General features: G+C 44.4%; 2 protein-coding genes and 1 long non-coding RNA gene across 6 annotated transcripts in view; 1 reads left to right on the forward strand and 2 right to left on the reverse strand.

Annotated features, from left to right (window-relative positions):
- Positions 1 to 432: 432 nt before the first annotated feature.
- On the reverse strand, positions 433 to 43,220 carry LOC136679239 (uncharacterized). Its single transcript, XR_010796536.1, has 6 exons — positions 43,180 to 43,220; positions 37,373 to 37,503; positions 3,897 to 3,969; positions 2,496 to 2,555; positions 1,510 to 1,599; positions 433 to 644 (listed from the first exon to the last, which is right to left on the reverse strand). It is a non-coding gene; the product is annotated as an uncharacterized lncRNA (long non-coding RNA).
- Positions 43,221 to 99,290: 56,070 nt separating this feature from the next.
- LOC136679187 (adapter SH3BGRL-like) lies at positions 99,291 to 124,133 on the forward strand. 4 transcript variants are annotated; one of them, XM_066657563.1, is made up of 10 exons: positions 99,291 to 99,327; positions 100,105 to 100,342; positions 101,304 to 101,489; positions 102,798 to 102,878; positions 104,094 to 104,222; positions 104,985 to 105,014; positions 105,125 to 105,151; positions 120,500 to 120,526; positions 123,225 to 123,278; positions 123,622 to 124,133. In XM_066657563.1, exons 2-9 carry the CDS (start codon positions 100,298 to 100,300, stop codon positions 123,249 to 123,251), a joined length of 552 nt encoding a protein of 183 aa, XP_066513660.1. In that variant the 5' UTR covers positions 99,291 to 99,327; positions 100,105 to 100,297; the 3' UTR covers positions 123,252 to 123,278; positions 123,622 to 124,133. The 4 variants fall into 4 exon arrangements, with proteins under 4 accessions (XP_066513660.1, XP_066513661.1, XP_066513662.1 ...); XM_066657564.1 differs by lacking the exon at positions 120,500 to 120,526; XM_066657565.1 differs by lacking the exon at positions 120,500 to 120,526 and having other exon boundaries at positions 104,094 to 104,177.
- An 11,453-nt stretch (positions 124,134 to 135,586) lies between these two features.
- Positions 135,587 to 144,179, reverse strand: part of LOC136679153 (cell adhesion molecule DSCAM-like) — a 90,786-nt gene continuing 82,193 nt past the window's right edge. Inside the window, exons 23-33 of the mRNA XM_066657492.1 lie at positions 143,649 to 143,812; positions 142,846 to 142,944; positions 142,302 to 142,490; positions 141,831 to 142,121; positions 141,128 to 141,304; positions 140,728 to 140,758; positions 140,533 to 140,648; positions 139,901 to 140,050; positions 139,348 to 139,545; positions 138,340 to 138,642; positions 135,587 to 136,218 (exon numbers count right to left, since the gene is read on the reverse strand). Of these exons, the coding sequence (XP_066513589.1) occupies positions 135,821 to 136,218; positions 138,340 to 138,642; positions 139,348 to 139,545; positions 139,901 to 140,050; positions 140,533 to 140,648; positions 140,728 to 140,758; positions 141,128 to 141,304; positions 141,831 to 142,121; positions 142,302 to 142,490; positions 142,846 to 142,944; positions 143,649 to 143,812 (2,116 nt within the window). The 3' untranslated portion in view covers positions 135,587 to 135,820. The remainder of the gene's footprint in view (positions 136,219 to 138,339; positions 138,643 to 139,347; positions 139,546 to 139,900; positions 140,051 to 140,532; positions 140,649 to 140,727; positions 140,759 to 141,127; positions 141,305 to 141,830; positions 142,122 to 142,301; positions 142,491 to 142,845; positions 142,945 to 143,648; positions 143,813 to 144,179) is intronic.

Raw genomic sequence — 144,179 nt, forward strand, 5'->3', positions numbered from 1 at the left:
AACCAGGTCTTCCCTGAATGTACATTTCCAAAGATTTGTAGGATCCTTAGAATGAAAACAGACCTGAAGTCAAAACTCATGGATGACACTGGCTTTTAACTTCTAGGGCATACCGTATAAGAACAGGAGACCTGGAAACTGGTTAACACCCACATTGCGATAAAGAAAGTAAATATTACGGTAGAATTGCTGACATCAAACAGAGATCAGAGTATATGCAACTGTATGACCACGTGTTCCTCTGGCAACAGCAGATTGTGCAATAACTATTGTCTGAAAGGCAAAATAAAACTGGGATGCCATCTAAATGACAAACACATATATAAGAGAGAAAACACAAACAGAAACAATATTAAATTTAGAGCACATTTACTCAGGTTATATCCAAAACAAGTCATGAAATGAGATTTAAGCCAAACTGTGTAAATCCACCTCTGATATATAAAGGTGGATTAAAAAAGTGAGGTACTGGATATGTGTGTTCACTCTCAGTCTGCTTGATCTCTGTGGATTAGGTGAAGAATGGAGAACAGGATTTGATTGATCTCCTGGAGAACCTCTCTCTGAACAGAGAAGATATGGAGGTCACAGAACAAGGAGACCAGGAGCTGGTTGATCTCCCACAGATGTTGGAGAACCTCTCTCTGAACAGAGAAGATATGGAGGTCAATTTTTGAATTCACTGGATCTAGCCTTTTCTATTAGTATTATTTTAAAAATGTATGTATTTGTTTTATTTATTTTACATAGATCTGTCTGTTTTTACTATGGTTACATGTTGTGACATTGTACTAATTGCCCCCATTGTAGCCGCCATTACTCTCAGCACTAATCGGCTACACCCAGTGTCGTGGATACTCAAACGTATCAACATTCCATTATTAAAGTTGAAGAAACTTGAACATATTTGTTTAGGGGTAGGGTGGGGACTAATATGTGAAGAAAGATGATATGGTTAATATGTTAATCATTGGATTATATGAATACTTTCAACAAGAGTTCATGTAAAATGGGAAACTAGCCAGTATTCTCCTGTAGAAATATTCTATTTGTGCTTAGCTTTGCCTCTCAAAATTATGACTGCACTTAACAAAACAATGGTTTTACTGATTTATATAATTATTACATTTTATTAATATTTTTTTGCTATAAGTTGCCATGAAATGTGCCTTTCAAGCTTTGATAAATGAATGTATTTCAAGTACTATTTTCAATAGAGTCTACATTTTTAAAACATACAAGTTATTAAAGGGAACATGTTTATGGGAAAGCACATTTCTATGGTCCAATATTTTAAAATGTGGAACAATGTGTTTAATGGGAAAATATGACCATTGTTTGGACATTAATAAAGTTGTCTGTACATTTTTATTCATTGTTTGAATTACCACAGAAACTTATTTGTAGTGGGAGTTGTTTCGTTTAGTAGCACTTTGGGTATTGCAGAATATGAAGACATTCCCACCTTAAGTGATATGAAACAGCAAAAATTAACTCAATATTACCCACCTACGGAGAAGGAATAGAACAATCCTCATTTCAGTTTGTGCTTTTCAACAGTTGGAGTTCTTACTGTTGTTTAAAAAACTCCAGATGCCTCTGCCATGAGCAGAGAGAGAGAGAGAGAGAGAGAGAGAGAGAGAGAGAGAGAGAGAGAGAGAGAGAGAGAGAGAGAGAGAGAGAGAGAGAGAGAGAGAGAGAGAGAGTAAATGAAAACCTAGAATACAAGACGAGCCAGCTTGGTTTTTTCATTTATTTACATTGGGTGTTGTAAACACATTAGACTTGTTTCCAGTGCGTAAACAGATTAGAAACCTATTAGGGATTAGATTAGGGACCTATTCATTACTTCATTAACCTTAAGAAAAAGGTTTGTTAAGTCATAAACATTTTTGATCTCAGTGGAAAATGACAGGGACTTTCAGTGGAAAATGACAGGGCATTGACAGAGTGTTTTCTGAAGGGGTAGCGTGAGCAGGAACCAAAATATCCTCAGGTGGAATGACTCCACCAACGAAAATTCTTGGAAACTGCATGACATATAGGAGTCGGGTATTTGACATGGCCAGAGATTTGTGGACAAAAGTCCATTAATGTAATACTTACATCTCATTCAATGTAATTTTCTGCATCCTCTACCATGAAAGCCATTTTATATGACCTCACAGACTCTGTTCATTGTTTGTCTTGTAGATCTCTATCATCGTCTCTATCTTGTAGTAAGCACCACCTCCCACCTTCAACATTCCAGTCCTAACCAATCCCCTTAGCCCAGAACTACACCCACATTTCTCTTCCCTGTTAAAAATGTGTTTTTTCTTTTAATCCACATAAAAATGGTGGCATGATTCTTCAAAACATAGTCATTCTCGAAATGCAGCAGCAGTTTTGATTTTATATCAAGAATTATAATTCTTCCTTTTCATGTGATTGCAACATGTAAACAAAATGCTGTGATGGAAATGCCAATACAATTTTAAGTCAGGAATGCTCACCATTCACCTTTCCCATTGGTTTTGTGATTTACTGTGGACAGGAAATTTCTGGAAAATGTACTGTAAAAACAAGCATAGCACAATTAATTAATTAAACTGTCTGTCCATTTGAAGCCTACACTTTTTACAGTCAATCTGCCTGCTAACCTGTGTGTTTAGACTGTGGGAGGAAACCAGAGTGCCCAGAGGAGACCCACTAGGACACAGGGAAAACACACCAAACTTCTCCAAAATTTGAGCCCACAACCAAAGAGCCCTGAAGCTCTTGAGTCGACACTTGAGTCGCCAATCCACCTACCAACGTGTGTTTTTGGACTGTGGGAGGAAACCGGAGCACCCAGAAGAAACCCAGGCAGACACAGGGAGAACACACCACACTCCTCACAGACAGTCACCCGGAGGAAACCCACACAGACACAGGGAGAACACACCACACTCCTCACAGACAGTCACCCGGAGGAAACCCACACAGACACAGGGAGAACACACCACACTCCTCACAGACAGTCACCCGGAGCGGGAATCGAACCCACAACCTCCAGGCCCCTGGAGCTGTGTGACTGCGACACTAACTGCTGCACCACCGTGCCATAAAACCATAAAATTAAAGTCAAATGTCCTAATTTAAATTTAGTGGAAAAACAATAAATTTAAAGAAAATGGCAATAAAATTTATATAGAGAAATACCGTTATTTTACAGATTTTTCCTGAATTATTACGATAAACCACTTTCAATATAGTGATGGCACTAAAAGTTTTGCAAAGAAATACCTTTATTTTAGAGATATTTCCTGAATTATTATGATAATGCACTTTCAATTAAGTGAAAACACTAAATGTTTTACAGAGAAATACCATTATTTTACAGATAGTTCCTGAATTATTATGAATAAACACTTTCAATAAAATGATAATGCTGCAAGGTCTTCAGAGAAATACTCTTAATGTACAGCAACATCCAGAACATTTTTACTTATGTTACCTATGAATATATTATTATTCATTCTATCAATAGATAGATCCTATCAATAACTCTACCATCATGTAATTGGTTTTATCCTAATACTAATATCTCCTCCTTCCCTGACCCCAGTCAACACTTAAAAACTCAAATACTGTTTCAAAGTCAAAATACTATTTCAAATATCAACATGTACGCAATTATCATTTCCAAAAACAATATGAGCATAAAGACTGAACTCCAACAACATGTGCAAAATTTGTGTTCATTATATGTATTCAAATTAACCAGTATTTCCAGGACCAAGTCAAGTGTATATTCTAATTGTCAGGAACACAGAGATCAAGGGAATAGACGAGTTCAAAAACCATTATGAAGGTCCCCTAAATGTACTCTATAATAATGACAAAGTCCTGTGGCTCAGCATCATCTTCATTACCATTACTTTGAATCGTGTAAATCCCCATGACTCTTCACTCAGTGCCTTTCTCCACTTCACCAATAGCAGCAGCCTGAACACAAATACAAACACACAACACTGATGTGAAACAAAACTTACACAGAAATTACATCATACATTTCATTCTTGGGGCGGCACGGTGGTGCAGCAGGTAGTGTCACAGTCACACAGCTCCAGGGGCCTGGAGGTTGTGGGTTCGATTCCCGCTCCGGGTGACTGTCTGTGAGGAGTTGGTGTGTTCTCCCCGTGTCCGCGTGGGTTTTCTCCGGGTGCTCCGGTTTCCTCCCACAGTCCAAAAACACACGTTGCAGGTGGATTGGCGACTTGAAAGTGTCCGTAGGTGTGAGTGAATGTGTGAGTGTGTGTGTTGCCCTGTGAAGGACTGGCGCCCCCTCCAGGGTGTATTCCCGCCTTGCGCCCAATGATTCCAGGTAGGCTCTGGACCCCCCGCGACCCTAAATTGGATAAGCGGTTACAGATAATGGATGGATGGATTTCATTCTTGGACAAAATGGATGTCTGGGGGCACAAATGTGCAGGTTACTGAAGCTCCATTTTAACAGGGACAAAAATGAGGTGAACATGTGGCTGTGAACATTTCTTTAGAAAATTGATCAAGTCCTAGCAACTTCACCTAATCTGAGTCCCTTTGAAAACATAAAGAGCTTTGTTTATGCATCTAAACATCAGATTCCTTTCCAGAATTAACACTGCAAATCCATTTCAACAACAGCATTACGTATTCAAATTAAACAACTGAATCAATGACTATGACATCTGTGATTTAGGCACAAAAAAGTCTCTGGGCTGTGCTGCTGCTGCACTGGTCTCCGGGCTGTGCTGCTGCTGCACTGGTCTCCGGGCTGTGCTGCTGCTATTGCTCTGGTCTGTGCTGCTACACAGGTCTCTGGGCTGTGCTGCTGCTCTGGTCTCTGCTGCTGCTACACTGTTCTCTGGGCTGTGCTGCTCCTCTGGTCTCTGCTGCTGCTCTGGTCTGTGCTGCTACACTGGACTCTGGGCTGTGCCGCTGCTCTGGTCTGTGCTGCTACACTGGTCTCTGTGCTCTGCTGCTGCTATGGCTCTGGTCTGTGCTGCTGCTCTGGTCTCTGCTGCTGCTACACTGGTCTCTGGGCTGTTACACTGGTCTCTGGGCTCTGCTGCTGCTCTCTTCTCTGGGCTGTGCTACTGCTGTGGCTCTGGTCTGTGCTACTGCTCTGGTCTCTGCTGCTGCTACACAGGTCTTTGGTCTTTGCTGCTGCTGCACTGGTCTCTGGGCTGTGCTACTGCTATGGCTCTGGTCTCTGCTGCTGCTGTACTGGTCTCTCGGCTGCTCTGCTGCTGTGCTTGTCTCTGGACGGTGCTGCTGCTGCACTGGTCTCTGGGCTGTGCTGCTGCTATTGCTCTGGTCTGTGCTGCTACACTGGTGTCTGGGCTGTGCTGCTGCTACACTGGTCTCTGGGCTCTGCTGCTGCTATGGCTCTAGGCTGTGCTGCTACACTGGTCTCTTGGCTCTGCTGCTGCTACACTGTTCTCTGGGCTGTGCTGCTGCTACACTGTTCTCTGGGCTGTGCTGCTAAACTGGTCTCTGGTCTGTGCTGCTACACTTGTCTGTGGGCTGTGCTGCTGCTACACTGGTTTCCGGGCTGTGCTGCTGCTGCCCTGATCTCTGGGCTGTGCTGCTGCTACACTGGTCTCCGGGCTGTGCTGCTGCTACACTGGTCTCCGGGCTGTGCTGCTGCTACACTGGTCTCTGGGCTGTGCTGCTGCTATTGCTCTGGTCTGTGCTGCTACACTGGTGTCTGGGCTGTGCTGCTGCTACACTGGTCTCTGGGCTCTGCTGCTGGTATGGCTCTAGGCTGTGCTGCTACACTGGTCTCTTGGCTCTGCTGCTGCTACACTGTTCTCAGGGCTGTGCTGCTGCTGCCCTGGTCTCTGAGCTGTGCTGCTGCTGCCCTGATCTCTGGGCTGTGCTGCTGCATCTACTCCTGCTCTTTCTCTGGGCTGTGCTACTACAGTGGTCTCCGGGCTGTGCTGCTGCTACACTGGTCTCTGGGCTGTGCTGCTGCTACACTGGACTCTGGGCTGTGCTGCTGCTACACTGGTCCCTGGGCTGTGCTGCTACACTGGTCTCTGGGCTGTGCTGCTGCTACACTGGTCTCTGGGCTGTTACACTGGTCTCTGGGCTGTGCTGCTGCTCTGGTCTCTGGGCTGTGCTACTGCTGTGGCTCTGGTCTGTGCTACTGCTCTGGTCTCTGCTGCTGCTACACTGGTCTTTGGTCTTTGTTGCTGCTGCACTGGTCTCTGGGCTGTGCTACTGCTATGGCTCTGCTCTCTGCTGCTGCTGTACTGGTCTCTCGGCTGCTCTGCTGCTGTGCTTGTCTCTGGATGGTGCTGCTGCTGCACTGGTCTCTGGGCTGTACTGCTGCTATTGCTCTGGTCTGTGCTGCTACACTGGTGTCTGGGCTGTGCTGCTGCTACACTGGTGTCTGGGCTGTGCTGCTGCTACACTGGTCTCTGGGCTGTGCTGCTGCTACACTGGTCTCCGGGCTGTGCTGCTGCTACACTGGTCTCTGGGCTGTGCTGCTGCTACACTGGTCTCTGGGCTGTGCTGCTGCTACACTGGTCTCTGGGCTCTGCTGCTGCTATGGCTCTAGGCTGTGCTGCTACACTGGTCTCTTGGCTGTGCTGCTGCTACACTGGTCTCTGGGCTGTGCTGCTGCTACACTGGTCTCTGAGCTCTGCTGCTGCTATTGCTCTGGTCTGTGCTGCTACACTGGTGTCTGGGCTGTGCTGCTGCTACACTGGTCTCTGGGCTCTGCTGCTGCTATGGCTCTAGGCTGTGCTGCTACACTGGTCTCTGGGCTGTGCTGCTGCTATTGCTCTGGTCTGTGCTGCTACACTGGTGTCTGGGCTGTGCTGCTGCTACACTGGTCTCTGGGCTCTGCTGCTGCTATGGCTCTAGGCTGTGCTGCTACACTGGTCTCTTGGCTCTGCTGCTGCTACACTGTTCTCAGGGCTGTGCTGCTGCTACACTGGTCTCCGGGCTGTGCTGCTGCTACACTGGTCTCCGGGCTGTGCTGCTGCTACACTGGCCTTTGGTCTCTGCTGCTGCTGCACTGGTCTCTGGGCTGTGCTACTGCTATGGCTCTGGTCTCTGGGCTGTACTGCTCTCTCGGCTGCTCTGCTGCTGTGCTTGTCTCTGGACGGTGCTGCTGCTGCACTGGTCTCTGGGCTGTGCTGCTGCTATTGCTCTGGTCTGTGCTGCTGCACTGGTGTCTGGGCTGTGCTGCTGCTACACTGGTCTCTGGGCTCTGCTGCTGCTATGGCTCTAGGCTGTGCTGCTACACTGGTCTCTTGGCTGTGCTGCTGCTACACTGATCTCTGGGCTGTGCTGCTGCTACACTGGTCTCCGGGTCGTGCTGCTGCTACACTGGTCTCCGGACTGTGCTGCTGCTACACTGGTCTTTGGTCTCTGCTGCTGCTGCACTGGTCTCTGGGCTGTGCTACTGCTATGGCTCTGGTCTCTGCTGCTGCTGTACTGGTCTCTCGGCTGCTCTGCTGCTGTGCTTGTCTCTGGACGGTGCTGCTGCTACACTGGTCTCTGGGCTCTGCTGCTGCTATGGCTCTAGGCAGTGCTGCTACACTGGTCTCTTGGCTCTGCTGCTGCTACACTGTTCTCTGGGCTGTGCTGCTGCTGCCCTGATCTCTGGGCTGTGCTGCTGCTACACTGGTCTCCAGGCTGTGCTGCTGCTACACTTGTCTCCGGGCTGTGCTGCTGCTACACTGGTCTCCGGGCTGTGCTGCTGCTACACCGGTCTCCGGGCTGTGCTGCTGCTACACTGGTCTCCGGGATGTGCTGCTGCTGCACTGGTTTCAGGGCTGTGCTTCTGCTATTGCTCTGGTCTGTGCTGCTACACTGGTCTCTGGGCTGTGCTGCTGCTACACTGGTCTCCAGGCTGTGCTGCTGCTACACTTGTCTCCGGGCTGTGCTGCTGCTACACTGGTCTCCGGGCTGTGCTGCTGCTACACTGGTCTCCGGGCTGTGCTGCTGCTACACTGGTCTCCGGGATGTGTTGCTGCTGCACTGGTTTCAGGGCTGTGCTGCTGCTATTGCTCTGGTCTGTGCTGCTACACTGGTCTCTGGGCTGTGCTGCTGCTACACTTGTCTCTGGGCTGTGCTGCTGCTACACTTGTCTCTGGGCTGTGCTGCTGCTACACTTGTCTCTGGGCTGTGTTGCTGCTACACTTGTTTCCGGGCTGTGCTGCTGCTGCCCTGATCTCTGGGCTGTGCTGCTGCTGCCCTGATCTCTGGGCTGTGCTGCTGCTACACTGGTCTCCGGGCTGTGCTGCTGCTACACTGGTCTCCGGGCTGTGCTGCTGCTACACTGGTCTCCGGGCTGTGCTGCTGCTACACTGGTCTCCGGGCTGTGCTGCTGCTACACTGGTCTCCGGGCTGTGCTGCTGCTACACTGGTCTCCGGGCTGTGCTGCTGCTACACTGGTCTCCGGGATGTGCTGCCGATACACTGGTCTCCGGGCTGTGCTGCTGCTACACTGGTCTCCGGGCTGTGCTGCTGCTGCACTGGTCTCTGGGCTGTGCTGCTGCTGCCCTGGTCTCTGGGCTGTGCTGCTGTTACACTGGTCTCTGGGCTGTGCTGCTGCTACCCTGGTCTCTGGGCTGTGCTGCTGCATCTACTCCTGCTCTTTCTCTGGGCTGTGCTACTACAGTGGTTTCCGGGCTGTGCTGCTGCTACACTGGTCTCTGCTGCTGCTACACTGGTCTCTCGGCTGCTCTGCTGCTGTGCTTGTCTCTGGACGGTGCTGCTGCTGCACTGGTCTCTGGGCTGTGCTGCTGCTATTGCTCTGGTCTGTGCTGCTACACTGGTCTCTGGGCTGTGCTGCTGCTACACTTGTCTCTGGGCTGTGCTGCTGCTACACTTGTCTCTGGGCTGTGCTGCTGCTACACTTGTCTCTGGGCTGTGCTGCTGCTACACTTGTTTCCGGGCTGTGCTGCTGCTGCCCTGATTTCTGGGCTGTGCTGCTGCTACACTTGTTTCCGGGCTGTGCTGCTGCTGCCCTGATCTCTGGGCTGTGCTGCTGCTGCCCTGATTTCTGGGCTGTGCTGCTGCTACACTGGTCTCTGGGCTGTGCTGCTGCTACACTGGTCTCCGGGCTGTGCTGCTGCTACACTGGTCTCCGGGCTGTGCTGCTGCTGCACTGGTCTCCGGGCTGTGCTGCTGCTGCACTGGTCTCCGGGCTGTGCTGCTGCTATGGCTCTGGTCTGTGCTGCTACACAGGTCTCTGGGCTGTGCTGCTGCTCTGGTCTCTGCTGCTGCTACACTGTTCTCTGGGCTGTGCTGCTCCTCTAGTCTCTGCTGCTGCTCTGGTCTGTGCTGCTACACTGGACTCTGGGCTGTGCCGCTGCTCTGGTCTGTGCTGCTACACTGGTCTCTGTGCTCTGCTGCTGCTATGGCTCTGGTCTGTGCTGCTGCTCTGGTCTCTGCTGCTGCTACACTGGTCTCTGGGCTGTTACACTGGTCTCTGGGCTCTGCTGCTGCTCTCTTCTCTGGGCTGTGCTACTGCTGTGGCTCTGGTCTGTGCTACTGCTCTGGTCTCTGCTGCTGCTACACAGGTCTTTGGTCTTTGCTGCTGCTGCACTGGTCTCTGGGCTGTGCTACTGCTATGGCTCTGGTCTCTGCTGCTGCTGTACTGGTCTCTCTGCTGCTCTGCTGCTGTGCTTGTCTCTGGACGGTGCTGCTGCTGCACTGGTCTCTGGGATGTGCTGCTGCTATTGCTCTGGTCTGTGCTGCTACACTGGTGTCTGGGCTGTGCTGCTGCTACACTGGTCTCTGGGCTCTGCTGCTGCTATGGCTCTAGGCTGTGCTGCTACACTGGTCTCTTGGCTGTGCTGCTGCTACACTGTTCTCTGGGCTGTGCTGCTACACTTGTCTCTGGGCTGTGCTGCTGCTACACTTGTCTCTGGGCTGTGCTGCTGCTACACTTGTCTCTGGGCTGTGCTGCTGCTACACTTGTCTCTGGGCTGTGCTGCTGCTACACTGGTTTCCGGGCTGTGCTGCTGCTACACTGGTTTCCGGGCTGTGCTGCTGCTGCACTGGTCTCTGGGCTGTGCTGCTGCTGCACTAGTCTCCGGGCTATGCTGCTGCTGCACTGGTCTCCGGGCTGTGCTGCTGCTGCACTGGTCTCCGGGCTGTGCTGCTGCTGCACTGGTCTCCGGGCTGTGCTGCTGCTGCCCTGATCTCTGGGCTGTGCTGCTGCTGCACTGGTCTCTGGGCTGTGCTGCTGCTACACTGGTTTCAGGGCAGTGCTGCTGCTACACTGGTCTCTGGGCTGTGCTGCTGCTACACTGGTTTCAGGGCTGTGCTGCTGCTGCCCTGGTCTCTGAGCTGTGCTGCTGCTGCCCTGATCTCTGGGCTGTGCTGCTGCATCTACTCCTGCTCTTTCTCTGGGCTGTGCTACTACAGTGGTCTACGGGCTGTGCTGCTGCTACACTGGTCTCTGGGCTGTGCTGCTGCTACATTGGTCTCTGGGCTGTGCTGCTGCTACACTGGTCTCTGGGCTGTGCTGCTGCTACACTGGTCTCTGGGCTGTGCTGCTGCTACACTGGTCTCTGGGCTGTGCTGCTACACTGGTCTCTGGGCTGTGCTGCTACACTGGTCTCTGGGCTGTGCTACTGCTATGGCTCTGGTCTGTGCTGCTGCTGTACTGGTCTCTCGGCTGCTCTGCTGCTGTGCTTGTCTCTGGACGGTGCTGCTGCTGCACTGGTCTCTGGGCTGAGCTGCTGCTATTGCTCTGGTCTGTGCTGCTACACTGGTGTCTGGGCTGTGCTGCTGCTACACTGGTCTCCGGGATGTGCTGCCGATACACTGGTCTCCGGGCTGTGCTGCTGCTACACTGGTCTCCGGGCTGTGCTGCTGCTGCACTGGTCTCTGGGCTGTGCTGCTGCTGCCCTGGTCTCTGGGCTGTGCTGCTGCTACACTGGTCTCTGGGCTGTGCTGCTGCTACCCTGGTCTCTGGGCTGTGCTGCTGCATCTACTCCTGCTCTTTCTCTGGGCTGTGCTACTACAGTGGTCTCCGGGCTGTGCTGCTGCTACACTGGTCTCTGCTGCTGCTACACTGGTCTCTCGGCTGCTCTGCTGCTGTGCTTGTCTCTGGACAGTGCTGCTGCTGCACTGGTCTGTGCTGCTACACTGGTCTCTGGGCTGTGCTGCTGCTACACTTGTCTCTGGGCTGTGCTGCTGCTACACTTGTCTCTGGGCTGTGCTGCTGCTACACTTGTCTCTGGGGTGTGCTGCTGCTACACTTGTCTCTGGGCTGTGCTGCTGCTACACTTGTTTCCGGGCTGTGCTGCTGCTGCCCTGATTTCTGGGCTGTGCTGCTGCTACACTTGTTTCCGGGCTGTGCTGCTGCTGCCCTGATCTCTGGGCTGTGCTGCTGCTGCCCTGATTTCTGGGCTGTGCTGCTGCTACACTGGTCTCTGGGCTGTGCTGCTGCTACACTGGTCTCCGGGCTGTGCTGCTGCTACACTGGTCTCCGGGCTGTGCTGCTGCTGCACTGGTCTCCGGGCTGTGCTGCTGCTGCACTGGTCTCCGGGCTGTGCTGCTGCTAAGGCTCTGGTCTGTGCTGCTACACAGGTCTCTGGGCTGTGCTGCTGCTCTGGTCTCTGCTGCTGCTACACTGTTCTCTGGGCTGTGCTGCTCCTCTGGTCTCTGCTGCTGCTCTGGTCTGTGCTACTACACTGGACTCTGGGCTGTGCCGCTGCTCTGGTCTGTGCTGCTACACTGGTCTCTGTGCTCTGCTGCTGCTATGGCTCTGGTCTGTGCTGCTGCTCTGGTCTCTGCTGCTGCTACACTGGTCTCTGGGCTGTTACACTGGTCTCTGGGCTCTGCTGCTGCTCTCTTCTCTGGGCTGTGCTACTGCTGTGGCTCTGGTCTGTGCTACTGCTCTGGTCTCTGCTGCTGCTACACAGGTCTTTGGTCTTTGCTGCTGCTGCACTGGTCTCTGGGCTGTGCTACTGCTATGGCTCTGGTCTCTGCTGCTGCTGTACTGGTCTCTCGGCTGCTCTGCTGCTGTGCTTGTCTCTGGACGGTGCTGCTGCTGCACTGGTCTCTGGGATGTGCTGCTGCTATTGCTCTGGTCTGTGCTGCTACACTGGTGTCTGGGCTGTGCTGCTGCTACACTGGTCTCTGGGCTCTGCTGCTGCTATGGCTCTAGGCTGTGCTGCTACACTGGTCTCTTGGCTGTGCTGCTGCTACACTGTTCTCTGGGCTGTGCTGCTACACTTGTCTCTGGGCTGTGCTGCTGCTACACTTGTCTCTGGGCTGTGCTGCTGCTACACTGGTTTCCGGGCTGTGCTGCTGCTACACTGGTTTACGGGCTGTGCTGCTGCTGCACTGGTCTCTGGGCTGTGCTGCTGCTGCACTGGTCTCCGGGCTATGCTGCTGCTGCACTGGTCTCCGGGCTGTGCTGCTGCTGCACTGGTCTCCGGGCTGTGCTGCTGCTGCACTGGTCTCCGGGCTGTGCTGCTGCTGCCCTGATCTCTGGGCTGTGCTGCTGCTGCACTGGTCTCTGGGCTGTGCTGCTGCTACACTGGTTTCAGGGCAGTGCTGCTGCTACACTGGTCTCTGGGCTGTGCTGCTGCTACACTGGTTTCAGGGCTGTGCTGCTGCTGCCCTGGTCTCTGAGCTGTGCTGCTGCTGCCCTGATCTCTGGGCTGTGCTGCTGCATCTACTCCTGCTCTTTCTCTGGGCTGTGCTACTACAGTGGTCTACGGGCTGTGCTGCTGCTACACTGGTCTCTGGGCTGTGCTGCTGCTACATTGGTCTCTGGGCTGTGCTGCTGCTACACTGGTCTCTGGGCTGTGCTGCTACACTGGTCTCTGGGCTGTGCTGCTACACTGGTCTCTGGGCTGTGCTACTGCTATGGCTCTGGTCTCTGCTGCTGCTGTACTGGTCTCTCGGCTGCTCTGCTGCTGTGCTTGTCTCTGGACGGTGCTGCTGCTGCACTGGTCTCTGGGCTGAGCTGCTGCTATTGCTCTGGTCTGTGCTGCTACACTGGTGTCTGGGCTGTGCTGCTGCTACACTGGTCTCCGGGATGTGCTGCCGATACACTGGTCTCCGGGCTGTGCTGCTGCTACACTGGTCTCCGGGCTGTGCTGCTGCTGCACTGGTCTCTGGGCTGTGCTGCTGCTGCCCTGGTCTCTGGGCTGTGCTGCTGCTACACTGGTCTCTGGGCTGTGCTGCTGCTACCCTGGTCTCTGGGCTGTGCTGCTGCATCTACTCCTGCTCTTTCTCTGGGCTGTGCTACTACAGTGGTCTCCGGGCTGTGCTGCTGCTACACTGGTCTCTGCTGCTGCTACACTGGTCTCTCGGCTGCTCTGCTGCTGTGCTTGTCTCTGGACGGTGCTGCTGCTGCACTGGTCTGTGCTGCTACACTGGTCTCTGGGCTGTGCTGCTGCTACACTTGTCTCTGGGCTGTGCTGCTGCTACACTTGTCTCTGGGCTGTGCTGCTGCTACACTTGTCTCTCGGCTGTGCTGCTGCTACACTTGTCTCTGGGCTGTGCTGCTGCTACACTTGTTTCCGGGCTGTGCTGCTGCTGCCCTGATTTCTGGGCTGTGCTGCTGCTACACTTGTTTCCGGGCTGTGCTGCTGCTGCCCTGATCTCTGGGCTGTGCTGCTGCTGCCCTGATTTCTGGGCTGTGCTGCTGCTACACTGGTCTCTGGGCTGTGCTGCTGCTACACTGGTCTCCGGGCTGTGCTGCTGCTACACTGGTCTCCGGGCTGTGCTGCTGCTGCACTGGTCTCCGGGCTGTGCTGCTGCTGCACTGGTCTCCGGGCTGTGCTGCTGCTAAGGCTCTGGTCTGTGCTGCTACACAGGTCTCTGGGCTGTGCTGCTGCTCTGGTCTCTGCTGCTGCTACACTGTTCTCTGGGCTCTGCTGCTCCTCTGGTCTCTGCTGCTGCTCTGGTCTGTGCTGCTACACAGGTCTCTGGGCTGTGCTGCTGCTCTGGTCTCTGCTGCTGCTACACTGGTCTCTGTGCTCTGCTGCTGCTATGGCTCTGGTCTCTGCTGCTGCTCTGGTCTCTGCTGCTGCTACACTGGTCTCTGGGCTGTTACACTGGTCTCTGGGCTCTGCTGCTGCTCTCTTCTCTGGGCTGTGCTACTGCTGTGGCTCTGGTCTGTGCTACTGCTCTGGTCTCTGCTGCTGCTACACAGGTCTTTGGTCTTTGCTGCTGCTGCACTGGTCTCTGGGCTGTGCTACTGCTATGGCTCTGGTCTCTGCTGCTGCTGTACTGGTCTCTCGGCTGCTCTGCTGCTGTGCTTGTCTCTGGACGGTGCTGCTGCTGCACTGGTCTCTGGGATGTGCTGCTGCTATTGCTCTGGTCTGTGCTGCTACACTGGTGTCTGGGCTGTGCTGCTGCTACACTGGTCTCTGGGCTCTGCTGCTGCTATGGCTCTAGGCTGTGCTGCTACACTGGTCTCTTGGCTGTGCTGCTGCTACACTGTTCTCTGGGTTGTGCTGCTACACTTGTCTCTGGGCTGTGCTGCTGCTACACTTGTCTCTGGGCTGTGCTGCTGCTACACTTGTCTCTGGGCTGTGCTGCTGCTACACTTGTCTCTGGGCTGTGCTGCTGCTACACTGGTTTCCGGGCTGTGCTGCTGCTACACTGGTTTACGGGCTGTGCTGCTGCTGCACTGGTCTCTGGGCTGTGCTGCTGCTGCACTGGTCTCCGGGCTATGCTGCTGCTGCACTGGTCTCCGGGCTGTGCTGCTGCTGCACTGGTCTCCGGGCTGTGCTGCTGCTGCACTGGTCTCCGGGCTGTGCTGCTGCTGCCCTGATCTCTGGGCTGTGCTGCTGCTGCACTGGTCTCTGGGCTGTGCTGCTGCTACACTGGTTTCAGGGCAGTGCTGCTGCTACACTGGTCTCTGGGCTGTGCTGCTGCTACACTGGTTTCAGGGCTGTGCTGCTGCTGCCCTGGTCTCTGAGCTGTGCTGCTGCTGCCCTGATCTCTGGGCTGTGCTGCTGCATCTACTCCTGCTCTTTCTCTGGGCTGTGCTACTACAGTGGTCTACGGGCTGTGCTGCTGCTACACTGGTCTCTGGGCTGTGCTGCTGCTACATTGGTCTCTGGGCTGTGCTGCTGCTACACTGGTCTCTGGGCTGTGCTGCTGCTACACTGGTCTCTGGGCTGTGCTGCTGCTACACTGGTGTCTGGGCTGTGCTGCTACACTGGTCTCTGGGCTGTGCTGCTACACTGGTCTCTGGGCTGTGCTACTGCTATGGCTCTGGTCTCTGCTGCTGCTGCACTGGTCTCTGGGCTGAGCTGCTGCTATTGCTCTGGTCTGTGCTGCTACACTGGTGTCTGGGCTGTGCTGCTGCTACACTGGTCTCTGGGCTCTGCTGCTGCTATGGCTCTAGGCTGTGCTGCTACACTGGTCTCTTGGCTCTGCTGCTGCTACACTGTTCTCTGGGCTGTGCTGCTGCTACACTGTTCTCTGGGCTGTGCTGCTAAACTGGTCTCTGGTCTGTGCTGCTACACTTGTCTGTGGGCTGTGCTGCTGCTACACTGGTTTCCGGGCTGTGCTGCTGCTGCCCTGATCTCTGGGCTGTGCTGCTGCTACACTGGTCTCCGGGCTGTGCTGCTGCTACACTGGTCTCCGGGCTGTGCTGCTGCTACACTGGTCTCCGGGCTGTGCTGCTGCTACACTGGTCTCTGGGCTGTGCTGCTGCTACACTGGTCTCCGGGATGTGCTGCTGCTACACTGGTCTCTGGGCTGTGCTGCTGCTACACTGGTCTCTGGGCTGTGCTGCTGCTACACTGGTCTCTGGGCTGTGCTGCTGATACACTGGTCTCTGGGCTGTGCTGCTGCTACACTGGTCTCTGGGCTGTGCTGCTGCTGCCCTGATCTCTGGGCTGTGCTGCTGCATCTACTCCTGCTCTTTCTCTGGGCTGTGCTACTACAGTGGTCTCCGGGCTGTGCTGCTGCTACACTGGTCTCTGTTGCTGCTACACTGGTCTCTCGGCTGCTCTGCTGCTGTGCTTGTCTCTGGACGGTACTGCTGCTGCACTGGTCTCTGGGCTGTGCTGCTGCTATTGCTCTGGTCTGTGCTGCTACACTGGTCTCTTGGCTGTGCTGCTGCTACACTGGTCTCTGGGCTGTGCTGCTACACTTGTCTCTGGGCTGTGCTGCTGCTACACTTGTCTCTGGGCTGTGCTGCTGCTACACTTGTCTCTGGGCTGTGCTGCTGCTACACTTGTTTCCGGGCTGTGCTGCTGCTGCCCTGATCTCTGGGCTGTGCTGCTGCTGCCCTGATCTCTGGGCTGTGCTGCTGCTACACTGGTCTCCGGGCTGTGCTGCTGCTACACTGGTCTCCGGGCTGTGCTGCTGCTACACTGGTCTCCGGGCTGTGCTGCTGCTACACTGGTCTCCGGGATGTGCTGCTGCTGCACTGGTTTCAGGGCTGTGCTGCTGCTACACTGGTCTCTGGGCTGTGCTGCTGCTACACTGGTCTCTGGGCTGTGCTGCTGCTACACTGGTCTCTGGGCTGTGCTGCTGCTGCCCTGATCTCTGGGCTCTGCTGCTGCATCTACTCCTGCTCTTTCTCTGGGCTGTGCTACTACAGTGGTCTCCGGGCTGTGCTGCTGCTACACTGGTCTCTGGGCTGTGCTGCTGCTACACTGGTCTCTGGGCTGTGCTGCTGCTACACTGGTCCCTGGGCTGTGCTGCTACACTGGTCTCTGGGCTGTGCTGCTGCTACACTGGTCTCTGGGCTGTTACACTGGTCTCTGGGCTCTGCTGCTGCTCTGGTCTCTGGGCTGTGCTACTGCTGTGGCTCTGGTCTGTGCTACTGCTCTGGTCTCTGCTGCTGCTACACTGGTCTTTGGTCTTTGTTGCTGCTGCACTGGTCTCTGGGCTGTGCAACTGCTATGGCTCTGGTCTCTGCTGCTGCTGTACTGGTCTCTCGGCTGCTCTGCTGCTGTGCTTGTCTCTGGATGGTGCTGCTGCTGCACTGGTCTCTGGGCTGTACTGCTGCTATTGCTCTGGTCTGTGCTGCTACACTGGTGTCTGGGCTGTGCTGCTGCTACACTGGTGTCTGGGCTGTGCTGCTGCTACACTGGTCTCTGGGCTGTGCTGCTGCTACACTGGTCTCCGGGCTGTGCTGCTGCTACACTGGTCTCTGGGCTGTGCTGCTGCTACACTGGTCTCTGGGCTGTGCTGCTGCTACACTGGTCTCTGGGCTCTGCTGCTGCTATGGCTCTAGGCTGTGCTGCTACACTGGTCTCTTGGCTGTGCTGCTGCTACACTGGTCTCTGGGCTGTGCTGCTGCTACACTGGTCTCTGGGCTCTGCTGCTGCTATTGCTCTGGTCTGTGCTGCTACACTGGTGTCTGGGCTGTGCTGCTGCTACACTGGTCTCGGGGCTCTGCTGCTGCTATGGCTCTAGGCTGTGCTGCTACACTGGTCTCTTGGCTGTGCTGCTGCTACACTGATCTCTGGGCTGTGCTGCTGCTACACTGGTCTCCGGGCTGTGCTGCTGCTACACTGGTCTCCGGGCTGTGCTGCTGCTACACTGGCCTTTGGTCTCTGCTGCTGCTGCACTGCTCTCTCGGCTGCTCTGCTGCTGTGCTTGTCTCTGGACGGTGCTGCTGCTGCACTGGTCTCTGGGCTGTGCTGCTGCTATTGCTCTGGTCTGTGCTGCTACACTGGTGTCTGGGCTGTGCTGCTGCTACACTGGTCTCTGGGCTCTGCTGCTGCTATGGCTCTAGGCTGTGCTGCTACACTGGTCTCCGGGCTGTGCTGCTGCTACACTGGTCTCCGGACTGTGCTGCTGCTACACTGGTCTTTGGTCTCTGCTGCTGCTGCACTGGTCTCTGGGCTGTGCTACTGCTATGGCTCTGGTCTCTGCTGCTGCTGTACTGGTCTCTCGGCTGCTCTGCTGCTGTGCTTGTCTCCGGACGGTGCTGCTGCTACACTGGTCTCTTGGCTCTGCTGCTGCTACACTGTTCTCTGGGCTGTGCTGCTGCTGCCCTGATCTCTGGGCTGTGCTGCTGCTACACTGGTCTCCAGGCTGTGCTGCTGCTACACTTGTCTCCGGGCTGTGCTGCTGCTACACTGGTCTCCGGGCTGTGCTGCTGCTACATCGGTCTCTGGGCTGTGCTGCTGCTACACTGGTCTCCGGGATGTGCTGCTGCTGCACTGGTTTCAGGGCTGTGCTGCTGCTATTGCTCTGGTCTGTGCTGCTACACTGGTCTCTGGGCTGTGCTGCTGCTACACTGGTCTCCAGGCTGTGCTGCTGCTACACTTGTCTCCGGGCTGTGCTGCTGCTACACTGGTCTCCGGGCTGTGCTGCTGCTACACTGGTCTCCGGGCTGTGCTGCTGCTACACTGGTCTCCGGGATGTGTTGCTGCTGCACTGGTTTCAGGGCTGTGCTGCTGCTATTGCTCTGGTCTGTGCTGCTACACTGGTCTCTGGGCTGTGCTGCTGCTACACTTGTCTCTGGGCTGTGCTGCTGCTACACTTGTCTCTGGGCTGTGCTGCTGCTACACTTGTCTCTGGGCTGTGCTGCTGCTACACTTGTCTCTGGGCTGTGTTGCTGCTACACTTGTTTCCGGGCTGTGCTGCTGCTGCCCTGATCTCTGGGCTGTGCTGCTGCTGCCCTGATTTCTGGGCTGTGCTGCTGCTACACTGGTCTCTGGGCTGTGCTGCTGCTACACTGGTCTCTGGGCTGTGCTGCTGCTACACTGGTCTCCGGGCTGTGCTGCTGCTACACTGGTCTCCGGGCTGTGCTGCTGCTACACTGGTCTCCGGGCTGTGCTGCTGCTACACTGGTCTCCGGGCTGTGCTGCTGCTACACTGGTCTCTGGGCTGTGCTGCTGCATCTACTCCTGGTCTTTCTCTGGGCTGTGCTACTACAGTGGTCTCCGGGCTGTGCTGCTGCTACACTGGTCTCTGCTGCTGCTACACTGGTCTCTCGGCTGCTCTGCTGCTGTGCTTGTCTCTGGACGGTGCTGCTGCTGCACTGGTCTCTGGGCTGTGCTGCTGCTATTGCTCTGGTCTGTGCTGCTACACTGGTCTCTGGGCTGTGCTGCTGCTACACTTGTCTCTGGGCTGTGCTGCTGCTACACTGGTCTCCGGGCTGTGCTGCTGCTACACTGGTCTCTGGGCTGTGCTGCTGCTACACTTGTCTCTGGGCTGTGCTGCTGCTACACTTGTCTCTGGGCTGTGCTGCTGCTACACTTGTTTCCGGGCTGTGCTGCTGCTGCCCTGATTTCTGGGCTGTGCTGCTGCTACACTTGTTTCCGGGCTGTGCTGCTGCTGCCCTGATCTCTGGGCTGTGCTGCTGCTGCCCTGATTTCTGGGCTGTGCTGCTGCTACACTGGTCTCTGGGCTGTGCTGCTGCTACACTGGTCTCCGGGCTGTGTTGCTGCTACACTTGTTTCCGGGCTGTGCTGCTGCTGCCCTGATCTCTGGGCTGTGCTGCTGCTGCCCTGATCTCTGGGCTGTGCTGCTGCTACACTGGTCTCCGGGCTGTGCTGCTGCTACACTGGTCTCTGGGCTGTGCTGCTGCTACACTGGTCTCCGGGCTGTGCTGCTGCTACACTGGTCTCCGGGCTGTGCTGCTGCTACACTGGTCTCCGGGCTGTGCTGCTGCTACACTGGTCTCCGGGCTGTGCTGCTGCTACACTGGTCTCCGGGCTGTGCTGCTGCTACACTGGTCTCCGGGCTGTGCTGCTGCTGCACTGGTCTCTGGGCTGTGCTGCTGCTGCCCTGGTCTCTGGGCTGTGCTGCTGCTACACTGGTCTCTGGGCTGTGCTGCTGCTACCCTGGTCTCTGGGCTGTGCTGCTGCATCTACTCCTGCTCTTTCTCTGGGCTGTGCTACTACAGTGGTCTCCGGGCTGTGCTGCTGCTACACTGGTCTCTGCTGCTGCTACACTGGTCTCTCGGCTGCTCTGCTGCTGTGCTTGTCTCTGGACGGTGCTGCTGCTGCCCTGGTCTCTGGGCTGTGCTGCTGCTATTGCTCTGGTCTGTGCTGCTACACTGGTCTCTGGGCTGTGCTGCTGCTACACTTGTCTCTGGGCTGTGCTGCTGCTACACTGGTCTCCGGGCTGTGCTGCTGCTACACTGGTCTCTGGGCTGTGCTGCTGCTACACTTGTCTCTGGGCTGTGCTGCTGCTACACTTGTCTCTGGGCTGTGCTGCTGCTACACTTGTCTCTGGGCTGTGCTGCTGCTACACTTGTCTCTGGGCTGTGCTGCTGCTACACTGGTCTCCGGGCTGTGCTGCCGCTACACTGGTCTCCGGGCTGTGCTGCTGCTACACTTGTCTCCGGGCTGTGCTGCCGCTACACTGGTCTCCGGGCTGTGCTGCTGCTACACTGGTCTCCGGGCTGTGCTGCTGCTACACTGGTCTCCGGGCTGTGCTGCTGCTACACTGGTCTCCGGTCTGTGCTGCTGCTACACTGGTCTCCGGGCTGTGCTGCTGCTACACTGGTCTCTGGGCTGTGCTGCTGCTACACTGGTCTCCGGGCTGTGCTGCTGCTACACTGGTCTCTGGGCTGTGCTGCTGCTACACTTGTCTCTGGGCTGTGCTGCTGCTACACTTGTCTCTGGGCTGTGCTGCTGCTGTGATGATCTCTGGGCTGTGCTGCTGCTGCCCTCATCTCTGGGCTGTGCTGCTGCTACACTGGTCTCCGGGCTGTGCTGCTGCTACACTGGTCACTGGGCTGTGCTGCTGCTACACTTGTTTCCGGGCTGTGCTGCTGCTGCCCTGATTTCTGGGCTGTGCTGCTGCTACACTTGTTTCCGGGCTGTGCTGCTGCTGCCCTGATCTCTGGGCTGTGCTGCTGCTGCCCTGATTTCTGGGCTGTGCTGCTGCTACACTGGTCTCTGGGCTGTGCTGCTGCTACACTGGTCTCCGGGCTGTGCTGCTGCTACACTGGTCTCCGGGCTGTGCTGCTGCTACACTGGTCTCCGGGCTGTGCTGCTGCTACACTGGTCTCTGGGCTGTGCTACTGCTATGGCTCTGGTCTCTGCTGCTGCTGTACTGCTCTCTCGGCTGCTCTGCTGCTGTGCTTGTCTCTGGACGGTGCTGCTGCTGCACTGGTCTCTGGGCTGTGCTGCTGCTATTGCTCTGGTCTGTGCTGCTACACTGGTGTCTGGGCTGTGCTGCTGCTACACTGGTCTCTGGGCTCTGCTGCTGCTATGGCTCTAGGCTGTGCTGCTACACTGGTCTCTTGGCTGTGCTGCTGCTACACTGATCTCTGGGCTGTGCTGCTGCTACACTGGTCTCCGGGCTGTGCTGCTGCTACACTGGTCTCCGGGCTGTGCTGCTGCTACACTGGTCTTTGGTCTCTGCTGCTGCTGCACTGGTCTCTGGGCTGTGCTACTGCTATGGCTCTGGTCTCTGCTGCTGCTGTACTGGTCTCTCGGCTGCTCTGCTGCTGTGCTTGTCTCTGGACGGTGCTGCTGCTGCACTGGTCTCCGGGCTGTGCTGCTGCTACACTGGTCTTTGGTCTCTGCTGCTGCTGCACTGGTCTCTGGGCTGTGCTACTGCTATGGCTCTGGTCTCTGCTGCTGCTGTACTGGTCTCTCGGCTGCTCTGCTGCTGTGCTTGTCTCTGGACGGTGCTGCTGCTACACTGGTCTCTGGGCTCTGCTGCTGCTATGGCTCTAGGCAGTGCTGCTACACTGGTCTCTTGGCTCTGCTGCTGCTACACTGTTCTCTGGGCTGTGCTGCTGCTACACTGATCTCTGGGCTGTGCTGCTGCTACACTGGTCTCCGGGCTGTGCTGCTGCTACACTGGTCTCCGGGCTGTGCTGCTGCTACACTGGTCTTTGGTCTCTGCTGCTGCTGCACTGGTCTCTGGGCTGTGCTACTGCTATGGCTCTGGTCTCTGCTGCTGCTGTACTGGTCTCTCGGCTGCTCTGCTGCTGTGCTTGTCTCTGGACGGTGCTGCTGCTGCACTGGTCTCCGGGCTGTGCTGCTGCTACACTGGTCTTTGGTCTCTGCTGCTGCTGCACTGGTCTCTGGGCTGTGCTACTGCTATGGCTCTGGTCTCTGCTGCTGCTGTACTGGTCTCTCGGCTGCTCTGCTGCTGTGCTTGTCTCTGGACGGTGCTGCTGCTACACTGGTCTCTGGGCTCTGCTGCTGCTATGGCTCTAGGCAGTGCTGCTACACTGGTCCCTTGGCTCTGCTGCTGCTACACTGTTCTCTGGGCTGTGCTGCTGCTGCCCTGATCTCTGGGCTGTGCTGCTGCTGCCCTGATCTCTGGGCTGTGCTGCTGCTACACTGGTCTCCAGGCTGTGCTGCTGCTACACTTGTCTCCGGGCTGTGCTGCTGCTACAGTGGTCTCCGGACTGTGCTGCTGCTACACTGGTCTCCGGGCTGTGCTGCTGCTACACTGGTCTCCGGGATGTGTTGCTGCTGCACTGGTTTCAGGGCTGTGCTGCTACACTGGTCTCTGGGCTGTGCTGCTGCTACACTTGTCTCTGGGCTGTGCTGCTGCTACACTTGTCTCTGGGCTGTGCTGCTGCTACACTTGTCTCTGGGCTGTGCTGCTGCTACACTTGTCTCTGGGCTGTGTTGCTGCTACACTTGTCTCTGGGCTGTGCTGCTGCTACACTTGTCTCTGGGCTGTGCTGCTGCTACACTGGTCTCCGGGCTGTGCTGCTGCTGCCCTGATCTCTGGGCTGTGCTGCTGCTGCCCTGATCTCTGGGCTGTGCTGCTGCTACACTGGTCTCCGGGCTGTGCTGCTGCTACACTGGTCTCCGGGCTGTGCTGCTGCTACACTGGTCTCCGGGCTGTGCTGCTGCTACACTGGTCTCCGGGCTGTGCTGCTGCTACACTGGTCTCCGGGCTGTGCTGCTGCTACACTGGTCTCCGGGCTGTGCTGCTGCTACACTGGTCTCCGGGATGTGCTGCCGATACACTGGTCTCCGGGCTGTGCTGCTGCTACACTGGTCTCCGGGCTGTGCTGCTGCTGCACTGGTCTCTGGGCTGTGCTGCTGCTGCCCTGGTCTCTGGGCTGTGCTGCTGCTACACTGGTCTCTGGGCTGTGCTGCTGCTACCCTGTTCTCTGGGCTGTGCTGCTGCATCTACTCCTGCTCTTTCTCTGGGCTGTGCTACTACAGTGGTCTCCGGGCTGTGCTGCTGCTACACTGGTCTCTGCTGCTGCTACACTGGTCTCTCGGCTGCTCTGTTGCTGCACTGGTCTCTGGGCTGTGCTGCTGCTATTGCTCTGGTCTGTGCTGCTACACTGGTCTCTGGGCTGTGCTGCTGCTACACTTGTCTCTGGGCTGTGCTGCTGCTACACTTGTCTCTGGGCTGTGCTGCTGCTACACTTGTCTCTGGGCTGTGCTGCTGCTACACTTGTCTCCGGGCTGTGCTGCTGCTACACTTGTCTCTGGGCTGTGCTGCTGCTACACTTGTCTCTGGGCTCTGCTGCTGCTACACTTGTTTCCGGGCTGTGCTGCTGCTGCCCTGATTTCTGGGCTGTGCTGCTGCTACACTTGTTTCCGGGCTGTGCTGCTGCTGCCATGATCTCTGGGCTGTGCTGCTGCTGCCCTGATTTCTGGGCTGTGCTGCTGCTACACTGGTCTCTGGGCTGTGCTGCTGCTACACTGGTCTCCGGGCTGTGCTGCTGCTACACTGGTCTCCGGTCTGTGCTGCTGCTACACTGGTCTCCGGGCTGTGCTGCTGCTACACTGGTCTCTGGGCTGTGCTGCTGCTACACTGGTCTCCGGGCTGTGCTGCTGCTACACTGGTCTCTGGGCTGTGCTGCTGCTACACTGGTCTCTGGGCTGTGCTGCTGCTACACTGGTCTCTGGGCTGTGCTGCTACACTGGTCTCTGGGCTGTGCTGCTACAGTGGTCTCTGGCCTGTGCTGCTACACTGGTCTCTGGTCAGTGCTGCTACACTGGTCTGTGGGCTGTGCTGCTGCTACACTGGTCACTGGGCTGTGCTGCTGCTACACTTGTCTCTGGGCTGTGCTGCTGCTACACTTGTCTCTGGGCTGTGCTGCTGCTACACTTGTCTCTGGGCTGTTCTGCTGCTACACTTGTCTCTGGGCTGTGCTGCTGCTACACTTGTCTCTGGGCTGTGCTGCTGCTACACTTGTCTCTGGGCTGTGCTGCTGCTACACTTGTTTCCGGGCTGTGCTGCTGCTGTGATGATCTCTGGGCTGTGCTGCTGCTGCCCTGATCTCTGGGCTGTGCTGCTGCTACACTGGTCTCCGGGCTGTGCTGCTGCTACACTGGTCTCCGGGCTGTGCTGCTGCTACACTGGTCTCCGGGCTGTGCTGCTGCTACACTGGTCTCCGGGCTGTGCTGCTGCTACACTGGTCTCCGGGCTGTGCTGCTGCTACACTGGTCTCCGGGCTGTGCTGCTGCTACACTGGTCTCTGGGCTGTGCTGCTGATACACTGGTCTCCGGGCTGTGCTGCTGCTACACTTGTCTCTGGGCTGTGCTGCTGCTACACTTGTCTCTGGGCTGTGCTGCTGCTACACTTGTCTCTGGGCTGTGCTGCTGCTACACTTGTCTCTGGGCTGTGCTGCTCCTACACTTGTCTCTGGGCTGTGCTGCTGCTACACTTGTTTCCGGGCTGTGCTGCTGCTGCCCTGATCTCTGGGCTGTGCTGCTGCTACACTTGTTTCCGGGCTGTGCTGCTGCTGCCCTGATCTCTGGGCTGTGCTGCTGCTGCCCTGATCTCTGGGCTGTGCTGCTGCTACACTGGTCTCTGGGCTGTGCTGCTGCTACACTGGTCTCCGGGCTGTGCTGCTGCTACACCGGTCTCCGGGCTGTGCTGCTGCTACACTGGTCTCCGGGCTGTGCTGCTGCTACACTGGTCTCTGGGCTGTGCTGCTGCTACACTGGTCTCCGGGCTGTGCTGCTGCTACACTGGTCTCTGGGCTGTGCTGCTGCTACACTGGTCTCTGGGCTGTGCTGCTACACTGGTCTCTGGGCTGTGCTGCTACACTGGTCTCTGGGCTGTGCTACTACAGTGGTCTCCGGTCTGTGCTGCTACACTGGTCTCTGGTCAGTGCTGCTACACTGGTCTGTGGGCTGTGCTGCTGCTACACTGGTCTCTGGGCTGTGCTGCTGCTACACTTGTCTCTGGGCTGTGCTGCTGCTACACTTGTCTCTGGGCTGTGCTGCTGCTACACTTGTCTCCGGGCTGTGCCGCTGCTACACTGTCTCTGTGCTCTGCTGCTACACTGGTCTCTGGGCTGTGCTGCTACACTGGTCTCTGGGCTGTGCTGCTACACTGGTCTCTGGGCTGTGCTGCTACACTGGTCTCTGGGCTGTGCTACTACAGTGGTCTCTGGTCTGTGCTGCTACACTGGTCTCTGGTCAGTGCTGCTACACTGGTCTCTGGGCTGTGCTGCTGCTACACTTGTCTCTGGGCTGTGCTGCTGCTACACTTGTCTCTGGGCTGTGCTGCTGCTACACTTGTTTCCGGGCTGTGCTGCTGCTGTGATGATCTCTGGGCTGTGCTGCTGCTGCCCTGATCTCTGGGCTGTGCTGCTGCTACACTGGTCTCCGGGCTGTGCTGCTGCTACACTGGTCTCCGGGCTGTGCTGCTGCTACACTGGTCTCCGGGCTGTGCTGCTGCTACACTGGTCTCTGGGCTGTGCTGCTGATACACTGGTCTCCGGGCTGTGCTGCTGCTACACTTGTCTCTGGGCTGTGCTGCTCCTACACTTGTCTCTGGGCTGTGCTGCTGCTACACTTGTCTCTGGGCTGTGCTGCTGCTACACTTGTGTCTGGGCTGTGCTGCTGCTACACTTGTCTCTGGGCTGTGCTGCTGCTACACTTGTTTCCGGGCTGTGCTGCTGATGCCCTGATCTCTGGGCTGTGCTGCTGCTGCCCTGATCTCTGGGCTGTGCTGCTGCTGCCCTGATCTCTGGGCTGTGCTGCTGCTACACTGGTCTCCGGGCTGTGCTGCTGCTACACTGGTCTCCGGGCTGTGCTGCTGCTAAAGTGGTCTCCGGGCTGTGCTGCTGCTACACTTGTCTCAGGGCTGTGCTGCTGCTGCACTTGTCTCTGGGCTGTGCTGCTGCTACACTTGTCTCTGGGCTGTGCTGCTGCTACACTTGTGTCTGGGCTGTGCTGCTGCTACACTTGTCTCTGGGCTGTGCTGCTGCTACACTTGTTTCCGGGCTGTGCTGCTGCTGCCCTGATCTCTGGGCTGTGCTGCTGCTGCCCTGATCTCTGGGCTGTGCTGCTGCTACACTGGTCTCCCGGCTGTGCTGCTGCTACACTGGTCTCCGGGCTGTGCTGCTGCTACACTGGTCTCCGGGCTGTGCTGCTGCTGCACTGGTCTCCGGGATGTGCTGCTGATGCACTGGTCTCTGGGCTGTGCTGCTGCATCTACTCCTGCTCTTTCTCTGGGCTGTGCTGCTACACTGGTCTCTGGGCTGTGCTACTGCAATGGCTCTGGTCTCTGCTGCTGCTGTACTGGTCTCTCGGCTGCTCTGCTGCTGTTCTTGTCTCTGGACGGTGCTGCTGCTGCACTGGTCTGTGGGCTGTGCTGCTGCTACACTTGTCTCTGGGCTGTGCTGCTGCTACACTTGTCTCTGGGCTGTGCTGCTGCTACACTTGTCTCTGGGCTGTGCTGCTGCTACACTTGTCTCTGGGCTGTGCTGCTGCTACACTTGTCTCTGGGCTGTGCTGCTGCTACACTTGTCTCTGGGCTGTGCTGCTGCTACACTGGTCTCCGGGCTGTGCTGCCGCTACACTGGTCTCCGGGCTGTGCTGCTGCTACACTTGTCTCCGGGCTGTGCTGCCGCTACACTGGTCTCCGGGCTGTGCTGCTGCTACACTGGTCTCCGGGCTGTGCTGCTGCTACACTGGTCTCCGGGCTGTGATGCTGCTACACTGGTCTCCGGTCTGTGCTGCTGCTACACTGGTCTCCGGGCTGTGCTGCTGCTACACTGGTCTCTGGGCTGTGCTGCTGCTACACTGGTCTCCGGGCTGTGCTGCTGCTACACTGGTCTCTGGGCTGTGCTGCTGCTACACTGGTCTCTGGGCTGTGCTGCTGCTACACTGGTCTCTGGGCTGTGCTGCTACACTGGTCTCTGGGCTGTGCTGCTACAGTGGTCTCTGGCCTGTGCTGCTACACTGGTCTCTGGTCAGTGCTGCTACACTGGTCTGTGGGCTGTGCTGCTGCTACACTGGTCACTGGGCTGTGCTGCTGCTACACTTGTCTCTGGGCTGTGCTGCTGCTACACTTGTCTCTGGGCTGTGCTGCTGCTACACTTGTCTCTGGGCTGTGCTGCTGCTACACTTGTCTCTGGGCTGTGCTGCTGCTACACTTGTCTCTGGGCTGTGCTGCTGCTACACTTGTTTCCGGGCTGTGCTGCTGCTGTGATGATCTCTGGGCTGTGCTGCTGCTGCCCTGATCTCTGGGCTGTGCTGCTGCTACACTGGTCTCCGGGCTGTGCTGCTGCTACACTGGTCTCCGGGCTGTGCTGCTGCTACACTGGTCTCCGGGCTGTGCTGCTGCTACACTGGTCTCCGGGCTGTGCTGCTGCTACACTGGTCTCCGGGCTGTGCTGCTGCTACACTGGTCTCCGGGCTGTGCTGCTGCTACACTGGTCTCCGGGCTGTGCTGCTGCTACACTGGTCTCTGGGCTGTGCTGCTGATACACTGGTCCCCGGGCTGTGCTGCTGCTACACTTGTCTCTGGGCTGTGCTGCTGCTACACTTGTCTCTGGGCTGTGCTGCTGCTACACTTGTCTCTGGGCTGTGCTGCTGCTACACTTGTCTCTGGGCTGTGCTGCTCCTACACTTGTCTCTGGGCTGTGCTGCTGCTACACTGGTCTCCGGGCTGTGCTGCTGCTACAGTGGTCTCTGGGCTGTGCTGCTGCTACACTGGTCTCCGGGCTGTGCTGCTGCTACACTGGTCTCTGGGCTGTGCTGCTGCTACACTGGTCTCTGGGCTGTGCTGCTACACTGGTCTCTGGGCTGTGCTGCTACACTGGTCTCTGGGCTGTGCTACTACAGTGGTCTCTGGTCTGTGCTGCTACACTGGTCTCTGGTCAATGCTGCTACACTGGTCTGTGGGCTGTGCTGCTGCTACACTGGTCTCTGGGCTGTGCTGCTGCTACACTTGTCTCTGGGCTGTGCTGCTGCTACACTTGTCTCTGGGCTGTGCTGCTGCTACACTTGTCTCCGGGCTGTGCCGCTGCTACACTGTCTCTGTGCTCTGCTGCTACACTGGTCTCTGGGCTGTGCTGCTACACTGGTCTCTGGGCTGTGCTGCTACACTGGTCTCTGGGCTGTGCTGCTACACTGGTCTCTGGGCTGTGCTACTACAGTGGTCTCTGGTCTGTGCTGCTACACTGGTCTCTGGTCAGTGCTGCTACACTGGTCTCTGGGCTGTGCTGCTGCTACACTTGTCTCTGGGCTGTGCTGCTGCTACACTTGTCTCTGGGCTGTGCTGCTGCTACACTTGTTTCCGGGCTGTGCTGCTGCTGTGATGATCTCTGGGCTGTGCTGCTGCTGCCCTGATCTCTGGGCTGTGCTGCTGCTACACTGGTCTCCGGGCTGTGCTGCTGCTACACTGGTCTCCGGGCTGTGCTGCTGCTACACTGGTCTCCGGGCTGTGCTGCTGCTACACTGGTCTCTGGGCTGTGCTGCTGATACACTGGTCTCCGGGCTGTGCTGCTGCTACACTTGTCTCTGGGCTGTGCTGCTCCTACACTTGTCTCTGGGCTGTGCTGCTGCTACACTTGTCTCTGGGCTGTGCTGCTGCTACACTTGTGTCTGGGCTGTGCTGCTGCTACACTTGTCTCTGGGCTGTGCTGCTGCTACACTTGTTTCCGGGCTGTGCTGCTGCTGCCCTGATCTCTGGGCTGTGCTGCTGCTGCCCTGATCTCTGGGCTGTGCTGCTGCTGCCCTGATCTCTGGGCTGTGCTGCTGCTACACTGGTCTCCGGGCTGTGCTGCTGCTACACTGGTCTCCGGGCTGTGCTGCTGCTACACTTGTCTCAGGGCTGTGCTGCTGCTGCACTTGTCTCTGGGCTGTGCTGCTGCTACACTTGTCTCTGGGCTGTGCTGCTGCTACACTTGTGTCTGGGCTGTGCTGCTGCTACACTTGTCTCTGGGCTGTGCTGCTGCCACACTTGTTTCCGGGCTGTGCTGCTGCTGCCCTGATCTCTGGGCTGTGCTGCTGCTGCCCTGATCTCTGGGCTGTGCTGCTGCTACACTGGTCTCCGGGCTGTGCTGCTGCTACACTGGTCTCCGGGCTGTGCTGCTGCTACACTGGTCTCCGGGCTGTGCTGCTGCTGCACTGGTCTCCGGGATGTGCTGCTGCTGCACTGGTCTCTGGGCTGTGCTGCTGCATCTACTCCTGCTCTTTCTCTGGGCTGTGCTGCTACACTGGTCTCTGGGCTGTGCTACTGCAATGGCTCTGGTCTCTGCTGCTGCTGTACTGGTCTCTCGGCTGCTCTGCTGCTGTTCTTGTCTCTGGACGGTGCTGCTGCTGCACTGGTCTGTGGGCTGTGCTGCTGCTACACTTGTCTCTGGGCTGTGCTGCTGCTACACTTATCTCTGGGCTGTGCTGCTGCTACACTTGTCTCTGGGCTGTGCTGCTGCTACACTTGTCTCTGGGCTGTGCTGCTGCTACACTTGTCTCTGGGCTGTGCTGCTGCTACACTTGTCTCTGGGCTGTGCTGCTGCTACACTGGTCTCCGGGCTGTGCTGCCGCTACACTGGTCTCCGGGCTGTGCTGCTGCTACACTTGTCTCCGGGCTGTGCTGCCGCTACACTGGTCTCCGGGCTGTGCTGCTGCTACACTGGTCTCCGGGCTGTGCTGCTGCTACACTGGTCTCCGGGCTGTGCTGCTGCTACACTGGTCTCCGGTCTGTGCTGCTGCTACACTGGTCTCCGGGCTGTGCTGCTGCTACACTGGTCTCTGGGCTGTGCTGCTGATACACTGGTCTCCGGGCTGTGCTGCTGCTACACTTGTCTCTGGGCTGTGCTGCTCCTACACTTGTCTCTGGGCTGTGCTGCTGCTACACTTGTCTCTGGGCTGTGCTGCTGCTACACTTGTGTCTGGGCTGTGCCGCTGCTACACTTGTCTCTGGGCTGTGCTGCTGCTACACTTGTTTCCGGGCTGTGCTGCTGCTGCCCTGATCTCTGTGCTGTGCTGCTGCTGCCCTGATCTCTGGGCTGTGCTGCTGCTGCCCTGATCTCTGGGCTGTGCTGCTGCTACACTGGTCTCCGGGCTGTGCTGCTGCTACACTGGTCTCCGGGCTGTGCTGCTGCTACAGTGGTCTCCGGGCTGTGCTGCTGCTACACTTGTCTCAGGGCTGTGCTGCTGCTGCACTTGTCTCTGGGCTGTGCTGCTGCTACACTTGTCTCTGGGCTGTGCTGCTGCTACACTTGTGTCTGGGCTGTGCTGCTGCTACACTTGTCTCTGGGCTGTGCTGCTGCTACACTTGTTTCCGGGCTGTGCTGCTGCTGCCCTGATCTCTGGGCTGTGCTGCTGCTGCCCTGATCTCTGGGCTGTGCTGCTGCTACACTGGTCTCCGGGCTGTGCTGCTGCTACACTGGTCTCCGGGCTGTGCTGCTGCTACACTGGTCTCCGGGCTGTGCTGCTGCTGCACTGGTCTCCGGGATGTGCTGCTGCTGCACTGGTCTCTGGGCTGTGCTGCTGCATCTACTCCTGCTCTTTCTCTGGGCTGTGCTGCTACACTGGTCTCTGGGCTGTGCTACTGCAATGGCTCTGGTCTCTGCTGCTGCTGTACTGGTCTCTCGGCTGCTCTGCTGCTGTTCTTGTCTCTGGACGGTGCTGCTGCTGCACTGGTCTGTGGGCTGTGCTGCTGCTACACTTGTCTCTGGGCTGTGCTGCTGCTACACTTGTCTCTGGGCTGTGCTGCTGCTACACTTGTCTCTGGGCTGTGCTGCTGCTACACTTGTCTCTGGGCTGTGCTGCTGCTACACTTGTCTCTGGGCTGTGCTGCTGCTACACTTGTCTCTGGGCTGTGCTGCTGCTACACTGGTCTCCGGGCTGTGCTGCCGCTACACTGGTCTCCGGGCTGTGCTGCTGCTACACTTGTCTCCGGGCTGTGCTGCCGCTACACTGGTCTCCGGGCTGTGCTGCTGCTACACTGGTCTCCGGGCTGTGCTGCTGCTACACTGGTCTCCGGGCTGTGCTGCTGCTACACTGGTCTCCGGTCTGTGCTGCTGCTACACTGGTCTCCGGGCTGTGCTGCTGCTACACTGGTCTCTGGGCTGTGCTGCTGCTACACTGGTCTCCGGGCTGTGCTGCTGCTACACTGGTCTCTGGGCTGTGCTGCTGCTACACTGGTCTCTGGGCTGTGCTGCTGCTACACTGGTCTCTGGGCTGTGCTGCTACACTGGTCTCTGGGCTGTGCTGCTACAGTGGTCTCTGGCCTGTGCTGCTACACTGGTCTCTGGTCAGTGCTGCTACACTGGTCTGTGGGCTGTGCTGCTGCTACACTGGTCACTGGGCTGTGCTGCTGCTACACTTGTCTCTGGGCTGTGCTGCTGCTACACTTGTCTCTGGGCTGTGCTGCTGCTACACTTGTCTCTGGGCTGTGCTGCTGCTACACTTGTCTCTGGGCTGTGCTGCTGCTACACTTGTCTCTGGGCTGTGCTGCTGCTACACTTGTCTCTGGGCTGTGCTGCTGCTACACTTGTTTCCGGGCTGTGCTGCTGCTGTGATGATCTCTGGGCTGTGCTGCTGCTGCCCTGATCTCTGGGCTGTGCTGCTGCTACACTGGTCTCCGGGCTGTGCTGCTGCTACACTGGTCTCCGGGCTGTGCTGCTGCTACACTGGTCTCCGGGCTGTGCTGCTGCTACACTGGTCTCCGGGCAGTCATGCTGCTACACTGGTCTCCGGGCTGTGCTGCTGCTACACTGGTCTCCGGGCTGTGCTGCTGCTACACTGGTCTCCGGGCTGTGCTGCTGCTACACTGGTCTCTGGGCTGTGCTGCTGATACACTGGTCCCCGGGCTGTGCTGCTGCTACACTTGTCTCTGGGCTGTGCTGCTGCTACACTTGTCTCTGGGCTGTGCTGCTGCTACACTTGTCTCTGGGCTGTGCTGCTGCTACACTTGTCTCTGGGCTGTGCTGCTCCTACACTTGTCTCTGGGCTGTGCTGCTGCTACACTGGTCTCCGGGCTGTGCTGCTGCTACACTGGTCTCTGGGCTGTGCTGCTGCTACACTGGTCTCCGGGCTGTGCTGCTGCTACACTGGTCTCTGGGCTGTGCTGCTGCTACACTGGTCTCTGGGCTGTGCTGCTACACTGGTCTCTGGGCTGTGCTGCTACACTGGTCTCTGGGCTGTGCTACTACAGTGGTCTCTGGTCTGTGCTGCTACACTGGTCTCTGGTCAGTGCTGCTACACTGGTCTGTGGGCTGTGCTGCTGCTACACTGGTCTCTGGGCTGTGCTGCTGCTACACTTGTCTCTGGGCTGTGCTGCTGCTGCACTTGTCTCTGGGCTGTGCTGCTGCTACACTTGTCTCCGGGCTGTGCCGCTGCTACACTGTCTCTGTGCTCTGCTGCTACACTGGTCTCTGGGCTGTGCTGCTACACTGGTCTCTGGGCTGTGCTGCTACACTGGTCTCTGGGCTGTGCTGCTACACTGGTCTCTGGGCTGTGCTACTACAGTGGTCTCTGGTCTGTGCTGCTACACTGGTCTCTGGTCAGTGCTGCTACACTGGTCTCTGGGCTGTGCTGCTGCTACACTTGTCTCTGGGCTGTGCTGCTGCTACACTTGTCTCTGGGCTGTGCTGCTGCTACACTTGTTTCCGGGCTGTGCTGCTGCTGTGATGATCTCTGGGCTGTGCTGCTGCTGCCCTGATCTCTGGGCTGTGCTGCTGCTACACTGGTCTCCGGGCTGTGCTGCTGCTACACTGGTCTCCGGGCTGTGCTGCTGCTACACTGGTCTCCGGGCTGTGCTGCTGCTACACTGGTCTCTGGGCTGTGCTGCTGATACACTGGTCTCCGGGCTGTGCTGCTGCTACACTTGTCTCTGGGCTGTGCTGCTCCTACACTTGTCTCTGGGCTGTGCTGCTGCTACACTTGTCTCTGGGCTGTGCTGCTGCTACACTTGTGTCTGGGCTGTGCTGCTGCTACACTTGTCTCTGGGCTGTGCTGCTGCTACACTTGTTTCCGGGCTGTGCTGCTGCTGCCCTGATTTCTGGGCTGTGCTGCTGCTGCCCTGATCTCTGGGCTGTGCTGCTGCTGCCCTGATCTCTGGGCTGTGCTGCTGCTACACTGGTCTCCGGGCTGTGCTGCTGCTACACTGGTCTCCGGGCTGTGCTGCTGCTACAGTGGTCTCCGGGCTGTGCTGCTGCTTCACTTGTCTCAGGGCTGTGCTGCTGCTGCACTTGTCTCTGGGCTGTGCTGCTGCTACACTTGTCTCTGGGCTGTGCTGCTGCTACACTTGTGTCTGGGCTGTGCTGCTGCTACACTTGTCTCTGGGCTGTGCTGCTGCTACACTTGTTTCCGGGCTGTGCTGCTGCTGCCCTGATCTCTGGGCTGTGCTGCTGCTGCCCTGATCTCTGGGCTGTGCTGCTGCTACACTGGTCTCCGGGCTGTGCTGCTGCTACACTGGTCTCCGGGCTGTGCTGCTGCTACACTGGTCTCCGGGCTGTGCTGCTGCTGCACTGGTCTCCGGGATGTGCTGCTGCTGCACTGGTCTCTGGGCTGTGCTGCTGCATCTACTCCTGCTCTTTCTCTGGGCTGTGCTGCTACACTGGTCTCTGGGCTGTGCTACTGCAATGGCTCTGGTCTCTGCTGCTGCTGTACTGGTCTCTCGGCTGCTCTGCTGCTGTTCTTGTCTCTGGACGGTGCTGCTGCTGCACTGGTCTGTGGGCTGTGCTGCTGCTACACTTGTCTCTGGGCTGTGCTGCTGCTACACTTGTCTCTGGGCTGTGCTGCTGCTACACTTGTCTCTGGGCTGTGCTGCTGCTACACTTGTCTCTGGGCTGTGCTGCTGCTACACTTGTCTCTGGGCTGTGCTGCTGCTACACTGGTCTCCGGGCTGTGCTGCCGCTACACTGGTCTCCGGGCTGTGCTGCTGCTACACTTGTCTCCGGGCTGTGCTGCCGCTACACTGGTCTCCAGGCTGTGCTGCTGCTACACTGGTCTCCGGGCTGTGCTGCTGCTACACTGGTCTCCGGGCTGTGCTGCTGCTACACTGGTCTCCGGTCTGTGCTGCTGCTACACTGGTCTCCGGGCTGTGCTGCTGCTACACTGGTCTCTGGGCTGTGCTGCTGCTACACTGGTCTCCGGGCTGTGCTGCTGCTACACTGGTCTCTGGGCTGTGCTGCTGCTACACTTGTCTCTGGGCTGTGCTGCTGCTACACTTGTCTCTGGGCTGTGCTGCTGCTGTGATGATCTCTGGGCTGTGCTGCTGCTGCCCTGATCTCTGGGCTGTGCTGCTGCTACACTGGTCTCCGGGCTGTGCTGCTGCTACACTGGTCTCCGGGCTGTGCTGCTGCTACACTGGTCTCCGGGCTGTGCTGCTGCTACACTGGTCTCTGGGCTGTGCTGCTGAAACACTGGTCTCCGGGCTGTGCTGCTGCTACACTTGTCTCTGGGCTGTGCTGCTCCTACACTTGTCTCTGGGCTGTGCTGCTGCTACACTTGTCTCTGGGCTGTGCTGCTGCTACACTTGTGTCTGGGCTGTGCTGCTGCTACACTTGTCTCTGGGCTGTGCTGCTGCTACACTTGTTTCCGGGCTGTGCTGCTGCTGCCCTGATCTCTGGGCTGTGCTGCTGCTGCCCTGATCTCTGGGCTGTGCTGCTGCTGCCCTGATCTCTGGGCTGTGCTGCTGCTACACTGGTCTCCGGGCTGTGCTGCTGCTACACTGGTCTCCGGGCTGTGCTGCTGCTACAGTGGTCTCCGGGCTGTGCTGCTGCTACACTTGTCTCAGGGCTGTGCTGCTGCTGCACTTGTCTCTGGGCTGTGCTGCTGCTACACTTGTCTCTGGGCTGTGCTGCTGCTACACTTGTGTCTGGGCTGTGCTGCTGCTACACTTGTCTCTGGGCTGTGCTGCTGCTACACTTGTTTCCGGGCTGTGCTGCCGCTGCCCTGATCTCTGGGCTGTGCTGCTGCTGCCCTGATCTCTGGGCTGTGCTGCTGCTACACTGGTCTCCGGGCTGTGCTGCTGCTACACTGGTCTCCGGGCTGTGCTGCTGCTACACTGGTCTCCGGGCTGTGCTGCTGCTGCACTGGTCTCCGGGATGTGCTGCTGCTGCACTGGTCTCTGGGCTGTGCTGCTGCATCTACTCCTGCTCTTTCTCTGGGCTGTGCTGCTACACTGGTCTCTGGGCTGTGCTACTGCAATGGCTCTGGTCTCTGCTGCTGCTGTACTGGTCTCTCGGCTGCTCTGCTGCTGTTCTTGTCTCTGGACGGTGCTGCTGCTGCACTGGTCTGTGGGCTGTGCTGCTGCTACACTTGTCTCTGGGCTGTGCTGCTGCTACACTTGTCTCTGGGCTGTGCTGCTGCTACACTTGTCTCTGGGCTGTGCTGCTGCTACACTTGTCTCTGGGCTGTGCTGCTGCTACACTTGTCTCTGGGCTGTGCTGCTGCTACACTTGTCTCTGGGCTGTGCTGCTGCTACACTGGTCTCCGGGCTGTGCTGCCGCTACACTGGTCTCCGGGCTGTGCTGCTGCTACACTTGTCTCCGGGCTGTGCTGCCGCTACACTGGTCTCCGGGCTGTGCTGCTGCTACACTGGTCTCCGGGCTGTGCTGCTGCTACACTGGTCTCTGGGCTGTGCTGCTGCTACACTGGTCTCCGGGCTGTGCTGCTGCTACACTGGTTTCCGGGCTGTGCTGCTACACTGGTCTCTGGGCTGTGTTGCTACACTGGTCTCTGGGCTGTGATGCTATACTGGTCTCTCTTCTGTGCTGCTGCTATGGTCCGGTCTGTGCTGCTGCCATGGCTCTGGTCTGTGCTGCTGCCATGGCTCTGGTCTGTGCTGCTACACTCGTCTCTGGGCTGTGGTGCTGCTATGGTGCTGGTCTCTGCTGCTGCTGTACTGGTCTCTGGTCTGTGCTGCTGCCATGGCTCTGGTCTGTGCTGCTACACTTGTCTCTGGGCTGTGCTGCTGCTATGGCTCTGGTCTGTGCTGCTACACTGGTGTCTCTTTTGTGCTGCTGCTCTGGTCTCTGGGCTGTGCTGCTACAATGGTCTCTGGTGTGTGCTGCTGCTGCTACACTGGTGTCTGGGCTGTGCTGCTGATATGGCTCTGGTCTCTGCTGCTACACTGGCCTCTGGGCTGTGATTCTGCTGCACTGGTCTCTGGGCTGTGCTCCTGCTGCACTGGTCTCTGGGCTGTGCTTCTCCTGCACTGGTCTCTGGGCTGTGCTCCTGCTATGGCTCTGGTCTGTGCTGCTCCATTGGTCTCTGGGCTGTGCTGCTGCTATGGCTCTGGGCTGTGCTGCTACACTGGTCTCTCTTCTGTGCTGCTGCACTGGTCTCTGGGCTGTGCTGCTGCTACACTGGTCTCTGGGCTGTGCTGTTGATATGGCTCTGGTCTCTGCTGCTACACTGGTCTCTGGGCTGTGCTGCTGATACACTGGTCTCTGGGCTGTGCTGCTGCTGCTTTGGTCTCTGGGCTGTGGTGCTGCTGCACTGGTCTGTGGGCTGCACTGCTACACTGGTCTCCAGGCTGTGCTGCTACACTGGTCTCTGGGCTGTGCTGCTGCCGCACTGGTCTGTGGGCTGCACTGCTACACTGGTCTCTGCGCTGTGCTGCTCCTGTGGTGTTTGGGCTGTGCTGCTGCTGCACTGGTCTCTGAGCTGTGCTGCTGCTGCTCTGGTCTCTGGGCTGTGCTGCTGCACTGGTCTCTCGGCTGCGCTGCTGCTCTGGCTCTGGTCTGTGCTGCTACACTGGTCTCTGGGCTGTGCTGCTGCTCTGGCTCTGGTCTGCGCTGCTACACTGGTCTCTGGGCTGTGCTGCTGCTCTGGCTCTGGTCTGTGCTGCTACACTGGTCTCTGGGCTGTGCTGCTGCTCTGGCTCTGGTCTGCTCTGCTACACTGGTCTCTGGGCTGTGCTGCTGCTCTGGCTCTGGTCTGCGCTGCTACACTGGTCTCTGGGCTGTGCTGCTGCTCTGGCTCTGGTCTGTGCTGCTACACTGGTCTCTGGGCTGTGCTGCTGCTCTGGCTCTGGTCTGCTCTGCTACACTGGTCTCTGGGCTGTGCTGCTGCATCTGCTCCTGCTCTTTCTCTGGGCTGTGCTGCTGCATCTGCTCCTGCTCTTTCTCTGGGCTGTGCTGAGATGTTGCTGCTCTGGCTGTGCTGTAAACAAACAGTCCAAACCTGTTATCCATCATTTTACTTTATGTTTTTAGTATGCGGGAAAGACAATTGATTCCATTAGGACTAAATAAGGTGTGATGTACAAAATCCTTACATTGACCCGAGTAATGATTTTGAATTATTTTACACAAACCATGCCTGTGCTTGTAAGATGCGTTGTCTCCTTCACCCATTCACTTTTCTTCTGAAGACCTGCATTGGCTTAACTGAAATGTGCTCCAGCTTCAACAAGACCTTTAATTGCAGAGCCTTTTCTGCATTCACCTGGAAAAGTTTTGACAAATATACAGTAGTTTATTTATATTACTACCATAAGTCTACATTATTAAAACAAACAAAAAAAAGCTCCTCAACCATGGGTTGATATCATCGCTGTCCAATTAAAACCATGTATCTCCCAAAATAGTAATTTTACAGGAGGAGAGAAAACACCTACTTAACGTACAATGAAAGTCAATGTATAAAGATTTTATGTACAAAGTAATTCTGGAGCAGCTCTATTGGTTCATTCATCATGAAATATTCAGTGTGAGGGACAACCTTTGTATTCAAATAATTCAGTAATTAAACATCCACAAAAATGGAGATACATGTTTTTAATTGGAAAGTGATATGTTTACATGATATACATCAATATACATTTTGGAAAACACAACATTGAGTAATATATAGCCTACAATTATTACTGAGCAGTCTTTCAACCACTGATCATCAATGGCCAGCTTACATTTCTGAAACATAGAGGTTGGCGATACCGGGAGTTTTGGTATTGATCCGATACCGAGTAAATACAGGGCCAGTATCTCTGCGCTTTAGATAGAGCACCCGGAGGAAACCCACACAGACACTGGGAGAACACACCACACAAAATGAACACGAAATGAGTCCAAGACAAGATCCGCTGAACCCCCAGTGATCAGGTGAGTTGAAGAACACTGATGATCTGGTTACAGAGGCCCTTGCTGAGGGGTGGGACACTTCTGAAAGCATGTGAACAGTACATTCTTTAAGTTGATGGTGGCAGTAGAAAAAATGTTGTAAATATCTGGTTAACTTCAACAGCAGCCAAACTGTGATGATCATAATCTAGTGGTCAGAGCATCTTACTAAAATTGGGCCAATGAAGGACAAATGATGAACCAGCCACAGGGTCAAGGGCACTCAAGACTCACTGGTGCCCAAAGGACTGAAGGGTCTGGGTCAGCATGGTCACATGGCAAACTACAATCCATTATTAACTCTTTCAGCAGTGGGTGCTACAGCAGCTCTTCTGTTAGATTGCGTCTAGGCTTTTCCCGTTATATATCAGTGAGCCTTGGGAGCCCATGACCCATTCTCCACTTCATAACTAGACCACATTTGTCAGGTACTAACCACAGCATTCCTGAAACACTCCACAAGTTCTGCTGTTTTGGAGGTGTTCTTGCTACAGTATTTTGACTTTATCTATTTGGCCCTTGGGAATATAACTCAACTACCTACATTTACTTTTTAAATCAAATGATGTACAATGATACAGTAATAAATAACTATTGTTAACATTGTTATATAAAATGCATGTTATTTGCATCATAGTTCAGGCCAAATTACAGAACAACAGTATAAATGCAGCTGTCATTATATTAGTCACAGCCACCATTAAAGTCCCCTTATCAATTACAGATAGATGTTTGTGGGTATAATTTTTTCACCTGCTATTAATTCATTTGTTAATGCGCAGGGCCCCCCACAGGATTCACACGGAGAGGTATTAGCCTCAGTGCTGCAGTGACACAGTGACATGGTAATAATGAGGTAATAACATGATAATAACATGCTAATTAATATTACACTGCACTGATTTAATAATAAATGGGGAAAATTGCGCAAAAGTAAAGAATCAGAGACATTTGCCTGTTCAAGGGAAACTGAGCAGATATTTAAAAAATTAATATTATTCATCAGACATCAGACCTCCCACAATGAAGATGTAAATATAGCATTGTTCAACACAGTATGTGATCATTTGTTTGGAATGAGTAAAAATAAAAAAATCAAAAATCAAAAAGGCAATGTGTACCCCAACTTCTTCATGATACAACAGTTATGTCTATTTGTCTTTCTACTATGCCCCATTCATACAGACGTATACACTCAGTGTTGGGGAGATGAAGGAACACTGCATCACTGTGAATGTCCAAAAGAAAAAGAATTCTAATGGAAGGTAAGGTCTAGTATACAATATATTTCATTAATTACATTGAAAATAGATTTAAACCTCTTTATCACTGGACGTATTCTACTTAAACATTTGAATTTATAATTTATCAGTTACCTTATTTTTATAATTTGGCTTTAAGGGCATGAAAAGGTCACAGATATTGTGTAATAATTCTGTATATATATATATACATATATATAATGAATGAATAATTAAAAGTAAAAAAAAAATATTAACACAATCAACAAATCTTTTTTTGGTCCTGTATGCATGCGGATACATCACGCCATATGACGTGAGCATTTCAAAATTGAAGACGTGGCTGCTGGTTACTGCACAGCGGTTTCTGAGGTTCGTGTTCTACATGTTTTTTTTAGTTAAACTGCTGTACTAACATTAAATATGATCAGGCAACAAGCACATTTCAATAACCCGTGTATATTTTATGTGTTTTTATACTACATGTCTATACAAGATTCTACGTTTAGCTAACGCTAAGGGCTGAAGACAAACGCTAGTTGCAAACTTTGCAGAAGACCAGGCGGCTGGTCTTTCAAGGAGGGGAAGCTCAATTTCGGCGTACATCATAAAATGTGTCGGTTTATTTATACGTAAATTCTACCCTCCGTTAATGATCTGTGACCCTGTCGTACCAACATGGCGTCTTTTCCAGGGACTTGACTAGTGTCCTCTCAATGGCCAGCAGAGCTAGGCTGCTTAAACGGCCCTGGCCCATGTGAAGCCTGTGAGTGCTTCGTGACGGTGGAGGGGCTCAGCAGCACCCGCTGGACAGAAACTGCGATAGAAGTCAGAAAGAGTGATAGAAGTCAGTCTCCAAACACAAGCAGCTACAAAAAACCCACCAGAAATAGAAGCTCGATTTGTCGCTAGTCGTTTTTAACAAATAAAATGCCGCTAAGAGGTTTCAGAAAGGGAATCAGCCTCAGACAGATCATCCAATCATCATGCAGAAGCTGAGCATCCGGGCCAGCAGAGGGCAGCCCACTTCCCCATAGACCCCCAGAGACACTGAGCGTCCGATGGGCGGGACAAAGCCCAGTATTTATCCAATGGCTCGTCTCGTTTTGCTGCAGTTCTCTGCTTCTGCTGAACTCTGTGGACGCTAAGCGTCCTCACTGTTTAAAACACTGTTAAACTGCGGGAATGATTGAGAGGAAAGCCACGTCTTTACCAGTGATAAGAAGCTGATTCTGAACAAAAGTTGAGCGCGTTGTAGTGCATATTTATTCAATGACACGTACACACAACAGTATATATTTCATCACTTATTGTTTGACATTTTAGGGGAAGCTGAGCTTCCCTTGCAGTCTTACAGCAATCGCCTCTGGTCCAGAGCCTAACTGGAATCTTTGGCTAACGCAAATATTTATATAAATTTATTTTATAGGAGTTAAATATGGTCTCTCTGAACAATAGAAACATGAACAGGAATATAATAAACATATCCACTGTGATTATTGTTTGTCATAATAACCAACAGGTATCAACCAGAAACAACAACAACAACAACAACAAAACACAGTGCCTTCAACAAGAAACAAAGACTTGTGCATCATTTCAACAGACATGGCGTACACAGAGATCTTTGATTCTACTCTGATTTATTACACAATGTTTAATTTGTGGTTCTTTTATCGTAACCGATCAGCGACCCCTACTGCACACACTGTTGTGTGTATGTAAATGTAGAAAATCATAAAAACATTACAAACATGTGAGACCATGAAACATTTTTCAAGATATCAACTTTTTAACCTACTTTAACTTCCTTTTTTGCACATTTCTATGCAAATTTTACACAGTATATTACCTTTGAATATTTTAAAATCAGTTGTACTTTTAATCACAATAGTGTGATAATGAATCCACAGAACTCTCTCCAGTTCTGCTCTCAACATCTGCCACAGTGTTTAAGACCTGAACTAGACACTAACAGTATTCTGCTGACAAAAGAGTGCCATTAGATCAGATTTATTTGACATGGATTGAAACTGTAAACTATTATGTTTTTTATAAGAGTGGAATACAAGGTGTTCTATCAGACCACTGCTCTATATTTTTGTGTCTGTGGTGTGTTTCTTAAAAAAATTAAACCTGTTTATTGTATTCTTAACTAACCAGTTAAATAAACAATACGAATAAAATATTAAACAAATAACAGCTCTTAAATTCTGTTCCTCTTAGATTCAAAATATGGCTCAAAGCTATGAAGAACCAATGGAGTATGAAGAACAAGGGCAAGTGCAGCAGGTAAAATAGGCACTTTAGATTAATGAAACTGACTCCATCACCTGTCATCACACTTCACAAACAAACTAATTCACTCAGAATGTCTCCCCTGTTGAGGTTTGCTAAACGTACTAGAACACTTTCATGTATATTTTGATATTTGAATTTTTTAGATGAAGATTTTATGTTTTCAGATGTTTTTTTGTTTCAGACCCTCTTCCCATTGAAAATACAAAAGTTAGATCCAAAATGGCCGACTTCAAAATGGCCCCCATGGTCACCAACCATCTTGAAAAGTTTCCCCTCTCCTATACTAATGTGTCACAAACAGGAAGTTAATATCACCAACCATTCCCATTTTATTAAGGTGTATACATAGAAATGACCTGTCCTGTAGTATATATATATATATTTTTTTGGTTACAACTCTTTTTTTATTTCAGATCCCTTTTTTTTCCCACTTTCAGATCTTTGTTTTTTAGTTTCAGAATTTTGGTGTGATTCTGCCATGGGAGGGTGGCCATCAACTGAGAGGAGTGTGGTATAATGATTCACAAGCCAAGGACCTTCCTCACTCTATGAGAAAGATTACTGAACACTCACGTTATTCGTAGTATTCAGTGAAAATCATTGACTTTAGTTAAAATATTCTGTATAGTGAGCTCTTTTAGACAACATTCAGCACCAATTGCAGTATAAGAGCGATAAACTGCCAGATTGTGTAGTTCCACAGCCACAGTTTAGTTTCCCACCAGCACTTTGTGATCCATCAGAACAAGCTGCAGTGACCAGGTAAAGAGTAAATTAAACTGGTTTTGTTGCTGTGTGTTTTCCTTTATATTCTGTGTGTTTACACAGCATTTTATTTACATGAGCCTTTCTCGCTGTTAAAACACAGAAAGCAGCTATAGTACCACAAAAAAGAACCACATGGGGCCCCACTAGCTCACCAAAATCTATGATGCACCCTGTAAAATAAAATAATTTTCATCCTTGTTTAAATTTAAAACTATATATAAATGGTCATAGCACCAACTTTGGGAAAGCCTGTCCCAGGAGTTGTGTTACAAGGGCAATGCATTATATTTTCTCACTTGGAAGGGCATCTGAGAGGACACTTCACAAGTTTTTTAATTACAAAGAGGATGTCTAATTTATTCCATTTTGGGGACTTTCAGTCATTATACCATGCTCCTTTCAGCTGATGTCCACCAATGGTCATTTGTACCATTCAGTCATTACTACATCATGTCTCATTGCTCAAAACCGTAAATGGAAAAGTTGGTTTCTTGAGTCAATTTTTTTAAATAATGGAAAAGCAATGAATGCGTTCCAGCCCCCACCCTTAAAGTCACCCTTTTTGAACTGATATATGTTTACAACACTCTCAAATTATTAAAAAAATACATGTAGTGTTACTAAAAATAAAAGAGAAATACAGTGGTAACAGTAAGAAAAAAGAAATAAAAAGGTTTTAAGTGGTTACATACCTTTGAAGACGTGACGACTGGCTGGAGGACTGAGTAACACAGGCACTGGCTGTATGCCGGAAAGGGATAGCAATTGGAACAACAAGAAGTAGGCAGGTCAATGTTCCTTCCTTTTGTTTGCATTTCTCCATCACACTCCTTCCTTTTTATGATTTAAAAACATCATGTATGAAAACTTTTAATAATATCATTGTAAGAAAATGCAAAAGATAACATTAACCATAGACTAGCTAGATATCATGCACTGAAAATGAGCACAATATGAGGAATAGTAAAATAAAAATGGTAAACCGATTGAGTAATTAAATGAGTGAGTATTAAAGAAATATTGATGAAATGTATAAAATTTGCCAAAATATGAATCAGACCATGCCATCCAATCATCATTTATGCAAGAAAATCCATGCAACTCAGCAGTGAAAGCTGCCAGTTCTTCCATAGCTTTAGTAAATGACCCGTTTGCTGCTGTTTGATTAGGAATGAATGTGCAGCAGTGGTCACCAAACATGTAACACGCTCCTACCTTTTCAGGGAAGATCATATCAAGGGCGAGTCGGTTTTGGTATGTCATTTGTGAAGCATAATGCAGTTGTTCTCCCAGAACCTTCAAAGTGTCACAAGTCAAGTTGGCTAAGTGTTGTTGATTGTACCATATGAAATTTATGTTGTTTACCGTGACTCATACTAAAATAGATTCAAACCCAGCTGCCACAAGGTTCCATACTTTGAATTTATCAGGGACTCCCCTTGGAATGCTGATAGAATCCAGATAAATTAAATGGCCCCCCATGAAATCTCTTTTGTATCCACGAATTGCCTTTTTAAAGATCAGATCATTTGAATTTAGGGAGGATAAGTATTGGTTCCCCAGCATTACTAGTGCACATGTACCTGTCCAGTGTGAAAGAAAGGATTGATCTGAGGTGAACTCCGTGGCCATAGCCGAAATATATCAGCCCTTGGTCTCCACTGAGTTACCAGATGCATACACACATTTTAAAGCATGGCTCTGTAATACGAACCCTGTTGGAACACCTTTAGATTCTGATCAACAACCCACATGATCGAACAATGGGAAATGTCCTACTTCTATTGCACACAGACAAGAATGATTACCTATTATGAAGATTGTCTTTTGACAAATTTCACGTGAAACACTCAAATGGTGCGTCCAAATTATCACTGTAGTCATCTGGGTTCTCAATCATCCCTGAAGGAGATAACATTATAAAAGATTTTAACCATTTTAGGACATTCACGTTGGATTACTGAGTAATTGAACACTTTGTAGCACAGTCTCTAGGACAAATAAAACCTCCCTTCATTGACTGGTCTAGGATGTCTTCACCCTCACATGCTTTATGTTTATTGTCATGAAATAGACACCATATCTTTAATGGTTCTGGATTCATGTATCTCACATATTTGGCACAAGTGGTAGCATTGTACGGAAATGGTATGATAATAGGAACTTCCCAAGCGCTCATACAAACATTACATGATGAATTAATAGCTGTTGTAACAGCATGTTGTAACAGCAGAGATTAATACCAGATCGTATGGCCTCCGTGTCGAGACGGCCTGAACCTTGAAATAGCCATTACAAAGTTAGTGCCAGTAACATCAGCCCAGTGATTAACACTTAAAAAACATTCATTTTTGCTTTACAGAATTATTTTTGATTTGTAACATTGGAGCTTGCTTCCAGTGTGGCTTGTAGATTCAAGGCATATCTCCCTCATTTTTCACAGCTGTTTCCAGGAATGTGAAGCAGGAAAAAAAAAAGCAATTGCTTTTTGTTTTTTCCAGTTCTTAGGCCAGTGAATCTGTTTCCACCCTGTCTGTTTCCTGTAGATTGCTTGCGGCTTCCTGTTATTAGTAATTTCTCAAAAAAGATCAACATATGGTTTTCCAACTATCCGCTATTGTCCAAATATTCTGGTGGATCCAACCCCGATCTTGAATTTCAGAATTTCAAAAGGTGTTAAACCAACTCGGACAAGAGCAGCAAGTAAGCAAATGATACTTACCTTCTGTCATCAGTATTCACAAAAGCATCCTGACACTCAGCTTTAACTGATGGTTATAAATGACACTGAGGCTGTGGATGAAAAAAAATATAAATCTGAGTTGTTTTCTGGTAGAAGAAAATGTAGGCATCAGAACTGAAGCAGGTCTCTACACACAGGCAGACACAACTACTACAGGATGATCCAAGCTCAAGTACTAAAGGGCAGGGATATATATAACCCCTGAAATATTGCAATACAGGAAGAATGTAAAGCAGGATGTGCTTTTATTTTGAAGGCTTCTGCTATAGATTTGATGACATTTGAATATTCTTCCTCTTTAATGAAAGGGTCCACTGTTCTTATTCAGAACATAACACAGTGATAGAAGGGGCAACAGTGACCTCTTTTTTGTTTTGAACTGAAAATATCACAGATGTGAACACAAGGTGATATACAGTGTGGAAATTATTTCACAAGCTCAGAATATTTATGACCCTAATTTGATCCCATACATTTGTCTCTGTCATACAAAATAGACTGCTTTCAACTATTAATCCAGAATTAACTTTCAGCTTTTCCACATCAGTTATTTTCATATTCAAGTAATCCCTCCCTTCAGAATGCTTTTAAAACACATTTCAATATAAATTTGGATAGAGTAATCCCTCGCTACTTTGCAGTTCATCTTTCACGGATTCACTACTTTGCGGGTTTTTTCCAGGGGGCTTATGGCTGCTATATCGCGGATACTGAGGAAAATCTATGAAAACCGTGAAAGATGAATAGCATCTTTCCACATCTGAGTGAAATTTACTTAACGCTAAATCACAGCTTAGGAATGACTATATTAAAGAAACTGGTGGGATATCACATGTGGTTCCAGCTGAAAAACATTATAGAACGACTGTTTAATGCAAAGGATGGGTTGTTAACAGAATAGGGAGAGTTTTAAAAGTCCAAATACTTGTTAGATACATAAATATCTTTCCTCTACTTCGTGGAAATTTGTTTTTCGCGGGTGGTCTTGGAACGCATCCCCCGCGAATAATCACTGTATCACAATTTTACTGGAGCTTCAAATTTATTTGGCAAAGTTCCTTTTGGATTTTAGTACTTTCCCTGCACTTTTGAAAAAAAAAGGAATTGTATGCTTTATTTCTTTCTGTGTCCTAATACTCAGTATTTTGCAAAATGAAAAATAAACAAACAAACAAACCAAAAAATCCCCCCAAACAAGCAGGTATGCTCATGTATCCTGGAGTTATGCAAAAGTCTTGATCATTATTAATATCTGCAACAACAGTAGTCTGTGAAGCAAGCTGCAGCTTCCTACTGAACAGACCCAAATCTACACCACAGGAGAAATGCTAGCACAGGCTTCCAGTATCCATAGTATACCTGAATATTCCAGTATACCTGAAACTACGGATACTGGAAGCCTGTGCTAGCATTTCTCCTGTGGTGTTGCTATCAGTGTGTGAAGAGTGGGAGAAGAGGGTTGCATTGACAATCCAACACAATGAGCAGCGCTTTGAACACATTTTATAAGTGGTCAGAAACTTGTAAATAACTCAAAAAATAATAAAGTTACAAGTTATAAAGTTAAAACTAAGCACACCATTGTTTTTCTTGTGGAATTCCCAATAAGTTTGATGTGTCACATGACCTTCTTCCCATTGAAAAAACAAAAGTCGGATCCAAAATGGCCGACTTCAAAATGGCCACCATGGTCACCACCCACCTTGAAAAGTTTCCCCCCTCACATATACTAATGTATCACAAACAGGAAGTTAATATCACCAACCATTCCCATTGTATTAAGGTGTATCCATATAAATGGCCCACACTGTAGAATAGTTTCACTCAAATATGGATTTGGGCAACTCTACCTAATTCCACCTCTGACGCACAGCATACAGTTTTTAAAATGAGGAACTGGATGTATATGTTTGCTCAATCTGCTTGATCTCTGGAATAGGTGGACCCTGGAGTCCAGGAGCTGACCAATCTTCAAAGGATGATGGAGAATATGTCTCTGGATAGAGAAAATATGGACGTCGTTGAGCAAGGAGAAAGTAAGGCGTGAACTCTTTCACTGAGCACTAAAGTTAGTTCTATACACCATAAAATATAATGATGTATATTTATACACATCCCTCACCTTGCGATGGAACGGTGCCCCCTCCAGAGTGTGTTCCTACCTTTGCACCCAGTGATTCTGGGAAGGCTCTGGACCCACTGTGGCACTAAATTTGATAATTGGCAGGGAATGAATGAATGAATGAATGAATGAATATACAAATCCAGTATAAAAAATGTCCTACTTTTATAGAGCGTGAGACATTCACTACATGGTGTCAAGGAATGAATAATGAGACATAGCTGGCACTATAGAGAAATGCCAAAGGTTGAGCTTAAAAGGAGCCCAGGAGTTCAGTGGAGAAAGAGAATTCCTAGGCGAAGGTATTGTTTGTGACCCATTCTCTTGTGTTTTTCACAGAAAACATCTAAGGCGAGGAAAAGACCTTCCTGCCCTGACTCCGATGACAGTTGCAAACCTTTAAAATCTCCTCGAGTCCATTATGAGCAGCGCTCTGTACTTCACCAACCCTCCAAACTTAATCAATTTAAGTTATTAGTTTTTTTGCCGTGGCCTGAGGTTAGAGAAGTGAGCTTGAAGCTGGAAGGTCGCTGGTTCAGTTCTCAGTCAAGGGTAAACTATAATCATGGCTGAAGTGCCCTTGAGCTAGGTACCTAACCCCCAAACTGCTCCCTGGGTACCAAAGTTGGTGGCAGCCCCCTGCTCCAGTTGTGTATGTGTTTATTGCTCATACCGTCTGTAAATTTACGAAAAATGGTACCAATAAAATTATTTCTTCGTAATTATTTTCTTTAAGATGTGTCATTTTTCCTCGTTGTCACCACTAGAGGGCGCCAGAGACCAGACTGTGTGCTGCTCTCTCCTGGAGCTCAAGTATAAATGAGACGTAAAAATACTCCCTGCTCTTAAAAGCTTACAGCCTACACTTATGAAGCTGGTGTTTTGATGAAAACTACAGTTATTAAAATTGAATTTGAGGCGGAAATTAACAGGAAAAGTCCAGCAGTAAAAGAGCTGAGATACGTTCCTCTGGGACAACTACGTTATCTACTTTGTGGAACAGCCCCCTGCTCTGCAACATGCACCAGCTGTAGATCATTAGAAGTAAACAACACTAGTGTGTTGTCAAAAAAAATGGTCATGGTTCATCCAATGATTCCACTGAAGGGTATTGATTGGGAGTTCCAGCTTCTGTTCTTCTGGAAATGCTTGGAAGATTCCTGTGAGGATTTGATGTCATGGTGTGAGTGTGGTACTTCACTGGTATCACATGGTTCGTCAGAAACAGCCCAGTGCTGAGGACATTTTCAGTGTCTGCAGTGAGTGCCCCATAAAGGGTGTCCATAGGAACGTTTTCTCAACTTAATTTTGCAGCAGGCTTTTCCTCAAACTCAAAGGCAGCCATACTTTCACCCACTCCCTCAATTTTTTCCCAGTGCAGTCAATGAGAGTCAAATTAAATAACTCAATACTAAAGTAGCTACATCTATTCAGTTATGTTTTGGGAAGGTACTTTGACATGAGTTATGGTTTTATAAATATAATAATTTCACTGGGGCGGCACGGTGGTGCAGCAGGTAGGTGTCGCAGTCACACAGCTCCAGGGGCCTGGAGGTTGTGGGTTCGATTCCTGCTCCGGGTGACTGTCTGTGAGGAGTGTGGTGTGTTCTCCCCGCGTGGGTTTCCTCCGGGTGCTCCGGTTTCCTCCCACAGTCCCAAAAAAAAACAAAAAAAAAACACGTTGGTAGGTGGATTGGCGACTCAAAAGTGTCCTTAGGTGTGAGTGTGTGTGTGTGTTGCCCTGTGAAGGACTGGCGCCCCCTCCAGGGTGTATTCCCGCCTTGCGCCCAATGATTCCAGGTAGGCTCTGGACCCACTGCGACCCTGAACTGGATAAGGGTTACAGATAATGAATGAATGAATGATTTCATTTGTTTAGGCAACTCTACCCTTAAACATCACTGCACCTCAAACAGGAACGCCACTGTCAAGGAAATAACAGAATGGGCTCAGAAATACTTCCAGAAAGCATTGTCAGTGAACACAATCCACCGTGCCATCCGCCGTCGCCAGCTGAAACTCTACAGTGCAAAGAGGAAGCCATTTCTAAGCAAGCTCCACAAGCTCAGACGTTTGCACTGGGCCAGGGGTCTTTTAAAATGGAGTGGGGCAAAATGGAAGACTGTTCTGTGGTCAAATGAGTCACGATTTGAAGTTCTTTATGGAACACTTGGACGCCATGTCATCCGGACCAGAGAGGACAAGGATAACCCAAGTTGTTATCAACGCTCCGTTCAGAAGCCTGCATCACTGATGGTATGGGGTTGCATGAGTGCTTGTGGCATGGGCAGCTTGCATGTCTGGAAAGGCACCATTAATGCAGAGAACCATGTTCAGGTTCTAGAACAACATATGCTCCCATCTAGACGTCATCTCTTTCAGGGAAGACCCTGCATTTTTCAACAAGATAATGCCAGACCACATTCTGCAGCAATCACAACATCATGGCTACGTAGGAGAAGGATCCGGGCACTGAAATGGCAGCCTGCAGTCCAGATCTTTCACCTGTAGAGAACATTTGGAGCATCATAAAGAGGAAGGTGCGACAAAGAAGGCCCAAGACGATTGAACAGTTAGAGGCCTGTGTTAGACATGAAAGGGAGAGCATTCCTATTTCTAAACTTGAGAAACTGGTCTCCTCTGTCCCCAGACGTCTGTTGAGTGTTGTAAGAAGAAGAGGGGATGTCACACAGTGGTAAAAATGGCCTTGTCCCAACTTTTTTGGGATTTGTTGACACCATGAAATTTTGAAACAACATATTTTTCCTTTAAAATGATACATTCTCTCAGTTTAATCTTTTGATCTGTGATTTGTGTTCTATTCTGAATAAAATATTAGATGTTGGCACCTCCACATCATTGCATTCAGTTTTTATTCGCAATTTGTTTAGTGTCCCAACTTATTTGTAATCTATTTTGTATTATGCAGATTGTCTTTTGACAAATTTCATGTGAAACACTGATACGGTGTGTCCAAGTTATCAATGTAGTCATCTGGATTTTCAATAATCCCTGTAGGAGATTGTGTAAGACATTCACATTGGATTACTGAGTAATTGAACGCTTTAGAGCCTGCTGACAGAGCACAGTCTCTAGGACACATAAAACCTCCCTTCATTGACTGGTCTAGGATGTCTTTATCCTCACATGCTTTACTTTTATTGTCATGCAATAGACACCATATCTTTAATGGTTCTGGATGCATGTATCTCATATATTTGGCACAAGTTGTAATAGGAACTTCCTAAGCGCTCATACAAACATAACATGATGAATTAATAGCTATTGTAACAGCATGTTGTAACAGCAGAGATTAATACCAGATCGTATGGCCTCCGTGTCGAGACGGCCTGAACCTTGAAATAGCCTTTGCTGTTTGTTCCAATGCTTACACCAGTGATCTTTTATCTCCACCCACTCTGGTGTTTTGTGTAGACTACATACACTTCCTGAGAAAGGGTCTTTTGAAGTGCCTTTTGGAGTGTCTCTCAAATATCATAAATAAAACGGTCAAATGACTGGAAGCAACGGCTGCCAAACAAAAACCATAAAACTAAAGTCAAATATCCTAATTTAAATTCAGTGGAAAAACAATACATTTACAGAAAATGCCAATAAATTTATACAGAGAAATACCTTTATTTTACAGATTTTTCCAGAATTATTATGATAATGCACTTTCAATTAAGTGACAACACTTTCAATAAAATGATAATGCTGCAAGGTCTTCAGAGAAATACTGTTAATGTACAGAAAAGTTTCACATATTATGTTACCTATGAATATATTATTATTCATCATATCAATAGATGAACACAACTTGAAATCAATTTGTAATGTGTTGATCAGAAATCGACTCAAACACTAAATTAAGCAGATAAAGTATTATGTACTAATTCAAATTAAAGAAAATACATTTTGTTAATTCTCTAACATCATTGGTTAACAGTTTATGCACGAATGTTGTCAAGAACTGTTCAGGTTTTAAATATAAACTGTAGACAAATGAACTAAAATCCAAAACAACAGGTCCTCAGACATTGATGACAAGAAAATTTGGAAATATAACTTTACCTCGATCATGTAATTGGTTTTATCCTAATATCTCCTCCTTCCCTGACCCCAATCAAGACTTAAAAATTCAAATACTACAAACCGGTGTAGTGTAATATATATATATATATATTTATAATTTGTTTTTATAGCGTTGACCTTATTCAAACTCCTCCAATCTCTGATATTTGACTTAATGAAATTAATTAAAACTTATAATTGGCTTTTAAAACATTAGTAATTAGTTTGAGAATGAATAATAATCATGCTAAATGAGTACGTCAGGATTTTCAGGAAAATAATGAACAAATTGCAAACACTGTGACTTCAAATAATGAGAGTTTTATTCATAAAGAGAAGATATTTAATTAACATAGCGTAGCCTTGTAATCTCAAGGTATCAAAGCAGGGGAAGCCGATTTGACTGCCGCGATACGCTAGGCACTCTAACTTGTGACTAGTGTGTTACTAACTAAGGTTTAATTAATACAAATTTTATCAAGAACTTAATTCGATTTTCAGCTCTGGAAATGCATAAGTTTAGCTTACTTTTTCGTCGGTTTTCACCACTCGCTTGGATGCAGAGGCTCTCTGAGGTCCTGAGAGTGAAGGCGTCTCACTTAGTCTCGCGGTTTTTACCGCAGAAGCGTCCAGGCTGAGTCAGCGTGGAAATCCTTCTTAGTTGGTTAAGTTGTCCCGGGCGTACCCGAAGTGTGATGACGCAAGCGGCAGGATACTCTCTTCGGCTTTCTGTCCGGAGTGGTAGGGTCCAAAGTATGGACGTCTTAGACGAAAGGTTCGCTAGTTACTGCAGCTCCAGAACTGAAAATCGATTCAATAAACTCACTTATTTTAAGACTTTCTGGTATCTCGGCAGTGTTTCCTTACTCTGGCCACGAATAAGTTCACCTGCTTCGATCAGTCGTGAGATTAAACTTAGATTGGGCTATAAAACATAAACAAGATTAAAAGAAAAGAGATATTCAAAACGCTCGACGCATTATTAAAACTTCATACGATCAGCTACTTCAAGACGTCTCTTGTGAGCTTTTTCTGAAGTCTGAGATTTTTCTTTGTTTCGTTGTCGGCATGGAGAAGAAAGCGTTTCTTTGTTGTTTCAAAGTTTCTCGGATTTTCTCGCTGTTGTTGTCGTCTTCTCTTCTCTGTGAACTGTTACTTCTGTTCTGTCGAGCTCTCGTGATTCTTCTTCTCTGCTAACTGAATTGTGAGCAGTCGAGCTGCTGTTTTTCAAAGTCAGCGCGATCACGCCCTAATGGGAGGCGTCTTTTCCTGATTGGGCACAAGTTCAGGCTCACGTTTGACTATTTTCCGCTATCGTTTTAGGCGACCCCGAGCGAGGCGTAATTTCGCCAGTGTCCATTTGGGGTCGCTGTTGGTCCATGTGTAGGTTGTCGTGTAGATGAGTCAATGGGGTTCAACTCGAGGTCACCCCTTCTGAACATCTGCTGATTCCCGTGGGAGATAACGAGAGACATTGAGGTGCCACTTTGTCATAAACGGGATTATAACCCTTCCTTTTGTTTGAGGTTCCTGTCTCTTAAAAGCATTATAAAATAGGTTATCTCCTGAAGAGAGGGGGTCGTTGGGGCCATGTTACTTGAAAGTGTCCCTCTCAAGTCCTTTGATGTTTAGCTTATGTGTGTGCGGGCTGTAGGGTCTTGCACCCCCGCGGGCACAAACAATCCTGTGGAATGTGACTTGGTCGCAGACGAAAGGTCTTCTTCAGAATGGAAAAGTTTTAATTCAAAACTTTTCATTTCTTCATTTCGATCTGGTATTTGGTCTATACTCCACTACACCGGATTCCAAAAAAGTCAGGACACTAAACAAATTGTGAATAAAAACTGAATGCAATGATGTGGAGGTGCCAACATCTAATATTTTATTCAGAATAGAACACAAATCACAGATCAAAAGTTTAAACCGAGAGAATGTATCATTTTAAGGGAAAAATGTGTTGTTTCAAAATTTCATGGCGTCAACAAATCCCAAAAAAGTTGGGACAAGGCCATGTTTTACCACTGTGTGGCATCCCCCCTTCTTCTTACAACACTCAACAGACGTCTGGGGACAGAGGAGACCAGTTTCTCAAGTTTAGAAATAGGAATGCTCTCCCATTCATGTCTAATACAGGCCTCTAACTGTTCAATCGTCTTGGGCCTTCTTTGTCGCACCTTCCTCTTTATGATGCTCCAAATGTTCTCTACAGGTGAAAGATCTGGACTGCAGGCTGCCATTTCAGTGCCCGGATCCTTCTCCTATGTAGCCATGATGTTGTGATTGCTGCAGAATGTGGTCTGGCATCATCTTGTTGAAAAATGCAGGATCTTCCCTGAAAGAGATGACGTCTAGATGGGAGCATATGTTGTTCTAGAACCTGAACATAGTTCTCTGCGTTAATGGTGCATTTCCAGACATGCAAGCTGCCCATGCCACAAGCACTCATGCAACCCCATACCATCAGTGATGCAGGCTTCTGAACGGAGCGTCGATAACAACTCGGGTCATCCTTGTCCTCTCTGGTCCGGATGACATGGCGTCCCAGTGTTCCATAAAGAAATTCAAATCGTGACTCATCTGAACACAGAACAATCTTCCATTTTGCCACACTCCATTTTAAAAGACCCCTGGCCCAGTGCAAACGTCTGAGCTTGTGGAGCTTGCTTAGAAATGGCTTCCTCTTTGTACTGTAGAGTTTCAGCTGGCAACGGTGGATGACACGGTGGATTGTGTTCACTGACAATGCTTTCTGGAAGTATTCCTGAGCCCATTCTGTTATTTCCTTGACAGTGGCGTTCCTGTTTGAGGTGCAGTGACGTTTCAGGGCCCGGAGATCACGAGCATCCAGTAGAGTTTTACGGCCTTGACCCTTACACACAGCAATTGTTGCAGATTCTCTGAATCTTTTGATGATGTTATGCACAGTTGATGATGATGACTTAAAAGTCTTTGATATTTTACGCTGGGTAACACCATTCTGGTATCGCTGCACTATCTTTCTGTGCAACAACGGTGGAATTGGTGATCCTCTTATCATCTTGGCTTCAGAGAGACACTGACACTCTGAGAAGCTCTTTTTATACCCAATCATGTTGTCAATTGTCCTAATTAGTGTTAATTGGTCTTCCAGCTGTTCGTTATATGCTCAATTTCCTTTTTCCAGCCACTTATTGCTACTTGTCCCAACTTTTTTGTGATTTGTTAACACTGTGAAATTTTGAATCAACATATTTTTCCTTTAAAATGTTCCATTTACTCAGATTAAACTTTTGATCTGTCATCTATGTTCTATTACGAATAAAATATTGACATTTGCCATCTCCACATCATTGCATTCAGTTTTTATTCACAATTTGTTTAGTGTCCCAACTTTTTTGGAATCCGGTTTGTATTTCAAAGTCAAAATACTATTTCAAATATCAACATGTACACAATTATCATTTCCAAAAACAACATGAGCATAAAGACTGAACTTTATCAACTAAAAACAACATGTGCAAAATTTGTGTTCATTATATGTATTCAAATTAATCAGGATTTCCAGGACCAAGTCAAATGTACATTCAAATTGTCAGGAACACAGAGATCAAGAGAATAAATGAGTTCAAAAACCATTATGAATGTCCCGTAAATGTCCTCTATAATAATGACAAAGTCCTGTGGCTCAGCATCATCTTCATTACCATTACTTTGAATCGTGTAAATCCCCATGACTCTTCACTCAGTGCCTTTCTCCACTTCACCAATAGCAGCAGCCTGAACACAAATACAAACACACAACACTGATGTGAAACAAAACTTACACAGAAATTACATCATACATTTCATTCTTGGACAAAATGGATGTCTGGGGGCACAAATGTGCAGGTTACTGAAGCTCCATTTTAACAGGGACAAAAATGAGGTGAACATGTGGCTGTGAACATTTCTTTAGAAAATTGATCAAGTCCTGGCAACTTCACCTAATCTGAGTCCCTTTGAAAACATAAAGAGCTTTGTTTATGCATCTAAACATCAGATTCCTTTCCAGAATTAACACTGCAAATCCATTTCAACAACAGCATTACGTATTCAAATTAAACAACTGAATCAATGACTATGACATCTGTGATTTAGGCACAAAAAAGTGACTCACATTAAAAAAACTACCAAATTCATATCATAAGCTCTGTTCACAGGGCCATTCCAAAAAGTCTCCACAGTAAACTTTCTTCATCCTCAGGACATCAATAGTCTGTTATATTGTGTCTTTAGTGAGTCTTTCAGATTTTTGAGACTCTTTGAAAATAAAGAGATAATATTCCCGGAAGGAAGCTAAACGTGTAGTTTTTCCACGGTGTGGAAGTTGTGTTCCTATTTCGCCATCTAGTGGCCACAGAATGCAACTAGTGCAGCATTTAAGGTGAAAGAGAAAATACAAATGAATCGATTGCTCAATCTTGGTGTCCGGGATGTGTATCTGAATTTTTTGTAACTCGTATTTTGATGTCTGAATGTCGTCTACCGAATTTGAGCAATTTCTAAATATATTGTTAGCTTGAATTTTTTTTTATCTGAGTTTATTAATCTTGAATAATAAAAGTGAAAACGTGTTCTTGAAAATTCACGAGTTCTATTCAAGAGCAATTATTGTTATAAAAAAATTCAGTGCAACAAATTCAAAGGTGGTGCAGCAGGTAGTGTCACAGTCACACAGCTCCAGGGACCTTGAGGTTGTGGGTTTGATTCCCGCTCCGGGTGACTGTCTGTGAGGAGTGTGGTGTGTTCTCCGTGTCTGCGTGGGTTTCCTCCGGGTGACTGTCTGTGAGGAGTGTGGTGTGTTCTCTCTGTGTCTGTGTGGGTTTCCTCTGGGTGACTGTCTGTGAGGAGTGTGGTGTGTTCTCCCTGTGTCTGCGTGGGTTTCCTCTGGGTGACTGTCTGTGAGGAGTGTGGTGTGTTCTCCCCGTGTCCGCGTGGGTTTCCTCCACCCCTCATCCCCTCAGTGCCTGTATTAACTCGGTCAGGGCAGTCACGAACAAGATGTCCGACCTGTCCACACCCAAAACACCTCTTAGTATTTTCAGTCGATGCAAACACTGAGTACACAAAACCGTCAACTTTAAACTTCAAAACTAAGTCCAACATTTCAGCTCCTCCATTCAGCACCATGAAAACCACTCTTCTAAAAGACGAGTCTCTCTCCCAAAGCGGGAAAGCTCCTGAGCGATCTGTTCATCCTTAATGAAGGGAGGGACGTTGGACAACATAATCCTTTTAGACGGGGTACTCAGGGGCAGCACATGCGTGAACTGGTCATTTATAACCAAAACTTTTTCCACCAAATCATCCGCGAACTGCTCGCTAATCAAAAACAAAACAAATGCGCTGTTCATTTGCGAGACGGAGACCATGTTTTCGTGGCCGACGACATTTACCACCGCCAGACAACACTCCTCCATACTCGCCCGGCACTCCACCTTCACCACGTGCCAGCGGGTCACACTCTCACACAGCCGGGTGTGGGAGGACGCCATGCTCCCGCCAAACACCGACAGCAGACTCCTCAACAGGCCCTAGCTCCAGATAGAGATTGTAACATTAATTCAACATTTCATATGACATATGAATAAAATATAATAATAATAAAAACATAAAAGTCTTTGGACCATGCGTTTTCTCTCACCATTAGGACAGTGGTTATTTTTCAGTGTCCTTCTTCACAGAGAAGAACCAAATGTCCCAAAAGTGGTCCCCACCCACACAGTGATACATGAATACATGCACAGAGTGGAAACATACAGTGCGGCATTTTCCGCAGAATTTTTGGTTTAAATTAAACTGTATCAGCTCAGTGTTGAGAGACAGTGCTTCATTTCTTGTTGGTTTCACAGAGTGATGATTGGCGTTAAGGTCCATATGGTGCAGTGGGCCACGAGTAGCCCCCTGGGATGCCCTGTTCTCCCCACAGCAAACACACAACACACATACACCACACCACACATCTATCCTGCGATGTACGTGGCCATCTGCTGGTCATGGCCTGCATTGCAGTTCTCATCAGAGACTCTTATTTTAAGAAACCCCTTTTCCAGTGCTAATGCACAAAACGTTTGGGATCTGGAGCCCAACAACCCACAACTATGAAATAAGACCACCCAGGTTCTGTTGGCAACCAACGTCAGAAAACATTTGACAATACCACCCACTGTGAATGATTGTATAAATATGTGAATAAGTGAGTATTTGACTGAGTAAATTAGCATGTGAGTGAGTGTATAAATGAGTGAGTGAGTACGGGAGTGATTGAGTGAATGTGAACGAGTGAATGAGTTCATGAATATGCGTGAGTGAGGTTGTATGTGAATTACTGAGTATGGGGGTGAGTGAGTGAGTTGATGAGTATGTGAGTGTGTATGAGTATGTGAATGAGTGAATATGAGAGAATGAGTGATTGAGTGAGCTAGTAATTAATGTGGGTGTTAGAAATTCGGCATTGAAGAGTCAGGAGACTGGAGTTCGGCGTTGACTGGAGTTTATTTACACATACACAGAACCATGTATGAGTACAACTGGGTGATCTCAGTCTATCTCAGGATGATCTGAAGTTTGGAAACTGTAGGTTCAGAGGTCTCCTCACGTGCATGTGGACAAGCAGGGGGCACAGCTTGGTCATCAGTTTGTCACCAGTTCAGTCTATAGTCAGTTCATTCTGTTCCCAATTCAGTCTGTTCTCAGTCCAGTCTAACACCAAATATTTTAGAAGGGCCTTATATACATTGGAGAAATGGGGGAAGGGAATCGGAGGAAGCAGAGGAGTTTGAGGTGAGGTAAGAGCACTGATGAGAAGAATGAAGGGGAGAAAGGGGTGTGAGAGGAGTGGTATCATGTAAGGGGGGGGGGGTGATTGTGGGAACGGAGCATGGGATTGAGGGACATAACAAAAGGTCACACAAAGCTGTAAAAAGACCATATAGTTTCTCTCAATTCCCCCTTTGATTCTTCCTAATGGAGAATCACAAAACTGTATTATCATTATTACAGGTATGAAACAGTCAAAAGCAAAAACAGCTCCATATCCATATAGATATCCATATCTAAGATCTTACAAATGGGCTTCAACATTGTTTCCCTTCAGTCAATTATTCGTAGCGCAGCTCCTCAGCTCTGTAAGAATCAAATGGCCAAGATGTGTGCATAATGCCTTGAAGAACCTACACCTAGCAGCAACACTTCAGAACTAAAATTTGGGTTACTCAACATAAGATCACTAAACTCAAAAGCACTCATCGTAAATGATATTATAAGTGATCATAAATTCAATGTTTTCTGTCTCACAGAAACGTGGGTTAAACCAAATGAATATTTAGCACTAAATGAAGCCACCCCCCTAGGCTATAATTATGCACATAGCCCAAGAATATCAGGCAAAGGAGGTGGAGTATGTGTAATTTACCAAAATACCCTAGAAATTAGTCTTAAACAATGTGACACCTTCTCTTCTTTTGAGGTTCTCTCCACTATTATTACAAATCCGGTCACAAAAAAGGACGCATTTTTATTATGCAACATTTACAGACCACCAGGGCCTTACTTAGAATTTCTGAAAGAATTCAGCGATTTTGCTACAAACCTAGCGGTGTGCAATCATAAAGTTATAATTGTAGGAGATTTCAATATCCATTTTGAGAAGGAAAGTGACCCACTAAAAAAGGCATTTACCTCAATCTTAGACTCTATTGGTATTACTCAAAATGTAACAGGGCCTACACACTACTGCAGGCACACTTTAGACTTAGTTCTGACACTAGGTCTTAACATTGACAAAATTAATATCTTACCGCAATCCTCAGCAATCTCCGATCATTACTTAATTTCATATGAGCTACGTTTTATCCATAATATATGTAAGAACACTCGCTATTCTACAAGGTGTATAATAAAACCATCTACCACCCTACAATTTATAGAAAACCTACCAGAACTATCGACCCCAGTTCCAACTCCATCAGACCCAATGGACCTAGATGTACTAACTGATTACCTAGAAAATACCTGTCGATCTACTTTAGAAAAGGTAGCACCACTTAAACATAAAAGTATAAGACAGAAAAAGCTCGCACCATGGTATAACGATAAGACCCGTACTTTAAAACAAACATTATGAAAACTAGAGCGGAAATGGCGATCAACCAAGCTTGAAGTGTTCCATTCTGCCTGGAAGGACAGCCTTATAGAGTATAGAAATGCCCTCACTAAAGCTCGCTCAGCATATCTGGCCTCGCTGATCTCCCATAATAAAAATAATCAGAGAGCACTGTTTAGTGTGTTTTCTAGAATTACAAAAAATCAAGCAGGTTCTGAACAACTAATTCCAGCAACTCTCACCAGTAAAGATTTTATGGACTTTTTTAATAATAAAATTGAGAATATTAGACAACAAACTCTAGCCACAGGATCAAATCCATCCTGGCTGCCACCTGATGTGAATGAAATAAAACATAATATAACTGTAAAAGAAAGACTTGAAACCTTTTACCCACTCCCACAATTAGAACTAGAGAAGATTATCACCTCCGCAAACTGTACAACTTGCACACTTGATGCAATTCCCACAAAGTTGCTCAAAGAAGTACTACCAGCTATTATTGATCCTCTTTTAACTATAGTAAACTCATCGCTTAGTCTGGGCCATGTACCCAAAGCTTTTAAACTACCAGTTATTAAACCTATGATCAAGAAACCAAATCTTGATGCTAGTACACTGTCTAATTACAGGCCTATTTCTAATTTGCCATTTCTGTCTAAGATCTTAGAAAAAGCTGTGGCCCAACAACTTAGTTCATATCTACATAAGAATCATATATATGAAAAATTCCAATCTGGATTCAGGCAACATCATAGTACAGAGACAGCTCTAGTCAAGATAACAAATGATCTTCTTCTTGCCTCTGATCAAGGCCACGTATCCCTGTTGGTGCTTCTAAGCGCAGCCTTCGATACAATAGACCACAATATTCTCATAGAAAGGTTAGAAAACATGGTTGGAATCACAGGGACAGCCCTATTATGGTTCAAATCTTACTTAACGGAACGTTATCAATTCGTAAAAGTAAACAATCTAAATTCAAATTATTCTAAAGTAAGATTTGGAATTCCACAAGGCTCTATTTTAGGACCATTATTATTTACATTATACATGTTACCGCTAGGCACAGTTATAAGAAACCATGACATTAACTTTCACTGTTACGCAGACGACACACAATTGTATATTTCAGCCAAGCCCGATGACAAACACAGATTAAAGAAAATGGAGGACTGTGTAAAAGACGTGAAAGGCTGGATGTTGCGTAACTTCCTCCTTCTAAACAGCAACAAAACAGAGGTCCTGCTTTTGGGTCCAAAAGTGACAAGAAATAAATTATCAGACTTAATTTTAAATCTAGCTAACTTTCCAGTTAAACCTGGTTCAGCAGCAAAAAATCTTGGTGTCATAATTGACCCGGGTTTATCATTTGATCAACACATAGGTAGTATCACTAGGACAGCTTTTTTACATCTTCGCAATATTGCTAAGATTAGAAATGCCTTATCCCTCCAGGACGCAGAAACATTAGTACATGCCTTTATTACTTCAAGGCTTGACTACTGTAACGCACTACTGTCAGGATGCACCAGCAGCAATTTAAGAAAACTTCAACTAGTTCAAAATGCTGCAGCTAGGGTCCTCACTAAAACTATCATCACTTCATTGGCTGCCTGTTAAATTCCGCATTGACTACAAAATTTTGTTATTAACATATAAAGCTCTACATGGGCTTGCTCCTGAATATCTTCAAGATACAATTTCCTATTATGAGCCTCCACGTTCACTCAGATCACAGAATACTGGATTTTTAAATGTTCCCAGAATTCAGAAGGCCTCAGCTGGGGGAAGAGCCTTTTCTTATAAAGCCCCCCAACTCTGGAATGATCTTCCAGAAAATGTTCGGGACTCAGACACAGTCGCAAACTTCAAATCTAGGCTAAAAACTCATTTGCTTAGTTTATCATTTGGTAGCTAATGCTCCCCCATAGATAAAGGCGGCAGATCCGGGGGGTCCATGGACACAGGGAATTATAGTATACTGAGACGCTGGTGCTGTCGTCCCGCCGCTTCTCGCGATCACTCAGGTTTGTTGACGGTGGAGCGGAGGGATGCCAGTGTTTCAGGATGCTCCCGTGTCTGTGTGTCCTCCTGGTTCTCTCCTTTTAGTTAATGCTGTCATAGTCAGATCTGCCTGAGTCATACTCTGGAAATTTTCATATTTTCTACTTTACAAACACAAAACAGTTCAAAACTAATTCCATCCCTTTACATCTTTCCGAGTAAACGACTGCCCACCTGTCTGTCTGGACACTGATGGATGACTGTCGAGATCCTCCTCCACGCTTCAGACAAGCTGCCCACGCTCCAGCAAGCACCAAGTGCCTTGAAGCTGTCCCTACACTGAAGTTCTCACGGACTACTAACTATCATCACCAGTAGATTGACCAGAGGAGGATGGGTCACCCCTTGTGAGCCTTGGTTCCTCCCAAGGTTTCTTCCTCAGCTGGGGGAGTTTTTCCTTGCCACTGTCGCCCCTGGCTTGCTCACTTGAGGGTTTTACATTTGTCTTTACATTTCATGTCAAATCTTGTCTTACTGGAATTCTGTGAAGCTGCTTTGTGACAACATCAGTTGTGAAAAGCGCTATATAAATAAATTTGATTTGATTTGAAGAACCTCATTTGATGAGAGATCATCTTAAAGTCTGGTTGAAGCCATAGACACTCAGCTCTTCCGCCATTGTAGTTTAGGTCAGATGTGTGAAGATCATTCAGACCATGCTGGGTAGGTAGGAGCACTGTCTGGCTCTGGTTTATCTGTAACCAACACAAAAGAGATACTTCCACAGTAAACTGTCCACAGGTGAGAAGTTTATCTGCAATTACGTTATACTCTGCCCCACCATATGTCCCTCAGAGGGCGCTGGTACGGTTACACACAGTGTGTCGAAATCTTCACCAACAGGGGTCGCCACCACAGCCTAGAAACCACGGATTTTCCCTAAGGCTCTGTGCTTCACCCACCTCCTCTACAGCTTTCTCTAGCAGTAAGTTCTGGGGCAAAGTTGATCTATTTACAGTAAGAAATGTTTCCATGTTTCCTTACTGTGATGGAACAAATGCAGATTAACACTAATGAGTAATGGTTAATGATAACTAATGATTTATATTAATGATACAATACATTCAGGGAGTAATGGTATTGATTAATCTTGATTAATTCTTACTAAATTCAGTGTGCAGCTTAGTGTGCTTGTGACCTGAAAGGACTTGTTACATTGTGTTGTGTTACTGTGACCCAGGAGATAGCGGAGACATTTTTTTCTGACTTGCGTGATCTAAGCTCCGCCCAGTGTAGACGAGTCAAGTAGGACTACCCACTTTTGACACGTTCTGCTCTTTTGAGTTGGATCATAGTTGGATCTCTGAAGCCAAGAACACCCTGAGCGAGCCAAAGGCAAGCGGAGCGAAGCTGGGCTCAGGCGGGCTTGGAGCGGGGCCCTAGGTTTTGTGTTTTTTAGACTAAATTTTTGACCGTCTCAGATTTCTTCCAAACTCACGATGCTGATTAAGCAGGTCCTGACTTACACAGGGGTGTGATTATTTTCAGCCTATATCATCCCAAATCTGAGATATGAGGACTAACATAACTGGGATGTTCTCTCAATAGGTTTATTGGTATTGAGTATATTGGAATTAAATTTATGAGCTTGTTATACGTCCAATAAAGCAAAATACAGATGCAATGTAGGATATATTGGACTGACTAGGCTTTTCTGATCGCACCCTTCTCATGTGTTTACCTAGCTTCACTGGAAGTAGGAATCCCATCATGAAATTTACAGTTATACATTTTATGCAGCACAACATGTCCCTATATCTCAGCTTTGGGATGTGGTAGGGCAATAATTACCACATCACTTTCTTCGTCAGGACCTCCCTGACACACGGTGTGGGTTTGAAGAATATCTGAGGAGGTCACATTTTTCCTTAGTGTTTTTTTAGACTAAATTTTTGACCATCTCAGATTTCTTCCAAACTCACGATGTTGATTAAGCAGTCTTGACGTACACAAGGGTGTGATTATTTTCAGCCTATCTCATCCCAAAGCTGAGATATGAGGACTAACGTAACTGGGATTTTATCGCAATAGGTTTATTGGTGTTGAATATATTGGAATTAAATTCATGAGCTTGTTATATATCCAATAAAGGAAAATACAGATGCAATGTAGGATATGTTGGTGTGACTAGGCTTTTCTGATTGCATACATTTTATGCAGCACAACATGTCCCTATATCTCAGGTTTGGGATGTGGTAGAGCGAAAATAACCACAACACTTTTTGCCAGGACCTCCCTGACACACTGTGTGGGTTTGAAAAAATATCTTAGGAGGTCACATTTTTAAACCCAAAAAATACTAAGGGTGATTACCCTTGTTTTTTTAGATTAAATTTTTGACCGACTCAGATTTCCTCCAAACTCACATTGTTGATTAAGGAGGCCCGGACTTAAACAGGGGTGTGATTATTTTCAGCCTATCTCATCCCAAAGCTGAGATAAGAGAACTGACGTAACTGGGATTTTCTCTCAATAGGTTTATTGGTGTTGAATATTTTGTAATGGTGAGGTTTCTTCTGATATCCCTAAGTCTCACATTTATATCTTCCTTTAATTTATTAGAAATGAGACCCTCTAGCCAAATACAAATTTAATGTAGGATATATTGGACTGAGCAGGCTTTTCTGATCGCACCCCTCTACTCATGTGTTTACCTACCTTCACTGGAAATAGGAATCCCATCTTGATAAATGCAGTTATACATTTTATGGACTCTCCATATCTCAGCTTTGGGATGTGGTAGAGCAAAAATAACCATACCACTGTCTTCGCCAGGACCTCCCTGACAAACTGTGTTGGTTTGAAAAAGATCTGAAAATGTCACATTTTCACCCATAAAAAATGCTAAGGGGTACCCCTTTGTGTTTTTTTTACACTGAATTTTTGACCGACTGTTACCATCCTCTCTCTATGCTTGTTTTTAATGACCAGGGGTAAGAGAGGACATAACATGAGATGTGTGAAAATCAGGTACTATTGATGACAGTTAAGACACAACTGCTGTTCTTAATTAGATTTAATTTAACATAGGTAACAATACAAAGAAAAACAAACATGGAAAATGAAAGAGAGCACAAAATGACTTGACAAGTGAAGCTACACTTAGAGTCCACAAAAAAGGTACAAAGGTGAGGTAATTCACATAGCCAACACACTCAGGTGGACTATGGACGGTGCCAAAGAAAAGAAAAGAACAAAATAACTTGCCTGCCTATCCTACTAACTTCCCTAAGAAGAGGAAAATATACATGAGTGGCACTCGCCCCTTACCTAGTGTATACAACAGTTTACTATCAGTACTGTTGGGTGTTTTACTAGCCTGTCCACACTGATGTAGGGAACAACTGAAGGTTAGCACATAGTCACATTTGCTTACATAACAACTTTAACTCCACAAGGAAAAAGCAAGTAGCTTAGCCACAAACAAGCAAGTTAGCCACACACAAAAACAACATGGCCTCCTCTCCCCAGCGCTCTCTCTCTCTCCTTTCTTCCAGCATGGGCTACCTTTAAACCAGAAGCCCCGCCTTCACTCCAGAAACAGCTCCTTTCATTGGTCAGATACAGGGGTTGCTGTTGATTACCTGTAATAGGACAGGATTAAGAGAGCAAGGAGAAAGGGGTGTGGAGAGAAAAAAAAACAGACAGCCTTTCTGGCATGTAACACCGACTCAGATTTCCTCCAAACTCACGTTGTTGATTAAGAAGACCCTGACTTACACAGGGGTGTGATTATGTTCAGCCTATCTCATCCCAAAGCTGAGATATGACAAATGACGTAACTGGGATTTTCTCTCAATATGTTTATTGGTGTTGAATATATTGCAATGGTGAGGCTTCTTCTGATATCCCTAAGTCTCATATTTTATATCTTCTTTAATTTTTTAGAACTGAGACCCCTGGGCCAAATACAAATTCAATGTAGGATATATTGAACTGAGCAGGCTTTTCTGATCGCACCCATCTACTCATGTGATTACCTACCTTAACTGGAAATAGGAATCCCATCTTGATATATGCAGTTATACATTTTATGGACTAAAAGAGGTCCCCATATCTCAGCTTTGGGATGTGGTAGAGCAGAATAACCACACCACTGTTTTTGCCAGGGCCTCCCTGACACACTGTGTTGGTTTGAAAAAGATCTGAAAAAGTCACGTTTTTCACCAAAAAAAAAAAATGCTAAGGGGTGCCCCTTGGTGTTTTTTTAGACAAAATTTTTGACCGGCTCAGATTTCCTCCAAACTCACGATGTTGATTAAGGAGGCCTTGACTCACACATGGGTGTGATTAATTTCAGCCTATTTCATCCTGAAGCTGAGATATGAGAAATGAGGTAACTGGGATTTTCTTTCAATAGGTTTATTGGTGTTGAATATATTGCAGTGGTGAGGATTGTTCTGATATCCCTAAGTCTCATATTTTATATCTTCCTTAATTTTTTAGAACTGAGACCCCTGGGCCAAATACAAATTCAATGTAGGATATATTGGACTGAGCAGGCTTTTCTGATCGCACCCCTCTACTCATGTGTTTACCTAGCCTCACTGGAAATAGGAATTCCATCTTGATATATGCAGTTATACATTTTATGGACTAGAAAATGTACCCATATCTCAGCTTTGGGATGTGGTAGAGCAAAAATAACCACACCACTGTCTTCTCCAGGACCTCCCTGACAAACGCTGTTGGTTTGAAAAAGATCTGAAAAGGTCACATTTTTCAACCAAATAAATACTAAGGGGTGCATCTGCCAGAGTTCTCACCAGGAGCAAAAGAAGAGAACACATCACTCCCATCCTCAAATCCTTACACTGGATACCAGTCTGTCACAGAATAGATTTTAAGGTGTTAGTACTGGTCTAAAAATGTCTAAATGAGGTAGGACCAGCCTATTTATTAGATCTGCTACAGAGATATGAGTCAAGCAGAGCACTCAGATCAGTTAGTCCTGCCTCAGGTCAAATCTAAACATGGAGAGGCAGCATTTAGCTACTGTGCCGCTTTTAAATGGAACCAGCTGACTGAGAATATTAGAAGACCCCAGACTTTAGACATTTTTAAATCAACTTCTTAAACACTCCTGTTTTAATGTAAGGTATTTTGTATAATTTGTGCTGTAGTTCGAATGTTAGATCCTCTTTTGTAAGTCACTTTGGATAAAAGCGTCTGCCAAATGCATAAATGTAAATGTTTGAGCAGGCTTACAGCCCAGTTTAAAATATTCTGCACTTTTCTGTAACGGCATTTTATTTATTTTCTTTTATTGTCATTTTAAATTGTTTTAATCATTTTACTCTTTTTATGTAATTGTCTTATTGGACATCTATGATTTTATTCTGGCTTTTAATTTAATTGTTTCTTTTTTTGTAAAGCACTTTGAATTGCTTCTGTATGAAAGGTGCTCTATAAATAAATTTGCCTTGCCTTGCCATTAAAATAAGTATTGCATTCTTGAGTCAGCAATCGATGGCTCTTCACAGACACCAGCATTCGTAGAGAGTAGCATCATAATAGTGCCAGAATGTTTTTACTGAAATATAAAGACAAAAACAATGTTTCAATTAGGACTAGGAAATACACATAAAATTACAAATTACATAATATATTTTTACTTACAGGAAAGAGCTTCATCATAAGTGACTGTGTTTCCAGTTCATAACTGTTTAGGATGCTTGACTAAAGATATACGAATATGTTCATGAATAAATATATATATATATATACCCAATTATATAAATATATTTACTTACCCTAAGGACTTAGTCTTGGAACATGTAAAATGTTAGCCATCGTTTCTGTTCTTCTTTGTTCTTAATCTAAAATAAATAAATACATAATATATATATATATATATATATATATATATATATATATATATATATATATATATATATATATATATATATATATTTTTTTTTTTTTTTTTTTTTTAATTAAATATAAAATAATATTCATAAATTAATCTTTTTTTCCATAATAAATAACAGAATGTCAGTTACCTGTAGATTTTTGCTCAAGTTGGAGCTGCCTGCTAGATGTCAAACAAACATTGCTCTCAGTTGTTTGTGGTAAAATGGATTTTTCAGCGTTAAGACTAGTCCTATACTAGCTTGTGCACAATCGTTTTTTGAAGGGAAAGAAAATGATTGTTTTTAAACCAGAAACAATTTTATCACTTAAACACTATTAATCATTTTGAATTCTGACTCATAATTATATATATATATATATATATATATATATATATTTTATATTTTATACTTGGAAAAGATGAGACACAGTGACTAAGGAAGACAGGGAGTTAAAGATAGACCCCCACCGTATGCCCCTGAAACACAGTATGCAGCAGACAAGACAGCCAGAAGCACAACAGTATCATAGACCTCCTGTATACTGTTGGACTTGTGGTAATCCAGGCCACTACAGAGTCAAGAATGGTATTAATGGTGCCCAGGAGACCTAAGGGGGGAGTATTTAAATTTGGTTGCCTCGACAGTGGCAAATGAAGAACCTGTTTTGCCAATTAGCATAAATTGTCAACACTTTGTGAACAAAGTGATTCAGAAAATCTCACAAGTACTGAGAATCAAACACAGACTAGGGTGTGTTTATCATCCTCAGTCACAAGGCAGAGTAGAAAGGCAAAATGGAATAATTTGTGCAAAGATTATGGCAGATAGAAAACAGAAAAAACCTCACCAGAGTCACACACCTAACGCCTCATGAAATGTTAACTGGTCGACCAATGCCAGTAACATAGTTGAAGGGACCCACCCGTGGCCCCAACCTTGAACAGTTGCAAAAAGAACTACAAGAGTATGTCAAAAAAAAAAAAAAACAAACAAAAAAAAAACACTCCCATCAGCTACACCCACTGTGCAACAACAAAGCACAGACAGGAGCAGAAGCAAGGGACCAGACAATGCCAGCACCAGACGTCATCGAGCCAGGTCCGAGTGGAGTACAAAGACCAGTAACTAGGAGTGTCACTAGAGCTACACCACCATCAGCTGAAGACTCTGATTGATTGATGTTGAGTCTAGGCAACGGCTGGCAAACAGTCATTCAGACTCATTTTTATTTTTATTTTTATTTATTTATTTTTTTAGCTCAGTTTGAGGAGTGAGCCAAGCGCCACCTCTGCTTCAGTAACAAAATAACAGGACAACTAATTAACTCTGACTGAATAATTTGACATTATGCCTGGTTGGCATCCATTTAGACATCCTGGACTTTGTGGACTGAGGGGAACCAATTGTGTATTGTTTATGTTGTCCAGTATCATTGTGATAATCATTCTGTCTGCATGTATTTCTTACACACGTTATGACCCACAAGGTAAGTTGAATGATACATGTGTTCACACCACTAAACAATAAATGACAAAGGTCCAGTTCTAATTTCACCCAAAAGTGAGAAGCGAGCAGTAGCCTTATCTATAGAATATTCTGCAGTACGACAAACTTGGAACACATCAGAAGGATTCGTTGGTGAACGCTACTGTCCAATAAATAGTCAGCAGGTATGCATGGGGACATCAAGTCTTTCACCAGGAGAATACAATGTGCTTAATGAATGGACATTGGTGAGAGGTAATGAGAAGTACACGAGGTCAAAAATATGCTTACATAAGACAGGTATATAAAAATGTACTCAAATTCCAAACTGTGTCAATCCAGCTTCAACAAAACCAAGACAACAGTTTCATAAGATACATTGTGCCTTGGCACTAATAATGGTACATCACCTCAATCAGTCCAAGATAGAGCAAGATTATTTTGTGAAATATTAGAATTTAGGAGCTAATGATACAATTACAGACATAAAGGGTAGGTTCCACTCAACTGGAACTCAAAGAAATTTACAATGCTCAAGCCACGGGATTTTCACTGTTAGTACACATTATGACTTGCTGATGTGCTATGAAAGTATACACCTTAATTATTCACACAGAGTAGTCATACACAAATGGGAAGCCCTAGAATTGTACATACTAATGGGAACCATTGATTCAGAGACTAAAAATGTTACTAATGTTGACAATGATTGCATAGCGTGTTACTCTAAAAATAGGGGTCCCAACAATTTTTTTTATATTGGGAAGTTGTGTTATGCCATTTATTCACAGTATGGTGGGCAAGATTATGTCTGGACTCACAGGACAATATCCTGTACGTCAACCTGTACAATCCAGTGGATCTTCTCGAACTATTCATGTGACATATCATGTCCAACCTTACACCAACTCGGATCGTCAAGTCATCTGACTGAGGTGAATTGCTAGAAACCTCTCCCTATAGTCAGCAACGTGCCTATCTACGTGATGTAAAATCACAATAGGTAGAAGACAACATCTTCAGGAGCAAACAGCTTCATTGCATGTTTTATGTTATCCATGTATTTACTTATATGTTATTCTTTTTGTTATTATTTGCTGTACTCAATTATCCATATATTCATTTGTATTTACTCATGAGAAAACGCAGTTGCACATGCCATTCTTGTTTATTAGGAACAGGCATAGTTAAGCTTGCTAAATATTTACATATACATTACGCCCAGACAGACTCTGTATTGTAAGGTAGTCAATATTAGGATGTAATTTGACCTATTGGTTATCGGCTGATTAGCCCCAAAGACTGTTAATGGGTGTGAAGACAGGGCTATAAGGCCTGAGGGAGAAAGGAGGACCTGACGATTCAGCATTATGGACCTATTACCCAAAGGAGGGTTTGTGCTTGATTGATGATCATGGTCTATGTATATAAGCTGTGCAAGCCTCCAGTTTTGACTGACTCTTAAAGTCACCCAGGACAGTTTGTCCAAGAGCAGTCGACATTTTCTAAAAGTTGTTATAGCCATCCGTGCTGGGATGTGTCTTATTAAAGGTACCTGCCTAGTATTCTATCATACAATAGTATGACCTGTCTGGGGAGAAATGGTAGTATGTTTTGGTATGTTTATTTTTTATTTTTTATGGTATGTTTTACTTAGTTTATTTTTAGTTCAATACTATGCATTATTCAGACACATATATCTAGCTATCATACACAGTATATACTAACAACTATATAAAGGCATATATGCACCTTTATTTACACTTATAAAAAGATGCAGGGGTTCATGACTAGTAGTCATGAAAGGGGGGAATGATGGAGAATTAGGAAAAGTGAGCATATGAAAAACATATGAATCCACTTATTCATAGATCAGGCATGGGGCATTTCCTTAGAGGCAAGAATATAGAAAACATGTGACTGTAATAAACACATAATATAAAGACATGAGAATTATTTTAAACAAATTAGTTTTATGGCAAAAAAATATTAAAATGGTCAAAAGGATACTTGAGTTTAAAACTCAGGCCTGAACTCTGTGGGAAAAAAGGCGAATGGTAGCATGAGATTGTTTGGTACAGCATGATAAGATATCCTTAGGAGATAAGAATACCTTTTTAATTGGGCTCCTATGATACACTGCATCTCTAGAAGATAAGGGTACCATTTTAATTGGGATTCTATGGAATACAACTTAATAAAAAAAAAAATAGGAGGGGCGAGATTATCTCACCCCAAAAAGTGTATGTAAACTGTGGTTTTCAGTATGTCATTGTGAGCGAGTCTGCAGGAGGCCTTCTGTGATTGCTCTCTAAATAAAGGACCTGCTGATCTTCCAAGAGGTCGTCTTCATCTTTCAAGTATTTTTTTAAGAACTAGAAACTTTTATTAGAACTTATTCTTTCAAGTATTATAGTTAGACTAGATACAAGATTAACACGTCGAGGTAACGACACTTGTATGTGTGTGTAGCAAGGGATGGTGAAGGGTGTGTGTGTGTGTGTGTCAATGATGTGTGTGTGTGTGTGTGTGTGTGTGTCACACCTCAGTGATAAGAAAAGAGGTTTTTGAAGGGAGAAGATATAATAAACTAATGAATGTTTTTAAAACAATTTCTTAATCACTAAAACACTATTAATTATATTAATTATATTAACAGATAATTATATATATAAATTAATTATTGTATTTGGGTAAATCATTTAATATTATTGTTTAGAACAGCTTGTGATATTTGTTTTAACCACAGTCTTGAAATCTAACCTCCCCCTGAACACATTCACAGATCGTAAACCCTGTACATTCTTACTACATATCAATGAAAAAAATTAATAGTAAATTAAAATATAAGATTTAAAACAAAATTATACAAGTCTATTTCTTTTAACAAGTATGGTATCTATTCAACACAAATGTTGACTCCCCATCTGTGAGAGTTTAACCTTCTCCAACTCAATCTTAGCTAGCTCCAGCTCCCTCAAAATATCCTTCTCCTTCTCTCGCCTATTCCTCTCTGCTTGTTCCCTAGCCAATCTTGCCTCAATGACAGAGTCACTCAAACCTAGGGACTGAATAAGGATCTACTATCTTAATTTTATTCAACTCTGAATCCACCTCAATCTCATAATATTCAGCAAGCTGGAGCAACTGAGGCTTCTTTAATTTTAACCAGTCCAATCTCTGCAGATCAGCTTGGATAAAACTTTCCGGATCAAACTGAGACATTTTTTTTGGGGGGAGATGAGGACAGAGACCCCTAACTCTAAGGCTACTAAAATTCAAACACCAAGAGGTAACCTATATTCCCTTATTGGCTTAAAATCCCCAAGTACCACCAAAGTATGACTACAAAACTAAAAGTACTTGACAATTTTGGCCACCTTACCTCAAGTCCTCTCATAGGACTTTTGAAAGAACACATACAACTCAAGAAGCCCCAAGTATGCCACAATTTCCAACAGGTATTTCTGAGTCAAATCAACACCACCAAATCATATTTCCTGAGAACTCAACCAAACATACCCAATTACCAAAGGTCTAGACTGTATACAATCAAGCAACTCTGCAATCCAATACCCACCTTAGCAAACAGATAACAGCCTTAGCAAACAGCTAACCTCAACAGAGCACAAAACTATCAAGTTACAATCACACAGCCAACGATTAGATCAAAATCAATCCCAGTATGAGCCCCCACTTGCTACGAACCACTAGCCAACCCCTTTTCACCATGAAATTGTCAAGAGGAAAGAAGGGTAACTAGTGTCCAAGTGTTGCAAGTACCTCAATATGAAAATAAGGTGTTGAAAGCTATTGTGATGAAATGAGAACTGGGGAGGGTTCACTCTTCTTTCACCCCCCGCCCCCCCCCCCCCCTTAGTGGCTGGAGTGTGTATTGTAGGAGTCAAGTGTCTATCCCAGTGCACCTAGTTTATAAGAATCTAGGCTTCTCCTAACACAAGCCCATATGTTTAATTACAATATATTCAACACAATTAACTCTATTGAGAGAAAATCCCAGTTACGGAAATAATCACACCCCTGTGTAAGTCAAGGCCTCCTTAATCAACAACATTTTTATTTTGTCAATAAGGTCCATTAAGGACTTTGTTCACTTGAGATGGCTAAAGAAAAAAAAACACAAACTTCAAACAAAATGGCCGTTACCAGCCTGACATGGCGCGCACTCCTCTGCTCTTTCATCCATCCATCCATTATCTGTAACCGCTTATCCAATTTAGGGTCGCGGGGGGTCCAGAGCCTACCTGGAATCCCTCTGCTCTTTGGGGCTTGAAAAATCCAGAAGCTGATAGCTGCTAATCACAACGTATTAGTTGACTGCACAAACTTCTTGTCACACAGTCCACAACACCAACTCTCACGTTTTTCAGAACAAATTAAACAAAAGCCACACTGAATTTCAGCCGTCTACACTCAATTGTTTTCAAGAATAAAACAATGGAAAAAACAAATTGAGCCCAACCTTGCTCCGTCCTGACTTGTTACACGTGGAACGAACCTCTCTTCAAATCCCACTGAGGGCAAAGTTGGAGAACAATTCTGGGGAAAAGTCATGTAAGGAGGGATTTATAATAAGGTGGAATTAAAAACATGCACTGAAAGTGTATTTACACCGTTGATTTTTGTCAAGCCATTTGTTTCATAGGTTGAAAACAGCATTAAAATCACATATAGGAAAACAGTACAAAAAGCTGTTCTAAAGCATAACGTTCCCTTAAAAACTTCACTGTCACTTGATTTTTGAAATAAAGCATAGGTCCAGCAGTGTTTTACACAGCGTTTTCAGGGTGGACCACTGGTGATTAAACAGAATTTTAGAAGAGAGAGCAAATAAGCATTAACAAAAGGAAGTGGATTTTTAGGTCAATTTTAAAAAACTTATTTCACTGATTTTATTTATTTGGAAACAATAAAATATTTTTATTTTAAAAAATAAAAAAATAAATTAAAAAAAATTTACTTCTCAACCTCTTAAGTAGACTGTAAGGAATTATTCAAATTTCAAAATTTAACGACCTGGCTATTAGCTCGGACATTACAACATGTGGGTTAAAGGCTAACTATAACACTTGCTATTCGTCATAATGACACATTGGTTAGCTGCAGCAAACATTAGAAAAATAAGCCTAATGCAATAAAAAGTATTGATGACTTTGTTCACTTGAGATGGCTAAAGAAAAAAAACACAAACTTCAAACAAAATGGCCGTTACCAACCTGACATGGCGCGCACTCCTCTGCTCATTGGGGCTTGAAAACTCCAGAAGCTGACAGCTGCTAATCACAACGTATTAGTTGACTGCACATACTTTTTGTCACACAGTCCACAACACCAACTCACGTTTTTCAGAACAAATTCAACAAAAGCCACACCGAATTTCAGCCGTCTACACTCAATCGTTTTCCAGAATAAAACAATGGAAAAAACAAACTGAGCCCACCTAGCTCTGTCCTGACTTGTTACACGTGGAACGAACCTCTCTTCAAATCTCGGCATTTTAAATCACTTGTAAACATGTTCTATAACTTAATATTTAATGTCCCTTACAGTTGCAGGAGATGTTCAGCACCCCTGAAAATCGCGTAAAACATCGATAAAATTCAGATTTTGCTTGCTCATCATGTGAATGCGTGGTTTCCTGCGTAACACAACGTTCCGGGCCTCTTAGAACCCTGGCAATGGGACGTTTCTGCGTAAAACTCTTTGAGAATTGCATGCTTAGGGCGTTCCTTCCGAGTATTCTAAAGAATAGTAAAATTAAGTCCTCCAGATTCACATGTATTCATAAGAACAGATTTTTTTTATATAATGGATTTGTTTTTCTAAACAAAATTAAAATGCATAGTATCCACAAGCAGACTCTGTGGGGGTGTGCAGGGCCCCACTTTGTGCCTCCATGGTTGAAAAAACGTCGCTATGGTGCCCTATAGAGTGGCAAAAAAAGAGACAAGTTGCCCAATCGGCTGCCCTTCATATGGCAAATAAATAACGGTCCCCCCGTGGGTACTGTTTCTTGCGATAAATTAAGATGATGTGCCATCTAGAGCAAAAAAATGGTGCAATGAAAATTTGCAATGCAATATCTATTCAAATTTCCTAACGATGTAATGTTAAATTTACATAAATCTAGGATGAAAACTAGGTGCTTTTTATTTTTCCGCCCCTGCCCTTAAACAGTCTTGAAGTCCTGAAATGTTAGGCCTTTCTAAGACAACTTACAATATTTTAAGCAAAAACAGTCAAGTATTATGGATCCAGATAGCTATGGAATGCTGGCACAGAGTTGGGGCTAAGACGTTTTCTTGAGTTTCTTAAAGTTGGCCCAGCGCTTGGCCCAGACTCAGAAAACGGCTGTTAACCGAAGGTGTTTCGGGTTTTGTTATTGGTCCATTTTTGTGTTCCATTAATGGCAGTTTCATGAATATTCAAATATTATGAGTCCTATAAACTATATAGATGTATATGAAAATTATATAACACGTTATTTATAAATAAGAATTAATAATAACCACTGAGATTATTTAATGAACAAAACTTATGTAACCATTACATTCTCACTTACTGAAATAAGTACTAAGGAATATTAAGTTCTGTCATTAAGCTTAAAGAACACAGTTATTGTGAAGTGTAAAGAAATGAAGCATTAAACATGAAAAGAAACAAGCTTTGTTTTATTCATGTTACAGCTTCAGCAGATGAAACAAGAATGTATATATTTATAACAGCAACCATGCTAAAACATTCTCCTTCTATCAACAATATTTTACTTTTACCATCTAGAGGAGACAAACTGCAAATTAGTAGTGGGTATGTTTTTAGATGCGTAAAATATAAATACTAACTTATAAAATTATGCATAAATGAGTCCATATTTGAACATATTTCAAACAGGTTAAAAAAAACCTTAAGGTAGCATTAATATCCAATAACAGGACAAAAAGAAAATCAACAAACCAAATGTTTAGATATTTCTGAATTTACCACCAATACAAGGCTTTAGAGTTCTACAAAACAATGAACAAATTTCTTAAAATTGTGTTGTGTTTGGTAGATTATTTCCTGGTTGTAACAATGCTTCTGGGCAATAAATCTTATACAGTTGGAAAGCCTGTTAAATGATGCCACATTTACCTTTTAAAGAGGCGCAACCCACATTCTCAGCTCTACTGCTCATCCCACAAATGCATGTGTTATGACAATTGTCTAAGTGCAACCAGGAAGGAAGACCAATTCTCAGGCCCGAGGAGAAATCAGAGAAGCAAAGACACAGAGTCAAGAATTTTCTCCAATCTCTTAAGTTTATTGAACAAAATCAAGTCATATATATATAGGAACTCAACGTCACGTACACCATCAACATGTCTCATTCCTTTAACCCAAACATTCCCTTATTGGTGCCTCATTATCTCCAACTTTATATTTGCCAGAGAAATGGTGAGAATGTCCTTCTAATCTGCTCAGCGCATTCCTCCCACAGGTCACCGTAACCACACAATGCAATAAGTCCCTTTACCTTCAAGCACTAAGGCCTACATAATTTATTAAGAATCAACCAAGATTAATCAAACCCCATATATATTATGTCATTATTTATTATTAATCATTACTCATTAGTGTTAACCTGCATTTTTCCATTACAGCATGTTCCTTACAAATGTGGCACCATTAAAAGGGAAATTAACAGGGTTAGGGTTCCAACGGTATGAGATATACTGCCAAGAAGCATTTTTACAACAAAAAAGTAATCTACCAAACACAAATTTCCTTACTTTTTCTGCTAAGTTTATTTTTATAAGATACTCTTTGCAGTTATTTTGACATTATTTAATTTGCATTTTGCCAGTCTTTGCTTTAATTATGTTTTTTTATGGATTTTGCTGATAAGGTATTTGATAAGGTAAGTTTTCTGTTCTTTTTTAAATGCTGAAGCAGTTACTTTTGTTCTTGTTTCATCAAAAAATACTGTCACTCTGTTTAAGGTGGAGCAGGATAAATTTTAACTGGATGCTAGCTAACATTAACAGACACTAACATACAAATATACTGTAAAAAAAATAATAATAATAATAACAATTCAAATTTAAGCAGTACCTTTCTTCGTAGATATCTTTCAGTAACTGTAAAACATTTATTTTAATTATTTATAATTTGCTAAGACACATGGAAGACCTTTACATCCTGAGGTAGTGATGGCTTACAACCCGGTCTCACACCTACTCGTGATATAGTCACATACATAGGAGACTGCAATTAATGCCGAAAATATGCGACTATGTCACGAACTGCAGTGTACTATAACACGAGTGCGTGTGAGACCGGGTTGTAGCTTAACATTACTGGCTGATGTAACTTTGCTAACTGACAAAGCGACACATTTATGTTATGATTAAAACCAATATTTAACAAAAAATATATTCATTAAACACATGTAAAATTTTGTATTCTAATCAAATGATATTTAAAAGAGACCGTTACAAACCGGCTCCAATGGGAAAGTTCCATGGCTGGCGTTGCCAGCTCCCGCACGAGTTATGCACAGGGGCCATGTCTTCATTAATTCAGACTTATTATCCTGGATTTAAGTCCTTTATAGAGTATTTGGTTATTTTTATAACGTCTCTTCCTTACACATGTAAACAATCATACACACAAAAACGCGTGTATTTGTATAACTAAAAATGTGAGTCTGTAAACAAGTTTTAGTCCACACACCGAGATTATATCCATCCACACACAGACAAAGAGAGAGTCCACCAGTTTCGATACACTATACTTTGGTTGGGTTTTTATGTACTGTTTCTAATTCTATATTTTTGTTGTGATATCAGTTATAATTGAATATGCATTTTGTCTTGTTCACCAGTGATATTTTTCATTTACTGTAGTTAAAACAGCATTTAACTAATCCATACCCTCACTCACACAAGCGGTGGGCAGACACTTAAACGGCCGGGGAGTAGTGCCAGTGTACTGCTGGAACAAGGTCATCTGCCGTAGATGAACCAGCATGACAGCTTACACAGAATCAAAACGTCATCTGTCACAGTCGTGCACCTGGTATAGAATGCCATTGGGCTCTAAACATGTGAGTTAACTGTTATTAAAATTTTGCGTGTTAACACGTAAAATTTTGTCGTGATAACGTGACCAAAAATGACACGTTTACACGCTTCTTAAGGTTTTCACCAATGGGAGGCCTCAAATCTGGGCCTACTTACATATTCATGATTGGATTTACATCACACACTGTAGCTGACACGAAGCATAAATCCTTTGTGAATGTAGTCCCTACGTTTCATCTGAATTATTCATAACATAGTGAGCGAAGCACTGACCTATGGCTACATTGAGCCCTACGTGACCAGTGTGAAGACAGCAATACTAGTAAGCTGATCCCCATAGCAACTGGAAGTTTATTTTTCACAATAAAAAACTCTGGTGTTTAGTACCTTAAAATTTATAAACATGCATATTATTATATAACTTCATTCATAACATGCTCATAATTTTACATCAAATCACTATTCTCTCACACTGTGTGTGTGACACATACTGAGGTGTAATTCATTCACATTGATAAATTATGTGCATTCTTCTAATAGCATACCGCTAAACAATACAGTGCCAATACAAACTTGTAGTGAAATTAACCTTCCAAATCCTCCTCTTTCTGTAAACATGTATAATATGTTTAAAGATACATTAATTTACTCATGTTTTATTTAACCCTTGTGTTGTCTTGCAGGTCAAAAGAGACCCACTACCATGTTTAGCTGTAGAAAAAATATTTCTTTATTTCTGGAAATCTTTTTCCAACTTGAAATTTTATGACTTTTCCTAAAGAGACCCGTTTATTAGAAAAAATGATATTTTGTTTTTGTATATGTTTCCATGTGAGCTGTACACCACTAGGGTTCAAAGATTGTCTTATGGGTCATTTTTGACCCGTGAATTATAAAAGCATTTAAACACCAGAAAAAAGTTCAAAGGCCACACACAAACTCTCTCTAATACACACACACACACACACACACACACACACACACACATAAAAGAAACTCCGGCCTAATAACACATGATCAGTTCTTAGGTCGGAGTTTCTTTGATGGGACCCTGAATCAAAGTACCCCAGTTAGTTGCTTGCTGAAGCCATGAATAGACATTTCAGTGCCCAACAGGTCCTGTATGAGATATTTTCAGGAGCTCTGGAGGAACAAGAGGATGAAGATGTATCTGAAGAGGAAGATGGGGAGGAATGCAACCCAGAGAATGATGCATCTTCAGATGAAGAGGAAATCCCTCACGCTGACAGAGAGACTTTTTTGTCAAAGAAAGGCAAAATTGCATGGTCCTCATCAAATTCAGACAGCAACCAGGGAAGAACAGCAGCATCAAACATCATAAGGATGACTCCAGGGCCAACAAGGTATTCGGCTGCCCATGTCCAGGATATTTTATCCACCTTTCTCCTGTTCATCACACCAGCCTTCGAAAAAATCATCCTGGAAAACACAAATTTGGAGGGTTTCCGGAAATATGGAGAAAACTGGAAAAAAATGGATGAGATTGACCTGCAGGGCTAAAAAGGGCTTTTGATGGCAGGAGATCAACCCAACCTGGATGTCAGGGAAGAAAAACAAGAGAAGGATGTTCCTTGAGCAGTTGGGAAAGGCTCTTGTCACCCCGTGTATTGAGAGGAGGGAGTGCCTGCCCCGCACAGAAGCCTCTGCAGCCATTGTGGAAGCTGTTCAGGGAGTTGCATCTTGTCCTGATCCACCTGATTCTGCAGCTGGGTCACTCAAAAGAAAAGAAGGAAGAAGGACTGCAAGACAAAAGCTGTGTGCTGCACATGTGAGAAATACATCTGCAAAGCCCATTCTCATGTTCGCACATACTGTCCTACATGTGCTAAATAGAGTTTATGTTGAATATTGTTCACAAAATCAAGCAACATTTTGCTGTTTTGTTAGTGTTATGAGAGAAATATTTCTATAATTCACTTCCTAAAAATATAAAATAAAAACTGTTGACAAAAAAGTTCCAGATTGTTGACTGTCTTTTCTCTTTCAATATAATTAATTCAGAAGTAATAACTTCACATTTATATTATAGCAATAATAAACCTCTACTGTGTAAAAGAAAACTGTTGTGACAGTGTAATCTTTTTCACTGGTGATCTTCTTGTATTCTGTAATAAGCTTTGGTAGGGCGGGTCATTTTTGACCCATAGGACAAGGGGAGTAAACAGAATGTTAAGATCGCACAAGGGTTAATTATGTGTATCTACAAACCGGATTCCAAAAAAGTTGGGACACTAAACAAATTGTGAATAAAAACGGAATGCAATGATGTGGAGATGGCAAATGTCAATATTTTATTCGTAATAGAACATAGATGACAGATCAAAAGTTTAATCTGAGTAAATGGAACATTTTAAAAGAAAAATATGTTGATTCAAAATTTCAATGGCGTCAACAAATCCCCAAAAAATTGGGACAAGGCCATTTTTTACCACTGTGTGGCATCCCCCCTTCTTCTTACAACACTCAACAGACGTCTGGGGACAGAGGAGACCAGTTTCTCAATAGGAATGCTCTCCCATTCATGTCTAATACAGGCCTCTAACTGTTCAATCGTCTCGGGCCTTCTTTGTCGCACCTTCCTCTTTATGATGCACCAAATGTTCTCTACAGGTGAAAGATCTGGACTGCAGGCTGCCATTTCAGTCCCCGGATCCTTCTCCTACGTAGCCATGATGTTGTGATCGCTGCAGAATGTGGTCTGGCATTATCTTGTTGAAAAATGCAGGGTCTTCCCTGAAAGAGATGATGTCTAGATGGGAGCATATGTTGTTCTAGATCCTGAACATAGTTCTCTGCATTAATGGTGCCTTTCCAGACATGCAAGCTGCCCATGCCACAAGCACTCATGCAACCCCATACCATCAGTGATGCAGGCTTCTGAACAGAGCGTTGATAACAACTTGGGTTATCCTTGTCCTCTCTGGTCTGGATGACATGGCTGATGATGATAACTTAAAAGTCTTTGCTATTTTACGCTGGGTAACACCATTCTGGTATCGCTGCACTATCTTTCTGCGCAACAATGGTGGAATTGGTGACCCTCTTACCATCTTGTCTTCAGAGAGACACTGACACTCTGAGAAGCTCTTTTTATACCCAATCATGTTGTCAATTGTCCTAATTAGTGTTAATTGATCTTCCAGCTGTTTGTTATATGCTCAATTTCCTTTTTCCAGCCACTTATTGCTACTTGTCCCAACTTTTTTGGGATTTGTTGACACTGTGAAATTTTGAATCAACATATTTTACTTTTAAAATGTTACATTTACTCAGATTAAACTTTTGATCTGTCATCTATGTTCTATTACGAATAAAATATTGTCATTTGCCATCTCCACATCATTGCATTCCGTTTTTATTCACAATTTAGTTAGTGTCCCAACTTTTTTGGAATCCGGTTTGTACTTCTATATATACATTAAGAGAGGTTAAATCTCCTTCAAAATTAAATTGAACAAAAAATTCTGAATTAAAAAAGGGCTTTTATCAGCAGTTCAGTGGTGGTTGAAGTGAGGGGTTTATATATATATATATATATATATATATGTGTGTGTGTGTGTGTGTGTTTGTGTGTGCTTTTAAAAGTATTTATATATGTATAATGTTTATACAAAATCTCATTAAAAAAACATGGTTCAGAACATTAAACACTGGAATTTTTCTGTTATTTGGTAAGTTAAGCCTTTATGTTGTTTCAGCAGTAACGCCATACACCAGTAGGTGGCAGTAAAGCATCATGATTCACGAAATACACAAACTTAGTGTGTTAACACGTTCATAACGCGTTAAAACGTAAATACCTTAGTGTGTTAACACAAAATTATACGCTACATGTTAACACGGAGAATCCAACACGTTTAGAGACTGTTGTTAACTTTGCTGGGTTGTGAAGACAGGTGATGGAAAAGAATCTCCGCAGACACGGTTAAAGGTGTAAATACATCTTTATTTACAGAAACAGTGTCTTACGGGTTCTTAAGGATCCCGTGAGAGGAGTGTCAAATTCAGCACTCAAAATCTCTCTCCCATGTCTAAATTCTCTCTCCCTCTCCTGGCTAGAACCCCGCTCTATAAGATTCTCCCACCTTTCCAAATATGGTAATCTAGAGGATAGGTTTACAATTGCATGTTCTAAGGGACAAAGGGAGGGGTAAAATTTATTGTTTCCTACCCTCACTGACAGCTTATCCTAAACATTTCTCTCTGTGCAACACAGACACAGAGCATATGGCTGAACATAAAAAAACAGTGAACATTCCTTATTACTGTGCTTAAGGCCTTATAATTAAATATACCTCATAATTTTCTCCCTTCGAGACTGTTAAAGTCTCGTAAATTTTTAAGCAACCCATACATGCTAATGTCATAACAAATAAGTGATGCCGTCCTACACACAATTTTAACATCACTTGCATTATGATGTAACAACATTTCATGGAGTGTGAGGGTGAACAAACCTGCCAGGCAGCCATCTTTCTTGAAAATCCTTCAAACATTTTAGACAGGAAAAATTCCCCCATGATCCCTCTGCCTAGGCGATCACAAAACTGTACTCCAGTCCAATTAAATTTATTCTATATCTGTAGGGAGTAAATGTATATGAAAATCTCAGAAAATAAAATCAAACCAATGTCCAAATTCAGGCTAGTCGACCCATCGGACCTTCCAATGGACCTGTCCCTACCTGACACACCCCTTGGCCCTAACATCTACATTTCATGAGTCTATAAGTCTTCATAATAAACAGTTGTTACAATTTTTAATATCACCCGTATAATGGTTTATCAATATCAAAGATTACTAATAATAGAAAATTCAATAAGAACATATGACATAATATTGTCTTTTCAGCAATTTTGTCTTCTGATGTGATGTTGATGACATATTGAGCTTCAGCAAGTCTTCACCATTCTTGTATCAAAGTCCTTCTGTTTTACTGTCCTCTTTTGAGTTTTTGGATCCCTGTATCATTTCAGGAATCTCGAACAACCATCCTCCCTTACAGTGATCTTCCCCCCTTTTTCTTTCTGGAAGAAAGAAACAACAGCCAGTATCTTTTGCAAAAATGACAGATGCAAATAAACATCAAATAGTTTGATCAGAGGAGGATGGGTCCCCTTTGTGAGTCTTGGTTCCTCCCAAGGTTTCTTCCTCCAGCCTCGAGGGAGTTTTTCCTTGCCACTGTCACCTTCGGCTTGCTTGCATTGGGCTTTGATTTATATGTTCTGTTTTGAAACTGTGAAGCTGCTTTGTGACGTCAGTTGTAAAAGGCGCTATACAAATAAATTTGATTTGATTTGATTTGAAATAAACTTAATAGTAATACTAATGGATTAATAAGTTTTATAAGCTACAGTGTATACTTCATCCTACAACCTTTATAATTGATTACTAAATAATAAACCTAACAAAATAAAAGAATAATGTCATGTAAGTGAATAGAAAAATATATAATAGTGGATATTCAAAATGGATATCCTTCCACCAGGTTGTTTTCCAAAATTTCCTCCTCATGTTTGTCTGAGTCGGTCCTACTTAATAATTGTCATCTGTACTTGATCTCCAGGCATTACAACTTCAACCCATTTCAAAAATCATAGCTTTTGCACAAGTTAACAACAGTGTACAAAAACAAAACATTTTACACACTGCTAAAAAAGCTGCTCCAAAAACTTGAGCCAACATTGCTCCTAGTGGTCCTAATTTCTCCAATAACCAAGCATTCACAGACCATCCAGCTCCTTTTGATGGACCAAACGCCTCCCTTATATGCTTCAATGCTTCTATAACACTAGTCATATCAGAATTATCTGGAATCAAAGTATAACAGGCATCCCCTGTTAGATTCAAAGCTACACATAAACCCCCTTGCTTAGCTAAAATGTAATCCAGAGCCATGTCATGTTTTAACAATGTTAATCTGTGACTTTTTTGTGTATTTGACAAATACTGAAACCCTCTTATTGTTTCATTAGCAAACCCTTGTAAAGTGTACGTAATATTATCTATATGATCTGCTAAAAATGTCACACCATACCATGGGAATAATCCTATACCCCATTTTTCTCCTGTACTGATTCTCCAATGATATGCTTCCAAGTTATGAAACTGAGCCATTTCCCTTTTCTGTCTTCTCACAGAATTACCTTCAGAATTCCCTTCATCAGTTGCTTCAACTTTTTGGAGAGTATAAACCTCATAAGGAAGCTTTAATGTTGCCATATAACAACAGCCTGTCCACCCATATGGTAGAAATATGTATGCTTTATCTCCACAAACCCACCAAGTATCCTTAAAATTTCCTATAGTCACATTTACAGGCAAAATGTCATACTGCACCATTAATGTTCTACTCTGTTTCCTATCTGGTGTATGAAAATTCACTTTAAACAAAGCATCCTTAGGTTTAGGCTTTTTAAAATTCATCTTATAACGAGCACAATCAGATATTCCCATAAACATCCCCTGTTCATTGTGAGTATCATTGGAACAAAAACAGTCTTTAGTCTCCACAGATTTTACTTCCAACGCATCAGGTCGTGTTGTCAGTACATTTTCATGCTGATCAAGGAAATTCACATATGGCAACTTCATCAACCAAGTACAATTTAATCAATCAATTTAGGTCTAAACAAATGCACTGATAAAGCCATTATTTTATCTTCTTCAGAGTTTTGCTGATACAATAACCATGATAAAGCATAAGATTGACACATAGCATGCAGTGGTTCTGGTACTGTCTCTAAAATTGATGGCCATGTGCTTGGTGATGGAACTTTCACCACACATGGACCAGTCAACATCGTACTCATTCTTACGGAATGGGTTATTTGCTGAAACCATACATTTCTAGATGCCCATGGGTCTGTGATTTGTAACACTGAAGAATCAAATCCATATGCTTTCCACTTTGCTTCTCTTTTCTGTAATGCATGGCAATGGTCAGTCATTTCTTCAGAGGTGCAGTCAAAATAAAAAAAAAAACTCTCTCTGCCCTTCTAAAGTGATTTTCTGAGTGGTTTCTAAACCATTTGAATCCATGTCTTACATTGGGTTTCTAGCTTCAAAAGCCACATGACTAATATTCACTTCATGCTCCATATTTAACTCTGGACCCTGTGCTATGTTTACATTCTTCTGGAAAGGACATTACTTTTGGAGTCTGGGTTACTTTTGCAACATTATGTGATCTTGTTATTTTTCCACTTTCAACAGTTGTGATAGATTCAGATGTACCCGAAGCAGAAGTTATCATTGGCAGTGTAGTACTATTGATCTCCTTTAATGGCATATCTAAAGTAGTAAGTGGCATATCAAAAGTGGTTTGGTCCTGAACTCTTTTAGTAGATGTAAAAACTTCAATAGGACTCTGGTCCTTTATCATCACTATCACTGTACGAGTTATGTACCCTTCTCTCCACACATTTTGAAATGGCACAAATTTAAGCTCTGGCTCCAAATAAGAGTATTCCCCTTGATCTTCCCATGTAACATTACGTAAAAGAATTGAACAATCATCTCTAACTTTGAACCACCTAAAGGCATTAAACAAAAGATACTTTCTCTGGTCACAAGGCAAATGATCAACTTCAGGTCCTGTTAACACCACTTCTTTACCACGACTATTTTTTTAGTCCTTAGGAGGACTATTACTCCCTGTATTAAATCTTCCACATTTACAGGGAAGATGAACTGATTTACCTAATTTAGCTTTAACTCGATGGACCCTATATATATAGCTATTTTGCTATTCCGTTTTTTTGTCAGTGCCTCTTTCAGTTGCATTTAAACAGTAATTATGTGACATAGCCATATTCAATATTTTGTTTTATTTTCTAAAGAACCTTTGCTACTCAAATATGTAATCACTTGAGGTTTTCATGCTGACCGATAAATCAATTTTTCTATAAATTTGTCATGTTTTGACCAAAATTTTACCTAGCGCCTGCTTTTTTTTTTTCATATTTCTCAATGTACAGCCTTGAAATCATATTCCCACATCGGATATCTTCACACAGATTGTTAGTGTGAGGTGTCTGTTAGTTGAAAACATAAGCATTTTTGATGCTAATTTATTACATGTCATATTACTGTGGCAAAATAAATTTGTAGCATCAGACGGACATGGTTTTTCTTGATATTCTAAGCTCTGGGATGTATGACTGATAAAGTTCTGACAGTCACAGCAGGCCCAGACTTTCAGGAATTTAGTTCAGGGCGAATATGGACAATATCTCAACAAATAAAAAACATTTTGGTACTTTGGCAGTTTTCTCAGATGCTGATAATATTTACAATTATTATTATTATTATAATCTTTTTAAAAAATGATGAAATAATACTTGTTTATTTAGAAAACACACAATAAATCATTATTTAAGCTTTTTAGTTTATATTTGTTGATCTAATGCAGTGTTATTTGATGTGAAACCTACAAAAACCTTGAAAAACTATAAATTAATAATAGGAATATGTTTTTGCTGATGACTCATATTTTTCTGCCCAGAGACAGCGTGGGTTGACATTATGTGAGTCAAAACGAAACTGAAAGTAAACAGCGTCTTTCTTGTCCCTTTGCAGCACCTTTTTTTCTGATTATAGATATTTTTTTCTGATCCTAGAGGCTTCACAGCACCGTGATGAGAGCACTATTTTTAGAAACGGTAGGATCTGCGCTTTCTAACGATATACGGAGCTCACAGACGCATTCAGACATTCAAGACTTACAAAGCTGATTATATAAGGTGTGTTTTTCACCCCGCAAAATGCGGGTCCAAAGGGTTTAACCACCGTCTTGAAAGGTGATGACGTTGTTGAAATTATCAAAGGCATTAGTGTAGTTAGATGTGATCCATTTACCCCCTCACTAACTTCTCATACCGTTTAGGTCTAACCTTTTTCCGAACTGGTCTTGGACTCTTTTCTTGATGCAAGTCTCTGAACTGTTTTGAAATGGAATTACTTCATTCTGGAATGGGACCTGCTGTTTCTGGGACATATTGAAATTCAATTTCTCCAAACTTTTTGTCTTGTTTACAATCTGCTGTGTCATGTCTGGCATCGTCAGAAATATACACAGAATCATCAACATCATCCAAACCAGGGACAATCTCCTCTTCAGGAGATCTACTCTGGTTTGTTTCTTACATGTTATTTTCAACCTGTTCTCCCTCATGTTCTTTTGGTTCTCCTGAACCTGCAACCTCTCCTCCCTTTGAGAAAGGCTTCTCTTCACTTGGTGCTTTAACACAGTGAGATAAATGATACCACGTTGGAGACCCCTTAACTTGAACCGCCGTTCCAGTACTGCGAACAACTTCAAAAGGTCCTTCTCTGCATTCACTATAACATTTTGTTCTAAATAACTTTACAAACACCTTGTCTCCAGGCTGCAATTTATTCTTCCTTTGCTCATCCAGCCTCTCCTGCTCCTCCTCTTTTCTTTTCTTTTCTGAAATGTATGTGGATATTCTTTTATGTAAATTAGCTAAGTATGAAACATATGTTCTCATGTCATCTTCTAAAAGGGCTAAACTTGGACCTTTCCCAATTGTACGCAAACATGGCGTTGGCATTCGTCTGCCTGTCATCAACTCATGAGGAGTCATGTGTAAATCACGCAGCTCACTTGAGCGACACACCATTAATGCTAATGGAAGCGCTGCTATCCAATTTAACCCCATGTGCTGTATTGGTGACCCATCAGTTTTCTTAAACCCCCTGTTTTTCCACACTGATCCAAACAAATGATACACATTATGGGCATACGCCGAATCTATGTATACGTTTACTCACTTACCTTCAGCCAACAAACATGCTTCTGTTAACCCCACAAGTTCAGCAAGTTGTGCAGATGGCTGTGGAATTACTTCAGCCTTTTCAACAACAAAGTCGGTCCCCTGGGCTCTTACTATTGCATAGCCAGCCCTCAATTTATCTCCTACACGGTAACAGGACCCATCAGTCCAATACTCCACTTCAGCCTCACGCAATGGAAGAGCTTGCAAATCAGATCTAAGTCTCGAATACCTCTCTGCGTCTCGTTCACAGTCATGTGGCTCACCATCCTCTGAAGTTGGCAAGTGGATTTACTGTGACGCACCTTGCTAGGGTAACATTATCTTGTTCTAAGAGCCTATGATAATCTCTAATTCTAGGCATAGAATGATGGGTAAGAATTGTCACTGGATAACCCATCGTGACAGATGATGCTTTCACCATTGCTCTGTAGCAACTTGGTAACCCCAATTCCACTTCTGAAAAAGCAGTTGAATAATAAGTAATTGGTTGGGGATTGGTTCCCGTATTTGTTGGCTGACAAAGAACTGCACATGCATATTTTCCTCCAGTAGAAGTGGACACATAAAACAAAAAATTCTTAGAATAATCTGGCAGAGATAATGCTGGAGCCTCTTGTAATCTTTGTTTTATTGTCTCAAAAGCTAAAAGGCCATCCTGTGTCCAGGAAAGATTACAGTAAAGCTGAGCATTCCCTGTATCTTTAATCATAGCTCTCAAAGGTCTTGTTAAACTAACTGAGGAATACCCCGCAATACCCAAAAATGTCATAATTTCTCTAACTGTTCTGGGTTTGGGAGCTTTGCAAATATCTTCTAACTGCTTATCAGAAATACATCTGTGTCCCTGTGTTATGGTCTGGCCTAAATAAACTACCCTTTCCTGACAATACTGCAATTTTTTCTGAGAGACTTTATGCCCTTTCTCTGCCAGCATCTGTAACAAAGTAATTGAATCCTTATGACATGTTTCCTCATCTGGTGCACAAAAAAGAATATCATCCATGTATTGAATGACAGTACTTTTTAACTTCTGATCTACCCCAACTAAATCATCTTTCAATACTTTATTGAAAATGTGAGGACTATGTTTATATCCCTGTGGTAATCTCTTATACTCATAGAATTGTCCCTTGTACGTGAACCCAAATAAACCCTGACATTCTATACTTAGTGTAACACTAAAAAATGCACCACATAAATCTAATACTGTGAAATACTTTGCATCCGGAGGAATTTGGGCTAGCAAAACATGTGGATCTGGCACTTCTGCTGGAAAGTCTGCTACTACTTCATTTACTGCTCTCAAATCATGTACTAAACGATAAGAGTTATCTGGCTTCTTCACAGGCAACAAATGTGTATTACTCTGCGGATTCTGTGTTATCTTCAGAACATCTGCTTTCACAAGACCTTCGATTTGTGGTTCGATCCCTTTAATTGCTTCTTCATTCAAGGATACTGAGGCTTCCATGGAGGTCTTGTTCCTGGTCGGAGTTCAACTTTCACTGGTTGAGCTGACTTCACAAATCCAATGTCAGTGCTATGTTGTGACCATAAACATTTTGGAACATATTGCAGCATTTCCTCTTTCAAAGAGTTTGAATCCATCTTCTCATTGTAAAGTGATTCATGTGTCATCCTGACGACTTGTGGCTGTCCTTGTCCTTGAGCAGTAATCATAATCTTAATAAATCGCTGATCTTCACTCCTCCAGATGGAAAGATTCTCTTTTAGCAGTTTAAAGACAACTTCTTCTGCTTCTGCCATCATTGTTCACTAGTGATGAATAAATATTCATCACTATTTGTTTCTGCTCACAATCTTCAGACACCATCAAAGTCACATGTGGTACACTTTTTCCCATCTCAAACTCTTTATGCAAGTAATCATTTTTGTCTATCTTCATAGCAGCTCCTTGTGGTCCCAAAATTATGCAACATGAACGTAATTAAACTTGCTTTGGTTGATGACTCAGCCATTGTTCTGCATCTGATTGTTCAGCATCCTTAAAATATTTCAGTGTACAATGAAATGGATACTCTGGAGTCTTTGCATCAGGCATGTTTGCTACAATAAACTTCTCCCACATCTTGGCTGGTTCCAAGAATTCTTCCCTAAGATTTCCAATACAAAATACTGCATAAGCTTCAGTCTCTGTTTTCATCATCAATTGATCAATCATTTCACTCGGCACTTCCACCAGGCAGCCGTCTGGTGTGCATTTTATTGTACAGTTCAGTCTGCACAAAGCATCTCTTCCCAAAAGTGCAATAGGTGTATTTTCTGATACCAGTATGAGTATTGTAGTCTTCAGATGTTTATAGCAAATCTCAATTGGTTCTGTGAGAGGAATCAGCTGTTTTACTCCCTCAAACCCGATTGTCTGAATCATCTGACCAGACCTGGGGAGGTGTATAGCATCTTCAGGCCGAATACAGGTGAAAGCAGCTCCACTATCTGCCATCTTTGTCAATGGTCGATTATTTATTTTCACCTCTATTGTTGGATCTCTCTCCGGCCCTATTGCTACCAGCTGACACCTCCCACATGAGTTCTCCGGGCATCCCTAGAATCCTGGTTTCGGGCCCCTATAAGGGTTCACAGGTCCCTTGATTGACCTTGGTTGTCCTCTGTATCCTCCTCTGAATCCTCCTCTAAAGTATCCCCTGAAGTTTCCTGGCTGTGGCCAGGGAGTCACTGGTACATCTGATGTTGACTGATGTTGACTGATCTGATGTTGATGTTGACTTTTTTCTTTTTTTTCTTGTTGTCCACCAGTTGTATTTGGTTCGGCTTTCTGAGGGTCTCTTCATCCTGTATTTTCTGATCATTTTCCTTTTTTCTATATAGCTCCACTTGATGGGCTATATGATCTGTATAGACACTCTTTGCCATGCTTCCAAGACCCACTACTTCTGCCAGTTTACTTCTCACTGGTAAGGGTAGTCCCTTCTGTAATTTGGCTCGCAAAATTGACTGCTCCATCTGATTTAAATCTGGATCATTTCCTGTGACATTTCTCCATACCTGATGGACTCTTGACACATAGGCTCTCGGGTTTTCTTCTCCCAAAGGCTCAATCAGGATATTGTCAGGATGCACATTGGTTGGAAATGAATCTTTCAATGCTCTCCACATTCGACCTCTGATTGCAGCAAACAGCTCTGGATCATTAACAGCAGTTCTTACATATCGATTTAGGCCCGCTTTCTGTAGAATTTCTTCCATGGCTGGAACTCCCAGGAGATTTGCTAAAAGTCTCTTTATGTCACCTATTGCAGGCTGCGTTACCACCAGAAGCTCTTCCAATTTTGAAATCCAAGGATGTGCTCCTTCTTGCAAAGTAGGCAACTTTTCCATGATATCTGACATATCTGTATTTTGCCAAGGCTTGTATTCCAAATTCCGTTCACGGACTATCAATGGACACATCTTTTCAAGTGTTTTCCCTTTCTTTGGACACAATGTGTATTGTCTTTCAGATTTTTTAGTGTCTTCATTTTTCAGGTCCTCCTCATATGTCTGCAATTCTTTCAGTTGTGTCTCCAGTGAACTAGAAGCATTATCTAAGCTCAATAAACATTGGTCTATACTTTTTTCTACTTCTCTTAAAGCTCTCCGTCTGTCTTCTTCTCCTTTTGTGCTGGATGTTGCAGGAAAGAATCCTCTTTCAAAGAAAGATCCCTTACTCTTCCATCCATCATCACTTTCTTCATTCTCTGTTTCATCAGAACTTCCATCTCTTGAGTCCTCTTTCCTTCTACTCACATCTCCTCTTTTTTCTGCTTTAGCCAGCATTCGTCTGATGGCTGGGTCATATCCACCCATGGCCTCCTCCTGGTCACTCAGATCCTCATCTTCAATGGTCCTCCTTCTCATTCTCAGTTCACCTCTAGTCTGCAGACGTCGAGTTTTCTTCTTGCTTTTGGAACTCGGACACAGTTTTATCGTTGTCTCTGCTTGTCCTGTTTCAATGATGCATTCATCTTCGTCTTCAATGTGATAACTTCCGCCTTGACTGATCACTGGAAGCTGAGGATAGACTTTCTCAGTTTTCACTTCCTTCTCATAAGGTGGTGGTGCCTTAACTGAGTCCACATGTGAAAAAGACACATTAACCTCTGCAATCTGTTTTTCAATTGTTTTTGTACGCTGATTCATTGCTTCTACACCTTTCCCCCTCTTTTCCTTCGCCGCCTTTATCAGTTTCTGACTCTCTTGTTCAAATAACTGGAGAATGCCAAGCTCTATTTCTCTTTTTTCCTTTCACTTTTCTCCTTGATGCCCTTTCTTCTGTCCTGCTTTGTATGTTGATACAAGTACCTCTATTGTTTTAATTACATCTGGGTTAAGTGTCCCCTCTACCGGCCATGGTTGGTCTATGTCAGGCCATCGCTTATAAAATTTTTCGCATATTCTTGCAATGCCTTTTATTAAAATCTTTATTAAATGTATTATTTATTTTTCTTAACTATATCAACAGGAGAAACCCCTTTTGAAACATTAGTGCCCATTTTTGACATAATAATGACTAAATATGTTCCCAACTTACACTTATTAATTATTTCTCTCCTTTTTCCTCTGTTTATAGGCCACTATATTACCACAATCAATAAAAATTAATCCCCAATTGAATTTGCCAACTTCAGAGAAATCAAACCTTAATATGCAATACAATTCACACCACTAAATCCCTAAGTGATATAACTACTAAGTGCACCATAAACTTATATAAGTTTGTATATTCTTTAATTACAAGGTAGTTATTGAATGTTTAATAAACCTAAGGCTCACCAAGCACTTGTAAATATGATTACCACTAAATATTTGCAACCCCATTACACTTATAGCAAAGCTTAAATCAGAAACCCCTTTCCAAATAATCATTTTTTCTTGTTAATTCTTTATAATCAAATTCACAAATAATGGACTAAATGCAAATAGATAAACACATCAACGAATTTCCAATTATTACTTTTTAATAATGAGACCTATTAATGATTTAATCTAAATGTATCAATGCAGGTGTTTGTGAAAGAAGTTTGTGGATGAAATGACTGGCCTTTGTGCAGTCCGCTCTGCTCTGGGTAACTTCGTCCCCCCTTTTTCCAGCCAGCTCCTCGTCTCCTCACAGGATGTGAGAAACAGACTCTCACACACCCCACAGGATAAGAGAAACAGACAAATAGAAATTTAATACATTCCGCTTACTTTGTAGTAAATAAACATTCAATATGCTTATTTGTATTTTATTTACCAACATTTAGTTCATTCATAACATTTTTACCCTTTATTCAATATTGTAAACACCTCCAACAAATCTCTTCATTGGCTTAAAGCCTAAATGACCTTTTTCTCAAGCCCCCTTTTTCTCTCTGACACTCTCTGGGCAGAGGTGTCCTTTCCCCCCTTTCTCCAAACACACCCACAGAAAATGTATGGCTCTTTACAGCGCACACACACACTCATGAATGGTTGATCATTCCCCCACTTTCTCCTTATTCTCCCCAAAAAATATTTCAGCTGACACACACACACACATAGTTACAGACTAAGGCACAGATTTAGGATGGGAAAAGGGAGGGGGTGAGAGACACACTCACACTGACACACACACATACACAGCATCCAACATCCCCCAAACAGCGCTTACACACACCCATCCCTTTCAACACAATTCTCATAGTCGACTCATTCACACATTAAAAGCATGCTTTTTTTATTGACGCCCTTTCCTTTATTTCCTTATTTCCTTATTCCTTTATTTTTAATTTATGCTACCTTATGAGGTGTAATAATTCAAAAAGAGGCAGCATCAATACAGTGTTCATCAGTGTTTCGAGTGGGCTCCCCTAATTAAATCTCTGCATCACACCTCCAGTTTCTCATCAAACTGACCCAAAAAATCACGTAGTGAATTTTTCAGAATTTACGGCCGGGCTATCCCCGCCTCCACGAGGGCTTATCCGAATCAGGGCGTCCTCTTTTTATTTAACTCTATTCTCTCTTTTCCTTTTTATCTTATCTTTTTACCTTCTTATCCTCTTATATTATTCCTCTTATATTCCTTATATTCCTTTACCTTTTAACCTTAAATACATTTTAACCAAATGCCACTGGGCCCAGGGCTTCTCACTATTTCAATATAATCTAATTCCACAATAACTCAAAGCTTACTTTCACGCAATGACTGTGATTCATGTCTTACAGTTTCAAGCAAAAACAGGGCCCTGTTTACCCAAATGTGCATGTCATCATTAGCTCACCCTATCGTTACTAATTAAGCTATTCTACACTTATACTTCAACTTTTCCTTTCCTTTTCTTCTATTCCTTTTTACGGTTTTCTTCATTATTCCCTTTTATTTACTTCATTTCTATATTAATATGACTATAGTTAAAAATTTAGAACGGAGAAACTTTATCCAACACAACACTACATACACTAATGAGTCTATCTCTGTGCAACTCTTTCTGCATCAGACAGCCCAAACACCCAACCAGCGCTCAAATTTGTGAAAATCTCACCTTCTATTTGTCGGCTTTAAGAGGGAGTTCGAATGCAGGAGCCGTCTGTAGCAGAAAAGCCACAACTCAAAAAACATTATAAGATCGCAGTACCAAAGCATGGCTCAATGTTGCATGTAGGTATTTTAGTATACACTAATTAGGCTTCGAGTTTAATTTTTTTTAGTCCAATACACTTTATAAACTTGAATTCCTCTGTTTTTTTTTTCATTTGTTCTAAATTATGCTTCAAAGGTATACATCTACAAATGAGTGTGCACAAGTGTGTAAAGCTCTGATATTTAAGTACCCTTTTCTGAAGGAAAATGAGTGTGAGTTAATTCTAATAGTGAAAATTACTTTGCATTTTTATATTTGTTCTAGTATAATTTAATTTGAAAACAGGTTATTTTCATTTTAAATGGCTTGGCCTGCTCTATAAGTGTGTAGAAATACATGAGGTTTCGTAGTTACGGCTGGTAAAATGTAGCGCGGATGAGCCCATTGCAGTGGGCAGACAAGATGCACTATATTCTGAAGCAACTTTGTGGTTTAATAAGGGTTGTATCTCTGGTTGTACACAAGGAACCAAAACATGCTATAAGTTGCTGAACAGCTTTTGATTTACTCTACAACATTTCTTGTCGACTTTTCTTAGTAAGATAGGGATATCCAAACTCATATTTCTGTAATGGTAATTTTTATATGTCTCTGTTGAAAGAACTTGTCTGCTTGTTTGTCTGTATATTCATTTCCAATCGTCAACAGAACTCACAAACTAAGTGTATGTCAGGTCAGCTCGAGGTCAGCTCTTTATCAGAACAAACCACATCTTGTATATCAAACTGAGATGTCTCTAAGGAAACTAAGCTTGCGGAAACATTGAGTGATTATCTTATGGTTATGACGTATAAACTACCTATATAAATATCTCTGTGAAAACATCTCCTTTGTCCACATTCACATAGTACTCTCTGCTATTGTATGTTGACCAACTTAAGGTTAAATAAACTACTTTCTGATTCCAAAAGCTCTGTTAAATTTCAATTCTTAATACTTGCACTTATTTTCTCCACCACAATTTCAAAATGTTTTTAAATGCTTGTGACAATGATACATGTGTATGTTCAACGTTTTCAAATCTCTGCCTTCTTTTTTGTACAAGACTCTGTGTATAATCAGTAATGTTGGACGAAATTGGAATAATCTGAAACATGTAACATGGAAAAGGTTAAGTATTAGCTGCCTGAGTACCATTTGAAATGACCAATCATATGTTGCATTAACTTAAAATAAAAAAAAATACACTGATACTATATTCCATAAATACACCATACTACCATATAGCCACAAAGGGGAGTATGTGTCCACAATTCCATTTAGACCTAACAGGTGGTGGTGGGGTCTTAGGCCGAAAGGTGATTTAGTTCAGAAAATAGCAGTTGTTTACCTCTTCGTAGTACCACACCATACCAATCCACATATATTATATGTCACTTGGCAGACCTTATCAGCCTAGCACGCAGCGCCCCCTAGACGATTTTTGCCGAGCCCGGGGTCAGGTCCTGGGCGCAAGCGGTGGGAGCTAAAAATCCTCAAAGTTTGGGTCTTTAACCCGCAATTTTGCATCAATCCACCAGGTTGTTCCCGGAACGTCCTGATTCCAATATATTCCATTATAGGCAAATATATTGGGATTGGGATGGCATATATCCCAAGGTTACATATATATTGTAAGTGGGATGCTTGTCCAATTACCATATATCCTGATGGTGTCAGATATATTGAAAATGGGATGCTGGTCCAATTGCAATATATCCTGATGGTGTCAAATATATTGTAAGTGGGATGCTTGTCCAATTACCTTATATCCTGAATGTGTCAAATATATTGGAAATGGGATGCTGGTCCAATTGCAATATATTCTGATGGTGTCAAATATATTGTAAGTGGCATGCTTGTCCAATTACCGTATATCCTGATGGTGTCAGATATATTGAAAATGGGATGCCAGTCCAATTGCAATATATCCTGATGATGTCAAATATATTGGAATTGGGATGCTGGTCCAATTGCAATATATCCTGATGATGTCAAATATATTGTAGGTGGGATGCTGGTCCAATTACAATATATCTTGATGGTGTCAAATATATTGGAAGTGGGATGCTTGTCCAATTACCATATAACCTGATGGTGTCAAATATATTGGAAATGGGATGCTTGTCCAATTACCATATATACTGTGTCAAATATATTGCAAGTGGGATGCTTGTCCTATTACCATATATCCTGAATGTATCAAATATATTGGAAGTGGGAAGCTTGTCCAATTACCATATATTGTTAGGGACGTGGGGTGCGGACTGAAAGATGCGGATGCACACGCTAATAACACAGACTTTATTTTACACGAAATATACAAAACTAACACAAACAGGCAATCGAAGAAAGAACAAGGCTAGGAACGCGAACCAGGAACAACATAACTAGGGATTCTAACAAACCGAGCAACTGGAAACAAACACGAGAACAACATGGATAGAAACCGTACAACTTGAACATAGCAAACAATACAAAGAACAAATGAAAGACAACAGGAAGTGAGGGAAGGGGACTTAAATACAAAACACAGACGAGACCCACCTGAGACAAATAACCAGGGTGACGAACAAGGAGGCGGAACAAAGGCGGGACTAAAACAACAACAAAACAAAGCCATATGCTGAGAAAACAGACCAGACGGGACGAGAGCGTGACATATATGTTGTGTCAAATAAGTGGGATGGTGTCCAATCACTACATATTATCATCAGAGTACTTTTTAGGAAGACATCATTTTAATGCCTAAAAAAAACATTTAGCCATGTATCCCATGGCTCCCTGATCTCATATCTGTCTTTGGAGTTGTAAAAGTCCACTGTCCAAAATCCATATATATTTTTGACTTGAATATATTGGAAGTGGGATTGTCAGATCTCAGCTTCAGAACAACGTAGGAGGTTTTTACAAACGCTCTTCTCTAATTCTGGGTCTATCTTACTCAGTGTGTGAGTTTAGAGAAGATTGGAGAGAATACATATTTTCACTCAAAAAAAATAAAAGGTGTCACCCTTCAAGTTTTTTTTTGAGTGAAAATATTTATTTTCTCCAATCTTCTCCAAACTCACACCCTGAGTTGATGAGACCCAGACTTGGAGAAAACTGCTCTTACTTTGAAGATATCTCACTCCTAAACCAATACCTGATGATCCAACTTCCAATATATTCCAGTCAAACACAGTGGAATTTTACACTTGTAATTACAGAAAAAAGATCAGAGGGACTTGGGTTGTATGGAAACATGTTTTTTTTTTTTTAACCATATAAAATGTTTTCCCAAAATGTATACAGTCCTAACTTTAACCATCCCAGTTGCAATATATTTGACACAAGTGATATGTATGTGGGGCGGCATGGTGGCGCAGCAGGTGGTGTCGCAGTCACACAGCTCCAGGGACCTGGAGGTTGTGGGTTTGATTCCCGCTCCGGGTGACTGTCTGTGAGGAGTTGGTGTGTTCTCCCTGTGTCTGCGTGGGTTTCCTCCGGGTGCTCCGGTTTCCTCCCACAGTCCAAAAAACACACGTTGCAGGTGGATTGGCGACTCGAAAGTGTCCGTAGGTATGAGTGTGTGAGTGAATGTGTGTGTGTCTGTGTTGCCCTGTGAAGGACTGGCGTCCCCTCCAGGGTGTATTCCCGCCTTGCGCCCGATGATTCCAGGTAGGCTCTGGACCCCCCGTGACCCTAAATTGGATAAGCGGTTACAGGTAATGGATGGATGGATGGATATGTATGTGAATTGGGATCCAAATTTCAATGTATCTAACATAAGTGTTATATATGTGAATTGGGATCTGAAATTGTGGCAGAGAAAATAAGTACAAGTATTAAGAATTGAAACCTAACAGAGCATTTGGAATCAGAAAGACACCACCACCTGTTAGGTCTAAATGGAATTGTGGACACATACTCCCCTTTGTGGCCATATGGTAGTATATCAGTGTATTTTTAATCACCAGCGGTCCATCCAGAAAACACTGCGAAACACTAGTGGACCTCCATCTTTGCCCTCAGTGGGCCAACAGTGTTCTGCCGTCTCCTTGCTATCAGGGAAGGCATATACAAAGCTAAGTCAGGCTTTAAAGCAGAAAGCCTTTTTGGCCCGACAATACATTATAATAAGGTTGGGTTTTTATGCCCTGTTTCTAATTGTACAGAATCAGCACGTCATCTGTCACTGTCGTTAAATCTATGCTACTTTGTCAAATCGTCCTACCACAGCATGCTGCCTTATCAGAACATGCTTCCTGCGTTAACACTGTAGGTGGGATAGAGAACAGACCGAAAGTAGCATGAAATTACGCTGAAATACCAGAATCCTGACATAAACGCGTCACACCAAATTCTGTGACCGTCGCATTCTGTGACCCTAGAGGGCACTACTCCATAGCTTTGGCATAGGAGGTCTATGTCGGTGACCGCTGCCGTCAGAATTTGTGACCCCCACTGAATCTCCATATAAACCTTATACACATTCAGGTTTAAGGACATTAATGTAATTAATATTCAGTGGGGTCACAAATTCTGACGGCAGCTGTCAGAAACTGTGGCCCCTATGCTGGACATGAATGAGCGCCCTTTAGGGTCACAGAACTAGACAGTCACAGAATTCGGTGTAACACGACTGCTCCATGAGACTGACGAAGAACACTCAGAAAAGTGACACTGAGCCAGCTGTGGGCCAGCGCCGTTTTCTGACTGTGACTCTGAGCCGACTCTGAGTCAGCTATACACCGACATTTGTTTAAAAAATGCACACCTATAAAAAGGAAATACCATTCGCAGCATTGTGTACATTTGAGTCTTGACCAAGACTATTGCTTCGTCCGGAATAATTTGTAGATTTGTCTTCTTCAACAGAAAGTAAAGTTTTTTTTTTTTTTATATATAATATTCGATTTAGCACATTTAAATCATATGCAATGAATGACTCCATCTGTTATTATATGTTGATATAATAAATATACACGGAAATTCTTCAGCGTTAAATCAACACTATTAATGTTAACACTGAGAGTGTTCAATTATTACAGTAACAGTGTTGTTAATTTAACACAAATTGTTACTGTGTACAATTTTGATAGTAACAGGCAAGGTGACCTATGCAGTGCATTTTTAAAAAACTTTTAAATTAAATTATATTCCAATTTAATTTAATGGCCATGATTTACACTTATAATGTGGGCCAGATGAGATTCATTATATGTGGGCCACGTCTGGCTGACATACTAGTAGGCAGCACTGCCATTTCTATGCCAGAAGTGTGCCAGATGAGTTTTTGTATATGTGGGCCGCTTTTGGCCCAAAGGCAGCATTGCCATATCTGTGCCAGATATGATTTAGAACATGTGGACTAGATAAGTTTTGTTATATGTGGGCCGCTTTTGGCTATCATGTAGTTTTCCAGTAGTTTTCCAGTCTGCACTGAAAGTGGGCCAGATATGTTTTGTCACATATGGGCCAAATGTATGTTTTAAAATATGTCCCACTCTTGGCTGACATGGGTCAGCAGTGCTGTCTGGGAAGCATTTGTTCATGTGTGGCTTTCAAACATTCACAAAATTGAGAGTTTTTAAGATATGCTCCAGGAGCTAAGAATGTAACTTGGCCTATTTTTATCCTTGTCCACTTCTGCCTCAGTCTAATTGAAGTGCCCTCGGTGGGAACAGACAGCTGAAGTTGCCAATCACTCAGCCACCGAGACCCTCACAGACACCCACCCACACACAGCCCCCCTCGCTGAGCTGTGTACAGAAATAACTTCACTCTGCCCTCACTGTGCTCCAGTTCCAGGCTTTTTACAACGTCTCTTGCTTCTATTTACACTTTCAATATGGTTATCAAAGTTTTCCTGGCCTCTTCTTCAGGATCTACAGCGGTGAGCAAAGACATGCTTCACAGTTCAGCTTTTCATTCTGTCTCTATAAGGCCTTATCCAGTGGGTTTATATCCCCTATGGCTAACTGCTGCAGCATTGTTCAAAAACCTTTATTAACAGTACTAACACTGTTTAGTTCTGCTAAACTCTAGATTTAGATGAACTTTGGTATCTAAACAGAAATAAACATTTAACTTGGGTAAGGAGTGAAAGACCTCAGGCCCCCTGCAGTTTCTTTATATATCTCTGTGGATCACCTTCCAAACCTGCAGCAGTTACTCACTGAGATCAGGATCTGGGAATAAAATTAAATTCTGTGTTTTATAAACGTTAATATATAGTATACATGAATGAATCATTCTTACAAAAAATGTATAGCAATAATTAATTCAGCACAACAGTTTCATAATCTATGAGGTTTTATCACTGCATAGTAACATTTATGTTTTCTTGAATTGTCAATGAGGACGACTGGAATGTGAGTAAAGCTGCCGGCTGAATAAACACAAAAAATAATGACTGTCATGCACAGAATTTATACCATAAATTACACGTTAAAAATCGGAAATTAGTCCCCTTTAAAATGCCGGAATGTACACCATAAAACACGAGATGCTCTGTAAGTGCCGTGGAAGACCGCACATGTGAAAATGCTGGCTGGTAAATATTTTAGATTTACTGATGCATATAAGGAAGTTAAGGGAAGGTACACTGTAAGTAAGGGGTAAATACACTTTAAATTTACCAAGTTACCAAAAGTTATTCTTAATGCAGTTTAAAATGTTGGGTTAGTGTTCTGTGTCTGTATTTAAATACATATCCTGATATATACTGTAAACATATTTCAAATATCACATTTATGATTTACATTTGAAACATATCTCAAAGTTCTACAAGGTAATAAGCAGATATGATCTCAAGTGCAGTTTTACCTTAAACATATAGTTTATTCCCTTCACAGATTAAAAAGAAACAGCAAGATGTGCTTGGTTTCCTGGAAGCTTTAAAAATTGAATACGCATCTCTGGACATAGCCTCTAACGAAGAGAACCGAATGTGGATGAGGGAAAACGTTCCCGGAGACAAGAAGCCATCCAACGGGATTCCCCTGCCACCTCAGATCTTCAACGAGGAGAACTACTGTGGGGTCAGTGTGTGGCCCTTAGGGCTCTTTGGCCACTACAAACTAGTTCTTTAGTTATACAACAAAATCAGCAGTTTATTTTTAAAATATTAATCTCTGTGACTTAAATAACAGAAAATCTGCTGAAACCTGCAACGTGTCTGAAATTGGGGCCTCTGGTTTTGTCCTGGAGGTAAAGGATGGGCTCGGATATATTACACTGTGCAATGACCATTCTCATAAACCGTAAGATGATCTTGGTGGTAAACAATGGGTGGTATTTTAACTAAAGTGAATTTTTGGCTGTTACAACCAATAAGAAAGGGTTACAGATTTAGACCATTGACAGATTTCACAGGTTGTGAAGTTCATGGTGAACACAGGTCACTTCCATAGATTTGAAGGGTTCGTACGGAAGCCGTTTAAACATTAAATCACTTTCTGACGATAGTCTGACTATCTTTAATTAGATATCGAACATCTACAACAGAGTTTTGACTTTACATTTAATGTCATTTAAGATTTCAGAAATACAAAATAAGTTCAAGATATCTGTAATTTATTTGAAGATATCTGAAAAAGGTTTTCTGACAAGTCAAAAACACAAGTTTGTATCTCTGTAACTTATTTTTGACTAGTCATTACTTTCGTTCAATATATGTCTTAAATTGGAGCTTCCATAGAACTCAATGGTAAATTTGATGTCATTTACAATATTCAAAATGTAATTAAAAATATCTCCAATTGTTATTTCATCAAGTCAAAATATAATTAGAGATATCTTAATTTAGAATTGTGTCTACTAATTAATGAATTGCAGATATCTGTAATGTAAATCCAGTTACATGATTTAATGTGGCACGAGCACAGAGTGGCTTTAGATGTGACAAGATAAACAGTCTCTGAAAATCTGAGTGAGAGCAGCACAAATCTGAGCAAAAGAGAAATAAAACTCAGAAGTGCTTCCTGAAGAGTGTTTGTACATTAAATTTCTGTAACTGCTTATCCAGTTCATGGCCATGGTGGGTCTGGAGCCCGGAATCGTTGGGCGCAAGGCAGATGCACAACCTGGAGTGGGTGCCAGTCCTTCACAGGGCGACACACACAGACACACACACACCTACGGAAATTTTTGAGTCACCAACCTACCTATCAACATGTGTTTTTGGACCTGGAGAAAACACACCAAACTCCTCACAGACAGTCACCCGGAGTGGGACTTGAACCCACAACCTTCAGGTCCCTGGAGATATGTGACTGTGACACTACCTGCTGCACCAGTGTAGAAGTGTGTTCAGGGGAAAGAGCTCAATTATGTTTTGTGTGTTTCAGGATTACGACACGTTTTTCGACGCTAAGGAGGACAACGTGGTTTATGAATTCTTGGGGCTGACCCCTCCTCCGGGGTTTAAGGTTGGCATTTTACTCTCATTTGTATATGTTAATACTAGGAAATTCACATCTTATGTATTGTTAATATATGCATCTTGCAATTTGTTTACCTATCTATCTGTTTGTATCTGTCTGGCTTTCTTTGTCTGTCTATATCTGTCTGTATGTATATGCAGGTCTGTGTCTATTTGTGTGTATGTATATGTCTGTGTGGCATTTGATTCTGGGAGAAGTTCAGCACTTTAATAATGACCGTCCGCTCTACTAATACTGTTTTTCTTCTTTATATGGTGATTAAAAGCCAGTTTTCACGGCCAAATTCAGGCTCTGTCTGTTCAGCAGTCTTCATTTACTGATTTAATTATTTATTTGATACAAAAGAAAAGAAATAATACTGTAAGCTAAACAGAGTTAACTACATTCTTGTTTGATGTACTTTCTACGTTCAATAAATAGTCTGTTTTTTTTTTTTTTGTAACAGACTCCGTAGGAGAACGGAGTGAGGGAAGCGCTGATGTAAATTTCACCCTATTTTACTTGTTGTTTTTCTAGTTATTGCATTTAACAGCTGGATATTTACACACTCACACACAAACACACAATATTTAGTTTAATTTGCCCACTTTGTGTAGACAAATTGTTTACCGTGGGGCATACTGTGATGTCACTTGCTATTTTTGTCTTAATACAGACTAATCCTCAAAGGGTTAAAATACAGACAGTCACACATGAGGCAGACACACCCATAAACACTAAACTAACAAACAAACAAGGGTCCAAAACACACAAACACAATAAAAATAGGAGACCTCACGGAACAAGACAAGTTTATTTGTCCATGAGCAGCTGCAGGTGAGAGTCATTGCTAAGGGGTGGAGCCTGGGAACTGAACAGGAGAGAAACATTCCCAGAACGTTTCAGTCCAGGCAGCAAATGCAGGTCCTGATGCGAAACAAGGGAGGGCCTGGATTGAACAGATGGAGTTATCAAAATGGGGGGCAGTTCACCAGACCAAGGGTAAGAACTAAACCAGCGGGCACTGGGACAAGGGCAGAAGGGGACAGAAACATTCTGCCCTGTTATATTTCACTAAGTTTTCTTGAACAGTTTCCCTTCAGATGGATCGTCTAACCTCTAATCTCTAATCCTCTAATCCTGCAGAATCTGTGGCTTTGACTGGATTAAACATAAAGGTTCTCTCTGCTGAAACATATCTTGCCACATTGTTGTTTTTAGAAGGAGGTTCCTGAAGAGGAACAGAATGGAGATCCACATCCAGAGAGAGAGAAAGGTGCAGGAGAAAACAGCAGAGAGAAAGAGGTGATGGAAGAAGAGGCAGAAGACAAGCAATCAGAAGATGAAACTGTAAATTGAGTCTCAGATTTGCAATTTCAACTTCCTTCCCACATTAACATACTTTCCTCCCTGGTCTCTAGACTCGAATCCTGCTAACTCCTCCTCTGCTCCTCCTTCATTCCTGATGGATCATTAACCCTTTCACTCTGTAACCAGTTTCTGTTCTTCCTCCTGAATGGATGTGTTCCCTGTTTTTCAGAAACGCTACTGTTGGAGCTGATTGAACTTTAAATGTTCTGTTGTGCTGAACTAACTGCACTGTGTCTGGTTTTCAGAGTTTCACTCCGCACTGACACCATCTCCTGAGAGCAGCTGAATATATTTAATATTCAGTAAACTTCAATTAGTGAAGTCTAAAAAAAAAATAAGAACTCATTCTGAGTATAAATGCGCTGCGTTTAGTGAGCCTCATGCTCTGTGAGGTGTTTGTTATGTGTCCTAAATGACCCTTCCTCACTGTTCCCTACATTACTCACTATATAGTGTAGGTGTGTAGTGAACTACTTCAGACACAACCTTTTAATAAACAGCACTGTGCATTATGTGTATCTGCTATCCACTACATGTGTTGTACATTATATTTGGAAGTGCATTGTGGGATTGTTTGAGTACAATGAAAATTGTCCACTATGTTTTCGGAACCGCAAAATAGTGCACTATGCAGTTAATAGGGAACAGATTCTGACACAGCTGTGGTCTGATGTTGTGAGATGTGCTAATGGAGCTGATATAGGTCTGTGTGTCTAATGTTGTTTTCTCTTTTCTTAAAAGAAAGCAGCCTTCTCAGAACAGGAAGCACAGGTAATGGAACACAGCCAACACTTCACACACTGTCCAGTGTTACTAGAACCTTTAAGACAATAGAGTCACCTTTTCCCAGAGACACAGCTGTTGGTCTTTTTCATTTACAGGAAGGTGAAGACGAAGACTACGATAAGGTGAGAGATTCATTGCTTTTTTATGACGCTCTGGAGTCTCATCACTAATACATTCTCCAGAACTCAGTGACTTTTAAATTTTCGTTGCACATCATTGTTTTTAAAAAATACATTTATACGCTGTGTGTTTTAAAGCATTTAAGTGATTTATACCATCTGCATCTGCCATTCATTCTGTGCTTTTGGATTTGAAGAGTCTTTAACAACTAGACAAATTTTAATTAATTATAATTCTACTGTTAGTTCAAACAGACAACGTCAGAGCTAGACTTTTATCCTTGGGGTAGCCAAAGCTATTTTAGGGGTTCCACACACTAAGACAATGAATATTCAAGAAACACGATCACTTGCAATCAAAATCTGCAAATGTTATGTTTTCATAAAGTACATCTTAAGCACACAGGTGCTAAGATTTGTGTATGAAATTTGCAATTTATTAACAGTGTACAAAATGTACAATATATAAATGTAAAAACACGAATGCATGCAAATACCCACACAATTTGTCTGTTTAAAATAAACCAATGATGCCATCTTGACATGAACATATTGCAGAGCTTAATCAAGCAAGCACCAAGACTAAGACCTCTGTCTGACTAAGTGCCAAGTTACCTAATGCTCAGTTCAGAAGAGCATAAAAGTAGTTTTAAAAATGTTTCGCATAGTCATCAATGTTGAGGCCATGTGTCCTCCTTGACTCAACACTCAACAGTCATTGGAACATAAAAGTGACTTTAAAAAATGACTCTGACTCACAACAAAACTCTAAAACTTACCTCAGAATGAGTATTTCACCATTAGGGTTGCCAACTTTCTGAAATCAAAATAAGGAACGCAGAGGCGGGAGACCAATATGCACTTGTAAATCCTTTTTGACTGTAGTAAATCAGATAAAACATATTTGTTGTCAATAGCACTCCCCTATAAACCATGTTTTACAGAAATAATCACTGTGTTCTGCTTCAGCTTTGGTCTACAAATGCGTTCTTTGAAGGATGCAGCCCCTGAATTGAGACGCAGTTCTGTCTCAAACCATCGCCATAACAGTAGCTGTGTTCCAAATCCTAGGCTGCGGCCCAGCACAGCTGTATTTCTCGGCCGCAGATCCTTCATATACAGCCGAGAAATGCAGCCTACGTTCAGAGCGATTGGAATGACGCAACAGACATATCCTTCATGGCCCTCAGTTACCCACAATTCTCTGTGCACGAACGGTGCATTGGAGAAAATAAACAAGACACTGCAAAAAAAAAAAAAAAAAATTAATTTACCTTGTAAAATGTAAAATGACTAAGTAAAGGATTTGTCTCTATACCATATTTAATCAAAAACTTATTGGCATATTATAATACCACAGAAATCATATGTTTAGTAGTATTTGTTATTTTTCAACCCATATTAAATGTAAAGTTTTAAAAGCAAATACAAAATATTTTAACTTACAGTTATGTTAGTGCTTCAAGGCGGATAAGACCTTTCTGGTGACGCCACGACGCAGCCTCCTTAGACCATACTATTTATGTGATCAGGTCTCAAAAAAGGAGTCTTCATAGGGCAGTCCTACCGAGGACATGGCCTACCTCAGCCGCAGTCTAGGCTTTGGAACGCAGCTAGTGTGGCCTCAAAAATACAGAACAAAACGCACCCGTTTCGGTTCAGAACAGTACGCATCTTTTAGTGTCCAAATATGGGACAATTCCATATTTTACTGTATGGTTGGCAACACTATTCACCATCCATCAACATCTTGGGTGCTGTTCTTCCCTGAGCAATTCTTCTCCTCTTTCTCTTTATAATGGTGGATTTATATAGACAATGAAGTGGATTACAAGTCTTTTTGATACATAGCGGCAACTACTGCACAGCAGGGACCTAGCAGTCAACAGGTATTACCAACAGGATTTTCTCTCATTTCTGGAGTCTACATTTCCAGTCTGGACAGTGCTGTGTAAAATAATTTCTTATTCGCAATGGCACATGTGAGTAGCAAGTATTTTTTGTAGAGTACTGCTAAATCTAAACAAACACAGCCATATTTGAGTTTCCACTCATTCCTAGCAGATGTGGATCTCAGAAAGAAATGGCTAATTGCAATTAGTAGGAATGAGGGGCCAACTTTCAAACTAATTCGCAACAGCACGCAAGTGTGTAGCTCCCATTTTGACCTGCAGGACATTGAAATATATTACACCAAAAAATCAAAACATACTGAAGAAAGGAGCAATACAGTGCCATTTTAGTTGGACTCGGTCAGCTAGGGAGTCTGTGTACAGTTGAGTGAAGGCTCATCTCAAAGACTTATTTGTAGGAGGAAGTCGTGGCAGTGGAACAAGGCAGCTCTATGATAGAGGGAGAATGGATCGCGGCTGTGTGGGACCATGACTACATGACTAGTGATTAGATTCCCATGGAAACTGGAAGTTGATTTTTCACAATAAAGACTCTGGGGTTTAATACCTTACAATTTGTAATTATGCAAATAAATATTTAATTTCATAAACTGTTCTAAAGTATTTCAAAATTTTGTATGAAACAAGCATCACTATTTAAGAACCTCTCACACTATACGTGACACACACGCAGGTGAAATTAATTCACATTGATTACAGATAGACGTAGTGTTAATGGAATACAGCCTAAACAATACATTTTGTCAACACAAACCCATAGTGAAATTAACTCTCCAGACCCTCCTCTTTCTGAAAACATGCAGTTTTATATCAAACAAGCGTCACTGCACATGTAGGAGTCTCTCACGCTATAGGTGTGACACAATTTGATTAACACTGATAAAGGATGGAAATCCTTTTAATGTCATACAGCCTAAACAATGCATGTTTTCAGAGAGAGGAGGGTTTATTTGGAGTGCTCTTCTTTGGATAGTAACAATTACTGTAGCCCACTGCCTTCTAGAACAAGCAGTGGGACTCTGTAGATGTTAAATATCATTTTAAGTTCTTTGATGATACTGGAGTTCAATGCTTAACTTTGAATAAATGCATGAAAATACTCTGTTCAGCGCCCTCCATAATTATTGGCACCCCTAGTTAAAATGTGTTAAAAGCATTAAAATATATATATTTTTTTTATTGCAGAAGCATAATCTAACTCTGAAAATAATTAGAAAAAAACTAAAGTGAAAAAAAATCCTGACTAAGAAATAATTATTTCGCATAAAATTACCTGTTCCACAATTATTGGCACCTTAAAAATTTCTTGGAAATAAATGTATTTGAACCATATATGTCATTTCTACTGTAGTGTATAAAGTGGATCAAAGTATCTAGGAACCTGTAATTAGTAATTCATCACTTCCTGTTTCCCCGGGGTATAAATATGGCGTTACACAGAGGCCTATTTCTCTTACTCACTATTAAACATGGGAAAGACAAGAGAACACACTATTCAAGTAAAGCAGATGTGTGTCAACCTTCATAAATCAGGCAATGGCTACAAGAAAACAGCCACTCACCTGCAGATGCCCTTATCTACAGTCAGAGCAATCATCAAAAAGTTCAAAACATCTGGAGCTGTGACAAACTGTGACAAAGCCTGGAAGCTGACACAAGTGTATCTTGCCACCACGCACAGTGAGAAGGATGGTTTGAGAAGTAAAAAGTTCCCCAAAGCTCACTGTAAGAGGATTTAATCAAATGGTAGCATCTTGGGGTTACGAGGTTCTCTCAAACAACCATCAGGTGCTGTCTCCATGCCAACAAGCTGTTTAGAGGCATGCACGGAGAAAGCCTTTTCTGAGTTATAAGTGTAAATGGGTGGAGCTTGCCAGCGGTACTGGGATTTTAACTGGGACCATGTGCTTTGGTCAGATGAGACAAAGATAGAGCTTTTTGGCAACAAACACCCTAAGTGGGTCTGGCATAACGCCAAGGATGAAGAAGCAGATAAACACCTCATGTCCACTGTTAAATATGGGGGAGGATCGGTGATGCTGTGAGCATGTTTCTCCTGCAAAGGACCTGGGAACCTTGTAAGGATACTTGGGATCATACGCTCTTTGAAATATCAGGACATTTTGAATCTGAATCAGAATCTGGTGGCCTCTGTCCGAAAGCTTTCAGCTAGATAATGACCCTAAACATGTGGCCAAATCTACTCAAAATGGTTCACAAGGCACAAAATCAAGCTCCTCTCATGGCCATCTCAGTCCCCAGACCTCAACCCAACAGAAAAATTGTGGGGTGAGCTAAAGAGGAAAGTGCATAGGAGAAGACCCAGGACTCTGGACGAGAGGTTGTGCAAAGAGAAATGGTCAAAGATCCATCTTTCTGTATTCTGTGAAGAGTTATAGGAGAAGATTAAGTGCTGGCTTGTTGGCAAAATGTTGTAGATAGTACTTACACCAGGGGTGCCAATAATTGTGGCACACATGATTTCATTCAAAAGATTTATTTCTTAATGTGTGTTGTTTTTTTTTTTCCCACCAAATAAACGCACTTGAATTAAAGCTTAGATTTTCTATTTTTTGCATTGTTGTCCTTTTTTAAAAGAATGTATTAGAAACCAAAGAACACTTCTTAACCAGGGGTACCAATAACTATGGAGGGTGCTGTAAATAAAATTGCCTTTCCTTAACTTGTAGGTAATATTACCCTGAAGTATATCCTATATGTATACTTACCCAGGAAGGACTTAGAAGGAAAGAGCTTTGTCCATTAAACGTAACTGTGCATTTGGGATTTGAGGGTCATGAACTTGAGAAACCTTATCCTTCACCTTACCTAAACTTATCTTATTATTAGAGTAAATTAAGGTGAGACATAGTATGTTTACTTGTGAACTTGCTTGTTGCAAATCTTCCAAATTAAACATAATATTTAAAAAAAATGTTTTTTTTCTCAACACTGAATCTTAGACACATATTTGCGCTGAGAGCAGTGAGTCAGTACTCAAAAACTGGGAAATACAGCTCTGATGACATTTTGACTGGACATATGACGTAATGAGGATGAATCTTATAGACTCTTAGACCAATAAGATTCTTTCACTTCAGATCATAATTAATGAACAATTTAAAATAATACAGTTAAACTGGTAATAGATTATTTGCAAAATACATGGACAGGTTCTGCTTTGCCATTGTTCAAAAAGGCTACTGACAGGCACTGACAGTCCTGATGGCAGTTGGCTTAATAAATGTCTGACAATAAAATGTTTTATCTGATTGACTACACTCAAAAAAGATTTACAAGTGCGTACTGGTCCCCCGGCTTCTGTGTTTCTTATTTTGATTTCAGAAAGTTGGCAACCCTACGCACACAAGAAGGTGTAGTGAGTTTCCTGGTAGTGAGTTTCATTTCAAGACAAAAATAAAGAAAAAACATGATTTGAATGCCTGTTACAATCTCTAATTAACCCAGTTGAAAAGCCACTGATGCACTATTTGAAATAGCATTATGCTAACAGAGGAAACATAATTATTGATGAACGTAAAGTGAGCCTGCTGAAAAGGCCAGTTAAAATGTTCATGCATTAAACACTGCAGTATTTAGGGCAGATTGAATTGTTGTTAATGTTCTTTCCTGATGTTATGACTGTGTATTTTCAGATCTCCTTATCTGCAACATTAGACATTAAGCAGACATACAATGATGCAGGCATTTATTACAGTGCAATAAAATATAGTTTATTTAATAGGTAGATTAACAGTTCTTAACAACGCTAAATTGATTGCTAAAGTTGTTAGCACACAGCTAAAGCATTAGCTGCATAACTGGAATAATTTACCTTCATAATAAAAAATAAACTGCTCAAAAGAGAATGTATAGCATTTATTAAAATTTGCTCATTTTGCGTGGGAGTTCTATGGCATGCATTTGTGGCCAAAATCGTCTTAAATCTAACATATTGGCATGGTGGTGCAGCAGGTAGTGTCGCAGTCACACAGCTCCAGGGACCTGGAGGTTGTGGGTTCAATTCCTGCTCCGGGTGACTGTCTCTGAGGAGTTGGTGTGTTCTCCCTGTGTCTGCGTGGGTTTCCTCCGGGTGCTGTGTGGGTGAATGTGTGTCTGTGTTGCCCTGTGAAGGATTGGCGCCCCCTCCAGGGTGTATTCCCGCCTTGCGCCAGGTAGTCTCTGGACCCACTGCGACCCTGAATTGGATAAGGGTTACAGATAATGAATGAATGAACATATAATTCTAAAAATATTATGTGTCCAGGCATAAAATATGTGCATGTTGATATACTGAGATGCATTCCTTTTACGTGTTCAGACAGCATGTTTTTGCACCTGCAGAGGATTTTTTGTGTTTACAGACGGCATATTTTTACATCTACAGAGTTTTTTTTTAATGTGTGGAGACATAATTTTACAACGTCTTGCTCTTTTCACTAAAGTTACATTCTGCCCGTAGATGGCGATATTTACTTACACATTGAATAAAGTTGCATAGTCAATGTGAATATTTCATTAACCTGCTGCTTTATTTTTTTATAATCTGTAGGATATTTTCTATAGTCTGATTATTTTAGATTTGAATATTTTGATAAATGTCATAAGATATAAATATACTTTATAATATGAAACAGCATTAGGTTATTACTTTGAATAAGAAATTAATTTAATTTTAAAAATAATAAATAAATAAATCTGATACTAAATAAATCTGTGAACTAGCCTGCTTTGTGCAGTCTGCAAACACTCTTCTGCAATTGAAAAGAAAATTTCAAAGAGCCATTTTGTCGAACAAGTAAACAGACTACATCATGGTCACATGAGCCTACCTTTTAGTTAAGAGCACACACATGCAAATCATGAAATGCTATGTTTGTATGTGTGTCATGCTTAGCAGGCAATATGTTGTAGCCTGTGTAAGTGTCTCATGAACATGAGAAGCCAAACGTTGCACATTGTCATCTTTTGTTACAGTCTCTTATTCACATTCAGATATTTTCATATTGTAGTTCACTGATTGGCTATAAGGTGTAAAGAGGCATTAACGCCTCATATTTTGCCGTCTGTACATGTACATATTTTTTGTTAGACTTAAGATTTTGGCCCCAAATGCATGCCATTATGGCAAGCTGTTTTTAACATTAAATCGTGTGACTGAATTTACATTATAGATATCTGCAATTCATTTATGACTAAACACAATTCTAAATTAAGTTATCTCTAATCATTTTTTGACTAGGCGAAATAACACTTTGAGATTTCTTTAATTATGTTTTGACTAGTGTAAATGATGTAAAATTTACCATTGACTTCAATGGAAGCTCCAATTCAAGACATCTGAAATGAATTACTGACTATCTTAAACTTTTATTTCAGATATCTACAGTTGAATTATGACTAGTCAAAAAGTAAAGTAGAGATATCTTGCCTTATGTTCTGACAAGTTATAATTCCAATTAAAGAGATCTTAAATTCCCTCTATATCAAGGATGTTGTAAATACATTTTAAGATATCTGAAACTAAATTGTAGATACCTGAAATTAAATTATCGATATCTTGAATGAAAGTAATGACTAGTCAAAACTATGTTAGAGATATCCAAAATTGTATTTTGAACTAGTCAGATTTATTTTTTTTAGATATCTTCAAATAAATTACAGATATCTTGAACTTATTCACCTTTTGTACTTCTGATACCTTAAATGAAAATTCTGACCAATCAGAATGTGGTTATAGATATCTTAAATTATTATTCTGATTAGTCAAAATGTAGCTGACTTACATAGCCCATTTTAGCGCCATGTAAAAGTTGCCAGGTCTGCATTTTATAGTGGACTTTGGTTTTACATTTTCAGTAAAGTCATTTACAAATATTTGTAGCTGTGGGTGGATTTTTGAGCTGGCGACAGAATGCAATTACTGCACCATTTAAGGTGGAACAGAATATCTCAGTAAGAAGCTGCAAATAAGCTTTTTAAGCATTTCAGCATTGTAGATTTTTTCTGTACTTCCCCCAGTCCCTGACATGTAAATAAACTTATGAACATGTCTCATTGATGGAGCATCGGCTGGTGTTATTATGATGTAAGCGACTTTACAGAGAAATAAGCCCAAAGTAGGTTAAAATGAACACACCTGGTAACCGTGGCTGCACATGGGGAGACTAAAGCATACAATGACTACAATTCAGATATCTGAAAATGTATTTCTGACTAGTCGAATTCGAATTATCTTTGATACAAATTCAGGATTTATGACTCATCAGATGACGAATTCGCTGACATCATTAGAGATATCCGCAGTATAGATTAAAATACCTGTTTTTTCTAACTTATCGTATTTAACAACACAAAGTACAGAACAATAAACAACAATATAGATTCTCATGGAGGATATTATTTCCACAAACTTTCCTCTAGGGGGGCGCACATTAAAGAGGATTTAAAAAACAAAAGAGAGAAGCTTAGAATAAAACATTGAGAGATCTGGTGTGAGATGATTCTAGCAGTTTTCCAGTTTTTTAATCTACTTAAAGCAGAATAATATGAAACAGAGGAAAGTAGCTTGCAGTGAATGTGACATTTATAGCATCAGAGAAAGCTGAACTTAAGTTTTCCATATAAAATGGCATCAACATCAAAGGAAGGAATGTTAAGTTTGAGATTCTAATATCCGTCCAAAAACTTTGTGAATGTTGAAATGAAAAAAAAGATTCATTTTCTGACACATGAATACATGATACACATGAATCAAAATCAAAATTAAATTTTAAATGAGCAAAAGTCATTGTGGTTTTGTAAATTGTGTTAGAAAGTTTCTTAAAAGATTCTCTATTATATTCAAAATTCACCTTTGAAATGCTGTCTACTTTAGTCAATAGGCTTCTTCCAAAGATCTGTCAGGAGCGAGGGGCGGATAGAAGGAGGGCGGACGCACTCGCTAAAACACAGTTTTTTAATAAAGGGAGATAACAAAACAAAGAACGAAAACATACAGGGAAACAAGGCAGGCTAAATTAAACAAGGGAAACTAAACAGGGCAAACCGGACTGACAGTCTAAAGAGTTCACAAAATAACGATAGGAAAGGAAACTGCGACATGAAACAACGACTAAGAAAACAAACACGGAGAAACTGGAGACAGACCAGGAAACACGACCGACTAGACATAGGATAAATGTGAAATGAGAAATGTACGACAAACAGGACGTGACACAAGAGGGCTTAAATACAGACACAAACGAGACACACCTGGACAGATAACGAGGACGGGTTAACACATGACACGGACGAGGAGGCGGGACGAGGGCGGAGACAAGGATATAAACAAAACATAGCCATGTGCGAATAAAGCACATGGCGGGGACAACAGACTGACAGGACGAAGGCGTGACAGATGCCCCCCCCAAGAACGCGCAACTCCCAGGCGCGTACTCCTAAACCCCCCAGGAGCTGGCACTGGAGAGGGCACGGAAAACAAGACAGGACAACAAACCAACGGGTGACAGGACTCAGGACAGGACGGGAACAGACAGGAGCTGGGGACACGACAGGACCGAATATACGAGACGGGACATGGGACATGACAGGAGACTGACAAAGGGGAGCAGCAAGAGACGAGAACGGACTGGACAGGACAGGAGTGGACACATGGGACTTGACAGGGTTTTTGACATTGGACATGACACTGGATGGAAACAGGGACTGAACAGAAGATGGGACAGGTGACAGAACTTGGTGCTGGGACTGGACGGGAGCAGAGACTGGTGACAAGACACTGGACAGGATAGGAACGTTAGACTGGACAGGGGTACGTGACTGGACAGAAGACAGGACAGGTGACATGACACTAGACTGGAACGGAGACGGGACTGGAGACTGGACAGGGGATTGGAAGGGAAACTGGACCGGAGACAAGACAGGTGACTGGACATTGGACGGATACGGGAACTGGACGTGAGACAAGACAGAGGGTTGAAACAGGGACTGGACAGGACTGACAGGGGACTGGACAGGAGACAAGACAGAGGGTTGAAACAGAGACAAGACGGGTGACTGGACAGTGGACGGATACGAAGACTGGACATGACTAACAGAGGACTGAACCGGGGGTTGAAACATAGACTGGACAGGGCTGACAGGGGACTGGACAGGACTCACAGGAGACGGGACTTGAGACAAGACAGGGGGTTGAAACAGAGATTGGATTGGAGAGAAGACAGGGGACTGAACGCTGGACGTATATGGAGACTGGACGTGACTAACAGGGGACTGAACATGAGACAAGATAGGGGGTTGAAACATAGACTGGACAGGGCTGACAGGGGACTGGACAGGACTCACAGGAGACTGGACTTGGTAGGGGAACAGGGACCAAGACGTTTACGGGGACAGACATGAATACAGTAACAGGTACAGGGACAGAGACAAAGGCTGACACGGGTACTGGGACAAGGACAGAGACGGGAACCATGACAGGGACAGACAAGGGAACCAAAATAACAGGGGGGTGCCCAGGACTGGCTAATGTCTGTGGGGCAGTCTGAGGAACAAGCCTGGGCACAGTTCTGGGGATCGGCCCTGAAGTCCTTCGGGCCGACCTACGGACATGGACAGGAGAGGCCGTAGCCACAGTCACAGGAGCGGCGGGTGCCGCCGTAGTCACGGGGACAGGAGCGGCGGGTGCCGCCGTAGTCACGGGGACAGGAGCGGCGGGTGCCGCCGTAGTCACGGGGACAGGAGCGGCGGGTGCCGCCGTAGTCACGGGGACAGGAGCGGCGGGTGCCGCCGTAGTCACGGGGACAGGAGCGGCGGGTGCCGCAATCACCGGGACTGGAAGCCCCGCAGCAACGTCCACGGGGGCAGGGGAACCTGCGACGTCGTCCACGGGGGCAGGGGAGCCTGCGACGTCGTCCAAGGAGGCAGGAGACAGTGCGACGACGTCCACGGAGGCAGAGGAATCTGCGACGTCGTCCACGAAGACAGGAGAGGCGCGTGCCGCGCTCTCGAGGACAGGGGTTTGTGCTGCTCGCCGGGCTCGCGCTGGAGCTGTAAAAGGTTTAGGGGGTTTCACAGGCGCACCCATTAGATCACCTCGAGGTGCGCCCCTGTTAGCCTCAGACCTCAGAGCTACGGAGGTGAGGCTAACAGCCCCTACCCTTAACGCCCCCCCAAAAATTTCCCCGGAACTGAGGGGGTAATCCCCCAGCGAGGGGGGGACTCCAGCACGCTTTTTCCGCCGACTCTTACGACTCGCGCTGGCGTAATCACTCGATTCACGAGCTGCCTCCTCCTGTAGGCGTTGATTAACGCTGGCGTGTATCTGCCGGAGCCGGCTACTCCACATCGCAGCCCTGTCGAACATATTTTCTGTGCTAGCTGCGTCCTGGTGGTCGTACATTCTGTCAGGAGCGAGGGGCGGATAGAAGGAGGGCGGACGCACTCGCTAAAACACAGTTTTTTAATAAAGGGAGATAACAAAACAAAGAACGAAAACATACAGGGAAACAAGGCAGGCTAAATTAAACAAGGGAAACTAAACAGGGCAAACCGGACTGACAGACTAAAGAGTTCACAAAATAACGATAGGAAAGGAAACTGCGACATGAAACAACGACTAAGAAAACAAACACGGAGAAACTGGAGACAGACGGACAGACCAGGAAACACGACCGACTAGACATAGGATAAATGTGAAATGAGAAATGTACGACAAACAGGACGTGACACAAGAGGGCTTAAATACAGACACAAACGAGACACACCTGGACAGATAACGAGGACGGGTTAACACATGACACGGACGAGGAGGCGGGACGAGGGCGGAGACAAGGATATAAACAAAATATAGCCATGTGCGAATAAAGCACATGGCGGGGACAACAGACTGACAGGACGAAGGCGTGACAAGATCAACCAAGACTTTTTTCATATCTACTAAACGTTTTGAGATGTTAACATCTTCGCTTCTAAGTACATTCTTAGATACTAATATTCCCAAATATCTAACTTCATTAACAACTCTGATTGACGAAATATCTTTATGTATACAGTTATGAATTGGAAGAATTTCACATTTTTAAGGTTAAGTCCTAAAGCTGAAGCCTTGGAAAATAACGAAATTGTATCAAGAGCTCTTTCAACCATTAAATAATTTTTCAAAAAAAAGTGCTGTGTCATCAGCAAACTGACTAATCTTGTATTGTCAATCATCATTAAAAAATTAATTCCTTCCAATTCAGGACTACTATTAACTCTTAGGGCTAGTAAATGAATAGTTAAAATGAACAATTTAGGGGAAATGGGGCAACCTTGACGAATGCCTTGCTGGATCTTGAATTTAGAAATAAGTCCCAGATTTAAGGAAATTGAGCTATAAATATTATTATAAAACATCTTAATCAGTCTACTAGAATTTTCCCCAACATTTTAAAGCATTTTACAAAAAGGCATGTTCAATTGTGTTAAATGCGTTGTAAAAATCAAGGAAATCAAGCTATGTTTGTCAATACAGGAGCTGGTCATAAAATTAGAATATCATGAAAAAGTTGATTTATTTCAGTAATTCCATTCAAAAAGTGAAACTTGTATATTATACTCATTCATTACACACAGACTGATATATCTCAAGTGTTTATTTCTTTTAATTTGATGATTATAACTGACAACTGTGGCTGATCATGGTTTACTGAAAGGAGCCTGCAGAACTGTTGTATAAATCAAGTATCAAGCTGGAGGGGGCAATGTTTCTGAATATTAGTAATGTTGGGGTTGTATTACTCTGGATATTCAAGAGAATAGTGCCTCCTCCAGTATTGCATTCTGAATTAATTTCTGATGGGAACTGTCCACTCTTTTAGACAGAAGAGGATGTGCCAGGTTCAGAGGTAGAGTTTTGAAGTGTGACGTGTTTCATTCATTCATCTTTTAATCTCCCAACATGTTTGTTTCACTTTTTTACATCTGTTTTTGAGGTTGTGATTGCTAACTCTTTTAAATTTTCTACTCCATTAGCCACTCACACTCCATTAGCATTTTCAAACTTTTCTCCTTCTCTGTTGACCACACGGGGAACCTATGTGTCTTCTCAAAATCTTCTAACAGGCTCATATCATGAACATTTTATATTACTCATTTGTTTATTTATTCATGCATTGATTAATTTATTTTAATTAATATCTTCATCTAATTTGTAAACACATTTACAATGAAGATGCAGAATTATTTACACAGGTCAGTTTTAAAGACAGTGAGAGAAAACATCCATCTGACTTTAGAGGAGAAAGGGAGGGTGGAGAAATAAAAACAGACCATTAGGGTGTAACAGGCAGAGTGAATGTCCACAGAAAGATGAAGTACAAAATGTTTGATATGGACTCTTTAAATCTATCATTTAAACCCTAAAAGTGTTTTTAATTGGAGAAATACACAACTTCATCATCAGGCACAGGATTCAGAGATTAAACCACAGAAATGAAATCACCTACCCGCAGAGTGTGTGATAATATGGTAGTGTTTCTCAGGGCTCTGACTCTTAGTGTGGGGAGAAGAGATTTCCTCAGTCATCCTCCTCTAGTTTCTTAATCTTTTAAGTATAACTTGATGACTTGTTCAGTTGTTCTGATGTGTCATTTCCAGCTGAAAGTTTCCTGCGTAGTCCTCTGCGGTCGTGAGTGACCGGTGTTTGTCTCTGTTCCAGGTCTGCAGTGATGTGTGTAGATCTGTCCCCGTTGTTCTTGCATGGTGTGGTCAGTCCTAAACTGGAGTGATCAGAATCTTAATGTTGCTGATACATACTCTCACAGGAACTGCCCGAGATGCTCTTGTCTTTATTCACAGCACTTTGTTCTGAGGAGCCTGTCCTGCTGACCACATTCCCATACCTTCGCTACCAAGAAAAACATGTATCTCTATGTTTGTGGATATTTAGTTTACTACATCATTTGAACACAGCAGCTGTCCTTCACACTGTGAAAAATCCATGATGAATAGACCAATAGAAATGCACCAAAATTACTTTACACTGACTTTACATCCACTGAAATTTATAGGTTTTATCCTTGTCCGGTAAAGTTACCGATTTGGAGAGAGATGTTTTTCTCTGGTTGGTGACGATATATAAGTCGGTTCAGTCTCAATCCGCATCCTGATCCCAGCATCACGATATTTAATTTGGAGCTGTAGTTTATCGGCAGCACTACTGTGCTACTGCATTTGCACCAGACAAGATTTTGCAGAAAGATGTCAGAAACTACAAATAGATCTCTGAGCAGTTACACTGCTGTGAGAAACAGGCGAGATCTGTGGAGTTTGGACCAATCAGGGAATTTTCATCTTTCAAGACGTACACCACTTTGGTCCAAAATTGTAATTATGGAACACTGAGGGTTTGCAGAATTTTGAAACTCTCTGAAGGCTCCCCATACGGGATTAGGCTTCAGTTTAAGATGAGACTCATTAATATTTCACAGTTTAAAACAGATTCTGAAGCTTTCCAAGTCAGGATTTATCACAGTGCTGGTGATAGAAACCAGACATCCGAAGAGTCTCGAAAAGCTCCTGGTTTAGTGGGTGTAGAACACACAGTTTAAACATTACCCGTGTTTGCTAAAAGAGCTCAGAGACTAGAGGATGCTCAGTGCCAATAACATCTGTACGTGTGCAGTGGACATTTCTCAGTTTTATGTCTCTGCTGTGAGCAATGTGTCCCGGGAGGTTTCTGCAACCATTTTACAACATTTAAAAACATGTACATCACATCTTTCATCTTACCGTCCTTCAACTTTAAACCCTGTTCTGTCCCTCCTCCCTCTCCCCACCTCTCTTCTTGCAGGGAGAAGAGGACCTGGTATCTGAGGTAACTCGTCTTCCCTGAGTTTGTCCCACCTTGTAGCGCAGGGTGTGGTTTGGTTGGTGGTCTGTGCTGTACTAGTGTTGATGCTACTGGTTTATTTCATTCATTTTAATCCTGTTTCCTTCATACTCTTTCTTTCCTTTTTTCTAAACTCCTCCCTCTCACTCTCTCTCTGTTTCTCTCTCTCCCCCTCTCTCGGTGTGTGTTTCTCTCTCTCACTCTCTCTAGGTGTGTGTTTCTCTCTCTCACTCTCTATTTCTCTCTCTCTAGGTGTGTGTTTCTCTCTCTCACTCTCTCTTTCTCTCTCTCTAGGTGTGTGTTTCTCTCTCTCACTCTCTCTTTCTCTCTCTCTAAGTGTGTGTTTCTCTCTCTAGGTGTGTGTTTCTCTCTATCTCTAGTTCTGCACCACCTGCATCCTGATAATCTCAAGCCTCGGTTTTAAACAGCTGTCTCTTTTTCCAGTCTTATATTTCTGTTATGATCTCTCTCTCTCTCTCTCTCTCTCTCTCTCTCTCTCTCTCTCTCTCTCTCTCTCTCTCTCTCTCTCTTTCCGATGAAATTATCCACTTCTGTTCTTCTCAGGAGGAGGAAGAGCTCCAGCAGCTTGAGGTAGATTCAGACAAACTTTATTTCCTGGAAACTTTGTTTCCAGTTTTTTTCCATTGTACATAGAGTTGATCTTCTGCGCTGTTTTTATTCTCAGATCTCTGTTTGTTGGTTTGTTGAGGACCAAACCTGAACCTGAACCCTCTTTCCTAAACAAACTATTGTGTTATAAGCTGAACTGTAAACAAGGGTCTGGGACTGGGTCAGAACCGAGAACCAAGTTTTAAACATATTTCTTTATTTTTCACTCTTATTGTTTTTCTCTTTCACTTTTCTCATCATTCAATCCTTCATCAATCCATCCATCCATCATCACTCTTATATTCTATTTCTCTCTTTGTTTTTTTCCTCTTCATTGTCCCTTTTTCTTTCATCCTTTATTCACCACATTCACATCCTAGGAACAAGAAGAGCCAGTCAGTGAGGTACTCTCTCACTCACACCACACTCTCTCTCTCTCTCTCTCTCTCTCTCTCTCTCTCTCTCTCTCTCTCTCTTGCTATTTCACACTCACTCTCATTTTTTTTTTCAAATTCACGATTGCAATTAACAATTTTTGCTAGATTATTAAAAAATACTATTAAAAAGTAGTAATAGAAATAAAATGAATAAATCAAATGCAAAAACGTCCGGTTACCTGCGTAACCTCGGTTCTCTGATAACATTCGCTCTGTATCTCACTATACTGACGTGACAGACCACGGAAGAACCAATAACACCACGTCTGCCGATAGACAGACTAATCTCAACTGTGATGGCACAAAGGCTGGATTAGGTAGCAGCTTTGCTTTAGATGAGTCAGTGTTGATGCTCATGCAGGTTGGATGCACACAGAGCTCACACACCCGGTTAATAGATACATTTTGATATCAACATTCTCCAATGGTTCAACTGGTGATAGTGAAAGCACTTCGAAGACCATGGAAAGGTCCCAGGTTGGGACCAAAATTCTGGAGGTTAGACGCAGCCTGCGTGGCCAGGGGTTTCCTGACAATAGTTGACTTATTTCTGCTTCCCACAATTTCCTTGGCCAGTATGGGACAATCAGCAAAAGGGATAGGCCATTTTCTCGTACTCTGTCATGAGTAGGCTGTGAACAGTTTATTGGGAGACATCTGCGCTGAGGAAGGTACTTGATCTTCTCGGGGAAGAAAGCGAGAATGGGAGCTGGGAGTAGGGGGTGGGTCATATAATTAAGAGGTGGTGCTCCCATATCACAGTTGAGATTAGTCTGTCTATCAGCAGAAGTGGTGTTATTGGTTCTTCCGTGGTCTGTCACACCAGGGGCGTTTCCCATAGTGAGATACAGGGCAAAGTTTTATAGTTGAATTGAACAATTTCAGACAGATTTTTATTGGAATGTTTATTTCCCTAATTTTGATCAAATAGCGTACATTCTTAATTTAGTGATTTCATTACCAGGCCAAAGCAGCTGATTTCAATGTGCAGTAATGTGAAGCTGGTGCTGTGATTTAGAATTTGTCCTCCATATGTGAAATGGAAACTGTTTTCCTGAGATTACTTCTGAAAAATCAGGGCTCTGGCTTTGCTGAGGTTCACTGTGACAGACTCTGCTTTAAACCCTGCTCTGAGGTGGACCAGGTCTTCAGTGTAGAACAGACACTTAGCCTTTTTCATTAGAGTCCCAAGTTTTGTAGAGCTCCCAAATAGAGTTGTCATTGATCACTTCTTCAATGTGATACATTTTTGTTCATAAATTTTTTTTTTGTTTTGTATTCTTTTAAATAACTAGAATAGATCCATAGGTCCTGGTTATTTGGGCCTCTGTGTTTATTGCTGCATAATGTTCTTAATTATTTTCTTAAGGTTTTGCAGTCATTATCAAACCACAGCTCCTTTGTATGATATGGATGGTGTGTTATTTTTTGTCTGGTTTTTGGAGAGGTGTTTGACATTTTAGCCAAAGTTTCATTAATGTTATTTCCCTATCTCTCACACACAAACTCTCTCTCTCTCTCTCTCTCTCTCTCTCTCTCTCTCTCTCTCCCCTCCCTCTCTCAACATTCAGCAGTAACATTAAATCCACCTCCTTATTCGAACACTTACTGTTCCCATCTGTTGCTCTGCATACCTCTGCAAGTGTGTGGTGAGGGCGAAGAGCGAGAGGAATGGGGTTCAAAGGTGGAGGAGTGTTATGATGGACATAAACAAGAAAAAAAAAAAACAGTCTCAATAATGATGAGAGGACAGCATAAAGAAATAAGGTCAAATACAGATATTTCAAATCTCTGTGACCAAGTCTACAGCCCCCTGCGTCCTCTCTGTCCACTGTGTGTGGTGGGGGGCTGCTGTGTCTGGGTGCAGGGAGCTGGGCTTTGGGGAGTGCTGTGTCTTAAGGGAAGCTATGTCAGTGGAGGCTGTGTCTGGGGGGGACTGGGTGGGTGAGGAGCTCTGTCAGGGGGCTGTGTCTTGGGAGGCATGTATTGCAGGTGCACTGTGGCTAGAGCTCTGAGCAAACAGACGTCAGGATTGTCCAGATACTAAATGGTGAACAGTCAGTGTGGAGGATGTCAGGAGCGCCACCTAGAGTCTGATCAGACAGTTCAGGGTCCGGGCTTCAGGAGCTGGGGCCACAACAGATATCTGCACTAATGGGCAGTGGTCATTCCTAATGAACCTTCAGAGGGTGTGAGTTTTGAGATCCATGCAGTGTTTGTTGACAGTGGTATGTTTTTTGCAGGAGGGAGAAGAGGGAGAAGAAGACTAGGCTACGCCCACACCCACAACCATCCAGGTACAAAAAATTCACCAGCAGAGGGACACCCAAACAGTGTCCCCCTATCAGTAAAGAGTGGGGGGTCCACTCCAGGTGCTCTGTAATGACACTGTAATGACTAATTGCTGTGTAAGGTCTAAAACCGTAAAAAGACTGTGTAAATAAAGGTATGATCTCAAAACTCAGACCCAGTTAGAGTTAATAATTACATGACCTTAACTGGTGTCTGTGTGAATTCAGAAGATATAAGTTATATATACTCTAAAACATGTTTGTTGAGTTGGCGATTTTTTGTGGTGGGAAGGTGGGTGTATTTTTCCCCCAGTCAATAAGTACTGAGTGTTGTCCTGCTCTTTTTCAGTGTCCGTCTCTGCACCTCACCTCTGCTCCCAAGCTTTCCAACAACGTTCATCGAAATGTCCTCTCCATTACTTGTCCTTGAAATGTTCTTTCCATGACCTTGTCCTTTGAATGTCCTCTCCACAATCTTGTCTAAGAAATGTCCTCTCCATGACCTTGTCCTTTAAATGTCCTCTCCACAATCTTGTCCAAGAAATGTCCTCTCCATGACCTGAGAGAGACTTTCCAAATCATATTAATCTTGCTGAAAGCTGAATACAGATATGAGCTTGGTTTCCAGCAGAATAGACCCTTCAGAACTACACAGAGACAGCAACACAGTTCAAAAACACCAAAAAGAGACTTGTTCATGATCCTAGAAATATGATCACTGAGAAAAATTTGTATTGTGTCAGAACCCGTTATGAATGTAGTAGGAGAATGGGAGAGTAGGAGAATGTACAGGAACCCACGTTAACTTCTGAAGGTGAACTGTGGTAATTCTAAAGAGCTGTAATGTGTAAAGAAAGAATAACTGTGTAAAGGAGACGGCCGCAGAGTGAGCGACTGTCTGCTGTTGAATGTTGAACTGACTGCACTTTTGTTTAATGTGAATAATGACAATTAAAGGTGTCTGCCATTAAAGATGTTTGTGTGTGTGCGATGAGAATTTCCTCTCTCAATGGGGGGTGGGGTGTTTAATTTGAGATAAATAATCCTATATTAATCCTACAACTTTGCACAGTTCTTGCAATGAGGAGAAAGTTACAGGTCCGACTTGTCCACACACAGCCAAATTAAGAGGTTCTGATTCTGCACCAGTGTTACACACACCGCTTTGTGATCTGCTTTGTATAATGACCCAGTGTGACCTGCTTGACATTTAACTACATCCTATGTTGAAGTTCCTCTAGTGGCCACAGGCCACTCTAACCTTCACTAAACACATTCAGATCACAGACGTCATGCTTTCTTACAACACTGTAAACGGTCACTTAGCTCACACACTCACCCTGTCATTCACACACTCACCCAGTCACTCACACAAAGGGTGTGAGGGGAAGATGATTCTAAGGGCCTGTGAGTGAGAGGGGCCGTAAAAATATATTAAAACGTTTTATTTATTATTAAATCGTCATCATTCATATAATAGTTTATTTCGAGCATTAAAACATCTTATTTTATTAATTTTAATTTTCTCCTTTGACAAAAAGTAAACACTCAGAGCATCCCTAAATTCTCATGTTGGAAAAATATTATTTAGAGGCTTAATTCGTTCCTCAGTTTAGTAATTCATTCCCTCAATTTAGCAACTCATTCCCAAAATTTAGACAGAAATGACACAGGACCTGCTATTGCCAATTTTTTTTTCAAGAATGAATGTATAAAAAATGAAAAAAAAAACAACATAAAAAATAAGCGACGATTACACTTGTCAGTGCCACTGTAAAGCTGCTTATTTTTAATTATTTGGTTTTGCCCATTGCATAGGTGTATGTTTATACCTATTTTCTTCATTCAATATTGTCTGCAGCAAAGCGTAGCCTACTAAATAAAGGTACAATGGTTTTAATAAACAGATACAAGATGAAGGTGAAATATGACAGCTGGAACTGTCCTTTTTCTATTGGAGTAGTGTAATTTATGTGAATATTAATTATAAACTGACCTGGAGGTTCTGGGTTCGAGTCCCGCTCCGGGTGACTGTCTGTGAGGAGTGTGGTGTGTTCTCTCTGTGTCTGCGTGGGTTTCCTCTGGGTGATTGTCTGTGAGGAGTGTGGTGTGTTCTCTCTGTGTCTGCGTGGGTTTCCTCTGAGTGACTGTCTGTGAAGAGTGTGGTGTGTTCTCCCTGTGTCTGCGTGGGATTCCTCCGGGTGACTGTCTGTGAGGAGTGTGGTGTGTTCTCTCTGTGTCTGCGTGGGTTTCCTCCGGGTGACTGTCTGTGAGGAGTGTGGTGTGTTCTCCCTGTGTCTGCGTGGGTTTCCTCCCGGTGACTGTTTGTGAGGAGTGTGGTGTGTTCTCCCTGTGTCTGCGTGGGTTTCCTCCCGGTGACTGTCTGTGAGGAGTGTGGTGTGTTCTCTCTGTGTCTGCGTGGGTTTCCTTCGGGTGACTGTCTGTGAAGAGTGTGGTGTGTTCTCCCTGTGTCTGCGTGGGTTTCCTCCAGGTGACTGTCTGTGAGGAGTGTGGTGTGTTCTCCCTGTGTCTGCGTGGGTTTCCTCCAGGTGCTCTGGTTTCCTCAATGGTCCAAAAACACACGTTGATGGATTGGCTTCTCAAAAGTGTCCAAAGGTCTGAATGCGTGAGTGACTGTGTGTTTGTGTGTGTGTGTGTGTGTGTGTGTGTGTGTGTGTGTTGCCCTATGAAGGACTGGCGCTCCCTCCAGTGTGTGTTTCTGCCTTGCGCCCAGTGATTCCAGGTTGGCTCTGGACCCACGGCGACCCTGAACTGGATAAGAGGTTACAGACAATGAATGAATGAATGAATTACACACTTACATTGCATGGATTGTGTTATGGACATGACAAATTGGGCAATATTAGGTTCTGACCAGCAATAATGGATTCACTAGGTGTGTAACTGTGTCATTTTTGCAAAAATCGGGGTCACAAATCCCCCCACATCACGCAATGCCCCATTACATTAAATGAGGTGTCAAATTAAAACTTAGGGTTCTCTCTTGTGGACGATATGAGGTATTGCATGATCTCATTTTCCTCGGTTGAGGCTTAATTCTGCCCCGTTAAGTTTTATTAAAATTAGTATGTGGTAACTGAAAAAATAAATGCAGCAGGTCAATTTGATTTTACTGAATTATTTGCTTGAGAATGAGTTGTGATTTTGGCCGCGGCTATGTGCGGCACAACAGGAGCCCACTATCCCACCTCTAGCTGAATGTGTCGCGCCAAACTAGTCCCATCAGATTCATTCCCTCCTCTACCTGAACTATTAATGGATGTCTCCATCCTCTCTCTCCTGCAGCTCATGAATAAATGAGTTGACCATGAGTCATCTGAGAGGGGTCTCAGCTCTGTGCTTCAGGCCTCGGCTTGGTGTTAGCTTTCCTTTCACACTCGTCTCTGTTAAAGGTTTAGAGTTGCCTTCAGGAGCAGTGACTGATGCCACAGACTGCCCATGTTTCACTGATGTAATGACGTACTCACCCAGTCCTCCAGAACAGAGCAGCACCATTTAAGGTGAAGTGGAAGATTCAAAGAAGCTTTTGATCAAGACATGGTAAAGACACTAAAGCTTTGTGATGCAGTAGACACAGGTTTCATTTCCAAGATAAAAAAACAAACAGAAAAAATTTCAGGAACGCCTTACATTCCAGCCCTCAGATGGCTTTTGAGGAAAAACCCTCATGTTACTGTGAGAAATACAGACATGGGCTTGGGAAGAAACACATTCTGCTGTCTCCAGTGTTCCAATGAGGAGCAGAATCAGACCATGCCGAACACAGGCTATAGAGCAGCTGAAGGCTCATATCAAGGGAGAAAAAGTGAGACCAGAATCCTGACCCAGGATTTGGGGTAGGGGGCAGCATCGGGGTCTCTCTCCACATCTTACACCCTGGACCCAAGTCTCATTTGGATGCTGACCGAGAGGAGAACAGGGGGTGATGTATGACACGTGTTCTGTTGAAATGCAGATATTAATAAAGAGAGGGAGACTGAGCTGGTACTGCTCTGCTACTGGCTCAGAGTGAAATGATGCTGTGGAACAGGGGAGGAGCCACTGCTTTATAAAGCGATGTCTCTCTACGTCTCAGTCCGAGATGAACAGATGCCTGAGAAATTTCCTCTGTCTTTCTCTCTTTAGACAAAAGCATCTCTGAAATTAACAACACCATGAGTGAGGTAAGTTCTAGACAAAACCAAGAGCTAACAGATAACAAGTGTGTGTGTGTGTGACTGGGAGAGTTTGTGTATGAGTGACTGGGAGAGTGTGATTGAGAGTGACTAGGTGAGTGTGTGTGCGTGTGAGTGACTGGGTCAGTGTGCTTTTGGTTGGAGAGTGCTCTGATGGATTCTGTTTTGATCTTCAAAGCTGTGTGAGTGTTTGAAGTTCAGTGAAGCTGTGTGTGTGGGTGTGTTTTCACTCTGTGGCTGAAATATTTAAAATCTTCCTTAGGAATAAAAACACATCTTCAAAGCAATTCCACCACTTTTTAAAATGGGGATTTAAAACTCAGTTCAGTCTCTGGATGTGGACTGACTCTCTCTGAAAACTGGACTCTTATTTTTGCCTATGGCTCTTACTTCAGAGCATTTCCAGAGGTTCAGCATCCGTTCTGATCCAGAGTTAGAAATTTTAAACAAGATTTTCAGAACTGGGCAGGGGTAGGTTAGAAGTTAAATATTTCATTGTGTTTTCTAGTCCCCGCATCTCCATGAGCCACCTGAGATTTAGACTGGGATTAAATATGTACATTTGGAGTTTTAACACTGATCTCAGGAGAGTGGAATTAGTGGGGTATCATCCTCTGAACACTGTCCACCGCAGAGTCCACTCAGAATCTGGGATAGATGGATTCAGGGCAACAACAGGACATACGTGAGTCCGTCTCGGTGGTCCACTCTGTCCAGAGAAGACACAGCCTTCCTTCACAGTGTCCGTAGCACAGAACCTGACTTTGGTTAATGATAAGAGCCTGTTTTGAAATAAATATTTATGTCACAAAAACACATTTCCATAAATTGACACAGGTCCACAGCTCCACACATGTGCTCATGTTCAGTGTTTCTCATGATACGCTCCTGAACACCCATCTCTCCGTAAGAAACTGAATATCTATGCTGAATATCTAGAAAATGGTTCACTCATGACTACTGCGCTGCCCACTTTCAGGCCCCTGGGATTCTGTTTGTGACTCGGTTCTCTTAAGGTTCATCTAAGATGGTTGGGTTAGGGTCAAATGCATCATTTAAGAGTGTCCGGCCCCTTTCACCAACAAACAGCCGTAATTTAAGCTGTTTTTGGAATTCCACTTGTGTTACATCAAGCGCTGACACCTGGCAGGTTTTTATAAAAAATAGGGTAAGAAGGTGAAACAGTTACAGACTTTAAGACTCACTGATTATCCAAGACTTACCTTGTTCACAGCATAAAAACCTACTGAAATATTTTCTCTTTTCCAGAGGCAAGTGTCAGGAGCAGTGGGGGCCAACAGCAAGCCCTCTGGAGCTCAAGGTAAATACACTCTCTTCTAATCTCTCATTGTTCTGAGACATTAATAAACCCAATAGGCCTCATTCATGAAACTCAAACAGAAAGAATTTGCACATAAATTGTTCGTGAATCACTTTTTTTTTTAATTATTCGGATTCATCAAAATGTTTGTAGTCTCTAAACATTTGTGGGTACGAAAAAAATGCACACCTGCTCCTGAAAATGCGTAGAGTGCGTAATGTATGAAAGACACTGAAAGTATCATCTGATCTGACTAAACTTTAAATAAAAGTTATTAAATATAATTAAAATCCACAAAGTAAATAAATTAATAATTAATTAATTAATAGTCAAATTAAGTTTCACAAAAAAATCAAAAATTCCTAATACAGCCTGTTATTCTGAGCTGCTTCCAGTAGTTAAAAAGCAATTGTTCGCTAAATCACTTTGTTACTGTAGACAGTTCCTTAATGTCTATCATTGCAATAAAAAAGAGTTTAGGACCTGTAACCTGTGGGAATGGCTGATGTTGCAATGCTGCTTGATTTAACAGACAGCTCTGTTAATGTCTTTGTAGATTATACATGTTTATTGTTTTTTATTAGCTGAGTGGTGTCTCCATGGTCAGTTGACCATCGAAATCCATTCTTTTGTATTTGTGCCCCATTTTAGAACCCCATACTCTTCCTGAACCTGTGCAGGGGCTGTTCGTGCTTGGCTCTTTGGACACTGGAACATTTAAAAGATTTGTTTTTAAGACTTCAATCATCCTAGCATCACTGCACGTGATCATGCACATCCAATATTTTATAACTGGCTTCATACAAAGCAAACACGCTTAAAGGATCTCCAGGCAAATCAGGAACAAATCCACAGCCATTTATCCCTCCATGAGAGACTACAGAGAGAGTCAAATGGCCAAAAACTCATAGAAGGAGCTTGTATCAAAAATAAACACCTTTAGCTTCCACCGCCAGGAATTGTACAGGACTGCATGGTTGTTCCATGTATGTACAGTACTGTGCAAATGTCTGTAGCCCCCTAAAAATATTATTATTTAAAATAGTGTATCTTCTAAATAAGAGTAGTGTTTGTGTACATTCTTTCATTCATTCATTCATTGTCTGTTACCACTTTTCCAGTTCAGGGGTGGGTCCGGAGCCTACAAGGCGGGAATCCTGTGGGGGGCGCCAGTCCTTAACAAGGCAACACACACTCACACCTAGGGACACTTTTGAGTCGCCAATCCACCTACCAAAGTGTTTTTGGACAGTGGGAGGAAACCGGAGCACCCGGAGGAAACCCATTCGAACATGGGGAGAACACTTGTATGCCATCCATTCCATCCATTATCTGTAACCGCTTATCCAATTTAGGGTCGCGGGGGGTCCAGAGCCTACCTGGAATCATCGGGCGCAAGGCGGGAATACACCCTGGAGGGGACGCCAGTCCTTCACAGGGCACACTTGTATGCCATTATATATAATTATAAATACAAAATAAGATATTCTTTTATAAATGTATGTGTTGTGAGTGAGTGTGAAGAAAAAAGTTTGTTTCCAGACGTTCTCCTTGATCATATGAATTTGTGAAATCAACAGGACACTTTATTTAACATAATGATGTATGATAACCTCAAATAAAACTGTACTGCCACGAGGAGATATGTTAAAGTATAAAACAATACGTTAACAAACAGAATATCACAACTTACTGTAATAATGTTATTTGTTTTTATTTTTATTTGAGCGCATAATCTCTTACTGTTCAGATAATGGCTTAAATCTCAGGTGCCTAAAAACTTTTGCACAGTACTGTGTAACTCTGCTTTTAGAAGGCATAATACATCTAAAGCCTCGCTATACTTTCCAATAAGTTAGCAAAAAATATACTTTTAATAAATAAAATAAAAAGTGTAGATTTGATTGCACTCAGAACATTTGTTTTCTTTTGCTTTTCTGTGGAGATTTTTGAGGCTTTTTTTTGCATTTTGCTCAGTCTGAGCTCTTTCTTATAAGGTGGTAATTTGAAATTCATGGGTGGGAATTATGGTAATGGTATGTTAATTGCAAAGAAATGTGCACGCCCACCAAATTTGCAAACATTTGTTATTCACTAATATACACACCTACTACTACTGCAGGACCTTCTCTCTTAACGATGTTTAAACAAACACCACCTTGTCTCCAGATTCGTCTAAGAAGGACATTCCAGAGGACTTTGACATCGATATGGACGCCCCAGAGACAGAGAAGGCAGCCGTTGCCATCCAGTCACAGTTCAGGAAGTTCCAGAAGAAGAAGAATGAAGAGAAGTGATGGTGCCTGCAAGGGGCACTCATATTTGGATAGAATTCAGCACAGACTGGGGAGGAGGGGTGGACAGCGAGAAGCTAGAGCGCTAACATCCTCTTCAACATCTCTAAGAAAGCCCTAAACTCAGGGGTGGGACACTGAAGAGAGGGTCTTCAGGATGTTTATTTAAATTCTCTGAAGTTCTGGGTTTAATTTGCATTAATTTCATAAAGACAGAATTAACTTCAGACCTTTTATTTAGTTTTTTCAGGAGCAGCTTCAAGTTTCCTTTTTGCTCCAGAAAAGACAGAGTGGTGTAAAAGTTTATGGTAAACTGAGATCCCAGAATCTATTTAGATTTTTAAGACATCCCCTGCAGGTTTGGATTCCTCTGGTTTTGCTGGTTCGTCTGGTTCTGCTGTTCTTGTTTCACTCATTTTCAGAAAAAGTGAGAATCTGAATGAAAGCCCAGTTCTTGCATCGGAGCCTGGGGTGAAACTCTGAGCTCCTGCTGTTGGTTCAGATCATGGACGGAAGCTTATTCTTCACTGTTTCTGAAAAACTAAAGAAAAAAATCTTCATATACACAACAAATATTAACCAGAAAACATTAATGACATAAACATATTCAAAAGAGAATCGATAAAGGCACAAGTGATCAGGAAGTTGGTTTCTGTGGTGGAAGTGTAGACTAGAGGGCACTAAAAAAATGCTGAGTGTGTCCTGATTGCTTCCTTCACACTCAAAACAGCCAGAGTTTGAGTGTATGGTGTGTAGTGTGTGCTCTGTATTGTGTAATGTATGTAGTGTGTAGTGTGGTGCACAGCCGGCAGTGTGAGTGAGTGGTGCACAGCTGGCAGTGTGAGTGTGTGGTGCACAGCCGGCAGTGTGAGTGTGTGGTGCACAGCCGGCAGTGTGAGTGAGTGGTGCACAGCCGGCAGTGTGAGTGTGTGGTGCACAGCCGGCAGTGTGAGTGAGTGGTGCACAGCCGGCAGTGTGAGTGTGTGGTGCACAGCCGGCAGTGTGAGTGTGTGGTGCACAGCCGGCAGTGTGAGTGAGTGGTGCACAGCCGGCAGTGTGAGTGTGTGGTTCACAGCTGGCAGTGTGAGTGTGTGGTGCACAGCCGGCAGTGTGAGTGTGTGGTTCACAGCCGGCAGTGTGAGTGTGTGGTGCACAGCCGGCAGTGTGAGTGTGTGGTGCACAGCCGGCAGTGTGAGTGTGTGGTTCACAGCTGGCAGTGTGAGTGTGTGGTGCACAGCCGGCAGTGTGAGTGTGTGGTGCACAGCTGGCAGTGTGAGTGAGTGGTGCACAGCTGGCAGTGTGAGTATGTGGTGCACAGCTGGCAGTGTGAGTGTGTGGTCCTCAACTGGCAGTGTGAGTGAGTGGTGCACAGCTGGCAGTGTGAGTGTGTGATGCACAGCTGGGACATTGTGATGATTGTGTGGGTGATTGTAAGTGAAGACAGGACGGTGGCTGATTCTGAACATCTGGAGCATGGCAGTGAAATGGACCCCAGCAGCAGCAGTAGCAGCGAAACCTTCAGTCCTGACACTGCTCTGAAACAACTCCCTCTGCTCAGAACAGAAAATCATAACTTTCCTTTTACAGAGACGTAGTCGTAGTGAAATGGTCAAACTATGGATCTTGCCCCTGTTCACTGGTCAGTTTTATATAAAGGTCACAAAGCCATGGGTCTCAGTCCCAGTACTGGGGGTTTCTGCATTTCATGGTGTAGTTTTTTCCTTACTCCGTCTTGTATCTGAACCAGGTTGGGAGCAGAGGAATCAGTAAAATGTGGAGGACACCAGGACTGAGAACCACTGGAATAAAAAAACAAAGAAAACTCTTTAGTCACCATCTTATGGTTTGATCGCTAATATTGCTGTTCTCTCTATCCTGTGTCTGATTTAGGATTTCTGATATATGAAAATTTCTGAATAAACCAATCAATGATGCTATGGAATTCCCATCTCTCGTCCATCACTCACAGCTAACTCTTAGTCTGCCCTTTACTGACCAGGGGTTGTGGTGTGTCCACCGCAAAACAGAATAAAAGTCTCCAAAACTAAAATGGAGGAGGTTTCTGTTCAGAGAGGATCTATGCGTCTTCTTAGTGTTAGTATTTCTAAAGCATATTATTTAAATGTAAAGCACCTCATGGGCCTGGCCTGGACCTCACTCACTCCTGTTTATTAAGGTGAAGACTCAACCATGGGGTGCTGTTCACTCATAGTTTCGGAGCTTCACTGCTTTGTGTTAGTGACACTGCTCTGTGTTCACTACGGTTTGAGCAGCTGAGCTTTAGGTGACGTTACAATATTTAAATTAAAGACACATGCTTTTGTTTGGACAGTGACAGTCTTCAGAGCAAGGGTCAGTTGAGGTGAAAAATCACACTGCGCTCCTCTTCAGGAAGTGGTTTGAGGGAAAAACAAGCTACAGCTGGAGCAGGAGAAACTACCACAACAAAAAATAATGGTATGCTAATAAAATACTAATAAAAACTAAAATTATTACTGAACACTTATCTCAAGCAAAGTCAGAGCCCACCATTTATTCATCCAGATTCTAATAAAATGGCTCCTGAGTAAAGGTCACTCTGAACTTGGTACAGAGTTTAAACACAAATTAGTCCGGAACAAGCCATGAGAACAGCTTCAGAACTGACCTCCTAAAAACTGGAATTGTAGACCACCACAGCCAAGTTCAGCTAACAGCTAATGGTGGGAACTGGAGACAACTTATGAGTGAAAATACTGGGGGATAAATAAATATCTACAAAATATCTGTGGAATATGAATAGCATGCCATTATTTTCTGACTGGACAGGAACATGAAAATGAAGGGGGAGTGCACACTGCTGTCCGAGAGGTGGAGACCACCCAGACTCTCCTCTGAATGGACGGTCAATTATGGTTGGAACACGTCATTAATTTGTCCCTTTATTATCAATCATTTTCTGGATTTTCATGATGCATCACTTTAATACATTCATATTTGTTAGTATTCCAAGAATTCCGACATTATTAGTAAATCAGTTTTCCTCCTGTCTTTCCTCTGATTTCTAATGTGTAGAAACAGAGCAGGCTTCACCTTCCACACACCCCCAGTGACCCCCCACCCCCCACCCCAGGAGTGGGGTATAGTGGGGTGGCGTTTTGTGGTGAATCACGAGAAAATGAAGACAATCCCACTCCCACTTTCTAAACAAACAGATCTCTGCCAATGTGACCAAGGACTTTATTTACCAGAGAACTCTTTCCCCTTTCTCCACAAATAGAACTTGTCTGTTCATATACACACACCCATCAGCCACAACATTACAGCCACCTGCTAGTTAATGTTATGATGGGGTGTATATACACACACATATGCTGCCTGGCCAAAATAAAGTCCCAGTCTGGATGTAAATGAGCAATGCCTCAGGAGCCAGTGATTGGAAGATTACTGCAGTCAAAGCCCTGACCGCTGCAGCATCTCACTTCAGGTGGGGGTGGGGGGTCACTGTGTTACAGAAGTGTCAGATTACTGGTAGACATCAGGCAGTCCAGACTGACCCTGCTCCAGAGCCATGGAGGGGTCTTGGTGAGAAGGGAAGTGCTCTTTATACATAGTCCCCCCACTGTGTCAGCTTCTGGGGTCAGTGTTAGGATCTGCGGGGGCTTCAGTGTCTGGGGTCAGTTAGGTTATGTGGCAGTAAAATGAAGTCCACTGAGGACCTGAATTGAATGAGCAGGTCATCCCAGCAGTGGATTTGTGCTTTCCTGATGGAGTGTGTTCCAGGACGATTCTGAGTGTTGGGCTCTGGGAATGTGAGGATTCGTATTCACACATGAATTAACCCCCACAGTCCTGACACTGACCCACGAAAACTGAGATGGAGGAGAATAGCTCAAACCTTCCGCGTTCAGAACAAGGTCTCGGACAAACACTAATGCAGCTCTGGATGGAAATCTCATGCTGCAGAAGGCTGGGTAAGGTGTGTAAGGTGTGTAAAGTGTGTAAAGGTGTGTAAAGAGTGCTGCGCATATTTGACCAAATGTATTGTGAGAGACTTTTAATTTGGCCAGACAGTGTATATATATGTATATATAAACATTTATATAATTCTTCAGTGTGACAAAAAATCTCTTTTGGATGATTTCCATCCGAAGCTCTGATCAGTGCTAGGTCCCCAGGTGGTCTTCAGACTCCACAACCGACTGCAGGACTGGAACGAGGGGTCCGCCTGCCCTCCCCACCCCACACCACACACACACACCCCCAAACTAAGGATATGTGACCAGAGACTCGACCACTGTCCACAAACCTGACATTAAACAAAATCATGGATGAAGAAAGGAACCGTACCCTTGCCTTCTCTGTTTTACTATTTTTTGATATTTTTCCTCTATTTTTATATAATAATAATAATAATAATAATAATAATAATAATGACTATAGAATTATTATCTTCAATAAAAATTCAAAAGTAGTACCTCTGTCAATTTAAATAAATAATTTTGGCAAATTCGGTAATGGTGTTATTTGTAAAGTAAATGAACGAGAAAATGAAAAAAAATGTGAGCGCAGAAAGAGAAAGAGAGAGAGAGAGAGAGAGAATCAAAAACAGATGCGAAAAAAAACACAGACTTTCATCTTTTAGAATTCAGAAAGGTATATACAGGGCTCCTCTGAAAAGTGCTTGTCCTTGCAGCAGGGTGCTGGGCTGTTCATTTGTGTGTGTGTGTGTGTCTGTGTTTGAGTGTGTGTCCTGTGTTATACGAGTGTGTAGGATTTTGCGTAGGGGTTGTTGCTCTGTTTAAGGTGTCCTCTGGAGTCTAAGAGTGATTCCTGTGAGCTGCTGATCTTGGCAGCATGGGTGAGGTCTCCGGGCTCGCGGTGCGGGAGCGTGGATGCGGCCCCCGGTTGCCACTGAGGACCCGTTTCTCTGCTCTGTGGGGCCGTTTCGCGGCTTGGAGGGCCTGAGGACGTGGAAGGGGCGCTGGAGGGCGTATCTGAAGGTGTGGGGGGCAGTGCCGCCGGCCTCTTGGCAGAACGATTCCTCTGCGGCTCTAAACATGACTGACCCGCAGCTTCCCGACTGGAACCGTGCGCCCCCCGATTCAGCAGGAAGTCCATACGCAGGTACGGGGGCAGGTGCACCAGCTCACCTCCTGCAGATTTAAAACATTAATCAGTTCACAGACACTCTGCATCAGCCGCACATGAGCTGTTCAACATAACTACAGAGGGTTATGATGTCTTGTGATTCACCGGCGAGACACTTCGAAGTGTCAAACGTGACAAACGAATATCAAAAATGTTGGTATTTTCTCCTTTAAAAACTTCTTCAGAATAAGCTGAAAACTGAGCTAGTAGTAGCTGATTTAACTGTAAATGTACAGTTCCAACCTATTTGATGAAACAATTACATGCTAGCACCTGATATTACAGCAGTTTTTAAGGTGGAACTGGAAAGTTAAAAAGAGAAATCTGCAGAATAAGAATCTGAATTCAGCTCCAAAACAACGAAAGAATAAGGAGTGGGTGATGATATTAATTGTGGAACACAACTGCTGCTGTTAATGCCCCTTTGACTATAGGCTGTCATTCTGTATTGCTTTCAAGACAGAATACACATACGGTGTGTACACGGGGAGAAGGTGAAGTGAGTTTCCTGGAGAGTGTCCTTTGCGAGACAAAAATTGAATTGAATACCTGTTGCACTTGTTGAAATAACATTATGCTAACAGAGGAAACCTGATTATTGATGAACATAAAGTGAGCCTGCTGAAAAAGCCAGTGAAATGATCATGCATGAAACACTGCAGTATTTAGGAAAGACTGATTTGATGTGTATGTTATTTCCTGACGTTATGACTGTGTATTTTACAGATACCTGTATATAATTAATTAATAGTCGTTCAAAGTTCAGTTTTGTTTTTCTACATGTAGATGGATATTTGAATTTTTTTTGTAAAGGTTTTGCTTAATCTGTACCCCATCAAAAAAATTTGCTGCTATGTGGCATTTACCCCTAGTCCCCTCTGGTAAAAGCTTAGCCCCCCTAATCATTAATCCCTCTAGTGACGGACCTGTGTTCTGATGATGTATCAAGAGGCGCCCCATTTTGCAGAGGGAGATTTTAACCAAGGGGCTAGAGGACACGCCAGAAAAAGGGGAGAGGGAAAACTAAGAAATGTGATTGGGTTTTAACTCTGGCTGCACTTCAAAGCTCCTGGACAGGAACACTGCTATGTGTCATGGCATAACAGTGTAGAGTGGTCTTTCAGGGGCTTCTGGGGTTATTTTAAGTCAGTTATAGTAAAACACTGAGAAGCAACTGTCAGAGAAAGAGAAATGAGAGTGTGACCAGAGTTTGCGTTTTCTCTGGATGTGTGCACCTTCATTAAAACAAGGCTTTCAAATACCGTTTGACTACGTTGAGTGACGTGAACCTGGGGGAGTCAGAGAATGAGAGGTCAGTGTGCTACTGAAGCTCTAAGAGTGCAGATAACTTTCAGGACCATTGTGTCAATAAAGCTTCGTTTTGTGTTTCAGGACAAAGGTTTTCTGATACCGGACACGTGTGGCCTGTGCTCGCCCTCTACACTGCACGCTCAGTCTGCTGCCTAAGACCACACCGAGACGGGTAATTTAAGTGTGGTTGGCATTGTCCAGGCAGGGCACACGTCACCCACCCAGACACCAAGGGGTGAGAGAAAGCGCAGTGTGTCAGCGGGAGAGTCCCCACGGTGAGCGCTCCACACAGCCATCGATAGCTCACTCAGAAACAAGAGAGCGCAGAGTGACAGGGTCAGGCCAGGTAACAGTGCACACACACATACACACTTCAAAGTGAAGGCTAAGGGTTAACCCTGTCTATGCCTAACGATTAAACATATGACGATTAAAGTTATTTCAAATTATGATGGGGTGTGTGAGGGGAGTGTGAGACTGCTGTGACACTGGCTGTGGCCAAAATGGCTGTCTACTCCCTCATTAGCAGCGTGTAATACAGTAAGGCACTGTTTAGTTAACTCAGTACCTCTAGAAACAGAAGTGAATTCAGACACTAACAAAGAAACTTGCAATGCATTCTGGTCCGCATTCAGCTCATATAGTGAGCTCAGATGATCTTTATATATTACGAGTACATTGTGGGGTATTATAGAGCCCTCAACATCACACTCAATTTAGACTTTAGGACAAAAGGAAAATCCAAAAAAAAAAACTTTAGAATTCATAGAATGACGGTGTTGTACGAGATGGACATAGACTGTCTCCAAACTCACCGGGTCGGTGTGCTTTGGGCACGGCCATGTTCATGACCCGGCTGGCGTCCTGTGGTTTGGGCGGGGAGGCAGTGAACCTGCAGATGCCGGACTCGGATGGCGTGCTTGATGCGAGGCTGTCTGTGTAGTCGTTGGTGCCGGCTGTCATCTGTTCAGAGGAGGTGTCGGAGATGAAGCACTCGGTGATGGTGAACTTGGCGTGCCGCAGCTGCTCTTCCATCTTGGCATGTTCGTAAGCACGAGCCAGTTCCTCGTACGTGGAGGACGCACTCTCGGTCGACACCATGCTGCTCCGAGCGCGGTCTGCACCACAACACACACTAGGTCACACCAAAATACCAATAACCCACAGGTTCCCCAACTTTACATTTGTCTTAAATTCTGCGGGAGGCAATGTAAACACACCACACCATCCCACATCCCACAACTCCTCCTCACTTTCCCCCATCTCACACATTCTCACACCATCTCACATCGCACACCTTCTCACATCTCACTCCATCTCACATCTCATGCGTCTCACATCTCACACTTCACACATCATATCCCCTCACCCCATAACACCAACTTTAACTTCAAAGGAATTGCTACTAAGTTCATTAGTTGTATCATAGGTGTTAGGAGCAGAGGAATCTCTAAAATATGCAGACCATTGTCCCACCAGGACCAGGACCACCACCAGCACCAGGGCCAGGACTAGGTCCAGGATTAGGACCGAAACCCCCTAGTGTAAGCACAGATAATATAAACACAGTAAACGCTTTATTGTGTTTATTACATCATTTCATATTATCGCATTGTATATTTCTACAGGTGCTTCACATTGTTTCCCTGGGGTCCACAGCACCTTCACTTGCTCTGACCGCATATTACTTGTCCTGTTTAGTTTCTCACCTGGACTGGCCAGATCTGACAGGTTTTTGCCAGTGTTTCTAGAGGATTTGAGACTTCAGCCTGCCTTGTTTTGTCATGTGTGTCTTACGTTGTGTGGTGTCTTTTCGGAAGTACCTGTGTCCTGAGACGGGCTGACGCTGTAGCTGTCGCTCTCCTTGTCGACAGAGCCGGCTGCTTGGGGGGTGGGCAGTCTCCAGTCTGTGGTGAGAGTGTGGGAGGACATGGGTGGGTGGGGTCTATTCAGCGTCCACTGGCTAGCATAGCGGCTGCGTGTAGCTGGACCTGCTTTAGCCATGCGACGTGCTGTGGGGTCTATGAAACAGAGACACAGACACAGAGACATAGACTCATAAACTCATGGCTGACACAGTTGAAGACTGAAGTGTTCAGAGTGACCACAGTGTGTCCCTAAATATGTACAACCATATTTTACCCAGTAATATTCATATTTCTAGCCCATCTCCAAAAGATATACAGTTCAATTTCTGCAGTGCTGAGCCTGGAGTAGCAGTGACAAAGGCTCTATTCTCCCTATTACAGCTGCACCAAAATTATTATGAAGATGTAATTTTCAGGTAAAAATACTACCTACTGTTACATTAAATATAGAAAAATTAATCACTGCATGATAAAGAACCACAAGGAATATTCTGATAAAGGCACTTACTTGTTCCAGGTCGAGCGTCAGAGACGTCCACTAGCGGTCCGGTCGCCTGGGATAGAGACTGATAGTGGACAGTGTGTGTGACGGTTGAGGACTTCTGTTTGGACGATTCTCCAAAATCATTATCCGTCAGCAGCACCGTGGAGCGGTCATCTGTGAAACACACAGACATCAGTTTGTAACATGGCTTCCCACTAAATGGACAGTCCCTGGAGTCCTTCTGTTTGAATATTGACTACAAACACACAATCTCTGTTGAATCTGTTTATTGATTTCTTACATCATTTATGAACATTATCTGCTGTGGTGCAGCATGTTGGTAGAGTTTAAACTCCAGCTGTTTAAACAAATGTTGGGCCCTAGTGGTCTGAGCTGAGTAAAAGAATACCCAGCTAATAGTGAAATCCTGGAACTGACCCTGCTTTGTGCCCTTCATACTGACGTTTGGCATAGGCCATGTCAACACTACGGTCATGTGCAGCTGCTTCACGGCATCCAATTTCATTGGTCAGTGCTTTCCTGTGGAGGTTATACACTAAGCTCACTTTACAACGACTGGATTCTCTGGTTAGAACAGCTGTCTGGACCTGTTTGGAGAGAGGGGGGCCGTCTGAACCTCAGGGCTGGATCCTTACCGATGGTCTCCATGGTGTCTCTCTCCTCGATGAGCAGCTGAGCTCGGGGGATGTCTATGTGCATCCGGAGGGTCTGCTGCTGTTTGTTCACAGTGTCCGGTGTTCGAGTGTTCTTACTGAAACACACGTCCAGACAGTTACACCACGAACAGTAACATGGCCAAACAAAAACAAATCCTCCTCCGTTTTACTCACCTCATCAACATCTCTGCCAGGCTTTTGGCATCTGAGACACGAGAAAACAGGATTTACACTTTTAACTGAAAACTGAGGATAAATTTAGTTTATAATTAAACAAACCAAGTTAATGTATTTCCTAATTCTCAGCACTGCAAATACACAACATCTGTCTCCCTAGGAGATTTGATGATCTAATCCCAAATTAATCCAGTGGTTAAAGTGTAAACAAAGTTATGATCGTCAATCTGAGACTGGGTTAGTGTTAGGACTGTCCACTGCAGCAGGAAGATGGACAGAGGCTCACACTGACTTCACTAAACTCAGAATAATATGAACAGCTGGATCCAGATGTGACTAACTACCAGAATTTAATATAATTCTCTCTCTTTAAAAAATACAGCATTTTTCTACAAACCCCGTAATCTCTTCAGCCTCTGCTCCCTCCTCCTCCTCCTCATCACCAGCAGGACGATGAAGGCCATGGCGATGGCCACCAGGATACTGATGATGGTCACCATCATTTTCAGCCCCTCGTTGCCCTGCATGTTCTCCTGGCTGGGGTCCACTATCTTGGGCAGAGGGGCAATTGTGCCTGGACAGAGAAAGAGTTAAATCTTTTAATCATTTAAAGTTTTTCATTCATTGTTGTCTGTAACCACTTATCCAGTTCAGTGTCACGGTGGGTTCGGAGCCTACCCAGAATCACTGGGCTCAAGGCAGATTGTTTAAAATATTAAACACAAATGCTTATTCACACAGAAAGTGGCAGAACTGCTGTTTTATTAAAAAACGTGGTCACTTTATCAGAAACAGCTAATCTGCTACAGGCTAAGGTTCCTCTCGCTGCCCCGCTTCATCCCATTTTTCACTGGTCAGCTTTAGGACACAGAGCCACTGCTGTCCAGATGTAACTGGGATGATGCTCAGGTGGAGTGAGTGTACACAGCGGTGTTACTGAGACTTTTAAACACCTCGCTGGGTCCACTGCCCACTGCGAGAGTAACTGGTCAGTGTCACATTGTTTCCGTTTGACCAGGAGCAGTCTGACCATACACTGGTCTGTTCCTGGACCCTCCCTGCTGTCCTGTATTACCGAGTGCACTGTGTAAATTACTCACTGCCATCCGTGTTGAGAGTTGCAAAGAGCACCCTCTTGTCAGCCGTCCCGGCACTGTTGCCCACCCTCATCTGCAGCTCGTACCACGTGGCATCCTGCAGGTCATACAGGACATGGCTCTTGGTGAGTGACGCACGGGTCACTGTGGTCCACACACTTGTGTCCACCGGCCGGTACTCCAGAGTAAAGGAGCTGATTGGACAGCCCCCATTATTCCAGCCAATCAGGTTAAGCTCCACCCGCGTGGAATTGATGCTGGAGAAAAGCTCATGGTCTTTGGCGAACTGGGGTTCTGAGAATGGATGGAGAACCAGAGGGAGAGGGAGAGAGAGCGGGACAGAGATAGAGGGGGAGCGAGAGAGAGAGACAGAGAGAGAGATGAAAATCCAAACCATTTTAAAGGTTAAAGGACCTTTATCTTTTAAAACTCTCAGTATTCAGATTAACCAAGACCATACTGGGCAACTCTCACCTTTCCCGTGTGTTTTGGCCTCAATGATCTCACTGATGCGTCCTGGGCCCACCGCATTCTGAGCAGTCAGGGTGAACTTGTACCAGGTTCCACATTTCAGGTTCTCCAGACGATAGGAGCGCTCGCTGGGGCTGATAGGAATGCTGCCCCACTCCTCGCTGTTGTCCTCTGAGTACTGCAGGATGTAGCCTAAACAGAGATGGGAACAGCTCAGACCAGTTTAGGGTGGACCCCCTTTAACCTGCAGACCCTAAACTTTACACTGGAATCACACACACTGCTTCTGCACCTTACAAACCTCCATCTCTCAATAACAAAAAATAACAATTTCTTACACAGAGACTGTGTGTAAGACTGTACTAAACACATTTAGAGGCCTCCTGAAATCCCAAGCTTGATTTCAAGTGTGTGACCTGGGCAGAAACTCTCCGCTCAGTTGACCTACATCCTGTCCTAAGCTCAGAACCATGTTACAGAACACAGAGCTCTGCCTCAGCCTCTCAAACATACTCAGATTAACTCACAAAGTTTATGATTAACTTACCTCTGATGGAGCTTCCTCCATTATCCCCGGGAATCCAAGACAGTGTGATGGAGGTGGTGGTGGTTTTGGTCACAGTGAGCCGGGGCTGGTCCGGAGGAACTGTGAGTAAATTACAGCCAGTTCAGTTCTGATCAGTTTTCTTCATCCATCACGGTTGGTAAGCACTGCTCAGCCTAAAGCCCCGCCCACAAGCACAGCTACTTGCTCATGAGACCCTGAGCTCTACCTGTTTATGAACTCACAGCTGAAACCTGCGCGTGACGCGGCGCACGGGTCTGTAAATGGACCTGTAAATGAGGCATGCCACTGATTGTGGAGCTATGTGTGAATGGAGGCATATGATCTTTTCCAGCTCAAATAAACGAAACCAAATCATCTGGAATGGTAACAGATTAATGAAAGAGGTGCAGGGAGGCAATATTTTTGGCCATGATCCTAAATGTGGGACTGGTGGGCGGAGCTTGATTTCACACTAAAATATTATTCATCAGCTTCACTCAAACTCCCATTTCATTCAAAAATTTTAAAAAATAAAGCATTCATACATCAGTCAGCACGGTCAGATCTGCACTCACTTTTACACAGTTCTGACCAGTGAGGGCCAGTCACCCAGTCCAGTCCTGTTCAATCCGGGTGTTATATTTCCAGAATGTTCTTCAGCAGAAAATGTTTTGATTATGACTGCAATATGTTGATTTGCTGTGTTAAAGTTAAAGAGCTGGAGTGTGTCCGACTGTGGCCTGTATGGGGATCCTGTTCATGGATCGAGTGACCATATTAAAGAAAACGCAGCGCAAACTCACCCTGGACCTGCAGATTTAACATGATCTCATCAGAGCCCCAGTTGTTGCTTGCGACACAGCTGTAATACCCAGAATCCTCAGCTTTCACAGTGCGGATCACAAAGCTGCCGTTGCTGTGGACGCTGCGCCTGTTGTCGACAGAAACTGGAGCCGGAGTTCCGTTACTGATAGAAACAGAAAAATCATATTCAGAAAAAAATTCATACAATTGACTCATTTGAAGTAGCTGCAGATGAGCTCACAACTCCCAAAGCCAGGTCTCAGACAGAAACGTGTAAAGTCCCCCGCCCTGGCCTCAGGAGCAGTGGAACTGTGTTCTCTTAAGTGATGGACTCCAGTGCAGAACACTGAGGATGAGTTGGAGGGGCAACTGTGAACCAGAACTACCATTACCAGCATCTGATGCTATCATGAAGTGTGAACACACTCAGACTATATGACAACTATATTGATAATGTTATTGATGACTTTAATTTAAAAAGAATCGTGTGTTTGTTCCATAAGTGCTTCATCCATTTCAGGGCTCTTGTG

This window comes from Hoplias malabaricus, chromosome Y (genome assembly GCF_029633855.1).
Source record: "Hoplias malabaricus isolate fHopMal1 chromosome Y, fHopMal1.hap1, whole genome shotgun sequence".
In the NCBI taxonomy this organism is placed as follows: domain Eukaryota; kingdom Metazoa; phylum Chordata; class Actinopteri; order Characiformes; family Erythrinidae; genus Hoplias; species Hoplias malabaricus.

Coding starts and splice junctions, on each gene's coding strand:
- LOC136679187 (XM_066657563.1), top strand. CDS start 100,298: ATGGTTATCAAAGTTTTCCTGGCCTCTTCTTCAGGATCTACAGCG. Junction 102,879..104,093: donor CCCCTCCTCCGGGGTTTAAG/GTTGGCATTTTA, acceptor TGTTGTTTTTAG/AAGGAGGTTCCTGAAGAGGA. Junction 105,015..105,124: donor TCTCAGAACAGGAAGCACAG/GTAATGGAACAC, acceptor TTTCATTTACAG/GAAGGTGAAGACGAAGACTA.